At 37.7% G+C, this 144,179-nt stretch overlaps 1 protein-coding gene across 9 annotated transcripts; it reads right to left on the minus strand.

Moving 5' to 3' along the window:
- Positions 1-26,080: 26,080 nt before the first annotated feature.
- Positions 26,081-111,800, minus strand: LOC131034107 (small ribosomal subunit protein uS10m). Of its 9 annotated transcripts, none has more exons than XM_059213245.1 (3): positions 111,485-111,799; positions 111,073-111,418; positions 26,081-26,239 (listed from the first exon to the last, which is right to left on the minus strand). In XM_059213245.1, the coding sequence occupies exons 1-3, from the start codon at positions 111,653-111,655 to the stop codon at positions 26,202-26,204; spliced, it is 555 nt and encodes a 184-aa protein (XP_059069228.1). In that variant the 5' UTR covers positions 111,656-111,799; the 3' UTR covers positions 26,081-26,201. The 9 variants fall into 9 exon arrangements, with proteins under 9 accessions (XP_059069228.1, XP_057821473.2, XP_057821469.2 ...); XM_057965490.2 differs by lacking the exon at positions 26,081-26,239 and adding an exon at positions 35,173-35,447 and having other exon boundaries at positions 111,485-111,798; XM_057965486.2 differs by lacking the exon at positions 26,081-26,239 and adding an exon at positions 35,173-35,729 and having other exon boundaries at positions 111,485-111,796.
- Positions 111,801-144,179: the final 32,379 nt, after the last annotated feature.

A 144,179-nucleotide genomic window follows, 5' to 3' on the forward strand; every position in this document is an offset into this window, starting at 1 on the left:
AAATAATTAATAAAAATGAAGGTGAATTGAAATGCATTTGACCAAAAATTGATAAAGTTGGGGCGATTCGGCCACCCCGTTCGGTCCAACTTATTCTACAATTTTGAAATGACCAATACAAAATATTCACTAATTGGCATATATTCACCACTAATGTTTTCGCTACTTCTTTCTTAAATTCTTATGATTTCTCCCTTGCTCTTCTTCCTACATCCTACTATACTTATACTAGCGATCCCACTATGCCATGAGGTTTACATCGTCTATAGGAAATGCAAGATAAAACTAGATTCTCTCCCCTTTTTTTCTCATTGAGAGGTAAATGTTTATTTTCACCATAATCATTTTTCTCTCAATATTCTATATCATCCCTTTTTCTCATTCATTTGTAGCTCATCACTTTAATATGTAAGATGAAGAGTAGTATCCTAAAATACATGTTCACCCATTTAATCCTACCACTTTATATCTTGTTTATGATGATTGGTTTCTTGCTAAACTCTTCTCCACACAAAAATTGATCACTGTTTGATAAACGGGTTCTATTGATTGAGCTTGAACACACATCCATCCAACATTTTTTCATCAATATTAGCTTGAAGGTTAATTTTACAAATTTTATTCAATCCATGCAAGGCCCTAGTGAACACATTAATGATTATGTTATGCATTTCTAGTCTATACTAGCAAAGATGCATTGTTTCTTACCAAAAAATGAAATCTAACGAATCTTTATCAATAATATTCTTACCCCTATCAAAGACAAGGTCTGATTTCACTATTTTATTAATTTTTTGAACCTCTATGGTAGTCATTGAAATAATGAGACCAAGATCATCAATGCAAATATTTTCTACCATTCCAACTTTTCTAAAATTGAGCCTAGGACAATGTCAACCATATTGACAATTTATTTTCTTTTGTGCTATCTCCTTTAATTGTCAATCTAACCATAATTTTAGTCACTTCGCCAATTCTCTCCATTCTATTATGAACCAACCTATTTTCAAATTTCCTTAGTTCCTATACGCTTTCTCATAATTACTTTATTCATATGTTGCCCTCTCTACTTTCTAGTAATTCTCCCATTACACTTTCCTTTGCTTTCTCTACTATACATGTTTTGATCTATACTTCCTCATAAATATTTTCTTCACACGTCTTACTTTCTCACATTCATCATAAGCATATTATATGATTATTTTACCCCATCATATTTCTTCCACTAGTCCGATCTCAACATTCTCTTATCATTTTTTTTATTTCACTACTCTCTTCTACATGATATTCATCTTGCTCCTTAATTGTGCATACCTTTGACCACACTCTTACCCAATAGTATCTTATTTCTTTCACTAATGCACTTCTATGTCTTCTATGTTCTTTTCTACTACTCAGGTTAATGCTCATTTTATTTGTTTCATATAAGCATTCATCTCTTCCTGTTGATCTATATAGTTGCTTATTTCTTCCTTATGTTCATAATAAATGTTCACATTATATTTCCACCCAACATTTCCTATCTCATTTCTATGCTTTGTCCATGGTAACAACTCTAATTTCCCTCGATAGGGCATCACCTCAATCCATGCTTCCCCTTCTTATATTATTCCATACTATACCTTATTATATTTATTATTATTACTTATGCAAGTTCCCTACTTTTATCTTGGTTGCTATCTCTTTGCGATTTCCTTGGGAGAAAACATTCTTTTCCACTACTCAAGGGTGACTCTTCCTTGCATGTTCTCCATTCTCTCTACTTTCCTACATTATTCCATCATTATTCCTACTCACGTATAGGAAATTTTTCCTTACTCTATTTCCCTTTTTCCTTAATTTGATTGCATCTTCTCATAGCCAAACAATTGAAGGGAAGGCATGCCTTCAACTACTTTATCACTTTTATAAAAGTAAGCATGTTTCTAATTTATTTGGGTCTAGCCTAGCCCCTTTGTTTGGCAGCTCCATCACAACCAATGTTCATTATTTAGTTTATTGGATCCTAGCCTAGCCCCTTTGTTTTCTTTTTAGTGGCTCTATCACAACCATTACTTAGTTCTCTGGTCTATGTAAGGCCTAACCAAGCCCTTTGTTTTGTTCAAGTGGCTCCTTCACAACCAAACCCATGCCAAGGAGACTCATACAACGCCATTTTCATGTTTCATTATTGCCTACCTAATAACCTCATGTCCCTATTACTTTATGTGATCCTTCATAGATCCACATGCTTGTACTTTTCAACATTCTTTTAGTAAATAAATATATAGGTAGATTGGAATTTGTGATATCATTTCTACTTCTTATTAGCATAATTCCTCTTAATGAACAGTAATCGCACACCTTCCACAAGTGCATTACAAAGTCAAAGTATGTGCTAGAATGAAAGAGGAAAATGAAGAGAAAACAAAAAGAGTGTGGCTTTTTTGTATCGCTTTTGCAATACCTTGTATATTTGAATATAGTCATCTAATGTATATTTATTATAGCACACTTTGTCATATAGTTCTACAAGCTTGCTAATGTAGGGGGCAAAATGTAAAGCCAAAACTTGCAAACTCTGCACTTTTCATCTTACATTTTTGCACTCATTTAGATGTCCACTCCCACAAGCATGTTTTAGGTCTCATTTAGCTTGTTTCTTAGCCTAGACATGTCACATAATCCACATGTTATCAAATGTACATTTATGTTCTCAAACTATCCCAAAAGTTTGGAGTCCCATGGGTAAAGGACACTAACACCCCCAAACACTGGTTTCCAAGTGGAAATTATAATCGTTAGTCTCGTTAACTATTGAAACATTAAACTTAATGCTTAGCATGTTTTCTCACAAATACCTAATCAATAACTTTATATAAACTCATTATTATCACTCTCATTTTGAAGGGTTCTGCACTCTTGTTCTAAAAAATAAATAATTTTCCTAATCTCATTATCAATTTTTTTTCAAAGTGTGTTTCAAAGATCTCCCTTAACCTCACACACCCTATATATCTGAAATATTTTTCGTGACCCCATTTTATTAGTCATTTAGCATCATTTAGCATCTTCTTTACATATCAAGCGACTATTTAATCTCTATATCTCTCTTCCATTGCACTTATACTTCACCATAGACTAAACATCCTCCTAGGGATTTTTGCATAGCTGCAAAGCCTTGCTCACACCACTATTACCATCACCATCACTTAGGAATCACACACTTAGATACTTCCTATATGTGGAGGTTGAATATGCCATATAGGAAATTGACTAAAGCATACTCCTAAATCCTCGGTTTTCTCCTTTCAAACTTTAGCCAATAATATGACAATATTAGAGATTAACATAAAAAAAATTGTACGTCATGGGTCTTAGGAAATTAAGGAGAACCAAATCAAGTTGCAAGCAATTAGAGACAAAGACACCAATGTCTGGCAAGGTCACCAACATTTAGGTATTAGACACCAACATGTGGAAAGATCACCAACATTTAAAGACCAAACAACATTTGAGATTTTTCAAAATTCAAGGTGACAACCCATAAAGCTTTAGAAACCACCTTCTAGTCAATTTCAGTCTCATGTAACCTCAATTAATGAATTAGGAACACAATCCAAAAAAAAAAAAATTTCTAGTCATGTTTCCAATACCCAGTTCTAATATTTAAATGTATTTATAACACATTGTAAAGTTATTCATCTATTTTATGGAATGAAATCAAATTAGTTAAATATCTTAAACACATTGAGAGAATTAAAGTCTTACACTTGTATAATAACTGGGGGATAAAGTTATTTTTGCATTTCATTCACATTTATAACTCAAGACACTAAAGGACGCTCCTTTTTAGATGATAACAATAACAATAAAAAGAAAAAATTATCATTCAAACTCTCAAGAGTTAGAAAGAAAAAAAATAGGAGGAAGGTAATGGCAATTGAACCTAAGTAGTAATAATTAGAAAATATTGAGCCAAAAATTGTGGAGGGTAACTAAAGGTCACAAACCAGAGGCTGAGTTAAAAGTAGAGGGTTGATAGGTGAAAGCAAATGAAGCTATTATTGAAACCAAGTGAATCAAGAAACACTTCACGTTTACGTTTTGAAGAACCAAATGAGTACATAAGCAATTATGCTTAGATTTCAAAGTATGCTCATGGGAAGCACACACACGTGGTATGTTATTATCACAATAAAATATTGTACTAGTAAGAAAACTGATATTATGTGGGGAAACCCCACTGGATTCTCCTCGTGTCTAACGTCAGTTTTATTTTTTCATCATGCCATGATTTGACGAATCACAGGTGTTGGTGGCTAACATAGAGTTTCAATGAAAGTTGAATGTTAATGGCGTCTCAAGGAAGGTTGAGAATAGTCATCGCCTCACAGACTGACATGAGCAGCCTTGTGTGTGCCATTTTAATCTTGTAGCTTCATTTTTTCCCCTTAAAATAAAAGAGAGTCAAATCCCCTTCCATCAAACCACATTCAAGTACAAAAATGTATAATTACATTTTCCTAGGTATCCAAAGTTCTTAGTCTAACCCTGTCTTTCCCTAAAAAGTAAAGACAAAAACAGGGGCATTGCCTATGATTCCACATTTTGCATGCATGTCTATCAAAGCATTTCCAACTATAATATCTGACACAAATCTCCTTTCTATTGTACTTTGATGTATATCCATATCCTATTCCAAACCTCCCATTTTGGGACAAGTAGGTAGGACACAAAATTTGGCTTTATACAATGCCATTTGTATTTGTTTGAAATTTTCTAAAATCTTTTTAACACATCCATTTTTTGTAAATCTTGTGATCATTGCATTTTGCGAGACATCTCTTTGAGGCATTTTGTCAAACAATTCATGTGTCTTGTTTGTGCTTCTCCATTTTGCCTACATAAGAAAATGGCAATTTTCTTTCAAATCATCAAATAGAATAGCCTTTTCGTAAACAATTTTGTTATTAATTGTAGAATTTAGCTTTTGCAAGGGGTTTTCTCATTTAGGGTTTTATAGCCCATGTTTGTCATTTGTGTAGACGGTTTTATGTAACCCTATGTCTATTGTCTGTGATGATTAGTTGATTTTCAAGAGACGTTTGCAAAGATTATAGAGGTATCAAATAAGGGTTTTACGATTTCCTAAATTAAAATATGTTTTGTTGGCAATCTAAATTTTTAGATGAAATTTTGTATCCAACTGCTTTGGACTCAAAATAATTATATATATTTTTAATTAGGCTAGATTTTTTAAGTTTAGTTTAAAATTGTTACTATTTGGTAAATATTTAATTTTGAATGATTCATTTCAGCAGTTCTGCAGGTGAGTTTGGTCAAACAAAGTCATTACAGTCGCCATATCTTTATAAAATATTTCTCAATGTTTATGTTTTTGATAAATACAGCAGCTTTAACTAGGGCACTGACCCTTCACAAAGCCAACAGGCTATCGAATTTAAACAGACCAAGCAGGGGTGCAAACCCCAAACAAACAAAGTTAGACAAGCCAAACAAACCAACCTGTCAAACCATCAACAACCCAACCCAACTTAATAGTGAGGAGAATCGACAACTTGACGAAGGGGGGTTGGGGAAGGAGGGTAGATTTTCCCTTCCGCCTGCGACAAACAACCGTCCAAGCAACACTATCATTAGGAATATTCAAAGAAAAATCAGGTGGGGGAGACCCTGCAGATCTCAATGTTTATGTTATTGTTAATTATAGAAAATATTTATTGAATATTTATTTGAATTTATAGATATAAATTTTTGAGATCATTAGATTTTCATACTATAATAATGTTATTGTAATACCCTAAAAATGGTCACATAAACCATGGGCCCCTAATCTCGACTACATCACCAAGGTCCTAACCAAAGGCAACTAAATCAATCTTGAGCACCTAATTAATTAAATCCTCAATCATCAATGTCACATGGCAAATAAATCATCTTAAAATAATTCAATGTTTATTTAATTAATTAATCATTCCAAGTAAATCATTTTAATCAATTATCCTATTTATTTAATTAAATATCCTAGCAGATTTAATTAATAAATCAATTTGCCATTAAATCGTTAAAAAGAAATTAAATTTAGAAAAAGGAATCAAATTGAGATATCTTGAAAATCTAATAAATTGAAAAATCTCAGAAAAGCAATTAAATCAATTAAATATCAAAACTGAATAAAAATATGGAATAAATCAGTTTTTCTAATTTTATCTTAATTTTAGCTCAATTTCCTTTAAAACTGAGAAAAGCAGCCAATTACATCAATTCACCTGGATTGTGCTTCCTCTTGGAGAATCTCGACCGCTCATCATTAATCGCTCTTGACTGTTGGTCTCTCTCTGGATTTTCTATAAATTCGGGCCCTCATCTCTCATTCAAAAAAAAACCTGGAGATTTATTGTTATTATGATGTTTTTGCTCTAGGTTCATTGAGAATATTGTGCTTTGAGATTATTGCATCTTATCTTTTTTGTATATTTAGTTTAATCATTCATAACTTAATCTTGCATATCTAGCTTAACCTCACATCACATCTAGCTTAATCTTGCATCCATTTAGCTTAATTTTGTGCTCATATAGATTAAATCCTTCATCTTGGTGTAGTCTAGTCACTGATATTGCTTAGACAAATCTGACAGCAAGTCTATAGTCGCACCTTTTAGAAGGCAATAGATCGATTTTTTATGGTTTTTATATTCATGATTGTATCTATCTAACCATGCATGCAATGATTTATTGAAGTGTTTGTACCTTACAACTTACAGATTACCACTTTTCACACACACATTTTTGGTGCCCAGCGTGGGGCCCAAGACTACAATTTTTGGCCTTACAAATCAGTTCTTTTCATTTTTCGAATTCTTCTCGTACGATTCCTGCAAAATATCGTATGAATTTCTGCAAGGTATGGGATAAGAATTAATTCTTTGTCGTACGGTATGTTGTTAATACTCATACAGCTATGTGAGAAACCTTGTACGACTCTTTGGTTTCTCGAATGGCTCTGTAAGGAATATCGTATGGTCTGTGGATAATACTCGTACGGCTATGTGATAATACTCGTACAATACTCTATTTTCTTGTATCAAAAACATATTGCATTTTAAGGGTTTTGTGATTGAAATTTCATGATACTAATGTTAACCCTAATATGTTTTTTCTCTGCCTGAGAGATATTTCACAGCCTAACTGGTTTTTTTGCAGAACGCTTGCCAAAGAATCTATCAATCAAACTTACACCTATCAAAGAATCCATTACTCAAAAACAATATGACTACTAACCCGTTGTTTTTGCAAGTTGCCTAAGGAGAATCAATTGAACATTGTGTATTCTTTAATTCATTTCTAGGCACTTAAATTGTGATATGGTTAATGAACAAGTCTATTTTTCGTGTTTGAGAAGAGTCTAAAAGGTAGGAGAGTATGCTCTTGTCTGCACAGATAATCAAAAATCCAGACCCTTGAAACTTTTCTAGTTTTGATATTTGTGTTCCTTTAGCGGGCCTGTCACAGTGGGAAAAAGTAATCACCCTATGAGAATGACCCAAGTGAGTATAGCTAGACCCAAGCATTCTGACTCACTATAATAAATAGGCCTTTCGGGATTAAAGTCTTGGAGGACAGGATTATTTGAGTTTTCTTTTTGAGATCTCTCATATCGGGCATTTTGTAGGGCCTCGCAATCTCAATCACACTTGCGTGACTACATCTTGTTTTGGTACCTTGTCGGGCTATAGGCTTGAATCGCGCTTGCGCGACTTCAAGGGGTAATTTCGAACGGAAATCCTTACTAAGAACTTTAAAATAGCAACTAACTGGCTCACCTCCGAAAGGGTGATAATCTTTGTTCAAGAGAGATAGTAACTCTCCCAAGATACTTACCATATCGTGTCCCCATTAACGTTTGGAGTCGGCTAATACGACGTTGAGAATCCATTGTGTGAGACTCAGCAGCCGTATTCTGATTAGCTATTGGGTGTGTACCTGAGTCTGCAAGCAAAGGTTTTCTCTCTCAACCAACTTCCTTAGAATTAGCATGTTGTGCTTGAAGTCACTTTACATCTTGCGTGTTTGTTGTGTCTTTGTCATGGAAATTGAAACTGAAACCCTCAAACTGGAAAACAATCAAAACATCAAAAACTCAGTGGTCAAAACTCTATCCTTGTCAGAAACTCATCCCTGTCTGGTCCTGTGTCATACAAGTCTTCTACTTTGTTGTCCTGCTTTGTGGTAATTATCATCTGGTTAATGGAAAATTGTCGTACGAGTCATAACCTTAGGGAGTCATCATTGCCAGTTTGTCGTATCACCTACTAGGAATCGTCGTCTGATAACTAGTATATTGTCGTACAAGTCTTTTGTTTCGTCATACTAGCCAATAAGAATTGTCGTCTAATAATTGCTAAATTGTCGTATGACTTATCATCATCTTTGACATTTTTTGTCTGATAAGCCATTTATTATCGTTCGAGTACAGACAACAACTCATACGAATATCTGGTTGTGTCGTCTGAGACTCTAGGAATTATCGTCTGGGTTATCATATTCTATCGTATGGGCCTCTGATTTTGTCAGTCCAAAAGCCTTTCTTTTTGCGTGCTTTTTCAAATCTGTCATACTTGCCTAATCAGTCTACAGTAAGTGTATATCTGGTCTTTTTCATCTTGAGCATAAATAATCTTGATAGTGTACCCCTGTTGCTATGTTACACAATTTTTTCAATTATATATCGGCTAGTTCAATCAATCTAATCAACCTAATCTACTTAGATCATGTCTTATATAGGATAGATCATTCCTGAAACCATACTTGGTCTCAATCACTCTACTCAATCATTACCTCAAACAAATAACTAGCTCCTATTTGATCTTGACTTCTGTATCACTTCTAGCTCTCAGTCACATCAATTGCAAATGCTTGTTCGAACCAAGAGCTCTTCTAAAAAATTTGATGAAAGTAAGAAGCCCATGGCTAGTTTGACCCAACAAATTCAAGATCTCAAGAGAGAAATATATGACATTCAAGCCCAACAAAAAGATTCAATGGCCCCTCTTGGATAAATTTCATGATATCAAGAACACTAGACTTCAAGAAATGCTAAAACAATTATATAAGGTGGAACAGAAATTAATTGAAAATCAAAATCAAAATCTCATACAAGATCACAAGGCACCTTCACCAAGACAAAAAGACATTTCCTCCAAGTATCCCCTAGATAGACAGTTTACACCTTTGGGGCAATCTATTGAGTCAGCTCTGGAAGAGCTTCTTGAGCACAATCTTATCATATTGCCTAACAAGACCACATGGGGATGTGAATTTTTGAGTAATTATTGTGCATATCATAGGCATAACAAACATAAGACTTCAATGTGCATGAAATTAAAACATAAAATTCAAGACCTCCTTGATGACGGTGTTATTGAAATTGAAGATCCTAATAATTCACCTAAGGAGAAACCAGATGTCATTACCAAGCATGATCAAAATTATGAACCTATGTCTAGCAATGACCCACATGTAGCCTCCACCTCTTCCATCATGCCTCCATCTCCTAAAGCTTCTCAACAACAATCCATACCATATCCCTTAAATAATGAATCTAATGATGAAACTTATCATGTTGACCCTCGAGGGCTATCTCAAGGGCCATCCCATCCAATGGTTGAAAAAGATCCTATCTCCCTAGAGTCCCATGATGATCCCATTATACATTTCCATTTCTTCCAAGATGATCCCCTTCCGTCTCAAGAGCAAAACATCCTTCCAAATCCCATTCCTAATCCACTTCCTAAGCAAGATCATGATGCCTCTTCCACCTTTTCAAATGATCCTATTCAAAATGAAGAGTCAAACACCCTTCCTACTCTATCTGATGATCCTCTTCCATGTCAAGATCAAAGTATCTGTTCATCTCCTTGTCATAATCCTCCATGTTCACCTCAAGGATCCATCATGCCTACAAAGCCCTCTCATGATCCTATCATCCCCTACATTCCACCTCCACCTCATAATGGACTTGTGTCGTCCTTCCAAAGCAAAGTGTATCCTATAAGTCAAAATATTTATAAAGGCAAAGGGGTAGACCTTCACAAGAAAGAACCCCTCCATGTTAAATAAAATATTGAGGGTCATGGCCTCTGTGACATTCCTCAAGATGTTGGTATCCCTACTAAACCAAAATCCAAATACACGCCTTCCCCTTCATCTCTTCCATCCATTTTAGGACCCTATATCCCTCCATCCCTTATGCAAGATCAACAAAGGCATACATCTTTGAGCATCTTCCATTCATCCAAAATACCTTCATATCATTCCTATCAATCTACACATGCTTTTCTTTCTCCAAGCAATTTGGATGCCAAGCATAAAATTCATAAGTCAAGTAATCCAAATGTATTCAAGGATCAACATGTCCCATCTAATCGACTTGTCAAAACAAAGAAAAATATGATCCAAAGAGAAGAAGAAAAATCTAAAAGGACACAAAAGCCCACTGAGCAAAAGAAAGCAAAATCAATAGTTATATGGGTTCCTAAGGCACTTGTAAAAGCAATGCGTTCCAAGGAACTACAAAAGCATGAAAAATCAAAAACCATGTGGATTCCTAAGCGGCTCCTTGAAGCACAACAGTCTAAAGAAAAATCCAAATCAGCATCCAAAATTGTTGTTCCTCCATCCAAACTTTCCAAATCTATTCCTCCATCACCTCCTTCATCCATTTTGGATCCTTGTGTCCCAAAATCCCTATTTGCTCCTCCATCCAAATCTCAAAATATGAGATCCACTTTTTCTCCATCACTTCACTCCTCAAGATGTGTGCCAATATTGATCCCGCCAACATTTCCATTCACTCATGCACCAACCTTTCAATATCTGATCCATTATCTAACACCTCTTTTTCACTCTTCCATCCCACTTAGTTGAGTCCTTATATCCTATTGGACAAGACATTTTTTTCCACCTCTTCAAACAAAGACCAATGAACTACCTACACAAAACTCCCTGACCCTATGAATAGCATGCACCTTAAACGATACTATATCTAAGGGTTGGGTTAGTTTAGGTTCTACTTTTTGCATTGCATATCATTTTATTCAAAGCACTGCATCACATGTAGTTTCTTTTTTAAATGCATCACATTCACAATAGCAACATTAATAAAACGAGGCAACTATCCAAGTTTATCATTTGTTTGCATTCAAGACAAACAAAGGTCGTCTCCTTTCTTAGATATTTGGACATGAAGTCTTTGAGATCCTAAGGTCATTTATTTTCAACATCGCCCCATGACGACGCTTTACTTATGGTTGGGTAGTGATTTCACTATTTGAGACTTGTTAACCCAAAATCTATCAATTGCTATATCTCAAACACATTAACAAAATATCGAATTTATTTTAGACACCTAGTTGATCATATGACTAGTGAAAAATCTAAAATTCTACTTCAGCATCGTTGTAATTGTCACACCCAAGTAGGTTTCATTACTTACAAGTCAAAGCAAGAAATATTAAAAAAAAAAAAGTGCTATGCCAAATATTCATCTCAAGGCAAAAGAGCAATGATATATAACTGAAATATCACGCATACAAGTGCGACAAAAAGCTTGACTATGGGAACATGTGAGTAACTTTTTCAGGGCTATGAACGTCTGTTGGCAATGGAGCAATATTTGCTTAATTACAATCTATAACCTCGTCGGAGCTCTAAAAGCTTGCTGGCAATGAGGCCCTATTCACGATGCTTTTGAAGTTAGGATAATCCACGTAGCTAGTCATATAGGATGCTAAGGATCTTTAGTGAACACAAGAGTAGGAATTAACTCATTTGCATGCACATGGGAAAAAGAAGATCAAAGTTTCAAGAATCAATGGGAAAGTTTTATGCATCTCCATTTGTAAATCCTAGTCACTAAGTGTGTTAATTTGGATGTTCCAAGGGACCTTAAGAATTGATTGACCGCTTATCTATGAAATGTTTTGTACCTCCAATTCAATTGATGTATTACAAAATGCTAAACAAACACAGCCATCCTTGTTCGAATAGGAAATGCATATTCATCATGCATATTGCGTTAAAATAGGTCATATCAAAAATTCATTTTCTCCACATACATTCTGCAAATCATCCTGTCATATAGGTCTGCATACTGGGGGCATAGCTGAAAACATCCAATAATCTAAAAAATCATAAAAAATCATAAAATGTCCTGAAATTTTTTTTTTAAATGAAAAATCAAAGAAAAAAAGCATAGACCATCCATCAAACCAAAACAACAACAGACAAACTCTCAAAGTCTACAATCAAACTTATCGCATGTCTTGTTAATCAATCTTTGAAACTCTATCAAACATCAACATGTCTTATACAAGGAAGGGTACACTCGAAACCAGACAAAACGGTCTTATACGTGGTACTCACTCTTTGAAACTGGACATTCCTATTAATGATCACACAAATCAGAACAATGACATAGATCAGTATGGTTGTAGGATTTTGTTTAGGTTAGTCTTATTTCCTGTACTGAAGTGCTGCATTTTTGCTTTAGCTTGTGCATATTCTTTAGTCGCTTTCGTGACACCTTGGTTCTTCTTGGAACCCTAATGGCTTGAAACCGATCAACGTCCTAGTCTTAGGGTAATCGACTAATCAATCTCAATGTCCTAAGCGGTTTAACCAAGTCATCTTTATGTCTATAATATCGGGTCGTCTAATCCAAGCAATTACATGTCTCCAAACTACTGCAGAGTTTTGCCACTGAGTAAACAAGCAAAACAAGAACAATGAAAACAATCACTAAAATTGTTTAAGATTTTATTGAAATTTTCTTTGTGTGTTGTCTTTTAAATTGGTTTTCAATTATTATTTCCTCTGAGTAACTCGAGGAAGTCTATCTTGACTAAGAGCAGCAAGGACTGGAGGCATAATACTTTTCTTTGTTTTCTATTTGTAGGAATAATTTTGATGATCTGAAAACATCTCATAAGCTAGGTGTCTGTGATAAGTGCCTTCACATCAAGGTGAAATTGCCACACATACCTCGACTCTGTTTATTTGTATGCTACAAGGAGGTTGGAATCATTTCCTTGTCTTTTTGAGTAAATTTCTTTATTATGCAATCCGGATGCATGCTTAATCTGTGTTAGGATATGAACGATTAAAGGGTCATTGCGGACAAGATAATTAATGTTGCATATGAAAAGGAACTCTGCTTTGTCCAGTGTGTTTGCACGCAAGTAACATCCAGGTCATCCTGGCTCTTCATGCCTTGGTGCTTATGTTCGCTTGCTAGATCAAAAGGACGTGACATTCAGGACATCCTGGCTCTTCATGCCTTGGTGTTTATGTCTATTTATGACATTGTAAAATGCTCAGTGATGATAAATAAGCATACCAAATCCAGTGACTAAGTTTTAGGTTGCATTCATACTATGTTTTGCATTTACAATTATTTCCGCATGATAACATTATTCTCTTTATCCTTTGAATAAGAGCCTGAATTTGAAACAGTCATCATTTCTTTGCTAATTTTGGGATCAAAATCAAAATCTAACATCAATTTTCTAGTCAAATTCTTACAATGTTGACCACTTAACACTTTCATCTTCACGTTAATCTTTACATCATTCTGCGCTCAAATCTTTTTCGAATCAACTTTGATCTCAAATTAATCTTCGTGCTCAAATTATCATTGATAAATCAAATTATTAAACAAAATTGCCTAAAATCACTGCAATCTCGCTATCTTTCGATTTCGCTCCCGAGGGGGCATACTTATTACATCATCATCATTATCAGTGATTACATCATCGAAAAGTCAAGAATTTTTTTTTAATCAAACTTCAATCAATCTCTAGGGGCATATCAATTTTATCCTCATCTGAATCAAACTTCAAATAGGTGTTCAGTTTCATCGCATCAAATCAAGCTAGACATTTTGTTTCGCTAATCGATTCTTGTTCAATCAAGTTCGGAATCAGTTTTATCTCTTCGCTCAATCGATTTTAGTTCAATCAAGTTCTAGATCAGTGCTCGTTCTTGATCCATCGAGTTCAAGAATGGTATCTCGCTCTTCATCGGTCCTAATTCAATCAAGTTCAAGATCTGTATCGCTTTAATCAATCTATTCAGTTTCATCGCTACAAATCAAGCTGAACATCTCGCTCTTCATCGGTTTGTGATCCATCAAATTCAAAACTGATATCTCTTCGACATCAACTATTCTTTGAATCAATGCGCTTCTCGCACATCAATTCAAAGAGGGGCAAATGTAGTACCCTAAAAATGGTCACCTAAACCATGGGCTCCTAATCTCGACTACATCACCAAAGTCCTAACCAAAGGTAACTAAATCAATCTTGAGCACCTAATTAATTAAATCCTCAATCATCAATGTCACGTGGCAAATAAATCATCTTAAAATAATTAGATGTTTATTTAATTAATTAATCATTCCAAGTAAATCATTTTAATCAATTATCTTATTTATTTAATTAAATATCCTAGCATATTTAATTAATAAATCAATTTGCCATTAAATCATTAAAAAGATTCATTTGAATAAAGGAATTAAATTTGGAAAAAGGAATCAAATTGAAATATCTTGAAAATCTAATAAATTGAAAAATCACATAAAAAAAAATTAAATCAATTAAATATCAAAATTGAATAAAAATGTGGAATAAATCAGTTTTTCTGATTTTATCTTAATTTTAGCTCAATTTCCTTTAAAATTGAGAAAAGCAGCCAATTACATCAATTCACCTGGATTGTGCTTCCTCTTGGAGAATCTCGACCACTCATCATTAATTGATCTTGACCATTGGTCTCTCTCTGGATTTTCTATAAATTCAGGCCCCCATCTCTCATTCTAAAAAAACCCTAAAAATTTATTGTTATTATATTATTTTTGCACTAGGTTCATTGAGAATATTGTGCTTTGAGATTATTGCATCTTAGCTTTTTTGCATATTTGGTTTAATCATTCATAGCTTAATCTTGCATATCTAGCTTAATCTTGCATCATATCTAGCTTAATCTTGCATCCATTTAGTCTAGTCATTGGTATTGCTTAGACAAATCTGAGAGCAAGTCTACACTCGCATCTTTTAGAAGGCAATAGATCGATTTGTTATGGTTTTTATATTCATGATTTATTGAAGTGTTTGTGCCTTACAGCTTATAGATTGCCACTTTTCACACACAGTTATTGTGTCTGAATTATTCGAAGCAAATTGTGCAAATAGTTAAATTCTAAAATCCACCTTTATTATGCTTTGATGGATGCCCATACCCTATTCCAAAGCTCCCATTTTGGCATAGGCAGGAAGGATGCTGACAAAGGTTGTAGAATTTGACTTTACACCTGCCAACTACATTTGCTTGAGATATTCTAAATCCTTTTCAACAGATCTATTATGTGTGTATCCTTGATCATGGCATTCTATGTGACCATATTTCTTTGAGGCATTCTTTGAAACAATCACTTGCCTTGTCAATGCTTCCACATTTTGCACACGCGTCTACCAGTCCAGTTACAACACTTGACAATATTTCTTTCCTCTATTTTTATGTATGTCCATACCCTACTCTCAAGCTCCCATTTTGGGACAAGCAGGGGATGTTGGCAAAGGTTGTGGAATTTGGTTTTACATATGCCAATGGCATTTGCTTGAAAGTTTCTAGAGCTTTTTCACCAAATCCATTTTTGCATACATGTATATCAGGGCAGCTGCAACTACAACAGCTGATAAATTTCTTCCATCCTTTATGCTTTGATGGATGTCCATGCCCTATCCCAAAGCTCCCATTTAGGTAGAGGCAAGGAGAACGTTGGCAAAGGTAGTGTAAGTTGGCTTTATACCTACCCATTGCATTTGCTTGAAAATCTCTAAAGCTTTTTGAGAATAAATTGTGTGCATATCCTACGATCGTTGCAGTACATGAGAACACATCTCTTTGAGGCATCCTATCAAATAGTTGACAGGCCTTGTCTAGCTTCCCAATTTTGCATACATGTCAACCAAAGAAGTTCCAATTACAATATTTGACAAAAATTCCCCTTCAATCATGCTTTGTTGGATGTACATACCTTGTTCCACATTTCATTTTGGACAGAATCTTGTTTGTTGCATTTGGTCAAACAACAAAACTGCCTCATGATAAAACCCATGTCTTCTGCTCGCTGCAATAACTAGTCAATGGTATAGTAGTAGACTTGGATAAGACAGGTCCAATGTTTTCCAAAACACTTCTTTATTTCAAATGTGATGGTAAAGGGAACAAGAAGTGAAAATGTGCATGTATATTTCATTTTGTCAGTGTGAATAATAATTTTGAAAATCAGCCATACCTGTCACACCCCTCCTTTATCACTTTTGATTTGATACAATTTATATTATATCTTCTTTGGTTGAGCTATTGAAAATGGTTGAATAAATATTATAAAAGGATAAATAATGGACCCACATACACACTTGGAGAATATAATTCAAAAGGCATTATTTATTTTTTTATTTTTTTTCCATTCCCAATTATGGCACATGTTGTAGGAGGAATTAGAAGCTTCTAGGGGAATCTTCATTCTTTAATTCTCTTGCATGTAACTCCCCCACTAGGATATTAATCAATTTTGCATGGGTCCAATATTGGAAAAAGAATCTCATTCTTAATTAATTTCTCTAGATAGTGGAATTAAGGGATTTTTCCTATATATTGTATGCAAGTTTTCAAAAGAGGGAGTTGGTTATTCTTTGAAGAAAGTTTTCTCAGATAGTTTGTTTTTAGTAGTCATATTTTTCATTTGGAGGATAGTTAAGTTTGTTTTTTTGAAGAAATTTTGCCAAGCTTGCAAGGAAGGATCAAGGAAGGCTAGGCTTGAAGATTGGAGAGGATTCAACATCAAAGGTTTCTCCAGGTTCCCTCCCTTTTTGCATTTGTTAATTCCTTATGTAAATTTTTATATTTTCAAAGGAAATATCTCCTCTTAGATTCTTTAGTTGAATATAACTTTCTGAAGGAAATCATTTTTTAATTATTAGATAGATTAATTAGAAAGGAAAATCTATTTTTCATTGAAGAAATACATTGATAAAAGTTTCTTTTCTTTTTAAAATGCAAATACAAATTTATCTTTTATTTGTTAATCTATTTATTAATCTATTTAAAAGGAAGAAATCAGATTCTACTTTTTCTGTTTTTTTTTTTGAAATCTATAGAGAAAATCTAAATCTGAAAAAAAAAAAAAAAAAAAAAATCATGCTTTTCAACATCTCTATATCTTTTTTTTGAAAAACTCAAATTCTTTTATCTCTATAAATAATTTCTTTCTCTATACACATAATCATTTGTATTTAATAATCTTGCTATGTGAAATAGTATATCAAATATGATTCTTCTCAGATTTATTGTATAAAATCTCTGTGGAAAATATTATTTTCTTTCAGAAAACCCTCTCTCTGTGAATATAAATTTCCTGAGAATCTCAAAGAAAGTTTGTTTATCTCAACATAAGGGCAAAATTGTTGGATATGATCACTGTAAAATCAAAATTTAAACATTTACCTATCTCTGTGATAATTTAGTTATCTGTTATATTGTTGAAACAAATTTCTCTATTTCATTTCATTCATGTGATTAAATTCTTATTCTTATTTTTATAATAACATTATATATATATATATATATATATATATATATATATATATATATATATATATATATATATACAAAAAAAAATATGTAAAATAGTACGAAGAAGTCCGAAAAATAAATTTCGTCTCTTTTTTTGTGTTGCATGGGTCAACGCAGGGGGGGCGGAGTTATTACACCACCGGGGAGTGGTACCCTCCACTACCCCATGCAATCACTGTTACAGCAGTGGCCGCAGAGGGAGTGGAGGGGACCACGGCTGTCCCCTCATCACTGCAGGCCTGTACCCGCAGGTCCGCAGTGGTGATGGGACCCGTGGCCCCCACTCCCACTTGGTTTTAAAAAGCCACTACAAAAAAAAATTAAATTCATGGCAAATTTGGATTTTTGTTAAATGTTTTTTATCTAAATTTTAGTTTAATAAAAATTGAACTTAGATAAATTTATAATTAAATCATCTTTAGTAAATTTATAATTAATTTACCTTTAGTAAAATTTTAATTGTGAATTAAATTATATCCAATTTTTTTATTAGAATCTTTCAATCTATTTAAGATTTATTGGGTCACTTAGTTGGCATTTTAGATTCATTAAAAACAATTAAATTCATATCATTATGATTAGTCCAAAATTTGTCTAAAGTCTAAACTGATTGCTATTTTTGAACTAGTGACTCTATAAGTGATTATTCTCATGGTAGAAATAAAACATTGCTTAACCTTGCATGTAACTTACACTATCCTTGCTTCATGGGAATTACTTATACAATTAATTGCATTTATTGATGAGTGAGTTACATTTTCATCATCTTCATGAGAGTTACACGTTTTAATTATCAATATGTGAGTTCATAATTGTCATTGTCATGAAAGTTATATTTCAATATTAAATAGTTTAGTTGTAGAAAGATGGTATTTTTTTTATCAAGTGGTACATGAATGCCATCGAAGTAGTTATTTCAATTAATTAAACTTTGCAATGTCTAATTATGTACATTCATTTCATAATTGTTTCAAGCATGATGTTTTTCATAGCTTCTTAGTTAGAAAACTAAATAAGGGAAGTCGGAAAACCAAAACCTAGCAGCGTTCGGTATTTACGGTGCCTCTAGGTCACGCTTACGGGTAATGTCGTCGTGTTGAACTACTGCACTTAACGCCTAATAAAGCTGCATCAACGACGTTTGTGGCATCGTCCCTATAAATCGTCAGGGAGTAATAAGGGACACTTGGAAGTTAAAATCCAAGGGGCAGGTAATCCCCCTTGGATCGATAATCTAATAAGATAATCCTTAAATGATTTTACATCCGCTGAGTTAAACCATAGTAAACCCCTTTTAGGGTTGATTGAGTGAAATGCTTTTATGAAATTGATTTAATTTCGAAGAGTTGTTGACGATTGGCAATTGGGTCAAGGGTGACACTTATGATAGGTATTAAGATCTAGTTGTTTTAGGCCACAAGCAATAGGTCATCTTGAGCCTTTGCTTAAGTGCTACCACTATGGGTAGCAACCACAGAGAAACTGTCTGGGACATTGACCCTAGAAAGGGTTGCGTACCCACCAACCAGTTTACATCAAACCATAGATTAGAAAATAGAACTACATACTTTACGCCTTGATCCCGTGTCGAAACGGGTATGTAGGCAGTCTAGAGATGGAGAAGTCCCTAGGACTCAGGCGTTCGTGGATGGGTCTAGGTTTTGGTAAGAAGAAGGATTGCGAAGAATCCTAATTCGAAAGATAAGTGTAATAAAATAAAAAGTAATTCAATGCATACTTGGAAGGAATCTTGTATGGATTCGCTTGACTTCCCGAGGCTTTAAGCCAAATTCCGAGGCGGAATTCAAGCTTGCATTATGTTATTTTGATTTCTCCTAAGGACGGCGACCTCGGTGCACTCCTATTAGAGAAGTGTAGTACTTAGTGAGTGACTCAGGACCCGAATGGTCCTGATGAGTTTAAGTCTCTGGCCAGAGCACCTCCTATCCCAATTTGGATAGATGCCTACCCTGTATGGGTAGATGCCTATCCCGTATTGGATAGATGAAACCTTTTGTTCCATATGGATAGATGCCTAACCCGTACGGTTAGATGCTCATCTCGGATGGATGAATGCCTAATCCAAATGGATGGATGCCCAAAGTATGCGATTGAATCAAATACAATGATTAAATTAAACAAAAAAGAAGTGGTCAAATTTTGTTGGCTTAAGTAAAGTGGGTTATTACAATACCAGGTCAAGAAAAACTTATTATTTCTGTCAAACAATTGGTCATCAAATGTGTCCAAACTTTTGCCTAAGAGAAATAAATATGACCATGCAAAGAAGACTGTGTGGGAAGGAACTTGCAATTGAACTTATTCGTGTATTTTAAAGAATATATTCTAACGTGAGTAAGCTCAACTAGAAAGTTAAAAGCCACCAAAAGCTTGGGTTTCAGCTAACCTGATCCAATTTATGCTAGGCTTGTTAGTTACAATAAACCATGCACCTTAGATATGTTTGAGTACAAATCTCTCTCTTTTAGCATGCCAGACAAATATGAGCTAATGCAGACAAAGGAGATCTAAATTAAATTAAACAAAATGAAAATGTTTGCTAAAGACTTGAGAAAGAGAGGCTTCTATATGTCTGCATTTGAGATATTTATTCCATGAACCCTATTGGATTTATGAGGGAGTTTTAATGCGTTCATGAATCATCTGAAAGAAGCAAAGTATCATTGTTTAAAAACCATGAATAGGTGTCAAATACCCTGTTCCTTTACACCAATGACAACCTCTTCTTGGTCGAGAATTAATGGAGTAAATACAGTCATGCAACTGCAATATCCTTTAAAATACAGAGTCAAACTGACTGTGAAGCACAAGCAAGTTGACCATACTAGCACATTTTAAACAACCCAATAGACCATGCTTGTGTGCCAAATACAATGTTCCTTTATACCAATGACAACTCTTCTTGCTAGAGCATTAATAAAGTAAACATAGTCATGCAACTACAGTCATCCTTAAAATGCAGTCAAACAGATTGTGTAGATTGAGCAAGATAACCATATTGGCAGATTTTCAACATCATAGCCATATTCACATCCAAACAGTTTAATTGGTATAAAAGTGCAACAACAAATTTTGAAGTAAACAAGACATCCATGAAGCATTTAACTTAATCACTTTATAATGAAAAACTTTCTGCTACAAATAGACACAAAAGAAATGTAATGGACAAGCCATTTAGGCTTCTTGGCATGCACATTAAAATGGGTGGGCCTGTCAAAGTGGGGCAGAGGTCTACTTTAAAGAAAGAACTTGGAAATAAACAGAGATTTATCGATCCGTCATTGGATGCTCTTTGCAAATGGACAAGTAAACAACATTCAAACTTCCCTTGCTACATTTTTGTATACATATGCCATGGAAATGCCTCCAACAACATTCAAACTTCCCTTGCTACATTTGTGTATACATATGCCATGGAAATGCCTCCAATTTGCCAAGTATGTATGAAGACTTGTTTATGGAAGGAAGGATTTGATGAAATAATCATATAAAAAAAGAATTTGAGAAGTTCAACTCTAGAAGTTATTTACTTGAATGCCAAGAAAAAGAGAATAGTTAAAGCTTCAGAAACACTGAAAATGTTTCGTAAGCCTCGATGAATGATGGGATAGAAATAAACTTCAAATAAACAAAAAAAACTATTGAAGTTTGAACAACAAATGTATTTAAGTACTACATTCAGATGGTAAAAATTAAGCAAACTAGATGCAAATTGTGTTGATATTGAACTAGAGATTAATTAAAGTACATGTGAAATTTTAGCAAATTCCTTTAAATCCACATGCAGTATGTGGTGAAAGGGTTGCTTGCACTAGTCCATAGACAAGAAAAATGGCATGAACAAATGACACATACCTTTGACTTGTACATAAATATATTTAATAATGTGAAGAGGATATGCTATTAGTACATATTTTAGAGAAGTAAAGCTTTTGGCTTTTGTATAGAAACTACATTCACATGCATATTTGATATCCAATGGTTGACATGGCGCAAACATGCATACAATTTGAGATTCCGGTTTTCTCATTTATTTTATCAAAAGTAAAGGTTAGTATTCTCGCATAATTATTGACTCCACAACATTGAGAAATTGATTAGACAAAAATGATATTAACTAGTATAGATATCTTAAATACATCTATCTTAATAAATGTCAAAAGATATCAACTGGGAACTTTTTTATTTACTTAAAACTTATTTTATCTTACTTTGAAACTATTCTATGGATACATAAATTTAATTATATCTACATATAAAGTTTATTAAATTATCTACTACTTACTTTATAAATATATGTATATTACTCAATATTAATATTTTATATATAAATGTAAGGTAAAGATAAGAGCTTTTGTTGACACATTCATGACATTACACTCTACCCCTTGTTGACATTGTGGAATGCCTCTTAGCATTTAAGTACAGATTGCATCCCAAATAATTGTCTATAAAGGTATGTGGCATTAAAGTGTGCCTTACAATAGCATTAAGAGAATGTGTGCATATTAAACATCCCACAAGTTGGAACCATAATTAGGGCTATAGAAGCATAATGTGACAACAGCCCATTGCTAATATGGTCATGGGATTATACCAGATTTGTGTACCAAATATTTTTTACAGCACGTAGTTTTTCACAAAAGATTATTGACATCTTCGTGTAGATTTCCACTGTATCAAACTCAATGCAACAAAAGCATATATTTAGGTTAACACGAATAATGAAAAAGGTAGAGAACTCTAATGGAAACAACATATCATGCTTGTGAAATTTAAGGCAAGTAATAAATGTTTCGTCTAAATCATTTTTTTCTTGAACATAAGATTCCTCCGGCTTGATCATCTTAAGCTCGTTTTACCTCTGTTCTAACTAGCATTTATGTTTTGACCCTTTAGTATCAAGTTGTCTATAGTGTAATAACCCACTTTTATTTAAATCCAAAAAATAGTAAACTGATTTCTTTTTTATATATAAATATTGATTTCTTATTCTTACTTATTCTCAACTGTGTTTGATTCAATCACATACTCAGGTACATCTATCCAATCAGGATACGCATCCATCCAACCGGGATGGGCATCTAACCATACGGGTTAGGCATCTATCCATATGGAACTAGGCATCCAACCATACGGGTTAGGTATATGTCCATACGGAACAGGAGGTTTCATCTATCCAATCCGGGATAAGCATCTACCCAAATGGGGTAGGCATCTATTCATAAGAATAGGCTATGCTCTGGCCAGAGACTTTAGACTCATCGGGACCATCTGGATCCTAAGTCACTCTCTAAAAACTACACTTCCCTACTAGGAATGCATCGAGGGCGTCGTCTTTAGGAGTATATAAAAATAATTATATAAGCAAGCTTCAATTCCACTTCGGAATTCGGCCTTAAGCCTTGGGAGGTCAAGCGAATCCATACGGGATTCTTCTGAGTATGCATTGATTTAATTTTAACCTTCCAATTAGCATTATCTATACCCTTTGACTGAGGGACTTAAGGAACTTCGAAAAACCATGAACTCACCCATAGCAAAAACCTAATCCCCATCCCCAAACGCCTGAGTACAAGGGACAACTACGTCCTTAGACTGCCTACATACCCGTTTCGGCACGGGATCAAGGCGTAAAGTATGTAGTTCTGGTTTCTAACTATGGTTTAATGTAAATTGTTTGGTGGGCACGCAACCCTTTCTAGGGTCAATGTCCCGGACAGTTTCTCTGTGGTTGCTACACACGATGGTAACTTTATAGCAAAAGGGCTCAAGGTGGCCCTCTGCTTGTGGCCTATAACATCTAAGTCCTATTTCCTATCAAATGTGTCACCCTTGTGATAGTTCTAATACTTAATGTAAGTACAGATCCAATAGCCAACAAGATGAGAAGGGGGGGTGAATCATACAAACTTAATCTTCCATAAAAACATCAGATTCAACCTTGGTAACATATACTTCAGTGATATAACCAAAACTACTAAACATGCAAACTCAAAAGCATATAAACATCATATCACTCATAACACCAGATTTAACGTGGAAACCCAAATAGGGAAAAACCACTGTGGGATTTCGGACCCACTAAGAAATATACTCTTCTAGAGTATGCTCGGTTAAAAGCAAATCCTATTAAAGATTACAAACACATTGCTAGATGTGACCCGGTTAAGGGATTTCCCTCAGATCTGTTAGGATCTTCACCTTGTTAGAAGTGACCTTGTTAAAGAATTTCAAACACTCAATCAAAATGTCACCTTGCTAGAGGGTTTTACAAATAAGACTGTTAAGTCCACTCGGTTAAGAGATTTTCTGTCACTTTCACAAAATAACAGTAATAAAAATCTATCTACAACTTCACATCTAAAATGCTAAAGCAGATTCTTATTTGCTCAATACAATCTAGACATAGAACTAATCTTGTCCATCTACTGGGCTTCTATACTCTGTTATTCAAACAGGTCTTCAAGCTTATGTGCTCGGTAATCACTATGTAGCATCCCTGTGCATACATTTGCCCGCATGCATTGTTTATCAACAGTTCCCTATTTATAAACAATTCGCCAACCGCTTAATCTCCTTGATCACACTTCCCATGATCAATCATAGCCATCAGATCTTCAATCTTGTCCAGGTTCAAAGTATCCTTCGATCTGAAAAACATTTTACCCCGCCTAGGAACTTGCATACATTTCTTGGAACTTGTGCTAAGGTAATGCGGTTCAATCTGCGTTGTAGATCTTCATGTCGATTTTCCTTTGCCATAGATTCTTTAACAAACTTCATGCACGGCATACCAATCATTTAATCAGTTCCAGCGCATCAGCTTCCTTCATTAAATAACGCATGTAACCATTTAATGTATTCTTTTACAGCTCGGTTACAACTCGGTAACAACTCGGTGAATACTAAACTTTACTCGGTAGACATTCTGCCTTCATTAACTGATAGCGATAACCTTAGGGTTTATCGACTAGGTTCCTTAGGGTTTACCGACTAGGTTCTTTGCTCGGTAACATAGTATAGTATTAACCTTACAATTTACAACATATGTATGATGTTAAAACAATCTAAACATCATGATCTCATCATTGTCTGACTTGGTAATAGTTGCCCATTGAATACCTTATTCATCCCCTTATTCATCATATTCTTTATGTGTCTTTTACCGACATCTTTATACTCATCAAATCATACTTCTCAAGATATGGCAACATCATACTGAATTAGAAAATCAATTTCTTGACATCAATGACAAAATAATAATATTAAGACAGTAAATCATCCTTAATCAGTTATATCCATAATCATCAACAACCTTCTCAATATCCTTATTGAAATGCCAACAATCTCCCATTGTCTGTTATAATGCCAAATGCCAACACCTTGACCCATTATCATTCGCTTAAAAATATCAAGATAAATAAATTCCAAACATCACACGCAACCAAACCCTAATGGGGTTTTCTAAGGTTTAACTGAGCGAATGTAAATTCATTTTAAAAAAATAATCTTTTTAGATCATCAATCCAAGGGGATTACCCACCCCTTGTATTTTAACTTCCAAGTGACCCTTATTTCTCCCCGGCGATTTAGAGAGACGATGCCACAAACGTCGTTGTTGCAGCTTTATTCGGAATTTAGGCTAGAATTCATGAATATTAAGTAAGGCAATACTAATACAACTATGAAAATAAACTATTATATACAAGGAATCATCACTTGAAATTAAGAACTAAGGTATAAATTTCACGTAATCGAAAGAAACAAAATCAACTACTTTGGAATAGTAAACTATGATAATAATTAAAACTCTGAAACTTGAACTAAATAAATGAAAGTACTAATTGCTTAGAAACCATGATACTCGTAAAAGATAGCTTATTAAAATGATTGAATTACTTATAGGATTCTAAATGCTTGGAATAAAACTATTACACCCTTCAATATGAATCATATTACTTGGAGGGCATTCTAATTGCTTGAAAGAAGAATTGAATTATGTAATGACCAAATATATCACGAAGAAAACCCAACAAATTCTTTTTCTTAATTTTTTTTTTATTTTTTTTTTAATAATCAAAACCATGAGAGAGGACTAAGTTGTTGGTATGTACTCAACTAAGGAAGTAAATAGTGTTCAAAATTCAACTACCTTATAGTATTTTGTACCTCACTTATAACCCATTACAAATACTAGTAGACTAAATGATTAAACCCTTCACCCAAATACACTCATGAAGTGTTCCTATTCACCAACTTTAAATTATAATAGAATTAATTTCCCTCTCTAAATATTTGCAAGTAAAATCTATATAAACTAGACATAAATTCTAATTTAATATTATTATTGGATTATAACTCTTATGGCAACTAAACACGAGGGTTGTGCTCGTTGCAGGACTTAACCCAACACCTTGCGGCACGAACTAACGACAGCCATGCACCACCTGTGTTCGCGTTCCCGAAGACACTCCTTTTTTTCAAAAGGATTCGCGGCATGTCAATCCCTGGTAAGGTTCTGCAAAGATAAATATGATATTTATATATATGATTTTAAATTCACATTTCTAATACCATATTACTATTCAAATGTTTTACTAATTTCTATTATTTAAACAAGCATAAATCCTTGATAATAGGAAAGCATCTTATCTTGGAAATAAGCATATCCTCAATAATAGCCTCAATAATAGAAATGCATCTTATCCTAGACATAAACATTCCTTATTAAGGGGAAACATGATCTCCCAAAAGCCTTAATCCTAGCCCTATTTTATGATCCCTTCCTTTTTTCCCCTTTTTTTTGACCCACCAATCCAAGGTAAGGAAGCATTCCTTAGTACAAAGAATGAGAGAGAGAGAGAGAGACATATATATATATATATATATATATATATATATATATATATATATATATATATATATATATATATATATATATATATACTTATTTTATTTTTGCTTCCTACGTGAGTCTACTCAGCAAAAAAAACCAGGTTTCCCTTTTCTTTATCTTCTTGTTGGAACCTATCCTTCTTTATAGAAAGAAATCTCTTATCTTTAGTTAACAAATTTGTGAGATTTTGCCAAGATCAAGAGCTCAATGAAAAGTACAAAATAGAGAGACAAAATATAGGACAACAATAAACTGTTTTCTCATCAATAGATGAATGATCAATAGTTACATACAATGAATATGAGACTGCTTATATAAGCAAGGTTATAATGGATATGTGAGCACACAAACATGACATGTGGCTCAATAAGAAACAAGGGTATGTAGAGATAAGTAGGGGTAGGTAGGAGAAATAATATAATATTCTACATGAGGTGGATCACCCACTGAATGTAGAATGTAACAACAAGATAAGACCACAAAAGGTGGAAATTCTCCTACACACACTATCCCAATGTGGCACAAACAACCAAGTGTCTCATACCCAAACTACTATGAAATGCATTATCCTAAGTAAACTTAAGTAAGGTGTAATAATATCCAAGATGAATAAGTAATTACACCAACACCCCCCCTTAAGTGCAACTTAGGGGAATGCACTTAAGTCTACAATGCAACTAAGCAATGCAAGATGGGTCCCGGCTACGAGGCCATATTAGGTACCCATGAACAAATGTAAATGCATGCAAACCAATGCAATGAAATCTCTCAGAAAGCGGGGAAAGAGAGAAAAGCCCAATGGGAAAAAAACCCTGCCCCAAAAGAAAGATGAAAACTATACAAGAGAACTCTCATAGAAGTGTGTGAAGGACAAAACCCCATGTGAGGAAAATGTCCCCCATATGAGAGAAAAAGAGAAGCTAGGTAGCCCCCCTCAATGTAGAATCTGCACCAATGGTAGAAGCTCAAAACTAAATGAAGAAACTGCTCCATGAACTTCGAACAACATTCCTCCCCTTAGGAAGAAACAAAACCAGAGGTGTATCCATGAAGTCTCCCCAATCATGAAGGGAAGATGTAGGGAAAAAAAAGTCGTGATGAATGAAGTCTCTAAAAACTGCTCAAGTGTCCCCATGTCGATGATGAAAAATACCCCCTCCAAAGATGGTGAACGACTCCACACTACTGAAAAAGGCACTCCAAGATCTAGTGGAGATTAATGTAGAACAACTCCCAAAGACTCACATGTCTCCTCTAAGGATAAAGAGACCTCCTCCAACTATTGTACATAAGAATCCACAATCATGTCAACCTCAAAAGAATGATCAGTTAGAGAATGAACAAGAGGGTCAGAGTGTTCCCTCGCAACAATCAAAGAAGGGTCATCTTCAGCAAAGAGAAGATGAATATCATCAATGATGTCTCCCAAATCTGCAATGTAGGACTCCACAAACAAACGTGCCATGTTTGTCAAGTAACCATCCCATGAAACTGAAGTTGGAAGACAAGATATATCCTGCTGCACTGAATCACAAGAAGGCAAAACGGTCGCACTATCTGCATCATCAGGTGCAATAGGTGATGTGATATCAATAAGAGGAGATGAAATGCAAGGCTCAAGAACGGGGTCACATGTGAGAATCCCCAAGTTCAAGTACCCAAAGTTCTCCTCAAAATCTAAATCATCACAAGAAGTGTGATCATCATATGTAGAATAATCATGTGTAAAATCATCCTCATCAATAAAATTTGAAAAAGAGTATAACCAAGATGCATGATCCACCACCCCAACCGCAATGATAGCTCTAGTCTCCTAGTCTCTAATGAAAATTGCCTCAGGTGACAACTCCACAATTCTCTTGGCTGCCCCATGTGTGATTTGATAGATGGAAAAGAGATTGTTTATCAAATGGGGTACACACAACACATCATTGAAGAAGTTATCCCCAATGGCAATAGTTCCTTTCCCAACACATCCATTTTATGTATGATTGCCCATCAAAATATGCGGCATGGTGCAAGGCTCAAATGTAGAAAACATAGACTGCAAAGATGCCATATGATGAGAAGCCCCTGAATCTAGAAGTCGTCTCCCTGAATCATGACTTGTAGTAGCACAAAGAGTTTTTCTTTTTCTTGTCCCAAAAGAGTGAGTCTTCCCACTTGTTGAGGCCATGAATGCTTGCCATTTTCCCTTTGAGTGTGAGGAAGTGGAAGGTGATGAATCCTCCTTTTTGTAGGAAGTAGGCAAATCAATGTTGTTCTTTTTGAGGATGTGTGTGAGCTCATCAATCTTCTTAGAATGGCAACGATACTCCTCATGACCAAACTTTTTACAATAGGCACAAGTAAGTCTCTCCTTCTTTGGTGAATTGTCTTTCTTGGAAGAGGAATTAATCTCCTTGGTGTGGAGAAGGTGGTGCTTTGTCCTTAGGCTTTGATTGCCATTTCTTCTTGTTTGAGTTGTCCTTTCCTTGATTTCCTTTGTTCCCGTGAGTTGCCACCAATGCTTGAGACTTAGAAGTCTTAAGAATGCCCATGTTTATCAACTTAGTTTGTTCCATCATCAACATGTTGGTGAAAGCATCAAGTGTAGGCATTGTGTAGCTTGAACCCATTGTCATCCTATGGGTTTGGAAACTAGAAACAAATGTTGCATATTCTTGTGGAAGTTTGCCCATCAAATTGAAGATCAATTGAGTATCTTTTTTATCAATGTCACAATCTTTGAGTTGTGCCCTCAACTTTTTTGCCTTAGTGACATAATCTTGTATAGTATCAAAGTTCTTGGGATCTAACATGGTGAGATCACTATCAAGTTGATATCCCCTAATCTCATCAACTTGACCATACTAGTCTTGAAACTTTTGCCAAGCATCCTTAATTAAGGTACATTTTTCAATATGAAAGATGAGATCCTTTGATACATACTTTCTTAAGGTACCAATTGCCATGATATTTTTAGTGAGCAACGGGATCAGCGGGAGAAACAATAGTTCCATCAATGTAATGAGTTAGTCCATTTTCCATAAGTTTACTCCATGCATCAATTTTCGAACTAGCATAATTATGAGGAGTTAAAAAGAGGAAACTTGGGAGAACCCATAGTAGCAAAATGGAAAGAACACAAGAGACACCCCCCCCCCCCCCCCAAAAAAAAAAAAAAGTTGATTTTGGCACTTAATATGTAGTGCGTGTACAATAGGCCACTTGCAAACAATGGCGAGGTGGACTTCTGATTTTTTTTTACAACTACCCCAATAGGCTAAGAACTACAATGCAAAAGACCAGAAAGATAGATCTATGCAATAAAAGTGTCAAATTGGCCAAAAAAGACCATATGTTGAGAGTACAATTTCTACTCAAAATCACTACAAACTGATAGCAGATTATGAAAGTAGATGAAAAATTATGCACTTTCAAAAAAATGGCACCTGAAAAGGAGTTCGTATGAGCCCAAATGGAGTCCCGAAAGTTGCAAAAACAGGGATTTGACAAGTACAATCACCAAAAATTGAGATTTCTGAAATATTTGTCCATCAAAATCAGAAAATAATACCACCACGAGAAAGTACACGAAAAATTAGCCCATTTCAAAAAACATTGCACCAAAAAATGAGGAAAAATGAGCAAGATATGGCCATTTGAAGTTGAACTACAAAATCAAAACGCTCAACGGGAGGGGCCTGCCAAATTTTCAAAAATGATGACGCCAGCAACCTGCGAGGTTAAATTTGACGGTCGTATGGCCATCACCAAAACTTCGCCTCCCTGCCTATGCGACATCCATACAGTACAGACTGATGATGTGGCCTAATCACTCAATGACAAGTGTCGTACGATCTATTGATGTGTCAGATGTCTGGTCGTACGGACTACTCAATGGACCCGTTGATTGTGCGCAAGGACCATGATGTGGTACCATACGGACGAACAGAAAATCACCACATGTCAAAGCTAACTGGACAATCCGCGTGGCAAAAAATGGCAGTGTACGGCTAACGAAGGCTGATGTGGCAGAATGAAACAGTGCCACGTGTCAGATGTCGTGGTCACGTGGCGAAGGGGTCGCAGTTCGGAGAGGAGGACGTCGACGATGGGAGCTGTCGATAGTTGGGTGCAGTCGACGACGAAAGAGGAGGCAACGATGGGTCGGAAAGAGTCAACGGCGGCGAGGGCGGTGCTCCGAACGAGTGAAGGATGTCGGAGTGAGCGACGGGTGGTCGCTCGGATGGGAGTCGGGAAGTGCCAACGGGGAGGTAAGCAGGGCCGAAGCAAACAGGTCGGGAGATCACCGGTGCAGGGAGGTAAGCAGTTGGAGGACGGGGGTCGTCGGCAGGAGTTTGCACCAGCAGATGGGGAGGATGGGGGTCGCCGACGGGAGGTTGCATTGACCGTGCGGAGGAGGCTCGATCAAGAAGCTGGTACGATCAGTCGGGAGGAACTAAGTTGTCGGCCCTGCAGATATTAAAGGCTGCAGTACGTTGTCTCGAGGGTGGGGGGTCACGGGTCCCCCCCAATAATAATATTTTTTATTTTCAAAAAAAATTTACAATATAAATTTTTTAAAAACTAGGAATAAATAATAATGATTTTTAAAAACTTTTCTCAAAAAAATCAAAAAAAAATATTTTCTTTTATTTTTTAGTTTTGAAAAATCCGTACTACATATTAGCCAAATTGGCTAAATTTTTTCTCCAAGCCCCGAAGTCGACTTTCACCAAATATAGGCGAATTTATAGTCAAAATTAATGGAAACGGACACTCGGACTCAACCGTAATGTCCAAATCATTGTATGATGCCCCCCAAAATAGCAGCACCCCAAATCCGAAAAATGCAAGCTTTCAACAATGTCTCTCAAAGACAAATCAATGACACTCTAATGGCTCTGATACCATGTGAGATTTTGTCAAGATCGAGAGCTCAATGAAAAGTACAAAATAGAGAGACAAAATATAGGACAAGAATAAATTGTATTCTCATCAATAGATGCATGATCAATAGTTACATACAATGAATATGAGTCTGCTTATATAGGCAAGGTTATAATGGATATGTGAGCACACAAACATGACAAGTGGCTCAATAAAAAACAAGAGTAGGTAGGAATAAGTAGTGGTAAGTAGGAGAAACAATATAATATTTCATATGAGGTGGATCACCCACCGAATGTGGAACGTAACAACAAGATAAGACCACAAAAGGTGGAAATTCTCCTACACAATATCTCAGTGTGGCACAAACACCCAAGTGTCTCATACCCGAACTACCATGAAATGCATTATCCTAAATAAACTTAAGTAAGATGTAATAATATCCAAGATAAATAATTAATTACACCAACAAAATTTATAAGTATACATTCACATTAGTAAATAAATCATATATATTGACTTTTAAACAGTAAAAATGTATTTATGCAACACATGGGAATGCATGTATTATTTATAACATTTTATTTATATTATTTATTTATTTAACTCTGTATTCTAATTATAAACAAGAAATGGTCAAGAGAATGAATTCTAATTATATTAATAGTATTAACATTAACATCAATATTACTATTCAATCCATGTTAATAGCAGATATTAATATTGAACCCCCTTATTACTAAAAATGTTATGATTTTAACAAATTTATGATGATATATATACATATATAATGCTGCAAATTTATTAACATTAGTAAAGCTCTTTTTTTCCAAAAATATCAGTTTGAGGCATAGGCATGTTACCAATGTTGACAGATCAAGATTATTTCAAGCTCCCTTTTTTTTGACACCCTTCCACACCCATATGAATAGTGTGTTTTCTCCAGACACTTAGCTATAGTTTGCAGCCATTAAGGGTTCATCTAATAATATTTCTTTAACCTATTCCATGCACTAGAGTTTATAGGTTTTTTGATGTTCATCTTTACAAGAAGTTTTTGTTGGAACTCTTCTTCTCTTATTTATTTAACTATTTATATAATTTTTTTCCATTTGCAACCTTTCCTTATTTCTTCTTACTATTGTCATCTCAGTGGTCAGTAAAGTACAACGGTCAACTCTATAATATGTTTTCCCAATTATCTTGTTGGATATGGACAACCAACCCACGAGCTTTGCAAAGCATTCAATAGAGTTACCTCAGGGATGTGAATAATGCCATTGTCTGCAATGGTGGGGAAGACAAGATATGGAAGTTACGTCCAAGTTTACAGAGGTTTGAAGGAGTCATGGTCTCGGGTTAGCCAAGAGATGATAGTGCTAGTTGAGGTTCCCACCTCCCCATAATTTCGCAACCTTATACATTCATAATATTTTTTAATAAACATGGTTGTCTATGAGCAAAGCATTCAATCTATTTATTCAATGCGTATTTGTTGCACAAGTTTCACAAATATTTCTGTCATCTCATAATTATATTTATAGGCGTTTTTATATACAGGTTATTATGGAACATCTCGATTACAAGTTTATGAGTGAGTTTGCCTGATTATCCAAGCTACTAAGTTCTCTAGCGTCGGGACTGATGACATTTATTTCTTTATTTACTTATTCTACTACATATCTATCTATCTATATACTCCTCTACCTTAATATTATTATTGTCTCCTTGCTAAGTTTGTTTGCTACTCATACAATTGTATCTCAACGTGAGGAAACAAACATTAAAGTGAGAATGCAAGCGAACCATTGTTTTATATTAACCTTAATGTCAAAGGTTACGCATTGGTAACGGAAGAGAAATTAGGAGGTCAAGTGTCACGCCATAGCGGGTTTGCAATATGGTAATACTAGATCATTTCATATTTTTGCCAAGTGAGGTGCTTTCTCTAATTTTTTCCTTCTCCTCAGTGGAACGGCTTTTGATTTGGGATAACCTGCACAGCTAAACCATATTGGAAGAGGATGCGCCTAAGAAATTTCTATCAGCAATCAACCATTGTTTTATATTAACCTTAATGTCAAAGGTTACGCATTGGTAACGGAAGAGAAATTAGGAGGTCAAGTGTCACACCGTAGCGGGTTTGCAATATGGTAATACTAGATCATTTCATATTTTTGCCAAGTAAGGTGCTTTCTCTAATTTTTTTCTTCTCCTCAGTGGAACGGCTTTTGATTTGGGATAACCTGCACAGCTAAACGATATTGGAAGAGGATGCGCCTAAGAAATTTCTATCAGCAATCAAAGGGACACCGTCTAATTTCTCCCTACCTTGTTGATGTAATATCTAACATATTAAAGCTACTGGACCTCTGTTATGATTCTGCAGCAATAGTTGTACTATAGTATATTTGTGGACAAAGTAATTGGATGAGAATAAGGTAGGAGACTTTGATAAATGCAGAGACATGCATAGTGCAAAAGAAAGAAAAGAATGAGCATCGACTCGTCTACTATACACACATTATTCATGCAAACAGAAATTAAGAGCATATACTTATCTCTTAAATAATGATGGATCGATGCAGAGCTTAATTTTTTCTTTTTCTTTTATCTCCATTAACTCTTTGGTACCTATGTGCATTCTCTTAGCGCCTCACTCCATCCTTTTCTTACCCCGAAAAATAATAGTTTCACAGTTGTCCTCTTATTCACAAGGCTCATGCCCTTCCCCACCCCCATTTTGAAACCCCCAATCCATTAAATAGAATGAAGCATGAGAGTTCACAAAACACAGATCTAAATTACCGACTCATATTAGTTCTAAGAGTTGCAGTTTTAAACAGGTAATATCCAACATCAAAGACCTCCGAAAGAACGAGATCCATGGTGCCCATATAAGTACATCGTCAAGGATAGCAATACCTTCCTGATTCGAACTGGATCCTTCCTCTTTATCTCCTGCTGGTTCTCTTCTATCCTCCCTCCCTCCTTACATTCCCCATTTTCTTATTCATTACCACCACTCCTTTCTTGGCATCCACTCTCCTGACATATTAACGTGCACTCTTAAATAACGGTTTTTTTGACAGATTTTATTCCCCCTTTCACCAGTGTCGTTGTACTCTGCCAACTCACTTTATGCCTTACTCACCTCATGCATTACTCGCCTTGTGTTTTCCATTTATTGTTTCTTTACTGCTATCACCTCTACTTTATTGGTAGATAGGCATAGTCGATTTATTTCCTTCTGCAGTGGCTATATTTAGCTTCAAGATGGTAAATGGATTGTCATTTTAATGATAGACATTAATAATAATAATAATAATAACAATAAATAACAAGTTTTTTCAAAGTCTAAATGAGGGTTATGACATATAGAATGGTAAGGAGATATACAATCAGGTTTAATCTATCTACACAAGATGGTAATCAAATACAAACCTTGATACAATTTTTGTATGTGGATTCTGGAAGCTTCACAGACCACAACAAATTAATAAATTTGTGAGATCAACACAATGATAGATTTATTCCCACTGCACGACATCAGAAATTCCATGATTCAATTGCAATGGAGACATAAACTTCAGATTGATGTAAACATCTTTTGTATGAACAATAAATTGCACTTGACAACTAAAACCAATTTTTACCCAAGACATGCTTTTTCACTATAATGGATGTGAAGAAATATGATTGATAACAAATCTGATCATCAGTTCCCTTTTCAGGGTTTTCAAAAGTAAACACTTCCTCAAGAACCATTACAAGTTCAACAGCACCTAAGCTGTCTAATCTCAGGCTATTTTAAAAGAAATCTTAAGGCCTTAATTTTATCAGTTCCCTTTTCAGGGTTTTCGAAAGTAAGCACTTCCTCAAGAATCATTACAAGTTCAACAGTACCTAAGCTGTCTGATCTCAGGCTCTTTTAAAAGTTAGCAGATCAAATAACCTGCCATAGTTACAATTGCAACGTCTTTAATAAGACACATAAGATCATCCCAATATTTCAGACACATCTGCTCCAAGGTATTTTAGCTACAAAGCATTTCAAAAAATTTAATGAAATGGTTTATGAAAAACTCATCACATGCTGAAACAAAGAAATTTTCATTTGTGCCCAAAATAAACTCCATTTCGAAAAAAACAATGGTACTTATCAAAAGGTTCTTATCATGACATCAATCCTTTTTAGCACTCGTATCCCCTTGAAGGACATTGCTTGAAGCATGCACTGCAATCAAACGTTTTTTAAAACAAGATAAGTGACCAAAGTACACCAAATATCAGGAAAGATTAAATAAGAATGGCATTAGATGCAAAACATTAAATTCTTTGGCTGGAAATAATATGATCATGAAGGCATAGTAAAATTGTAAATTTCAACTAGAAAAATATTGCTTGGCCAACAACTTGATAATGGGCTTGGTGAGAATAAACTGAAAATTTCCTAAAGAAAATCCATGCCTAGCAGGTGACACAGGCATCTTTAAAGATAATGATGGAAAACCTTTTGATATTTTGAATTTTCAGCCCAACAGAGATGAACACAAATAATTTATGTTATTGGGTTCCTTGCATTTGGGTGCCATTGCAAGACCCAACAGGAGGATATTCCAGAACAGAGTCAGGCACGCAGATAGGACAGCCAGGGCACCGCCCTGGCCTTTTCCTGTGATTTTCATGACTGGTGTGTCTTAAAAACGGTTCACACTCCCGATCATGACTGTAAATCAGTGTTTCTTCCATTCACAGGCCTTTTCCTGTGATTTTCATGACTGGTGTGTCTTAAAAACGGTTCACACTCCCGATCATGACTGTAAATCAGTGTTTCTTCCATTCACAACACTGGAAAAATGTGCCCGCAACAGTAACATGTCATGGAGTTATTTGCTGCTGGAAAATGTAAATGCAATGAATTTAATCCTTCCAGCATTCATAAAAGCCTCCAAAAATGGGATGAATTATGTATGTTTTATGGAGCCTTCCAAGGGAAAGAAAATGTGATTCTTCTTTTTCACATGACCCTTTAACATTGTTTTGGTCATTGGATGCTCTATTATTTTATCGAATTTATATATTTATTATTTATAATTCTTATAAATTATATATATAGCCATTATGCCATACCAAACATAGGGAAAAATAATTGCCATATTGGCATTACCCAAAACCCAAAATGATCTGTTAGAAGGAATAGGAGTGGTTAAGGGCAATGGATGGCAAAAGCTTCATGTGTAAGGGGAATCAATGTTTATTATTGAAACAATCAAAAAGAGGAAGTGACCTGATCTGCAAATACACAAATATCATTGAAAAAATCAAGATAAAAAATGCAAATTTTGAAGCTTCATACCAACTGTTGTGACCATTTCACACATCGCCCCATTGAAATGGGGACCCCCTCTTTTTTTGCTTGGTTTGCCTGTTCTTCTCTCTGCTTTTAGGGTTTTGGGTAAGTGAGTGAGTCGTCTGGACTAGGGCTAAGCCTTAGGAGTTTCCTGTTGATATTTTCAAGCCGAAGTCCAATCAAATTTTGAAGATTATTGAGCTTCCTCCCATAGGTTGCAATTTTGAAATAGGATGAGTCTGTCAGGATGTCAGGTGTGTCTGTCTAGGTCCAGTCGGAATTTTGAAAGCAAGTTCAAATTTTACCTAAGTGTTGATGATGGAATTGTGCAATTTTGTCCGGGTGAATTTTGACCAAATTTTGGAAAGTTTGATAAGTGACCCCTGGCCTTGGAGATGACCTAATTATGCCTTGTGAAGTGACTGAAAGCCTAAATTCTTGATATTTTGGCCTATAGAGGCAAAATCGCTCCTGTCCTTCAGTCAAGGACCAAGGCGAAATTGGTATTTTATGCATCTTGGTTATTGACTTGTTTCATTTGTCTTGTGCAGGGTCGCCAGGAGATGCAATCGAGCATGAATTGAAGGTTTTGAAGATTTTTTGAGACTCAAAATGGCAAATTTTTAAAGTTTAAGGCCAAATCGCTCCTGTCCCTCTCCCAGGGACCAGGGCGAAATAGTTTACTTGGGGCATTTTTTGGCCTTACTTGATCAAATTGAAGCGTCAAGGACGCAATAAGGGGTGAAATCAACATGATGGAGTATCTAGACTTAGTCGTTTGCAATGAAAGGTTGAGTTTTGACCTTAAGGACAAAAATCGCTCCTGTCCCTCACTGGAGGACCGGAGCTTGTTTCTCAAAGTTGCACTGTCCTTGCAGGGCCAAGACAATTTTTTGATTCGAGGAGATCAAGGAGGACATGTTTCATCCATTGAAGATAATTTGAAGTAATTTGCAAACAAGGAAATATGCTAAAATGACAAAATCGCTCCTGTCCCTCACTGAAGGACCGGAGCTTGAACACCAAGTTTGCCTTATTCTTGCAAGATTAAATGATCTCGCGACTTGGAAGAGATCAAGTAAAGTACGTTTTTTCCATTGAATATAACTTGGATGGACCACGAAGGAGAAAATTGACCCAAGACACAAGTTCGCTCCTGTCCCTCTCCCAGGGACCAGGGCGAATTTTCAAGATAGCTCCTGTCCCTCTCCAAGGGACCAGAGCGATTTTTCTTAAAAGACAAGTTTTTAGCAAGAGCGAAACAAGTTTCAAGTTTGACATGAAGGAAGGAAGGCGTGATCACCCTGTTGAAGATGATTTTGAAAGTTGGCGAAACACAAATAAGCTTATAAATGCAAAATCACTCCTGTCCCTCTCCAAGGGACCAGGGCGAAATCTTGGTTATCTAGCCTATCCCTCCGAATTTGAATGGGTCCAAGTCAAGACACGAAGTCAAAATGATGTTTGGAATGCTTTAAAGGAGAACGAAGTTGCAAAGGACCACAGAACTTGATGGAATTGCCTAAATCGCTCCTATCCCTCTCCCAGGGACCAGAGCGAACTCTTCAAGTGTGCCTAATTTTAGAGTATTACTATCGTTTGCAAGACTCAAGAAGGAATAAGAAACAACGTTTTTCGCTTTGAAGGCAATTGGAAGTCGATATGATCAAGGGTTCGCACAAAGAACAAAGTGGCGCTCCTGTCCTTCAGTCAAGGACCAAAGCGATTTCAATAAAGTCAACCGTTCCCTTCAAAAACTACATCAAGGCAAGGTCACGCAGGATCCCAAATGTCTTTAACAAGATGATGAACAAGGAGTTAACGTCAAAAATCAACAATTTTGTGCCATAAATACAAAATCGCTCCTGTCCTTCAGTCAAGGACCAAGGCGATTTCTATGAAATCAAACATCTCCCTCCAGAATCACGCCAAGGCAAGAATTGTGCAAAGTGAGGAATGCCTTTCGATGATGATAAACAAGGAATTGACCCCAAGGCTCGGCAAATTTTGGCTAAAATGTAAAGTTCGCTCCTGTCCCTCAGTCAAGGACCAGGGCGAAAATCTCCAGAATATCAAGTTTGCTTTGCAAAGGACAAGATTGGCATGCGTGGAACAAACAAAGATGATCATTGCCTACCTCGCAAGTTGATTTGGCGATTCAAAAGACAAGGACCAAGGAGTAAAAGCAAAAATCGCTCCTGTCCCTCACCAAGGGACCAGGGCGAAAATGGTTTAAGAGGCATTCATTTCAAAAATTGAATAGATCAAACTCCAAGTTACGAATGAAGGTCCCAGTTTGGACGTAAAGGAAGTGACTTTGAACGTGAAAATCAATCCAAGTTGGCTAAGGCGCTCCTGTCCCTCTCCCAGGGACCAGAGCGATGTGGTTAGTATCCATATATCTCTCATGTTTTGGCGCCAATAAATTTTGAAGTACATTAAATGCTAAAATTTGATAAAAACTTTGAATTATTTAATTAAATTGGCATTTAAAATAGCGCATAAGGCATTTAATAATTAATTTGGCCTTTTTAAAAAATCGAAATTATTAATTACAAAGGCATTTAATTAATTATTAAATTAAATAAAAAGGGAGAGCGCTTGGGGTTATATTTCCATATTTTTTATAAAAGTCGGCCTCCATTTTTATTTAAATTTTATTTATTATTTGCCTTATTTCTAAAAGTCGGCCTATGGGTAATTAAGGAGATGAGCGCCTATATAAGAAGGGTACTTTGAAGCATTTTAAAACATCATTCAATCGTTGTTACATGCGAATTTGGAAGAGCAATAGAGGAAGCGAATTTTGATCCAAGGAGAGGAGCGAAATTTCCATCCAAGGAAGGGTGCGAACTTTATTGGAGGATAGAGTTGGAGCGAATTTTCCCTTAAGGCGTTGAAGACCCCAAGGGTGGTGAAGTTGATAAAGGAGGCGCATTTGCTAGGAGAAGCTCACGTTGAAGACTCCAATTTTCATTTTGCCTAGGCGAATTTCCTAATTTTGCATCTTTTTAGAGTTAGTTCTCAAGAAAGGTATGGCAAGATCTCCCTTGTCCAAATTTTGAATTTTGAATCGTCCTAGCCTCAATCTTGAATTTTGAAATTTGAATCTTGAATTCCAAAATTGCATCGTTATATTTAGGAAATGATAATTCAAGGATTTATCATGAAGTTTCCTAAAATTCAATCTTTAATCTAATCTATATTTCTATATTGCAAAATCTGTTACTCATAATGAAATGTTGTGTAGGTATCACGATGGCGACCCCGAAGGCAGGAGCATCTACCAGTCGTCCAACCCTCATTAAGGAAGATCAAAAGAACGAAGAATTGGAGACCAAGATCGTGTCTAAGTGGAGCAACATTGGAGATACCAACTTGGGAAACTTCAGTACGAAGAAGTTCCGAGAGGTCCCTTACATTGGCAAGCCATCACCTGTCGCAAGGAGAATAATTGAAAGTGGCATTATCAAGGCGGCCAGCTTCCCTCCAGCAATCCAGTGCCATGAGTTGATGATCGAGTGTGCTCGCCATTATGATCCACAGTCCAGATCGATAGTGTCCAAGGAAGGAAACACTTTGGCTTATTTTTCAAAGGAGGCTATCAGTGAAGCTTTTCACCTGCCAGAACATAAAGATATGATCCATAAAAGCTTAGAAGGAGCCAGGTCCATGTACGAAGATGATCCAGACACTTGCTTGAGCATCATCAACAAGAATTGGTTACTCAAGAGTCGTCCTCGCCTGAGCAAGATTCCGAACACACCACATAGGATCGACTTCCAGGAGGAGTACAAAGATTTGATAACATTACTCAACCGAGTTACGGGGGCTCCTCAAGCCTTCTATTTTGAGAAGTGGATGTTCTACTTCATCCAAGTGATAGTGCAAGGAAAAGGAACAATTCATTGGGCTAGAATGATTAGCCATTGCTTGGACGTGCAGTTAAGAAGACTGAAGGCTACCAAGTCTTTCCACATGAGTTCATACATCATATATGCCTTGATAAGGAGTTTTGAATATGCAGGACTACCTCACAGAGGAGTGATCGGAAGAGGGCACGGGGAAGTCAGAGTTTGTGATTCCTATGTTCATTTGCATCATCCTCCAGGAAGTGACTACAAGTTGGTCAATGATACCTTCACGATGAACATCACCAGGACATTGCAAGGCGGGATTCACAATCGGCCATCTCAAGATGCACAAGAGCTTGTAGAGAGGTACGGTGCTTGGTTCATCCAATTTCAGAAGTTTACATATATTAGAGTTCATGGATGTCCTTCACCTCCCTACATGTTGCCGAGATATCCGACAGACAGAATAGTGTTACTTGAGGTAACTAGACAGTTGGCAGCGTATGCAAAGGCATTCAGACACAGACATGGAAATGGAGTTCCTGTTCCTATCATACTAGGAAATTCAGTTGAGGTATGTCCTAATGCTCTAGCCATGGATGATGCAGAAAAGGAGTTAGCTTTATATTCATTTTCATTCTTTGCCATGAGAGAGAGTTTTGATCCTTATGGGTATATAGAAGAGACAGTCGGAAGGAAATACAGACATGAACCTCAGATAGAGGACTTTGTGATGAATCTCTCAGATGATCTTGAAGTGAAAAGAAAGATGCATTCCAAATTGCCTTTAGACTTTATCAGGAAATGCAAAATTTACAGAGTGGCCGACCAAGCTCAGGACAGTGGTAGACATCTCCAATCATCTTATGACCGAGAAAGCAAAGCAGTGAAGCTAGATTGGAATGAACCTGAAATTTTGGATCTAGATGCCTTGATGGCTCCAGTTTTGTCTTGTACTCGCAGATGGGTTGATGTGCAACATCAAAAGTTGAGAGAGCAGGGCATATCTATGACTTTTACTTTGGAGGAAAGGCCAGGAGAAGGAGGAGCAAGTGTAAGTGAAGGTAATCCTAATCCCAGAAGCACAAGCGAAGGCAACCTTCGAAGCGTAAGTGAGGGTAATCCTCATCCTAGAGGCTCAAAGAGAAAAGAGAGACCTGAGAAAAGGGAATCCTCCAAGAAGAAGCAAGAGGCCAACCGAGATCGTTCATCCGGCACATCTTCTCAACAAGAGAAGAAGACACTTGAAATGGAGGAATCTATGGAATCAATAGTACAGAACGATAAACATGAAGAAGGACAGGCACCTCAACGTTCATCAAACCGATCTCTCCGAGTCAATGAGCTACATGAAGACAAGAACGATGACGAAGTGACATCTCCTCTCCGAGAAGAAGAAACATTGCCTAAGGAGATACAGGTTAGAGAAACAAGATCTGCCATTCCAGATTGGTTAAAAGAGAGACTAATAAGGGTGATTGTGATCGAGGACGAAGATAATGTGATTGATTTAGAGAGCCTTGTTGGAAATTCTCAGGAAGTGACAGAAAGGAGGAAGGCTACTAAGATGTCCAAGATGATCAGAGATGAGACAGGATCCAGGAAATTACAGATAGCTACACCAGCAGTGGACAAATATGAAGGTGAGATCCTCGCAGAGGAATATGATGTAGAGACATTTGAGCTTGGTCCACTCACAGCCGAGCAAAGGTTGGATGAGGCAACCGATTCGTTTGAAGCACTTAAGGACAAGCTTAGAGAAGAAATGGAAAAGAATAGAAAGCTTGAGCGAGAGGTCGGTGCTTGGAGAGGCTACTTTAGCCATCTCAATCAGCCTTTGAGGCGTCAGGATCCAGCAGTATCTCCTATGCAGGCACTTCCCCTTGAGTCAGTTGGTGAGGCAGAGAGAGTCAGGAGTTTGGTTCAGCTTATGAGCTCTTGGATTGACAAATCCCATACAGTTGCTATTGAATTTGCAACAAGAATGATGCAGACCATTCATCGGGTTATTCAGGTTCTTGAGATCATCCACAACCTAATGATAACGGTAGCTGCTTTTGCTCATACTAAGGATGTTATCATTCCTGTCCTGCAAGTAATCAGACAAACATCAAGGAAGGTCCTAGCACAAGAAAAGATAATGGATGGAGGACCTCATAGTTTACTCCAATGGTCAACTTTACTCCAGATGAAGGAAGTTCTTTTTGAGGACATCAGTAACCAATGCAATCAAGTTGAAGAGATTATCCATCCGATCCAAGACAAAGTTGAAGTATTATGTACTATTCTTGGCAGGAGGATTGCAGTTGAGATAGATGTGGATTTGCAAGAATTAGAAGAAAGAGTCAAGGTCATCTTTTGCAAAGATGAGAATGTTATTACAGATGAGCAACCGGATCAGATGTTTGCCACCATGCTCCTGATTGAGAGGATCAAAGAACTTGAACCTGAATGGGACACTGCTCTTCTCAAGGCTTTCGATCAGGTCATCCACTTGGAGGAACGAATGAGGAATCTTCCCGAGATTCCAATTGCTGAGATCGAAGGAATCGTGTCTAGATTCATTGCATATGCTAAGGAGCATTGGAAAGGGAATAAGATTCTAGAAGAAAGGTTGTTATAGATGATGTGGCACCTTAATTGTCATTGGTCTATGTCTCCTAGGTTTTTGTGCCAAATTTAATATTTGGCTATGCATTTAATATTGTTCAATAAAAGGGGGCTATTTGTAATAAACCCTAATTAGGGTTTAGGTGTCATAATCTTGGCCATTGATCCTCTTTTGATCTGGACCGTTCATTGTAATTGAGGATGCTATATATACCCTCACTCCTTTTCATATAGATATAGAAATAGAATTAAGAGAGAGCAATAAGAAATAGTTAGAGTTTAGAGTTTTTGGAGAAGCAAGTTATTTTGTAGCAAGATTGAGCTTTGAAGAAGGAATTTCAAACAATTGTTGTTTATGATGGCTTTGAGATCAATAAAATATTGAAGTTATGGTGTTTTATTGCAATTCTTGTGGTTATCTTCATGGTTGTTTACTTTCTTGAATCATTCTCAGTCAAAGTAGTATTTAAATTTGAAGGACTAAGTGTTGGGCTTGATCTTTGGTGAGATTCATACTCCAAACCACTAGCTTCTTACTGATTGTAAGGACGCCTTGTGTGGTCGACTGGAAATATTTGGATTGCATAAACCTTCATTCATTATTGAGTCATTGATATGTACCTTCATGGTAGTGCCTATGATTCTTGATGATTTGAAAATCATTATTCACCTTAGAAGATCGCATCAGTTTCAATAAAGTTGTAATTCCTTGGCAATACTGAAGTTGGTAGAATCTTGCCAAGTCTAGCCTACATTGAGTTGATCTTAGGATTAGATTAGAGTTTATCTCTTGCAAGCCTTCCCCTTTTGATCTTTTTGGAATTCATTAGTATTAGGAAATCTTGTTCCTGCAATTCGGATACGTAAGGCCCCTTGATGAAACAGCAATCACAACGACCACTGGTGCTTATCCACACGTAGAGACCCTACATAAAAGAACATTGGAGTCACCCTGATTGATCCTTTTTTGCGACATCTTCAGCAATCAGAGACTTTATTCAAGAGAGGATAAGGTACCCTTGGGTATTTTATTCTGTGTATGATTGTGTACAAAATACACGTCAACACCAACATATCAGGAAAAACTACAGTGGCAGATCTAGCAGACCATTGTGAAGTGGAAAAGATGGGTAAGATGATTTGTACCAGTCATTTCCCTCCATAACATTTAAGTTAATATCAGAAGACTCCACCAAAACAGAAGTTGTTTTTCATTATAATATTTTAAATTTTAAACTCAGAATAGAAGAGGAAAAACTTTTGATAATAAAAAATCCTCTTTATATACACTCAGTAGTGCCCTTTATGTTTAATTCAAACAAAGGAGAATGATGAAAGCATATGCTGGATAAATCACAAAATCATTAGCTTTTATTTTTGTTAACTTTCTCAAAATTTGATATGCTTGGAGTGGAAAAAGAGAGATTTCTCCATACACAGAAAAGTATCCTTAAATTTGATTTTTGATAACCATACCATATTTTTGTTTTCCAAGCTTAGTTAGTCAACACCAATTGGGAGTTAGAATCTCAGCTAACAAATTTTCTGAGGTACAGGGCCCTTAACCTAGGTAACTGTTGTGACGTATTCACACATCGCCCCATTGCAAATGGGGACCCCTACTTTTTCTTTCTAGGGTTAGTTTTCTTGGCTTAGTCTTTTAGGTTCTTGGCTATTAATCTTTGCATTGGAGAGTTTCTAGAGAGCTCATTAGGGCAGGATGGTCTGCTTGAGTTGAAATGGGTCAGTAGGTGGTCCAGGTCAGGGTCTCTGTCAAAGTTTCCCCTTGGTTGGGCCTGGGTCTTGCTTCTAAGGTCGAGTCTTGATTGAGTTTAAGGAAGTCTTTGTGTCATGTTAAGAGTCTTGCCTTTTGAGACCTATGTCATTGAGTTAAGGAAGTGAATGGAGGTCTGTGAGTACAGGATTCTTCCCTTTGAGGGTTTGAGAATGGTCCAGTTAATGAATGATTAAGTTCTTTTACCTCTAGGCATTGATTGGTATAAAATTTACCTATTTTGCCCTTAGAGAACGCCTAATGATCAAGTCTAGACCTAAAAGTTTGAGCAAAAGGTGAAGAATTTGAGTGAGATTGTTAAATTCGCTCCTGACCCTTCCAAAGGGACAGGAGCGAAATCCTCCTTAGCTCCCTTTTGACTCCTATTCTAGACAAAATCTTCACTTTAAGGCATGGATTGGGAGGAAATTAGCTTGAATTCACCCTTGGAGATGCCTTGGACAAACTTAGACTTGGAAATTTGGAGAAAAGGTCAAGAATTTGAGCATTATTGCAAAATTCGCTCCTGACCCTTCCAAAGGGTCCAGAGCGAATTTCCTTAGACTCTTCTCTTGCTCTCAGTTTAGGCCACAAACCTTGCTTTCTAGTCATGATTGAGGAGAGAATAACCTATCTAGGCCTTGAGAATGAATTGAAACATAGCCAAATGCACTTGGATAATGGGAAAATTTGGAATTTGAGCTTAAAGAAGAATTTCGCTCCTGACCCTTCCAAAGGGTCCAAAGCAAATTTCTCTAAAAACCTCTTCTGCTTCTAACATGGGTTAAAATCCTTGATTCTAAGCCTTGAGTGAATGAAAAATGATCTATCCATGCCTTTGAAAGTGAGTTGCAACCAAGTGAGATGAGGAAAATTGGAGAATTTGAGCTAAGAAGCAAATTTCGCTCCTGACCCTTCCAAAGGGTCCAAAGCGAAATTCCTCTTTAGTTCCTGTCCTTCCAAAGGTACCTAAGCGAAATTGTTAAGATGCACTTTTGATTCAACATTTTGAACTAGGCAATTCCTTAAGGTGATTTGTTAGCATGTCCTAAGGTGAGAACAATGTGAATGAGGGTGAAGTTTGAGTGTTTGGATGATATCTAAGGCTAATTCCTCAAATTCGCTCCCGACCCTTCCAAAGCATCCAGAGCGAAATTCCTTATATCTCCCTTCCTGGTCCTAATTTGCATCACAAACCTTGCTCCCATGGCGTCTTTGAAGAAGATAATACACTTGGAACATGATGAAATGGAGAATTTGGGCAAAAACACCAAATTCACTCCTGACCCTTCCAAAGGGACAGGAGCAAATTTTCTTAAAACACCTATTTGCTCCTTGTTTGGGTTGAACTCTTTGTTCATATGGTGTGATTAAGGGAAGATTAATGACTTAAAGTGATTTGGGACCTAGAAGAATGCCCTTGGACCTTGAAAGAGTTAGGAATTTGGCCAAGAATACAAATTTCGCTCCTGACCCTTCCAAAGGGTCCAGAGCGAATTTCATTATAGGGCCTGTCCTTGGTGAGGGTCCAGAGCGAATCTCATTATAGGGCCTATCCTTCCAGAGGGTCCAGAGCAAATTGATCCTAATGCCTTCTTGTTGATGATTTAAGGTAAGAAATGCTATGTTAGAATGAATATATTATGTATTCTTAATCATCTTTTGTTTGTTTTGCAGATCAATAAAATCAAGTTCGAGGGAGATCAGGCCAGGACAAGGGCGACCTCTTCAAGTTTCATCATCATCAAGGACACTTCAAATGCGTGAGAGAGGACTCAAAGTACTTCCAAGTTGAAGGACTTCAAGTGTTCAAGGAATTGCAAGCAATGGAGCTGACCATCCTCAAGGACCTCATTCTATCACATGAAGAAATCACAAGATGGCAAAGAAGAAGAAAAGACTTGACCGTGAAGAAGCCTCATCAAGCACAAGAGAGTCAAGGAGAGGTATGCTATTCATCAGGTACATCAAGGATGAAGGAGGATCAACCAAAGTCAGTGCAAGGATACGTTGAAGAGGCAGATAGTTTCAAAAGAGTTAATCAAAGTTAAGCTTCTCATCGAATATCAAGAGATACAAAGTTCCCTGATCAAGCACAAACGCAAGACAAGGTGGCATCCCAGACACCGTTCCTCCAATCAGAAGGCTCCACATCAGCATGTCCAGATTCGATGAACCACGCTTGCACATGAAGGCACAAACTCCGATGTACCTACCCCTGTTTCCTATTGGTTCTCATACATGAAATGTAATTTTCTCATTGGCTAAGAGAAGTTTGTTGTAACAAACCCTAAAATTAGGGTTTTCATCCTGAAATCTTAGCCATTCATTCTAAATCAATCTGAGCCATTGAAATGTAAAGAGCTCTCTATATAAAGCTCTGGCTCTTCATTTGTAAAGGTTAATGGTTAGTGGATAGTTAATAGTCAGTAGCAAAAGAATAGTGAATAAAGTAGCAATTAGAATAGAGGAGAAGGCAAGAAATTGTTGCCTTGATTGTAAATGAACTCCATTTTCATTGAAGATATGGTGAAATATGTCATTTCTTTGCAATATGCATGGTCTCTTGTTGAATCTTCATTTTAGATGATAAATGATTAGATTGAATGACGGAAGTTACTGAATGCACTCACGTGGAATTTGCCTAGTCCAAACCACTAGCCTCTTACTGATTGTAAGGGCGCCCTGCGTGGTCAACTGGCATTGAATGAGCTTAATCTCGAATTGTTATGCGTCTATTGGTCATGCATTAACTCGAATGGTGATCAATGTCTGATGGTGTAACGATTTGAACATATTCAAAGCATCCCTTAGAAGATTGCACTGAGTTGGTGTCGGATTGTTCAAACTGATGGTGAGACCCAACCCAGTAGGACTCCACCTAGTCGTTCATCAACCTTCTTACATTCTCGGTCTTAGAATAGACTCTCTAAACGCTGCACCTTTTGGTTATTTCTTTATTATCCCGATGAGTAGACAGAACTTAAGTTCCAGCAAATCAGACGCTCAGGCATTCGAATGTAAGTCCCCTTGTGATTCCAGCATAATCACATCAGACCAAATTGAGCTTATCCACATGTAGAGACCCTACATATAAGAACATTGGAGTTATTTCGATTGATCCTTGGGCAAATCTTCAGCATTCGAATAACTTTGTTCAAGAGAGGATAAGATACCTTGGTATTTTATTCTGTGTTCGCATGTGCATAAAAAACACATCAACGGTAACTTAGCAAAACAAAATTGCTTTTCTGAAAAGAAAGTTGAAATATCTATACATCATAATAAACATGCCCGTAAAAGAAAGAGAACAGTGTTTTCAATGGTTCTCCAAGTTTCCAGGATGAGGGAGATAGAGACGGCACCAATTTCAAATTAAGGCAAAAACATTCTTGAAGCCTAAGGACTGCAGGGGTACAGCTATATATATATATAAGAGAGAGAGAGAGAGAGAGAGAGAGAGAGAGAGAGAGAGAGAGAGAGAGAGAATCACAAAAAAAAAACATTATAAACAAACTAGAAAATGCTGAAATTAAATAACATAATAAATCCATGACAGCACAAAAAGCATCTCAAGCAGACTTGGAGCCCTTTTTTCCTGTCAAGGGGAATCTATCTTTCAAATCAAACTATGATCCATCATTAAGATGAGAATGTGACACACTAGGATTGTGGATGGCAGCTCATTATATAGTGCTTTAAAAATGCCTCCAAGAAGGGAAAAATGACAATTAAATGACCTAGACATTTGAAAATTAATTAAGCAGTTAATTAAAAAATTATATGTTTTGCCTTTTAATTATGGATCATTTTTATTAAGTTGTTTCAATGCTACAACTAACTTGATCCAAATCCTTCATCTCTATTTAGATTGCAATAGTGCTTACTAATTTCAACAGCCTTCCCTTGAGTGCCTCTAAAAAAGAGTTCCTTCTACGGCAAGGACCTTAGTCCCTTCAATGTAAATATCCTGCTTTGAATTAAACGGATGTTTTGCCTATGTTGACTTGTTAATACACTCATATTTTATATCTGCACCATGTTCATTGATCATGGTAAAAATAGAGTGACATGTTTCTCCAATTAATGGCAATATTCCACACCAACACAACTAGATCATTTAATTATGTCCTTTATCTCCTTCCCCTAGGAATTGCCCCCACCTTTTTGTGGCATCACAATTACTATATAGTGAGCTCTCATCCATAATCCTCACATGCCACTATCTCATCCTAATGATGAATCACATAGTACAATTGAAAATGTTTATGGATAATGGATCACCTTCATGGGCTGAAAATCTTTTGTTCATAAACGAGAACCTATTTTGTTATTTTTCCTAACAACACAAAGTTATTCATGTTAGACACAATGCACCACTGAGAGGGGGGTGAATCAGTGGTTCTCAAACTTTTCCCTTTAACAACCTATGTGTGTATACCGGTTATGGGATCTAACACAAAGCAACCTTTACCGGTTAGTGAGGAGACTAAACACAAATGCATTCACACAAAGGTACATCACATAACACTAGCATATACGAGGAAAACCCAAGATGGGAAAAACCTCGATGAGCAATGCTGTTGGAGTCTACTGCTCCAATCCAGCCTCACAATCAAACCTTTGTTACAATGTTTATAGCACCAACCCAAGGAGCTACAACCCCTAATTTAGGGCACCAACCCAAGGAGCACCAACCCCTAACTGATTTATGGGCTACAACCCCTGCACCGAGCTACAACTCAATGATCTTGATGAAAACATCAAATACAAAATTAGCAATCTTGTTACAAGTGAATCTTGTAACCTTCTCATATACCTTACTCTGTCAGTAAGATATCTTCTCTGCTACACCGACTCACTCTCCTGCTGCTATACTGCCAGTAAACTCTACCGGTACTCTTCTCCTCTGTTTCTTCTCTACTGGATCTCTTCCTCACTAATCTACACTTTACCGGTGCTATACTCAAACGGTTCTCTGTTTGCCTTCTCTACAACTTACTTCTCTTTAGCTCTACCGGTATGAACACTACCGGTTCTACTCTGCTATTGGTTGAACACTTCAACCCGGTTCACCCTCACACTCAGTCTCTTCTCAGATATGCTTTATGCACTTGACTGATTTCCTCTTTCATGCAGAAGAAAACACTTCGCAGCAGCACCCTCTTCTTCTATTCAACAGCTAACGTGTCTTTGGCCTTCATATTTATGGCCAGGTTTTCCCACCAAAGCCCACTTTAAAATCTAGGCGGTTAGGGTATCCTCACCATCCTTGAGGCAAACCAAATCCAATCACATCTTGCTCGATCTGATCTCCCTGGCAGCCAACTGTTCATCTCCGCCATTGTCGCGCCTTCCAATACACGTTTTCCAAATATAGGAAACACGATCCTTTTCCTCGACCTGCATCCATCAAACCATCATTAATACCTTTGTTGTTTCCTTCTCGAGGTCTTCTAACAATCTCATCTTCTTGCTTTGATCTAGGCACCAACAACTCCCTGATTCTTCTCTGTTGCTCATTCTTCCTTGAGCCACACGCTTTTGACCCGATCCACAAATCACGGGATCCATATTCAATGCACACCTGTAGAGATACCTAACTCTACACAGCACTTCACCAACCTCTGCGAGCTTGCCACCTTGACTCCATGTGGCATCCACATCAACCAACTGTTAACTTGGCTCTTCGAGTTGGTCCAGATAGGATCACTGACCAACCACTCTACCGGTTCCTCTTTCCTGTTGGTCTACTAACCCTGCCGGTATCTCACATTCTACCGGTTACCTCCTCATGTCTACCCTTTGCTATACTGTCGATGGAACACCTAAACAGGTCTTCAGACATGACTTACCTAAGCATGCACATTCCCATCAAGTGGGAAGACTTCTGCATCCGCACCTTGTCCAAATTCCCAGTAAGCACTCTTGATGACACAAGTCATCAACCTTCACTAGACTCCTTCTTTAGTCAGGCCATTCTTCCTCTTTCTGCATCTGCTCAGTTATGCCTTTTCCTTGATCAGCTCTAGTCATATCTCCGCTGGTTTGTCAAAGTGACAAACACATCACACTTCATCTGTACCGGCAATTCAACATGCCTTTGCCTCTTCTCTCTTATCTCAAAGAATCATGATTCACACCATGCATACCTGGAGATAAGTTCCTCTTACCAGTAGAGAGACACCATCTGCTTTCTGCAATGGACTCATGTGACTTCCCTGTTTGTGCAGCATATCTTCAAACAGGCACATGTTATTCGGTGTGGGCACATTCACTGTTAGTCATCTCTTCATATGGTGACGCAACTTCATCCGGTGGGAGTCTTGTTGTTCTGCAACCTTACAGCATACTGGTGACCTGTTTATTCTTCTCCTCCAGTGTTGATGTGATTCAGATGACATTCTGCCTCTTCATCACAAACAACCGCTCAAACACCTTTCTATCTCATCGCACAAGTCAGGCACTAACTCATGTACTGGTGACTCCTGAGGTCATCTTCCTTACCTTACCGGTGTTCTGCAACACAAGGTGATATCCAAGATATCACATCTTGTACTCCTCCATAGCAATGTTGTACATACATCTCTTCTACCGGTTGACATCAATGACAACACAATGCCAACAATTCAGGAGTCCTCCAGAATCTCCATTTAATTAGATGAAACCCAATTGTCAAATGCCACCTATGTCAAAAAAAATTATTAAACAGATGTTTTTCATAAAAACACTTGCTTTCCATCCACACCTCCACCCTTAGAAATGTATTTCCCTGCTTTTAAAGTCTTCATCTTTGTCTAGCTAACTTCGTTATTAAGTTAATTAATTGTCAACTAAGTTAGTGTGCTTCAAATGATAGCTACAAACAGTAATCTCAACAGTTGTCTTAACGAACAATCATTCGTAATTTCGTCCTACTAGCATTTCCTATGTCAGAGTAAGAGATTTGATTTTGTGATAGGCTCTTCTTATTCTAGCAAAGCATTTACTGAGCACTACTATGCAATAAAAGAATTATTCTCCAGATTCTCAGAATGTTGTTCATTGTCTATGATATCTTATTCCAATTAAACTTTTGTAGTGAAACTCATAGTTTGGTTGTAACAATTTACAACAAAAATTTCAGGCATAGTTGCCAATGAATTGAATGCAGCTCTTTGACTGGTTATGTAGAAATCGATGTTCCCCACCAATGGGGATGCTTGCCATCTCACCACATGCCTCTCAACATACTGAAGACATGAACACAACTAACATAGAATTTATTTCTATTGCATAAAAAAGTTAAATTAAATTATCTTTGGCATTCATCAAGTAAAAAGAACAAGGTAAGAAAAGCATTAATGACAACCTGGAAAAATAAAATGAATATGAAAAATTAATATAATAAAGTCAAATACATTAAATAGAAATTATTTAACAGAGCATATGGAGACATGTCTCCTTAATAGATGTTTTAAGTGTTTGGAAGTATGAGAAGATAAATTAAACCAATCAGCTCAGGTTTTTGCGATTAACAACCTACACTCTATACAGTCAGAATTTGAAGTTCATAGCCCGTCCTTTCTTCAACATCTAACTGATCATAGTAATATATAACAGCATTAACTGACAAGCACAGTTTTTTGTACCATACAACCAACTGCCTTACAAACCTTGCTCAAACTTCCAGCAAAAGTACATTGATATCACCCTACGTCTATATTGCTTTGTGCCATACAATCTCTATTTCCTATTTCCATAATGCCTTCGCTTCTTACTGTGATATGGCCTCTGCACCTTGCTATCATACTATCATTTTTGCTTGTTTTCATACAGTCATTAACCATTGTTGTTGTACAATCATTAATAATTGTCGTCATGCAATTATTCATATATGTTCTCATGTGGTCACTCTTCCTTGCAGTTGTACAACCTACCCTCTTTATAGTCAGCATTTGAAGTTTATACCATTCTTCAACATCCGACAGACCATAGTACCATATGATGGCATTTTATGACAAGCAAAAAATTTTGTAGCATACGACTTACTGCCTTACATACCTTGTTCAAACCTCCAGCAACAGTACATCGACATCTATATCGCTTTGTGCTTCCATACAATCTCTATTTCCTGATTCCATAATACTTTTGCTTCTTACAGTGTTATGGCCTCTGCAGCTTGCTATCATACAATATATTTTGCTTTCTTTCTTACAATCATTACTCATTGTTGTCATACAATCGTTACTAATTGTTGTCATGCAATAATTCATATATGTTCTCATGTAGTCACTCTTTCTTGCAGTTGTGCAACCTTTCCTTCGAGTTGTAATTGGTTCTTCCCTTGTTCATAGGTGATCTTCCCTACTTGCAGTCATACGGTCTTCCCTTCCTATCTTACTACTGTTGTGAAGTCTTCCCTTCCTATCTTACTACTGTTGTGAAGTCTCCCCTTCAAAATGCCATATGGGTACTCTTATCTGTTGTCATACAACCACATATCATTCGGTTAGCACTTGTAGCGTTCACATTAACTACTACAGTACAACCATCAACAGTTCATTTCATGCTCTTAGTCTTGTCAACCCTCCATTTTGTCTAGTGACTTACAGTTTGACATATTGTAAGAAGCTAAATCTAGTCCTTTGGGGGCAATTACCTACACTGAAAAATCCAGGTTGGATGCCCTCGTCTGTTGGGAGAAATTAATTATCTTTTTGACTGTTCAAAGAATTTAATTCTCTCGTTTCCTAAGGAGAGCGTGGGAGGAAATGTAATAGATGCCAATCTAGCACAGGAAAAAATTCAATGCAATACACAAACACTTTTTCCAGGTTTTTGGACAAAGTTCAAATATTCAGGAGCCAAAGCCATGTTGTTCAAGCATTCAAAGTTTTGGATGGTATTTTGGTGTTGTGTACTTTGATAGTGATGGCTAGAAAAAAAATCTACGAGTTACGGGTTCTGCATCCTCAACTGTATGGCTAAAAAAATGGAAGACAGCTATAAATAAAAGCATTTTCAAAGCATGGCACTGCTCAAGAGGGTCAGATAATCCCAGTGCAAACCACAGCTACATCTCTAATGTTGATTCAAACATCTTTGAAGTCAAGCAGAGCTAGTTAATTCAAGTGGATTAGATAATTCTAGAGCAAACCACAGTTACATCTCTAATGATGATTCAACATTTTTGCAGACAAGCAGAGCTAGTTCAAAAATGCCTGCACAAATGAGCATTAAAAATAAATGATTGACAACAAATAAACTTCTAAAATCAAAGCCATGCCCACACCTGAATTTCTCAATCGGTAGAATCTGACTACCACAGAATCCAGGGTGCGATGAGCCAACAACCTTGAGGCCCATGAATTGAAGGCATCCCTAGAGAGCATTAGTGTTAGATAAAATTCTCCAAATGCTTTACTTCAACAACTACGATTTTGAGCCTTACTTTGTTTGCATGGCATCCAACTACAAAAAAGACAGCCAAGCATCTTTAGTGTACTAGATTAGGTGGTGCACATCATGTACACACCAGCTGACTGTACTAAAGTCTTCCTATCCTCTTCTGGACCCTCAATTTAGAAGACACCAAAAAATAACCTTCTCTATGCCCTCCATTTTGGACCACTGTATTTGTTTGGGATGATATTGCCCTAGAAACATAATTTTAATTGATCACTCTATGGTAGGTTGTGTATGGAATAAGTATTAAAACAGATTTGGAATAGCTTAATCTAAAGAAATGCAATTGAAAATGATAAGGAATTAGAGTTCTACAAAATTACTAACATGGTGTTCTATGAAAAATTTATTAATATGTATGGGCTCCTATCACCCCTTTCGGGAAGCTAGAAAATCTGGAGTTTAAATAAATTGAAGATGATCTCTTTTCTGTCCAACAATTTCAAGGCAGTTAGCTTTTGACTTCATAAATCTCCAAGTCAAATTTTGGGAATTGTCAAGTTGATTTGATATGGCAACCAACCAGCTTAAATTTGACACGTGATTGTTAGTTTTAAAAGTGGCATTTGAGTGTCATTTGGGTGCCATCAAATTAAACAAACGATCATGGCATTATTTGGGGGGTCTGCATACTTTTAAAATAGGGGATATTTTACATTCAAAATTATATATTTATATATGTATTTCAAGGTATATGCAGTTCATTTTTAGAGATTGGAGAAACTCTCATAAATAGAGGAAAAGAGACCTTGGAATGGAATTCTATTATTGGATACAAGGATAGGAAGAAGAGCGAAGATCAAAAAGATAATTCTTGGAAAAACACCACAAACAAACACGTACTTTGCCATTTTTTGAAAAAACAATGGTCCACCAACAGAAGAGACCTTACAGTTTTAGAAAACCCATGGTCCCAAGGAAGGTAAGAATAAAGTTAGTTAGAGATATAAGGATATATTTGATTAGAACAATTAATGCTTATGAAATATGAGGAAGTCTTTGAGAAGATATATGAGGGGTCCATTTTTTAGATAATATAAGTCAACTTGTTTATTAAAATAACACTATTCCCAACCATGGTCAGAAGGCACCCAAATTTAGTTGGTTCCAATGTTTATATGGAAACCAGAATGAGACCTAATACCTGAGTCATTGTGATAACGAAAGAGGTCGAGCATACAACTATCATTATAGAGATGAATATTAACTTTGCTAAATGATTTTGTGTTATAAATATAACTGTAGTAGTTGAGATGTATGTCATCTAATATATTTCTTTATTTTGCTTATGAAGATGTATAATGAGTAATGTTCGAAACTATTGATTAAATGTATTTGGGCCTAACATTTGAAGGATGTATAAAACTTGTGAATGATGTTGAAAAACCTGTATATGGGGCTGAAGAATCACATGTCCCATTCTTGAGCCAAATGCTGATTAACCAGTTTATACAAAACAATGTGCTGCAGTCTTATGACCCAAGGAAAAACATAGTAGCTTCATTGTAGAGATGAATATTAACTCTCCTAAATGATTGTGTTATAAATGTTAATATAGTAGTTATGATGTACATCTTATATTATATTTCTTCATTTGCTTATGAATGATGTATAACAAGTGATTTTCTCAGCTATTGACTAAAATGTACTTGAGCCTAACATTTGAAGGATGTATCATGATGCTGAAAAACCTACAATGGGACTGAAGCACAATAGTGTGTCCCACTCTTGGGCCACATATTAATTTACCAATTTATGTAAAAGAGTGTACCCCAATCTTGCAACCGAAAGAAAAACATAGTAACTGAATTGTAGATGACATTCTATACATGTGTATGTGTGTTCCATTCTTGGGCCACATGTTAATTTACCAATTTATGTTAAATAGTGTGCCCCTATCTTGCAACCAAAAGAAAAACATAGTAACTGAATTGTAGATGGCTTTCTATACATGTGTATGTGTGTCTCACTCTTGGGTCACATGTTAATTTACCAATTTATGTAAAATAGTGTGCCCCAATCTTGCAACCAAAAGAAAAACATTGTAACTGACTTGTAGATGGCATTCTATGCATGTGTATGTGTGTCCCTTAAACAATCTATGTTTTACCATTTTCCCTCCAAACCATATTCATCATTTTTAATAGCTGAATGGTGTAGGAGCACCTAGTATCTAGTCATCATGTTAATTAGATGTTTGAGTCTTAGGAGTTCGGGGTCATGTCATTCTGGTTCAATAAGATCTATGGAGACCATTTGTAATGTCATTTCATGTTTTCAGGTCTGTATGTCAGATTTGAAGTCATATTTTGCAAATCTGTTAAAGTTGTCAAATGTTGTCATCGGAATAAATTATACCGTTATTACTGTAATAAGTTGTCAAAGGGGGTCATCGGGATAGTTATCCCGATAAAAGGGTCATCGCGATAGTTATTACTCTAGGGATTGCTAAAACCAGTTTAGCCAACTTTGCAGGGCTATTCCAATAGGCCTTCGACTGTCTCGATCGGTATAGCTATACCGAAATCAATGTCATCGAGATAGTTCCCTCTATCGGGGTTTGGTCAAATATTGTTTAACCGACTGTGGAAGGTTATGCCAATGGTTATCCAATTGCCTCATTCGGTATAGCTATGCCGAAAGAGGGACATCGGGATAAGTTTCTTCTATTGGAGTTGCACAAAAAGGTTATCCCGCCAATGTTAGTTATTCCGATAGGTGAAAAAGACTTCAGTTCGGGATTGTTATCCCGACGTCGGTGTCCAGTGTTGTTTTGTCAGTTTGGAATTGTTATTCCAATGTCAGTATTCAGATTTGATTTTTCAAATGTGGGAGTCGAATAGTCTTGTAGCCCAACGGTCTGTTGTCACTGCGGGAAAGAGCACAAATTTGGTATAAATTGTGTAAGCCAACGGTTGGAAACAGTTTTTGAGATGCAATATGAGTTTTGAAAATTTGAATTCCTGAAGTTTTGTTTTGAAATCACTGGCAACTAATTGGAAACTCGTTTTTTCTGTAATTACTCTATTTCTACACTTGTATGGTATTGTATGGGTTCCATTTGATTGAACAGTCATATGTATGGATAGAATATTGACTCACCTTCCTGTTGCTAGTGATTTGAGTTTCTAATTCGTACAAAGAAAGAAGTTTAGCAATTTTACTCACGGTGACTTGGTTAGCAGGGTAACTAGGGTTTTAAACAATCATTAAATCAATTCCCCCACCCTGTCTTACATCACTGAAATTTACCACTTTGGACCCCACAATTTGGGTCAAATAATATCATAAAACATAAAAATTATATAAGTAAATAGCCCTCAGTTTTAGCTTTTCTCAAAAATATAAATTTGTTATATTTTACTTGATTTTTCTCTCTTTTTAATAAATCAAAATTTGTTACTGAAAATAATGACATGTTTTGAAAAATAAATTGAATGAATGATTCAATAATCGGATAATCTATTCAACAATAAAACAAATGCAGAAGCATATGGATTTCAAAGAATTGATTCAATTACAGAATGAGCAAGACGCTCATAAATAATACAAGAATAGCAAGTTTCTAATAAGAAATTGCTGACAAGATCGAAGACGATCTAACTAAAAAAAGAATATACACTATTGAGCATTAATACTAAAATTAACATTATTTTAATATTCTATTACCCTCCCTTAATGCTCAATCTATTAACTACACCTATAGACCACCTGAATTTTACAAATTTATCAGGACCAAGGGGCTTGGTGAAGATGTCTGCTGGCTGCTCCGAGGTAGGAACATACAGCAACTGGATGGATCTGTCTTCAACCAGCTGTCGAATATAGTGACAATGAGTTTCCACATGCTTGGTTCTTTCATGGAAGACTGGATTCTTGGCGAGTTTGAGCACTCCCTGATTATCACAGAACAAGGGAGTAGGACCTGCCTGGGAGACATGCATATCCGCAAGCATTCGTCGAAGCCAAACCGCCTCACAAGATGCCTTAACTGCTCCCCGATACTCTGCTTCTGTCGAGGAGAGAGCCACTGCCTGCTGCTTCTTACTAGTCCATGTGACAGCACCAGATCCCAAACTAAACACATACCCTGTTGTAGATTTGCGATCATCAACCGAACCTGCCCAGTCAGAATCTGTGTAGCCACTAAGTATAGGATCAGAACTCCGAGTGTACAGAAGTCCATAATCAGGAGTGCCACTCACATAACGCAGCACACGCTTCGCTGCTATCCAATGATCAGCCTTGGGAGCTGTCATGAAGCGTGAAATGTAGCTCACTGCAAAACTGATGTTAGGTCTAGTGGCAATAAGATAGATGAGGCTGCCCACTAGTTGCCTGAACAGAGATTCATCCACAACTGGTGAAGATGACTGAGCTGAAAGTTTGAGCCCGGGTTCCATAGGAGTAGAGGCAGGTTTGCAATCCTGCATTCTGAACCTGTCCACAAGACTTCTGGCATACTTGGACTGAGAGAGAAAGATACTGTTCTCAGTCTGCCAGACTTCAACTCCTAAGCAGTAATGTAGAAGTCCCAAATCTGTCATATCAAAGGTGCGGCACAAATCCTCTTTGATCCCAGTGATCAAATGTGCTGAACTGCCAGTAATGATTAAGTCATCCACATAGACAACCACAAACAGAATATCATTACTAGTATGCTTGATATACAGGTTTGCATCAGATGGACTCCGCTGAAAACCATGATCTGTCAGGTACTTATCAATTTTCATGTACCAAGCCCGAGGAGCTTGTTTCAGACCATAGAGTGCTTTGACTAGTCTACAAACCTTCTGTTCTTGACCAGCAACCTTGAATCTTGGGGGTTGCGTCATGTAGACTTCTTCCTGTAAGTCACCATTCAAAAAGGCACTCTTGACGTCCATCTGATGGACTTTCCAACTGAACTGGGCAGCCAAGGCAAGAACGAGCTGTATGGTACTCATTTTGGCTGTAGGAGCAAAAGTCTCCTCGTAGTCAATGCCTTCTTTCTGTGAGAACCCACGAGCAACAAGACGAGCCTTATACTTGTCTAGGGTTCCATCAGCTTTGTATTTTACTTTGTACACCCATTTGCAGCTAATGGGCTTCTTCCCGGAAGGAAGATCAGAAAGGGCCCAAGTGTGATTCTTCTGAAGACTCTGGAACTCAGCTTCCATAGCCTGTTCCCACTCAGGTATACCTTTAGCCTCTGAATATGTCTGAGGCTCAAAAACACTGTGTATGTTAGCCATGAGAGCAAAATTGACTATATGCTGCTGTTTGCTCTTATTACGGGAGGTTCTACCCTCAATGAGCTCAGTATCCCTGAGATCACCAATGGTCTTAGTCCACCATTTAGGCCGGAGAGTAGAAGTGCTAACATCTGGAGGAGCTGGAAGAGGCTCAGGATCAGGAACAGGAGCAGCAAGAGGAGGATTATTCTCCGGAGGGAACTCAGGTAGTGCATCATCGAAAATAGATTCTGCATCATCCCTCCCATCAGGTGAACCTAATGGAATAAGAACACTGTGAGGCTGATCCTCAGAACTCTGCTCAGAAGAAGGGGACTGAAAGAATCCTCTGTCTTCATCAAATACAACATCACGACTGAAGTTAAGACGTTCAGTGTCTATATCTATCAGTCTGTAGGCCTTATGGTGATCACTGTATCCTGTCATCATGAGTTTCTGACTTTTGGAATCCAACTTGGAGCGCTTAGCATCTGGAATCCAAACATAGGCAACAGAGCCAAAAACCTTCAGGTGGCTGATCTTAGGCTTCTGACCAGACCAAACCTCTTCTGGAGTCTTCCCCTTAACAGCCTGAGTAGGAGAACGGTTAAGTAGGTAGATAGCAATAAACACTGCTTCAGCCCAATACTTATTCGGAACACTCTTGTGTTGTAACATAGAGCGAGCCATCTCAACAACCGTATGATTGCGACGCTCAACAACACTGTTTTGCTGAGGAGTGTAGGGTGTAGTCAATTGGCGTTTGATGCCATGGGTATCACAGAAGTTGGAGAATGCAGAAGAACAAAATTCCCCCCCGTTATCTGTCCTAAGAGTAATGATGCTACATCCAGACTCTTTTTCAACAAAGGACTTAAACTTCTGAAAGATACTAAATACATCTGATTTGTGTCTAAGAAAGTACACCCACATCTTTCTACTAAAATCATCTACAATAAGCAAAAAATATTTGCAACCAATAACAGAAGATGTATTCATAGGACCACAAACATCAGCATGAAGTAATTGAAGTACCTTAGATGCGCGCCAAGACTTTCCATGTGTGAATGAAGTTCGATGCTGTTTGCCAGCTTGACAGGCGCCACATACTCCAAGATGCTGAGTCTAAATATCAAGTAACCCTGAAACAAGTCCCTCCCGAGATAGTTGAGAGAGATACTGAATGTTGAGATGTCCATATCTCTGATGCCACAAAGTGCTGAGAGGAGAAACACGAGCTGCCAAAGCCACTTCAGGAGAATCACCAGTGTCAAGAAGCCTATATAGGCCATGATCCTCTAGACCAACAGCAACAATAAGACGAGTCTCCTGATCAATGATGGAACACTTGTGAGCACTGAATACCACATCTAGCTGAGGAGAATTCCTCATAATCTGGCTGACAGAGAGCAGATTAAGTTCCATTCCAGGAACATAGTACACATTCAGAAAAAGGAGAGTCCTGCCACCAAACTGTATCTGAACAGTGCCTCTGCCAACAACTGTATCTGAACAGTGCCTCTGCCAACAACTGTATACTCCTCACCTCCGCCAAATACAACGGAATCACTGAAAGGTGAGAAGTCTGTAAACCAGTCACGCCGATGAGAAAAGTGACGTGATGCACCAGAGTCGATGTACCAAGCAGAAGACCTGGCATGATCTGAAGACCTCTTAGCCATAAAGGCATAAAGGGAAAACTCTTTCTGCTCGGAATGTTCAGCAACATGCGCCTTCTGGTGTGACCCTCCCTGCTTCTTTTGTTCAGAAGCGAGCCTCTGACGGCAATCTTTCTTTATATGGCCGTACTTGTGACAGTAATTGCACTGCACATTCTTCTTCTTAGCTCCATCCTGTGTCTGAGAAGAGCCTTTCTGCTGAGAAGACTGAGAGGACTGAAATTTGCCTTTATCCTTGTGAAAGGATTGGGCTGGGAAAGCATTTTCCGAGGAGGCTGATGTAGTACCACTACCAAACTGTTGTTTCCAACGATCTTACTCCAGAAGTCTGGTGCACAATTCTGAAAACTTCAGATCAACATTAGTGGAAGTAATATTGAGGGTCTCAATGAAGTGTTCATACGATTTCGGAAGACTTTTCAGAGTGATTACTACCATGTCTTCTTCCTCCATAGTCCGGACTCCGACCAATAGCGTCGAGCTGATCTCGAATGTCCTTAATCCTTGTGAGGTGTTCCTGTAAGGACATACGTTCGTCCATCATAATGGAGAACAACTGATTCTTTAGAAAGAATGCTCGGCTCTTGTCGGATGTCTCATGCAATTCCTTCAGATGCTTCCAGATGTCGGAAGCTGTCTTGCCAGAAGGAATCTGCGGTAACTGATCATCAGTCACTGAGAGTTTGAGAAGCATAACTGCCTCCCGATTGCGTTCATCAAACTTATCTTGATCTGCACCAGGTGTACCAGGACTGAGCTCTTTTCCCAAAACAAGCTGGTCAAGACGCCTATATTCAAAAATGGTCAACATACGCTATTTCCAGATGTTGTAATTGTTGCCATTAAAGCGTTGACTGCCTTCTAACATCAGGTTGGTTAGAGAAGCCATTTGCACGTTTCCCAAAAAAAAATCTCGGCTGACCCAAAAAAATCCAAAGACAACCCAAAAATGCGTGCGAAAACCCAGAAGGAATCTGCTGTCAGAATCTGGATCCGCGGGCTCGAAAATCAAGGCATGAAAATCGAGGCACCCAGAAAAAACGGACAACTACCCAGATTGGGGTTCGAAAAACCCACCAAGAATCTGCAAGAAAAATGTATCTTCGATAAAAACTTGAAGGTAAACACCTTAATCGAAAAACTAGAGGGTCGTGGAAGCCATGATACGCCCAGAAAATCAGCAGACAGAAGAAACTTGGCACAAGGAAGAAAACAAAGTCGCGCCACCAGTAGAGATGGCCTCACGCGGTTTTTTTAACCCACAGAAACGAGCCCAAAACAGTGTTACCGACTGCAGGACGCGCACAGAGCCGCGGACGCCGCCGGAGACAGAGCCGCGGACGCAAAAAAACAGTGCGACGTCTGCAGGTCGCGCACAGAGCCACGGACGCCGCCGAACATAGGTCGCAAAAAAAACGCGACTGTACAAACCCGCGAGGTAGACACAGGAGCTAGAAACTTAAAAAACCTAGATAGATTTTTTTTAAAACCAGAAATAATTTCGAAAATTTCCACTAATTGGAGATTAGAATTAAAAAAATTTCGAAAAAAAATTCTCCTATAGCTCTGATACCATAAAACAAATGCAGAAGCATATGGATTTCAAAGAATTGATTCAATTACAGAATGAGCAAGACGCTCATATATAATACAAGAATATTTACAAGAATAGCAAGTTTCTAATAAGAAACTGCTGACAAGATCGAAGACGATCTAACTAAAAAAAGAATATACACTATCGAGCATTAATACTAAAATTAACATTATTTTAATATTCTATTAAACAATATACAAGCGTATATAAAGAGATTACAAGGACGACGTTCTAAATTAAAAACAAGTCGTTTAAAGTGAACTACTAAAAAGCTAAACACTAAATAAAGCTTAAAAGCTAATTAACTAAAAAGAAAAAACTAAACGCTAAATAAAGCTTAAAAGCTAATTAACTAAAAAGAAAAAGCTAAACGCTAAACGCTAAATAAAGATTAAAAGCTAATTAACTAAACGACTTAAATATAATTAAATATAATTAAAAGCTTAAATGACAATTAAACAAGGAACTAAATATAGGTGACTAAAATATAATTAAATATTCTAATACATTCTAATACCCTCCCTTAATGGTCATTCTATCTACTAACTACCCTACAGAAGACACTGCAAGTCTTTTGATCACAAACGAAAAGAACACTCTGCTGCGGTGGAGACCCTCCCTAGATCTGAAAAGTGTTAATAACCAAGAATACCATAATCCATCCAACCTAACGTTGGGTAACCAAACTGAAACCTGAAACCATGATTTTGAGGAAAAATCGGCAAACCCTCCAAAACTGAAGATACAAATCATCATTTTTGTTAAATTTTCCCTACTTCCATCAGTGTAGTTTCCCCCTATATTTTTTGACGAGGGTTTGGGGGCAGCGCCCCCAAGTTGGGGTCAAGGGGCATCGCCCCTTGCGGGGTCAAAAATACTTCTATTATTTTATAAAGGCGTTGGGTGTTATTTTTCTATTGGCCCACGTCCAATTAGGGTTACCCCTTAACCCCCAAAAAAATCAAAAAGGGGGGGAGTTACGCCAAATGAAGGCAAAAAAACCGAAAAAAAACTCATTTTTAAAGCTTGCCTGATGGTTTTTCTGGGTCGCGCGAGTCCATTTGAAAGACTCGCGAGTTCGTGCAAAAGACTCACGCGAGTCCTTGCAAAAGACTCGCAAGTCTTTCAAATGGACTCGCCTCACGAGTCCTTGGCGAGTCGACTCGTGGCTCCCACGGACTCGTGAGTCTGTGGCGAGTCCGTGGTGAGTCCACGAGTTTTTAAACTATGGTGAAAACCCTTGAAACGATTTTTGTGGAAAAAATCGAACAAAACCCTGAAACTTTGCATGGCAAGACCCAAGACACCACGTGGTAAGACACCAAACATCACGCGGTAAAACATCAGACATCGTGCAGGAAAACACCAGACATCACGTGGTAAAATACCAGACATCACGTGGTAAAACAACACTCCCTGATTTTTGAGGAAAAATCAAGCAAAACCCTCCCATGATTTTTTATGGCGAAAAATCAGAAAACCCAAGCAAGCTTTGCAGATGACAATAATTTTTAAGGAAAAAATTCTAAACCTTGCGAAAAAATTTTGAGGTAAAAAAATGTGAAAACCCTGAGACCTGTAGGACGAGGTCTGGCCTAAATCAATCTGATCAAGGCAACGATATCCAAATATCATGAACATGCACTGTTTCCAGGTGTTGTGGTAGCTATTGAACTTCTGTCTGTGTTCCAACATGATGCTGGTCAAAGATGCCATCACGGAATCCGAGGTTGATCAAGGTCAACTGAGTGAAAGCAAGAGACAGAAGAATCTATTTTTTTTTTAAATCAGAATAGCAGCTGCACAAAAAATCTGAAACCCTGGAGGAAAATTCTGGCGCGAATTTCAAGGTTTGGAAGAAACCTAGAAATTAAAAAAAATTTGCGAACTTAAAACAGCATAAACGATGCCCAAAAAACACCAAAATTCTTGACGTCCACAGAATTAGCAGAAATTGCGGACTATTTTTAAATTCCAAGGCAAATTCGCTAGCACAAAATTTGAGGCGCAGAAAACAAGGACCAACCCAGAAAAGCTCTCGAAAAATCCACCAAGAATCTGAAATTAGAATGTAGATCCGACGGCTCAAAAATTGAGGCACGGAAAACGATGCACCTAGAAAATCTAATGACGACCCAATTGAGGTCTCAAAAAACCCACCAAGAATTTGCAACCAGAATAAAATTTCGACTTGAACTGAAGGGTCAAAACCCTAGTCGAAAATTGCAGAAACCCTAGGAAAATTTTCAATCTGCAAAAAAAAACTCCAGGTTGCAGACCCAAAAATCTCCACAACCCTAAAAAAAACATGAACTGCTGCCCAGCACAAAGAAATTTGCCCACAAACAAGAAACCCTCGAAACCCTCAAAAAGCCTTCAAAAAAACAAAAACGTTTTTTTATAAAATAAAAAAAAATAAAAAAAATCTGGAAAATATTCCAGAAAGAAGGCCATGAATTTTTATTAAAAAATTCGCCAAACTTTAAAGAATCCCATCGACCTGCTCTGATACCATGAAAAATAAATTGAATGAATGATTCAATAATCGGATAATCTATTCAACAATATACAAGCGTACATAAAGAGATTACAAGGACGACGTTCTAAATTAAGAACAAGTCGTTTAAAGTGAACTACTAAAAAGCTAAACGCTAAATAAAGCTTAAAAGCTAATTGACTAAAAAGAAAAAGCTAAACGCTAAATAAACTAAAAAGCTAATTAACTAAAAAGCTAAATGACCATTAAACAAGGAACTAAATATGGGTGACAAATATAATTAAATATTCTAATATGTTCAAGATGACAAGAAAAATAGTAAATGATGTCAAAAAATTCTTGAAAAATAACCTTGCACTCTACATCAATACTTTATTTCAATGAAATATTTAAAAAGATAAAGTATAATCTATATGCAAATATTTATGTGTTATGGTCACTCAAAATCTAGATTAGAATTTTAATTAAAAAATAGTTATAAAAAATATTCACTAAAAAATTACAAAAAAATATGAAACCAGTAAATACCAGCCTTGAGTTTATGTTTACAAAATTATTAAAATACTTATGGTCAATGACTTAATGAAAAACTAAAAATATATAATAGTACTTTATTAACAGCTAAATTACAAATTCAGGCTTGGGAAAAAAGAATTGGGTATGTTGACAAAATAAAAAATTGGGTTGGGTAAGTTTTGGGCACGTCCATGCAAAAAAACACATAAAAATAATAAAAATTTACATAGATTAACCTAAAAATAGGAATTGCATTCATATGAATTAAAACAAAAGTAAAGCTCATCTTGGTTGCAAGCAAAAAGATTTGGTGATGCTGCTCCTAAACATTTGAGCTTCTCCCACTTCACATCCACTATCTTTCATGGCACCTTGTGTCTAAGACTCCACCTCCCACCCTCTTTCCCACAGATTTTTCGCTGCTAAGTGACAATGCATTTGAGTTTATGCAGAAGACCTTAATCCTATGATTTATTTAGAGCTGAAAGTTGCAAAGGTTCTTTTGTTTGCAATAGCATTCTAGATGGCAATCTTCCCACTAGATCTAGGGTTTTTACATAGAACAAACACAAGTCTCTGACACACTATAGCTCAATTAAAGTTTCTTATGTGGAAATTCTAGATGATGCTTCAGTTATCCTTTCTGCCCTTTTGACTATAGCCATCCCTTTTAGCGGCATAAACTATCCAAACCCATTTGTTGGGTTGAGTTCATTGATTTCCCACGCCAATTCCCCTAGGAAAAGAAAAAAATAATTTCTAAAGGCTCCCTCAAGCCTAAAACGGCCCCATGCAGAAGGTAAACATGTTTTATCTAGTAAAAGAAATGAAAATTTCTCTACTATTTTTTATCAGGCAAAGCATGCATTTCACAAGCTAATCCTCCCATGTTTCATCAACACAGGGATCATACTCTTATTTGTCAATTCCACAGTTTCTAGTCTAGCTTGGTTGAAATCAATAAGTATATCTTAGAAAAGTGGCAACCTATTCTCAGTAGTCAAATCTGCATTGGCCCTTGCAACAAAGGTTTCTTCTATGTGGTAAGTGAATACCCAATTTGGGGGAGATTACCCAACTTGTCACTACATTTTTGGGGCTTTTCATGTCTATCTTCAATTGGCAACTCCATTGGGAAATTCCTAGCAAGTGTAATGTACCCTTCCTAATTTTCCCTAGACTTAGCCCTAAAATCAAAATTGTAACAAATTAGGGTTAGGGTTACATCTTACCAAGTAATATCTCTTTAATAAAGCAAACCTGAATTTGAATCCTGCATTCATAGCATAAGCAACATATATATATATATATATATATATATATATATATATATATATATATATATATATATATATATATCTGTGTGTTCGTGTGTTCAATCATTAGGGTTAGACAAACTACTTCATATTCATATACTATCAATAATACTGTACGAGCATATTAGGGTTTGGAGAAGGGACATGATGGGTCCGATCGAAGCGATTTCTACACTAAGCCCAAGAGAGGATGTCTACCACAGCCCTCTTGCTTGCTTAGTGGCTTGTACCTGCTTTCCCCATCAATGTCTCATCTCCCTAGAGACAAGTGCCATTTTGCAGAGTTGGGTGGAGGTCATAAGTGGGTTCCTTGGCTCTTCTATGTAAGTACCCTTAGGTCCTAGGAGCCATTATGGTCAACTCTAGGACGGCCTGCTTACTTAGCCTTCTTAAACCCCTTTTGCTTACACCCAAAGCCCTTCCTACAAGGTAAATTTTAGACAATCAAGCACACCTTATATTCTATCATATGAACATATACTTAAGCATTCTCTATTATGCATAAGCAACACACACACACACATATATACCACGATTGATTGTGAGAAAGAAAGTGCTGAGGAAGGCAGATCTGACATAATATCAGTCTCGTATTATGCCTGATCTTAAGATAAAGTCCTTTGGTGTATATGATGTTCAGCTTCTGAGTCGATCCAGACTTATGCTCTCTTATGCTGAATGCTTCAGTCTTCCTGGGCAGTGGTATTTGTTCACTGCATATGCTCCGATCTGATCGTACTTGAGTTATTCCCTTAATCACTTGATTGTCTATATTCAATTTAGGTTGTATTCATATGGCCATGAGTGAATACCAACGTTAACAGATTCTGATATTAGTCCTATTTGCAGTTATGCAATTGCTGATGCCGATTCCTCTTCTCCCCTTTTTCCCTTTTCCACCATGGCCCTCTCTCTATATATGCTAATCACTTCATGAGGATGATGTCAATATGAACAAGACTGTTTCAAGTATGATAATGTAAATGTTGTTGGCAGTGTTGTATACATGCGCATCTGATCTAATTTATTCATCCTAGTCTTTACATTGGTTCCCATTGGACAACCGTTTGGCAAATCCATAATACCTTTATACTTGGCCTAAATTGTTAAAAACTGATTTCAAAATTCATATCTATTTTGAATTGTAGACACCTTATTTGAATTGTAAACCTTATACATATAGGTGACTGTATTTGGCAATTGGTTGCCATCAGAATTTATGTTGCAGTATACTCGTGTATTTTGTAACATTGGTTCCCGTTGGACAACCTTTTCGCAAATCCATAATACCTTTATGCTTGGCCTAAATTGTGTCCATATTAACATCTGCCCTTAAATTATTGGCATCAGCCCTTAATTCTTTACGCTTGCCCTGATATTCTTTACATGCTAATAACTGATTTCAAAGTTCATATCTATTTTGAATTGTAGACACCTTATTTGAATTGTATACCTTATACATATAGGTGACTGTATTTGGCAAACAGTTCCCATGGGAATTTATGTTGCAGTATACTCATGTATTTTGTAACATAGTAAACCTTATTTCAATTGTAAATCTTATTTGAATTGTACATCCAATTTTAATTGTATATCTTATTTGAATTCTATATCTGATTTGATTTATTGTTAATTATGCACGTATCCGATTTGAATTGTGCAACAAAATGAAAACATAGACAGGTACGCATAGAGATAAGCTTAAATATACAAACAAGATATCTAATTTCAAAGTAGATATCTGATTTGAATTGGAGATACCAATGTTCATATTAGAGGTCTGCAACACAAATTGCAGCGTGTCCTTGTTGCTTACCTTCATACAACACATTTGCCCTTCAATTATTTAAGACATTCAGGCCATACAAAATGATAACATACACGTGCAAGGACCTATCTGTGGTACATTGTATACACGTGCACAGCATTGCCAACAACATTTATTTCAAATACAACATAACAGTGCTCCCTGTTTTGCGGTCGTAGCAACCAGGACATGTGGTTCTTTGATACCCTTATAGTGTTAAATTTTAGAAAGGTTTGCATGACTGAGCAGACATGTTGCATAAGTCTATAAAGTCATTTTTGTGACGCAAGAGCAAAGATCAAAAAGATAATTCTTGGAAAAACTACAAAAACAAACACATACTTTGCCATTTTTTTTAAAAACCAATGGTCCACCAACAGAAGAGACCATACAGTTTTAGAAAACCCATGGTCCCAAGGAAGGTAAGACAAGGACTTTCGGTGCATTCTACAGTCCTAAGTTCCTAACCATAATTACTGAGAATCTACAGTCTGCCTGTGACACGAACAAAAACCCACAATACAAAGAGCTAAAATCTATGGTCTGGTAGTTCATCAGACCACAAATTTTGGAAAAGCCCATGATCTGCTCCAATTTGACCATCAAAGTAACTTTAACTGCCCACTATTCTTTGTGCAAACTTCCAAAACAATGACAGGTGGATTAGCACCAAGTGTGAGATGTAGGTACCAGAACTACATGCAATCTTGACTTCTATGAACACAAACATGTAGGTGTCTGTTAAATGAAAAAGGTCAAACCAAGTCAAATCAGCTTATCCTATTTTTAGTATGCCTAAATTGAGCAAAAAAAGAGATTCTCATGAACTAGTAAACAATGGAGTCTCTCTAACATCAGTATCAGAACGAATTGTGTATGGACCCTAGACTTGTGAAGACTATCTATGCATAGCAATTTCCCAGTTATTGTTTACTAATGCATATGCAAATTTCTTATTGAACTAAATGTTATGTGATGTAGGAATATTAATGTGAATTTGTATAAAGAATAGAATTGCAAGAATTACACCTTATTATTGAGAAGTCAGCTAGCCAAATTTATTGTACGTGAATACATAGGGGTTGTGGCTCAGATGTAGTGCTTAGATTGTGTTCTATAGCATGTGACTGGTCACCATTGGTTGGGTCATGAGCTAGGAGTATGACATGGCCTATGTGTGTACAAGCTTCCTACCCATTATTATTACATTTTGATCTATCAGATTCAAAGTAAAACCCATATTCTAAGACTGTGGTTCCAAAGTGCATGTGCACGGATTCCCAACCTGTTGACGTGTGTTTTGTACACAATCAAACACAGAATAAAATACCCAAGGGTACCTTATCCTCTCTTGAATAAAGCCTCTGATTGTTGAAGATGTCGCAAAAAAGGATCAATCAGGATGACTCCAAGGTTCTTTGATGTAGGGTCTCTACGAGTGGATAAGCACCAGTGGTCGTTGTGAATGCTGTTTCATCAAGGGGCCTTACGTTTCCGTATTATAGGAACAGAATTTCCAAAAACTAACAAGTTCTCAAAAAGGATCAAAAGGTGGGGTTTGCAAGAGATGAATTCTAATCTAATCCTAGGAATGACTCAATGTAGGCTAGACTTGGTAAGATTCTACCAATTTCAGTATTGCCAAGGAATAACAACTCTACTGAAATTGATGCGATCTTACCAAGTCTAGCCTACATTGAGTCATTCCTAGGATTAGATTAGAATTCATCTCTTGCAAACCCCACCTTTTGATCCTTTTTGAGAACTTGTTAGTTTTTGGAAATTTTGTTCCTATAATACGGAAACGTAAGGCCCCTTGATGAAACAGCATTCACAACGACCACTGGTGCTTATCCACTCGTAGAGACCCTACATCAAAGAACCTTGGAGTCATCCTGATTGATCCTTTTTTGTGACATCTTCAGCAATCAGAGGCTTTATTCAAGAGAGGATAAGGTACCCTTGGGTATTTTATTCTGTGTTTGATTGTGTACAAAACACACGTCAACAGAATTGGCGCTAGAAGGAGGGCCTGAGCTTCCATTAAGGAAACAGTACTATCCAGAAAATTTACCAAAAAAAAAAGAGAATACATTTCAAGCATGATCATGAATCACGATGGTGTTGCCACATGAAGGATTGAATCAAGTAGTGCAACCTAATTTGGAGATAGGCAACATTCAAGAAGATATTGTTTCCGGATTGAATCACCTAGCGTGGAACGTAAGGAGAAGTGAAGCTGAGTACAACAGAGTGAGAATCATCTTGGAACAAGAAGAAGATAGGGCTGAAGAACACCGAAGGGTCGTCGCTAGAGGGCTTCGCAATCAAAGGAACCTACAGTAATCTCCGCAAGACAAAACTTCACGCTGGATCGCATTGGTTCTTTCTCGCCCGAGAAACATCAAAGGATATCGAGGTCGACACCAGGCGTCAAAAATCTGGGTGAGCTTCAGTTTACTTCAAGGTCGAAACGAGTCAAAAGAGAAGATACTCCCAAGGAGTTTGAACTAAGATTAGAGGAATCTCCTGAGTCATCACAAGCTCCGTCTCTTCAAGAACAGGTACAAGCAGCAATTCAAGCGAGTATCCAGGCGATTTCTCAACCGACAAGCCAAGCCAGTTCATCAAGTCTCTTGTCAAGCTTTCAAACTCCGAGAAGCATGATGGCACACAATGCTCCTCCTCCTCCTCCTCCTGCTCATGCACTTAATGGCGCTACTTGGCTAATCAACAACCCATCACCATTGGAATTTGCAGTCTATCATGATATGCCAAAGAATCCAGAGCACTTTTGTTCCAAATTCAATGTCAGTGATTTCAATCGTACAACAGAGGATCATATCAAGATGTTCGAGGATCTTCTTCGTAACAGACAAATCGAATATGGAGATGTAGCATGTAGGCTTTTTCCCTACTCATTGGGAGAAGAGGCGTACTTCTGGTTCATTCATTTGCCTATAGGGTCAATCAGGACCTGGGACGCAATGAAGGATGCATTTATTGCTAAGTTTGGTATACCAACCACGCCGGCCGAGCTGTATAGACAATTTGTTGAAATCCGAAGGAGAGAACATAAGCCAATCACCTCTTTCAACAATAGGTTTCACCGCGCATACACGATGTTACGACATCCCTACCTCATTGCTGACCCAAGAGAAATCTATTATGGAGCCCTAGATCATCTTACCGCCATGGTCGTAAGGACACATCCTATACCAAATGATCTAAACGCAGCATATGCAAAAGCTATTGAAGTCAATAAGCACATGGGACAGAATATTACTGGGCCACTACTACATATGGGACCTGTCGCAGCACCAAATCAAATGCAAGCAGTTAGTATGGCACTCGCCAACCAGACTCCAGTTATGAATCCCATTCCACAAGCAACATATCCTAGTGTACAGCCGACAAACCAGTTGGTGCCTCATCCCGGAGTTCCACTTTCACAAGCTCCACCAGCACAACCTGTGTACCTGCAAAACGCAACAAACTCCTCAAGAACACAAGAAGAGAAAGATGAAATGAAAGAGTTGATCGAACAAGTCAAGAAGCTGTCAACCGAAGTAACTAATCTAAGAAACCAGAATAATCAACTCCAAAACATGCAGAGGGTCAGCCACGGTCAACATACAAACAATCAAAATTTCCAAGGAAATAATAATCAAGGTTTCAGGAACAATTATCAGGGAAATAACAACCAGGGCTTTCAGAGGAGAACATGGAATACTGCTCCTAATAATGGAAACATAGTGACGCCGCTGGATAACCCATCAAGTTCCCAGAATCAAGAAAGTCATCCTACCAGTAAAGTGTTTTTAGCAGAAGCAGCCTTGTCTAGTTGGTGTAGACTCCACAATACAAACCAGCATTCCGAGTTACAGTGTTCTGAATTCAAAATTGCAGCTGACATATTCCAGCAAGAGATGCGTAGCAACGATCCGCCCGAAAATCCGCCCACGACTGGATACAAAATGGTCCCAACTACACGGTATGATCAAGCCATGATTGTGGAAAGCTACAGATATTCACAAGAAGAAGATAATCAGACTCAAAATAGGAGATTCCCACCAGAATCTGCTAATGGACCAATGGTACCTCCGGGTTCCCAGTTCCCACCTGCATCCGCAAATGGACCCGTTGAAGACTCAGAGTATTATTTTCCACCCTTGAACAACAGTGTCCTAGTTGAAGGGATAAAGGAGGTATTCCACCAGTCCTCAGGAGGTGTGAATCAAAGGGTATATCATAGAAATCAGAGAAGTCAGGAACCCCTAACTACATCGATTCCTCCAAACAATTTCTCTACTCCTCCAGATCCACAGGCCAGCAATAACCCAGAGTATCCTCAGCATACGCGAGAATATAGGCAAAAGAATATTACACCTCCCATGGGCGACGAAATGAAAAGATTGGCCACATTGGTGTTGGAAGAACTCAAGAGAGTCAAAGTTAGCCTACCACTCTATGAGCTACTCAAGGTCTCAGAAATTAAAGATACAGTGATTAATAGCTTAAGTGAGTCAAGCACACTAAGGTCGAATGTTCAGAACTCGACCAACAAAGCTCAAGCTACCATCAATATGACCCAAGAGGAAGCCGATAACAAAGAGCCGTCTGAACAAGACGAATGCATGGTCCAGACCATAGCCTTCCCAACCAAAAAAGAAGATATGTTGGAAGGCAAGATATTACTCAAAAGGGGCGAGACTAAGAAAACTCAACCTGCCATCAAAGAAAGTCTCACCACTAGTCAGAATCTTCCAGGAAAGGAGGTTGCCGTTAAGAAAGATGTGGTCAAGAAAGGGAAATCTCCAAACAAGACCGATCACTCAAAAGAGGAGGGCCTAGCAAAGAATGACAATCCGAAGGTCAATGAAGTAGAACATCAAGAACACAGTGGGGATTCCTCAGTCCTTTCCCAAGGAAAAGATGAACCGGCCCCGTTCCTGCTATCAGTCAGAATTTTTGGGAAATTACTACATAATTGCCTTTATGATTCAGGAGCTTCCAGCAATGTGATGCCCTTAGCTGTCTGTCAGAGACTAGGAATAACTCCCGCCCCTACCAAAAGAAAAGTCACTCAGCTAGACAAGACAGAAGTTCCAGTCATGGGCGAATTGAACAATATCCACATGCAATTGGCTGCGGACCCAAGGGTTCAAAATTTCATAGACATATCAGTCGTGGATATTCCCGATTCATATGGGATGCTTCTGAGTAGAGATTGGTCACGAAAATTGAATGGGTATGTGTCAACTGACTTTGCACATATGTGGCTACCATGGAGAGGAGTCCCAAATCAAATCAAAATCGACAGTACTCCAAGATTGAGACTTATGATAACTGAGTATGGGGAAGACAATGAAGTCCTGTTCTTAGAATCAGATCTAGGGACATATAAGCCTAAAGTGGGAGAGGTCCTGATGATACAAAACTTGCAAGACAAAGATGGTCAGCAAGAGGTGATGGAATCTACAGAAATTGTTGTGGAAAGTGACCAAGGATCCGACCAAGAAGATGATGGAATGTTTGAAAATTTCAGAAAGTTCGTACATAGAAACGTACAACAAAGTATGCAACTTGGTAACTTGGCATCCGTCCGAGATCTGCTCCTTCCTAACTGGTGTAGGATACATAATGCCATCCATTCAGAACTATCCTGTGCTTTGTGCCAGACTGCATTAGAGCAAGTATACAAAAAAGTCCCACAGACATTGATTGTGGAAGAAATGGAACATTCAGAAGATGAAAGCTCCTCAGAAGACGAGATTCTATCCGACACATCAACCGAAAGCCAGGAGGACCGAGGAACCGAAGGCCAAGAAAATGTAATATGGACACTAAGGTTCGATGGATCTAAGTCCAAACAAGGATCCGGAGCAAGCTACGAATTAATTAGCCCAACAGGGGAGACTTATCTTGCCGCTCATAGATTACAATTCCCTTGCACCAACAATGTAGCTGAATATGAATCCTTGATTCATGGGTTACTGATGGCTATCAGAAAGAAAGCAAAAATACTGCAAGTGTATGGAGATTCAGAAATAGCTATAAGGCAAATCAGGAGACAGTATGTCTGCCATGACAAAAGGTTGACCAGATACCGAAATCGAGTTTGGGACCTCATCGAGAGTTTCAAGGCCTTCAACATCAAATCTATATACAGGCATCAAAACCAAGTGGCTAATTCCCTTGCACAAGCCGCCAGCTCTTTGATACCGTTAGCAATGGAAGGATTAAAGAAGTTCACGGTAGAATTAACATCAGTACCTTCAGTCCCGGATAACATCACCAATTTTCAAGTTTTCGAAGATGACAAGCACATACTGGATTTCTTGACCAACACGGATATCTTCATAGCTCAAATCATTGACGAAGAAGAAGTCGAGGGAACAGAATTGGATGCTGAAGGAGTTCTGAATTTGAAGACAAACACTATTCCAAAAGGCATGGTGGAGTTAGAAAGAATCTTTGATCTCGACAAATTGAAAGAAATGAAAAACCACAGCATGGAAGGAAACATGTGCGACACAATCAACGTAGGTGATGACATACAAGTTAAGAATGTGTTCATTGGAAAGACCTGCACCGCACCAGAAAGAAATGGAATCCTGAAAAATATGAGAGATTTCCCAGATGTCATCGCATGGAGTTATGAGGATCTCAAGACTTATGACACCGCAATTATCACTCACACAATCCCCTTGAAGCCAAGAAGCAAACCATTTAGGCAGAGACAAAGACCGGTTAATCCTTTATTGGAACCCCTGATATATCAAGAAGTTAAGAAGCTGCTCTCAGCCAGAATCATCTTCCCGGTAAGGCATTCGACGTGGGTCGCCAACCTGGTTCCTGTCAGAAAGAAGAGTGGAGAGATCAGATTATGTGTTGATTTCAGAAATCTCAACCGAGCTTCGGAAAAGGACAATTATCCGCTACCATCGCTAGATGAAGTGTTGCAGATTGTCAATGGGTCGTAGATGATGTCTTTTCTAGATGGATATTCAGGATATAATCAAGTTTTGGTCGAGCCTGAAGATCGACTAAAGACCGCTTTTACTACCAAGTGGGGAACATTTGCATACAAAAGAATGCCTTTTGGACTTATCAATGCCGGGGCCACATTCCAGAGAGCCATGGATATCGCCTTTAGAGATTTAATTGGAAAGTGCATTATTATATATATGGATGACATCATAGTTTTCTCCAGAAAAAGAGAAGATCATGTGGATGACTTAAGAAGAGTCTTCCAAAGGTGCAAAAGATATGGTGTATCTCTCAACCCGAAGAAATGCATATTTGGGGTAACAGAAGGAAAACTTTTAGGACATGTCATTTCAGAAAGAGGAATCTCCATCGATCCTGAAAGAGTAAAAGCTATATCTACTATCAATTTGCCAGCCAGTAAGAAAGAACTCAAATCATTCTTCGGCAAGATCAACTTTGTCAGAAAATTTATCACTGGATTTGCTGAGATAGTCAGACCTTTGAACGAAATGCTGAAGAAGAATGCAAAGATCGAATGGTCGCCACAAGCCAAGAGGGCATTCGAGGAGATAAAGACGGCAATCGCAGAAGAGCCAGTATTGATCAGTCCTGATTACCTCAAACCCTTCTACCTGTATTCCTTCGCTTCTGATTACACTTGTGCCGCTATTCTCACCCAGAGAAGTAAAGAAAGGGACGAGAATCCAATTGCATTCATGAGCACCCCACTGAAAGATGCCGAACTCAGATATCCCAACATTGAGAAACAAGCATACGCACTGGTCAAAGCCATTAAAAAATTCAGACATTACCTCTTAAGGGCCAAGATTTATGCAATAGTACCAGATGCAGCAGTCAAGACTCTCCTCATGCAAAATGAACTAGGAGAAAGAAGAGGCAAGTGGGTCGCCATTATCCAAGAATTTGATATCGAAATCTAGCCTATGAAACTTGTTCAAGGACAAGCTTTGGCACAGACACTGGCAATTGACGGACCCGGATTAATCCAACAGGTTTATGAATTAGAGGATGTCACTCCCGATGAATGGTACAAAGAAATTGTAACATACCTGCTCAACAACAAGTGCCCTGCTCGCATGACACCCACACAGAAAAGAGCATTAAGAATAAAATGTCAACATTATATGCTTCAAGGATCCGTTCTATATCGCAGGAATCACGAGGGGATATATCTGAGATGCGTTGGCAAAGAAGAGGCCAAACAAATAATTGAACATTTTCACTCCAAGTTTGGGACCGGACATGGGGCCAACCTCGCTACAGCTCACTAGATCCTGAGAGCAGGATATTACTGGCCTACGCTTTTCAAAGACACATTTAATCATATCAGGACTTGCCACACATGCCAAGTCACAGCTTTCAGAGAAAGAAACCCTGCCATGCCATTGAATCCAGTGATTGAAGCGAGACCATTTGCCAAATGGGGAATGGATTTTATTGGTGTCATCAACCCCGCATCCTCGGCACAACATAGATATATCATCACTGCTACTGATTATTGTACCAGATGGTCAGAGGCACAAGCGCTCAAGGTATGTACTACCGAAGCCATAATAAAATTTCTGGAAGAGAACATTATCACGAGGTTTGGATGTCCTTATGCATTGGTTTGCGACAATGGCTCAGCCTTCACATCATTGAGATTTTCAAATTGGGCTTTTGAGTATGGGATAACCCTCAAATTCTCATCAAATTATTATCCTCAGGGTAATGGGTTAGCTGAGTCAACTAATAAGAACCTACTCAGTGTTATCAAAAAGCTGCTAGAAAGAAGTCCGAGAGAATGGCATACCCAATTGAGATTTGCCCTCTGGGCAGACAGAATAAGGACCAAGAACGCATTAGGAATTTCACCTTACTTTCTGGTTTATGGCCAAGACCCAGTTTTCCCCATGCAACTCAGGATCCCGACCTTGCGATTTATCCAGGAATACATGGAAGACACTGATGCTGTTCAAGCTCGATTAACACAGTTAATGAATCTTGAGGAAAAGAGAGATCAAGCATTGGAAAATTTTGCAAAACATCAAGGAGTGGTGAAAAGATGGTTCGATCGGCAAGCTAAAGTCAAGGCATTCCGGATCTCAGATCTTGTCTTATATTGGGATAAAGCACACGAGAAAAGGGGAGAGCATGACAAATTTGATAAGCTTTGGAAAGGCCCTTATCAAATTTCAGAGATTTTGGGAGAAAATGCATTCAGATTGAAGACTTTAACCGGAGAAGATGTCCCATTGCCTGTCAATGGGAGGTATCTCAAACATTATTTCCAGTCTTAGGATGCAAAAGGCCTTCCCTTGTACATAGCTAGTTTAGTTTGCTTTCGTTTTTTTTTTTCCTTTCTCTGTTTTGTTTTTGTTTGCTTTTCGCTTTGCTTTCTGGGTCTTAGTTTAGGTGTCTTGTCTTAGGTTAGTTGTTTGTCCTGAGGGATGTCCATTTGAAATTGGGCGATTTTGTCATGAAGCGCTCTGACTTCTCGCTAGGTTGTTGGTTGCATTTGAGCAATTATGAGGTCTTTTGGAAATACAAAGGGGTTTCTTTTGATAAAACTTTGAGTCAGGCCGTATTTGCAATGAAGCAAGATTAGCTTATTGAACTTAGATATTATTGTCCTTCAGTTATATATCTTTTCACACTTATAATCTCCGAGTCGTTGTGGTTTCTAGGCGAAGCTGTGATCGGTGAAAAGTCTAAAATCTGACTTCAGCGCCACTGCAATCCTCAAACCCTAGTGAGCTTCACTGCTCACAAGCCAAAAGAATTGATGAAGCAAAAAGCAGTATCCAAGAGAAAAAATGAGAAAATGAAAGAAAAAATCAAAAGAAAAGAAAATGAGCAGAAAAGAAAATATCAAATTGGCTAAAGGGAATATACGAGTAACTCCATCGGGGCTATAGACGCCTGGCTGGCAATGGAGCAATGTTCGTGAGCTTGCGGCGATAACCTCGTCGGGACTATGGACGTCTGACCGGCAGCGAGGCTCTATCCAGGATGCTTTTGGAGTCCAGATAAACTACGTAGCTTATCACAGGGGAACCTGGAGGATCATGATTGTCTTGTTGAGGGGAATTAACTCATTTGCACACACATGGGTAACTGTGGACTTGATACTTTGTCTCAATATGAAGATCTCTTCTTGTAAGTGTTGTTTAACTCCTTGTTTTATTGAGGGAGGTTCTCTGAGTCTTCCTCAAGAAAGATTGATTCCCAAATGTTTACCAACATTTCTCAGTGGTGTCGCCAGATGTTGTGACCATTTCACACATCGCCCCATTAAAATGGGGACCCCCTCTTTTTGCTTTTGTTTTGCCTGTTCTTCTCTCTGCTTTTAGGGTTTTGATTAAGTGAGTTGTCTGGACTAGGGTTAAGCCTTAGGGGTTTCTTTTGGATATTTTCAAGCCGATGTCCAGTCAAATTTTGAAGATTATTAAGCATCCTCCCGAAGATTGCAATTTTGAAATAAGATGAGCCTGTCAGGGAGTCAGGTATGTCTCAGGTTAGGTCTAATCAGGATTTTGAGGCAAATTCAAGCTATGTCTAAGTGTTAGCATTTTGATGATGGAATTGTGTGTTCTTGCCTAGGTAAGTTTTGATTAAAATTTTGTTGAAGGCTTGCTAACTGGTCCCTGGCCTTGAAGATGACCTAATTATGCCTTGTGAAATGATTGAAGACCTAAATTGTGGATATTTTGGCTTATAAAGGTGAAATCGCTCCTGTCCCTCTCCCAGGGACTAAGGCGAAAATGTTATTTGGTGCATATTGGTTACTGACTTGTTTAAATTGTTTTGTGCAGGGTCTCCAAGGGAGATGATTGGACGTGAATTGAAGATTTTCAGGATTTTGAAGATTTGAAAATGATGAAATTTGAAGGATTAAGATAAATTCGCTCCTGTCCTCCACTAAAGGACCAGGGCGAAATGATTTATTTTGGTCATTTTTGGCCTTGGTTGATCAAATTGAAGCATTAAGGACACAATGAAGGATGAAATGAGCATAATGGAGCATCCTGACTCAGTTAAAAGCAATGAAAGGTTGGACCTTTTGCCTAGCAAGATAAATTCGCTCCTGTCCCTCACCAAGGGACCAGGGCGATTTTCTTTACACACACCTTTTGGGACCTTTCCTGGACTTGGGCTCTCGTTCATGGCTTGTAAAAGGATGATATCTTCTCCAGCAAAGGAATTTCGAGATGAAAATTGTAATGATTTGGCCTAGAGGGCAAAAGGCGCTCCTGTCCCTCACTGAAGGACCGGAGCTTGAATCCCAAATTTGCATTATCCTTGCAAGATTTAAGTGATTTTATGATTTGAAGAGGTCAAGGGGAGTGTGTTCTGTCCGTTGAATATAACTTGAGTGGGCCACAATGAAGAAAATCAACTTAAGTAACAAAAGCGCTCCTGTCCCTCAGCAAGGAACCAGAGCGATTTTCAAATTCGCTCCTGTCCCTCAGCAAGGAACTAGAGCGATTTTCTAACAAGGCAAGTATCTTGCAAAGTTAAGGCAAGTTTTGTGTTTGAGATGAATAGAAGAGGGCGTAATGGATCCATTGAAAATTATTTCGAGGGCTAGCAAAGCACAAGTGAGCTCATAATAGCAAAATCGCTCTTGTCCCTCAGCAAGGGACCAGGGCGAAAAACACATTTTCTAGCTTCCCCCTCCAAATTTGGACGAAAATGCTTCAAGGCACGAGATTGCAATGATATTTAAAGTGTTTCAAGGAGGAATGAAGTTGCAAAGACCATAGAATTCAATGAAAATTGGCTAGAGCGCTCCTGTCCCTCACCAAGGGACCAGAGCGAAATCTTCAAATATGCCTAATCGCCTAACATTTTGAAATGCTACTTTTGTTTCCAAGACTCAAGATGGAATGGGGAATCATGTTTTATGCCTTAGGAGTAACTGAAGGTCGATGTGGTCAAGAGATTGTGCAATAAACTAAAAAGCGCTCCTGTCCTCCACTGAAGGACCAAGGCGATTTTCTATAAAATCAACAATTTTCCTCCAAAACCATGCCAAGACAAGGTGATACAAGATGGGGAATGCCTTTCGAAAGATAGTGAACAAGGAATCGCCTCCAAGAATCAACACTAGGCTCAAATACAAAATTCGCTCCTGTCCTTCACTGGAGGACCAGGGCGAAAATCTTTGGAAAGCCCATTTTGTCTTGAGAAGGCGAGTTGAACATGCATAGAACGAACGATGAAGATCATTGCTTACCCCCAAACTTGAATTGGCAATTTAGAAGATAAAGATCAAGGACAAAAGACAAAAATCGCTCTTGTCCCTCACCAAGGGACCAGGGCGAAAATGCTTTAAGGCAAGCTCCTTCCAAAGATCACATGAATTGAACTTAAAGTTCCAGATAAAATGCCATTTTGAACGTCAAGGATGAAGTTTTGAACGTAAAAAAATGAAGGATTGAGGACAAAAATGAAAAGGCGCTCCTGTCCCTCTCCCAGGGACCAGAGCGAGGTTATTGACATCCACCATTTTTCACCATGCCTGGGCACCAATATCCTTCAAATTGCATTAAATGCCAAATTCGCTAAAAACTTCGAAATATTTTGGAAATTTTTTTATTAAATTGGCATTTAATAAGGGTGCGTTGGTATTTAATAATTAACTTAAGCCTTGGAAAATCGATTTTTATTATTAAGGCATTCGAAATTAATTATTATTAAATAAGAATTTAAAAATGGGGCGCTTTGGGGTATTATTTTAATATTTTGTCAAGTCGGCCTATGGGAAAATGAAATGGTGAGCGCCTATATAAGAGAGGTGTGTTGAGCGACTTTAATCCATCATTCACTCATTATTTCAAATGCGATTTGGAAGAGCAAGGAAGAAGTGCGAAATCTAGTTTAGTTGGAGCGAATTTTCCTCAAGCGTTGAAGACTAGAGGTGGTAAGTTGATGCTTGCGAAGACTAGAGGAAGGCGCATTTTGCTAAAGGGAGTCTTCAATCTTCATTTTGCCTAGCGAATTCTCCTTACTTTTGCATCATTTCTTAGAATTAATTCAAAGTGGAGGTATGGCGTGATCACCTTTATCCCAATGTCGAAATTTTGAATTTAGAACTTCAAGCTTTTTTGAAAATGCATAGTTAATTAGGAAATGATAACTCAAGGATTTATCATGAAGTTTCCTAATTAAAAGCTTAAATCTTCCTTTCTAATATATATTCCTACGTTGCAAAATATATTACTCATTATGAAATATTGTGTAGGTGTCACAATGGCGACCCCAAAGGCGGGAGCATCCACTAGTCGTCCAGATCTCATGAAGGAAGATCAAAGGAATGAAGAATTGGAGACCAAGATCGTGTCAAAGTGGAGCAACATTGGAGATACCAACTTGGGAAACTTCAGTGTGAAGAAGTTTCGAGAGGTCCCTTACATTGGAAAACCATCACTTGTCGCAAAGAGAATAATTGAAAGTGGCATCATCAAGGCGGCCGGTTTCCCTCCAGCAGTCCAGTGCCATGAGCTGATGGTCGAGTGTGCCCGCCATTATGACCCACAATCAAGAGCAATCGTGTCCAAGGAAGGGAACACTTTGGCTTACCTTTCAAAAGAGGCTATCAGTGAGGCTCTCCATCTGCCAGAACATAAAGATATGATTTACAAAAGCTTGGAAGGAGCTAGGTCCATGTACGAAGATGATCCAGACACTTGCTTGAGCATCATCAATAAGAATTGGTTACTCAAAAGTCGTCCTCGCCTGAGCAAGATTCCCAACACACCACATAGGATCGACTTCCAGGAGGAGTACAGAGATTTGGTAACTTTGCTCAATCGAGTTACAGGGGCTCCTCAAGCCTTCTATTTTGAGAAGTGGATGTTCTACTTCATCCAAGTGATTGTTCAAGGAAAAGGAACAATTCATTGGGCTAGAATTATTAGCCATTGCTTGGATGTGCAGTTAAGAAGACTGAAGGCTACCAAGTCCTTCCACATGAGCTCGTACATCATATATGCCTTGATCAAGAGTTTTGAATATGCAGGACTACCTCACAGAGGAGTGATCGGAAGAGGGCCCGGGGAAGTCAGAGTTTGTGAATCTTATGTTCATTTGCATCACCCACCAGGAAGTGACTACAAGTTAGTCAATGATACCTTTACGATGAATATCACCAGGATATTGCAAGGCAGGATTCACAATCGGTTATCTCAAGATGCACAAGAGCTTGTAAAGAGGTATGGTGCTTGGTTCATCCAATTCCAAAAGTTTACATATATTAGAGTTCATGGGTGTCCTTCACCTCCCTATATGTTGCCAAGATATCCAACAGACAGGATAGTGCTACTTGAGGTGACTAGGCAGTTGGCGGCTTATGCGAAAGCATTCAGACACAGGCATGGAAATGGAATTCTTGTGCCTATCATACTAGGGAATTCAGTTGAGGTATGTCCTAATGCTCTAGCCTTGGATGATGCGGAAAAGGAGTTAGCCTTGTATTCATTTTCATTCTTTGCTTTGAGGGAGAATTTTGATCCTTATGCGTATATAGAGGAGACAGTTGGTAGAAAGTACAGGCATGAATGTCAGGTAGAGGACTTTTGGATGAATCTCTCAAGTGATCTAGAAGTAAAAAGGAAGATGCATTCCATATTGCCTTTAGATCTCATCAGGAAATGCAAAGTTTACAAAGTGGCTGATCAAGCTCGGGACAGTGGCAGACATCTCCAATCATCTTATGACCGAGAAGACAAAGCAGTGAGGATAGATTGGAACGAGCCTGAGGTTTTGGACTTAAAAGCTTTGATGGCTCCAGTTTTGTCATACACTCGCAAATGGGTAGATATACAACATCAAAAGTTGAGAGATTAGAGTGTACCAATAACTTTTACTTTGGAGGAAAAGCCGGGAGAAGGAGGAGCAAGCGTAAGTGAAGGCAATCCTCATCCTAGAAGTGCAAATGAAGGCAATCCTCATCCCAGAAGCGCAAGTGAAGGCAATCCTCATCCTAGAGGTGCGAAGAGGAAAGAAATACCTGAGAAAAGGGAGCCCTCCAAGAAGAAACAAGAGGCCAATCGAGATCGCTCATCCGGTACATCTTCTCGACATGAAAAAAGGACAAATCAGAATGTAGGACAAGAGAAGAGGGTACCTGAAGTTGAGGAATCTATGGAATCAATAGTACAGAATGATACACACGAAGAAGGGCAGGCATCTCAGCGTTCATCAAGTCAATCTCCTCAAGTTAATGAGCTGCATGAAGACAAGAATAATGATGAAGTGACATCTCCTCTCCGAGAAGAAGAACCATTGCCTAAAGAGATACAAGTTAGAGAGACAAGATCCGCCATTCCAGATTGGTTGAAGGAGAGGCTAACAAGGGTGATTGTGATCGAAGATGAAGATAATGTAATGGACTTAGAGAGCCTTGTAGGAAATTCTCAAGGAGTAACAGAAAGGAAGAAGGCCACTAAGATGTCCAAGATGATCAGAGATGAGACAGGGTCCAGGAAGTTGCAGATAGCTACACCGGCAGTGGACAAATATGAAGGCGAAATCCTTGCAGAGGGGTATGATGTAGAAACATTTGAACTTGGTCCACTCACCGCCGAGCAGACATTGGATGAGGCAACTGAATCATTTGAGGCACTTAAAGACAAGCTTAAAGAAGAAATGGAAAAGAATAGAAAGCTTGAGAGAGAGAGAGGTGCTTGGAGAGGCTACTTTAGCCATCTCAATCAGCCTTTGGGACGTCAGGATCCGGCAGTGTCTCCCGTGCAAGCACTTCCCCTTGAATCAGTTGGAGAGGCAGAAAGAGTTAAGAGCTTGGTTCAGCTTATGAGCTCTTGGATTGACAAATCCCATACCGTTGCCGTTGAGTTCGCAACAAGAATGATGCAGACCACCCATCGAGCTATCCAGGTCCTTGAGATCATTCACAACCTAATGATAACAGTAGCCGCCTTTGCCCACACTAGAGGTGTTATCATTCCTGTTCTACAAGTAATCAGGCAAACACCAAGGAAGATCCTAGCACAAGAAAAGATAATGGATGGGGGAGCTCATAATTTACTCCAGTGGTCAACTCTACTCCAAATGAAGGAAGTTCTTTTCAAAGACATCAGCACCAAATGCAATCAAGTTGAGGAGGTCATCCATCCAATTCAGGACAAGGTGTTTGAGGTGTTATGTTCTATTCTTGCCAGAAGGATTGAAGATGAGACAGATGTGGATCTTCAAGAGTTAGAAGAGAAGGTTAAGGTCATCTTTTGCAAAGATGAGAATATTATCACAGATGAGCAAAGGGATCAAAAATTCGCTACTATGCTCCTGATTGAGAAAATCAAGGAACTCGAACCTGGATGGGATGCAGCTCTTCTCAAGGCCTTCGATCAAGTTATCCACTTGGAGGAACGAATGAGGAATCTTCCCGAGATTCCTATTGCTGAGATTGAAGGAATTGTGTCCAGATTCATTGCATATGCTAAGAAGGAGCATTGGAAAGGGAACAAGGTTCTAGAAGAGAGGTTGTTATAGATGATGTGGCACCTTAATTATCATTGGTCTATGTTTCCTAGATTTTTGTGCCAATTAAATATTTGGCTATGCATTTAATATTGTTCAATAAAAGGGGAACTTTTTGTAATAAACCCTAATTAGGGTTTAGGTGTCAGAATCTCAGTCGTTGATCTTCTTTTGATCTGGGCCGTTCATTGTAATTGAGGATGCTATATATACCCTCACTCATTTTCATTTTTGGGATAGTAAGATTAGAATGAGAGATTAAGAGGAGAAATAGATATTAGAGTCAGATAGTTAGAAGTTATTTTGTAGCAAGATTGAGCATTGAAGAGAGAATTTTAAGCAATTGTTGTCTATTTTGGCTTTGAGATCAATAAAATATTGAAGTTATGGTGTTTTATTGCAATTCTTGTGGCTACTTTCATGGTTGCTTACTTTCTTGAATCATTCTTGGTCGAAGTAGTATTTAAATTTGAAGGACTAAGTGTTGAGCTTGATCTTTGGTGAGATTCACGTTCCAAACCACTAGCTTCTTGCTGATTGTAAGGACACCTTGTGTGGTCAACTGGAGATATTTGGATTGCTTAAACCTTCAACCATTATTGAACTATTGACATGTACCTTCATGGTAGTGTCTATGATTCTTGATGAATTGAAAAATCATTAGTCACCTTAGAAGATCGCATCAATTTCAGTAGAGTTGTTATTCCTTGGCAATACTGAAATTGGTAGAATCTTACCAAGTCTAGCCTACATTGAGTCATTCCTAGGATTAGATTAGAATTCATCTCTTGCAAACCCCACCTTTTGATCCTTTTTGAGAACTTGTTAGTTTTTGGAAATTCTGTTCCTATAATACGGAAATGTAAGGCCCCTTGATGAAACAGCATTCACAACGACCACTGGTGCTTATCCACTCGTAGAGACCCTACATCAAAGAACCTTGGAGTCATCTTGATTGATCCTTTTTTGCGACATCTTCAGCAATCAGAGGCTTTATTCAAGAGAGGATAAGGTACCCTTGGGTATTTTATTCTGTGTTTGATTGTGTACAAAACACACGTCAACACAACCATAGTCAGAACACACCCAGATTTAGTTGGTTGCAATGTTTATATGGGAACCAGAATGAGACCTAATACCTGAAGCATTGTTATAACGAAAGAGGTCAAGCATACAACTATCTTAGTAGAGATGAATATTAACTCTGCTAATTATAAATTTTACTATAGTAGTTGAGATGTACATCTTCTAATATAATTCTTTATTTTGCTTATGAAGATGTATAATGAGTGATGTTCTAAACTATTGATAAAATGCACTTGGCCTAAAATTTGAGAAGTGTATCAAAACTTGTGAATGATTTTGAAAAACCTGTATATGGGGCTGAAGAATAACATGTCCCATTCTTGAGCCGCATGCTGATTAGCCAATTTATGCAAAACAATATGCTGTGGTCTTGTGACCCAAGGAAAAACATAGTAGCTTCATTGTAGAGATGAATACTAACTCTCCTAAATTATTGTGTTATAAATGTTACTTTAGTAGTTATGATGTACATCTTAAATTATAATTCTTCATTTGCTTATGAATGATGCATAACGATTAATGTTCTCAGCTATTGATTAAAATGTACTTGAGCCTAACATTTGAACGATGCATCATGATGCTGAAAAACCTACAATGGGGCTGAAGAATAATAGTGTGTCCCACTCTTGGGCCACATGTTAATTTACCAATTTGTGTAAAATAATGTGCCCCAATCTTGCAACCAAAAGTAAAACACTGTGGGGAGAAAACAAAAAAAGAATGCTTCAAGCATAGCAATGAATGACTAGAGTAGGATGATTTTGCAGTCCCACATTAAGATGGGAAAGAAAGGCCCGCAAGGTTGGTTGGGAGATAGGTTCCCCCCACTATGAGAAAATTGAGCTTAGTGGTTACTCTTTGACACCCCCATTTTTAGGACTAATGCATGAACCTAATTTTATTTTTGCAAGCTTTTAATTAAAGGGCGTAATCCCCAAGAGTCCAGACAATACTTCATCTTCCAAAAAAATATTGTATTAAATGTAAAATATTAAGATTTGAGAACATTTTATTAAAAATTAAAAAAGACAAAACCTAAAACCCTACAACAACTATAGAAATCCCAAAAAATAAAAAAATCGAAAAAAAGCATAGATAAATATTTGATCGATGTATTGCAAGGAATAATATACTACATAAACATAAGTATTGTTGGCGTACATGGCTATAAGTGGGATGCGGAAGACAAGTCCCTCAACAACCTGTTGATGTGTCTTTTGTACACGACCAAACACAGAATAAAATACCTAAAGGTACCTTATCCTCTTTTGAACAAAGTTTCCCAACTGCTGAAGATCTCGCCGAAGGATCAGTCGGAGTAACTCCAAGGTTCTGATATGTACGTTCTCTACGTGTGGATAAGCTCTTTGCGGTACGATTTGATTTTGCTGGAATCAGAAGGGGACTTACATTCGATGACCTAAGCATCTGATTTACTTTGGATATCACTGGAACGTGGGTCTTTACTAATCCTTGATTTTTAAAAAAGGGAAAAGGATAAGGGTTGGAGAAGGATCTAATTCTAACACTAAGAATGTAGGAGCAATGGATGACCTTTGATGAAACTTTAACTAAGTCTTTCTTTGACATGCTAGGATCATCTTCACAAGGTTAGTGTGATCTTCTAAGGAAAGTTTTATGATGTTCAGATCACCGCTACAACCATAGACACCGGCAAGTTGATGCATATCAATGAAGAAGCGATAATTGAAGTTAAGCTTAAGTTGAATGATTCCAGTTGACTATGCAAGGCAAGTTTGCAATCAACAAACCGCTAGTAGTATGGATATACAAATTTCACCGTTGATCATACAAATTTCTTCCATTCATCTAATAACATGAAATTAAATTTGAGAAGTATAGAGACCATGCAAATTGTAGAATCGACACATAGAATTCACCATTTCTTCAATGAAGTTTACATGTCTTTTGCAACAATGTCTTGGCAACAATCTTTGCCTTCTCTTTCTACTCTACTCTAAAATGCTACTAATTATTGACTATCTCTCTCTTGCTAACTCCTGACTATTCTCTATTAGCTAACTATTAACCTTTACAAATGAAGAGCCAGGGCTTTATATAGAGAGCCCTTTACAAATTGACGGCTCTGATTGACTTAGAATCAATGGCTAGAATTACAAGATGAAAACCCTAATTAGGGTTTGTTATAACAAACACCTCAACCAATGAAAAAATTACATTCAAGGAGTGAGGACCAATAGGAAGCAGGGGTAGGTACACCGAAGTTTGTGTCGTCCCCAATGAGTCGCGTACATTGAATCTAGACATGGTGAGGTGGACCAATCCGACTGGAGGAGCAGTGATCGGGATGCCACCTTGTCTGACGTCTATGCCTTGCTTGATCTTCCTTCGTCCTTGATGTGCTTTTGATGAACAGCGTACCTCCTTGACTCCCATATGCTTGATGAGGCTTCCTTACTGTCAAGTGTTCTTTCTCTGATAGCATACCTCGCCTTTAAGTGTTGGTACTCTGTCATCATGTGGTTCCTTTATGTGGTAGAATGAGGTCTTGAGGCTAGCTTTGAATTTCTCGAACATTGGAAAGTCTTCCAATGCTTTAGAAGCACCTTGAGTCCTCCTCCATGCCTTTGAAGTGTCCTTGATAATGATGGGACTAGAATAGGTCGTCCTTGTCCGGATCTTCTTCCATCTGCAAAACAAACCAAAAGGTGATTAAGGACACATAATAAATTCATTCCAACATAGCATTTCCTACCTTAAGTCATCAACAAGAAGGCATTAGAGTGAAATCCATTCAAGATCCTCTCTAAGGATAGGCCCTATAAGGATTTCGCTCTGGACCCTTTGGAAGGGTCAGGAGCGAAATTTGCATTCTTGGCTCAAATCACATTCCTTTAGCCTTGCACTTCACTTTGACCCTTGAATCGTTTTCTCCTGAAGACATCATTGATTTGACCCCCAAAAAGACCAAAAAGAGGATTTTGCTTTGGACCTAGGCCAAGGACAAGACCTATAAGGAATTTCTCTCTAGACCCTTTGGAAGGGTCAAGAGCGAAATTTGCATTCTAGGACAAAATCTTCACATTTTGTGACCACAACTTGTTCAAATGCATGCCTAGAGATGTTTCTAATCTCAATCAACACTAGGTTTGATGCAAAATTGGGGAAAAAATAGAGGTTTTAAGGATTTTGCTCTGGACCCTTTGGAAGGGTCAGGAGCGAAATTCTTGATTAAGCTCAAATTCCATCATTTCACCACTCCAAAATGCCTCCCAAGACAAGCACATGCTAGCCTTCTCTCCACCAAGGCTTAGGAATTCACAACTTGACCTTCATCATGAGCAAATTAGGTGAAATTGAGAATTTCGCTCTGGACCCTTTGGAAGGGTCAGGAGCGAAATTCATTCTTTAGCTCAAAATCGTTATTTTTTGGACTCATAACCTATTCAAATACATGCCTATGGCCATCTTTAAGTCTAATTCACCTTCATCAACGCTTGTCTTAACACAAATTTGGAAGAAAAAGGATATTTTGAGAATTTCACTCTAGACCCTTTGGAAGGGTCATGAGCGAAATTCAAGTTTTAGACTTGATCCTTCATTTCCTTCACTTCAATTCATCTTACAAGGCAAAAATACATCACTCCACCTTCAACCGCGCCATAGGAATCAATGTTTTGGCTTCACACAAGGATAAAATAGGTGGTTTGAGGAATTTCGCTCTGGACCCTTTGGAAGGGTCAGGGGCGAAATTCATTCTTTGCTTGTTTTCTCTTAGCTCCATTCTTCTCACTTTGTTCTACCTTGACTCTCACCTTTGCATCCCTCTCCTATACATGCAACACTTGCTTGACCCTCAAAATGGCTAGAAAGGATAATTTCGCTCAAAATCATGGCCAGGGATAGGACCTATTTAGGATTTCGCCCTGGACCCTTTGGAAGGGTCAGGAGCGAAATCCTTGTCCTAGCTCAAAATCTTGGTCATTGGTGGCCACAATCCATTCCAAGGCATGCCTAGGGGTCCTTCCAAGCTCAATCTACCTTGATCCTCACTTAGCTTGACACAAAAATGAAAGGAAAAGGTGGATTTTAGGAATTTCGCTCTGGACCCTTTGGAAGGGTCAGGAGCGAAATTTACCTTCTTGAGCTTATTTCATCATTTTTCCACTTCAATTCACCTCAAAAGGGCAAGGACATGTCAATCTATTCCTTCCCAGGCCATAAAAACCAAGAACTTGACTTGTTTTGAAAGGGAAATAGGTGTTCTTAAGAATTTCGCTCTGGACCCTTTGGAAGGGTCAGGAGCGAAATTCTCCTTCTAGGCCAAAATCCTTCACATTTGGTGATCACTAGCAACTCAAAGCCATGCTTAAGGACATCTCCAATCCTAATTCACCCTGACCCACACTTGGCTTGGCACAAAATTGAGAAAAAAGGGAGGTTTTGGGGAATTTTGCTCTGGACCCTTTGGAAGGGTCAAGAGCGAAATCCACATTCTAGGCTTAACTCTTCATCTTTTCAGCTCCAATCTTCTTTGCAAGGCAAAAATACATCACTCTTCGCCCAAGGAACAAGGTTTGTAGCCTAAGCAAGGAATTAAATGAGGTTTATGAAGAATTTCACTCTGGAACCTTTGGAAGGGTCAGGAGCGAAATTCATATTCGAGGCAAAATCTTCACCTTTTAATGCTTTCAATCACTTCCCAAGGCAAGAACATATCAATCCACCTTCCAACATGCCTTAGAAACCAAAAACTTGGCCAAAACAAGGAAGAAAATGAGAGCTATGGGGATTTTCGCTCTGGACCCTTTGGAAGGGTCAGGAGCGAAATCCTCATTCTTGGTTGATTTTCCACTTCATTCATCCAATTCTCCCTCAAACTTGATCAATTTCAAGCTCCTTTCACCATAATCAAGGCAATCCACCATCAAACTAGCTCAAGAAAAGGTCAACCTAGGGCTTAAGGCAAAAAAGAAGGTCAAATTGAGGATTTCACTCTAGACCCTTTGGAAGGGTCAGGAGCGAAATTCTCCTTCCAGGTTGATTTCCATCATTTCATTGCCTCAAACCTCCTCTCCAAGGCAAATATGCATCCAAGTCCTCCAAACCATGCCTTACAAGTTCCAAACTTGGTCAAGTTAAAGAGCAAAATAGAGGAAATATGAATTTCGCTCTAGACCCTTTGGAAGGGTCAGGAGCGAAATTCTTGTCTTGGTCAAAAATCTTTCACTCTTTCACATTCTATCACTTCAAAAGGCAACGACACATCATTTACCCCCACCATGTCCAAGGAACAAGACTTTCGGTGCAAACAAAGAGGAAAAAGGTCTCTTCTAAGAATTTCGCTTGGACCCTTTGGAAGGGTCAGGAGCAAAATTCTAGTTTTGCTTGATTTCCTACCTCTTCATCCAATCCATCTTTAAAATTGATCAAACTCACCCTCCTCTCGCCACATTCAAGTCCATTTGCCATCCACTTGGCTCCAAAATCTTTATTTTCAATGCCTTAGGCCCAAATTTGAGGGTCAAATGAGGATTTCGCTCTAGACCCTTTAGAAGGGTCAAGAGCGAAATTTGAGCTTTGCTCAAACTTCTTGACCTTTTCTTCAAATCACCAAGTCTAGTCTTGTCCAAGGCATCTCCAAAGGACAGATAGGTCAACTACTCATCAATCATCACTAACCAATTTGACCTAACTCAGACCTTCAAAGATGATATTCACTCAGCAAGCTGCATTGACCTCCTGACACGATTAGCAACAAGAGCAAAACTAGGCATAAGGGAGACTTTCAAAGAAACCCTAACCTGGAGCACCTACTGACTCACCTTGGCTCAAGCAGAGCCTGCCATCTCAGCGATCCCCCTGACGACACTCAAAATGCAAAGGCTAACAAACAAAACCCTAAAAGACCTAGAAAGCAAACCTCAGAAAGCAAAAACGTAGGGGTCCCCATTTGCAATGGGGCGATGTGTGAATACGTCACAACACAACCATAATCAAGAGTGAGATCAAATGCAAATTTCCATTTGTGGGTAATATGTATCAATCACATTTAGTTGCCCGTGTACTAAGCTCCCTATATGCTTGAGAGGTGGCAAAATAATTAAATAAACACACAAAGCATCTCTAGGTGGTCATCCAAGAAAATGGATAGCAACCATTTTTTTATTGGTCTCCTTATATTTTGTGAATAGGCTCTATAAGGGCCCTACTATCTATCCCACAATCAGCTCCGCCTTTGAAACCTTCTTTGTCTAAAGCATGATGTTCTCTACCAAGAAAAATAGATTTAAAGGAATAAACAGAAAAAGAAACGTAAAAAAAAATTAAAAAGGCCACAGTTCACAAAGAGTTCACTTCGGTATATTCATGAACATAGCCAGCCAAAGTGGTGTGAGATCCTAACCCTGTTGCTACTGAAGGCTTTTGCCCCTTTGCCACTCACTGTAATTTAGTCAAACAGTTTGCTGTATGTTTGGAATAGTCTTTATGCTTAATTTGTTGACTCATATCAGAGAAAGCAGTCATGCAATTTGAATAAGAAGCAAAAACAGATTTCTAAGACAACTTCTGATTTCTCAGTTTCAGCAATAATAAGTCTGAAAATTGATGGTTATCTGAAAACTCAGTACAACAAACATAAAACAGAAATCTGACCTCTTGCAGTCTGGAGTTTATAAATACTTTCATCGCCAAACACCAGTGTCTGGAAATGGAATATGGAGAAACAAGGAAAATTTGCATCAAAGTCAGGTATAATGCTCTGCTAGTCACAGTAGCAAGTGCCTAGTAGCTGGTGTTGCACCATTGTATCTTTGACACAAACGCCTCTGTGACATTGCGTAATAGTTACTGCCCATTGTATTGAACTTCTCATCATCCATGGGGTAGGGAATGAAAGTTATGCTATATTTTATTAGTGTGCTGAATGTACATTTATGTGCAGCTTCAAGCATGGTAAGTGTTGTTGTCTACATGGGTTTTGACATGGTCAGGACACATAAAAGCACATGCATGGAAGATAGAATTGATAGAGTGCATATTTTCCAAACTTGAACTCTATTTGGACTTTGCAAGACTAGTAAATCAAGTTGATCACAATCAGATCAGACCTGACATCAAGATTTAGAAAACTCATGGAAAATTGAAAAATCATTTTAGAATTTATAAACATTTTCAAAACTAGAACTGATCATTTCATTCCACAAGAATTTAACTGCAAGATGTCCAAATATAAGAATAATCATAAGTTATGCACTAAATATTGAAGCATAATTCAACTGAAATATTTTACACAAAAAAGAAGCATATTGATTTGTATTAAAAAATACAAAAACAGAGTTAACAATCCAAAATTCAAGGATTGTGTTTGTAGCATGAAAAGCATGGACACAAAATCAGCATGCAGGAATAGAAATTGGGTCTAATCCTACTCAGCTGGGCCCTTTTGGACCTTAAAAACATCTGATTAGTCGTAGGACACGTTAGGAGCCTCAAAAATATTTGAGAAAACATAAATTTTGAGTCTAAATCCTTGCCCGATACACCTTTGTAAATCTTTCATGACTCAAGTTTTCTATTTCTATGTTCTGTGAATTTCATAATCCTCTTTTAGCCATGTCCAACTAGCCTAATGTTGCCTCATTCCTAGTTACCGCAGTCCTACAGGTGTCATATTTGAGAGTTGCTAAGAGACTGTGGGATAGTGGTAACCAAAAAGGTGTTAACATAGTATACCGCACTCCCGCAAACCTTTGTTACCCATTTCTCTATCCTTTCATGGGTCAGCGGTAATGAGCGGGAGTAGTATAAACATTACCGCGTTCCCACAAAAGTAGTATGTTGTGTGTTCATGAACTTTGCGGTTGAGCAATAGTAAACCAAATTACCGCTAAACCGCAAGATACTAATAGTGGGAAAGGAGTAATGTTGAGGTAGAGCAGTAAGTAGAATATTGATACCGCAGTACCGCAGGAGGTGCAAACAAGACCTAAGGTGACCTTGCGGTAAGGCAATTAATTACCGCATTCCCGCAAAGATTAAAAGAAGCGTTTGAGGTAAGTTTGCGATAAGGCGATAAAAGGAAAAGGCAAAAAATGGCTAATTAAGGATGACGTAAGCACATCATAGCCGTGTTGGTGTTGGAAATAAGCCACACCCGGACCGACAATGGACTGGTCCAAGAGGGGCTAGTAGCTCAGTGGTAGAGCACTCCAGCAGCGTATGGAAGGTCCTAGGTTCGAGTCCTAGCTGGTCCATGTCTCAACATGGTATCAGAGCCAGGTCCAGGCTAGGAGTCCCAAGCACACGAGAGGTGTGGCTTAAGGGGGGGTGTTGGTGTTGGAAATAAGCCACACCCGGACCAACGATGGACTGGTCCAAGAGGGGCCAGTAGCTCAATGGTAGAGCACTCCAGCAGCGTATGGAAGGTCCTAGGTTCGAGTCCTAGCTGGTCCATGTCTCAACAAGCCGTGTGTTTCGAAAAGGGTGGTGAAATTTTAAGATTTATACGGTGATCTGTTGGCACGAATGAAGTAAATGCTGAAATGACAAAAACAAACACCCATTAAATTCAGAATTCTTACTTGTGAAATTCATTTTGCGTCTGAGGAGTTGATAATTGGAGCTCTACGATGATGACGGAAGGTCCTAAACACCCGCGAATTCTCATTAACAAAAACTGCATTTTCTCCAAGCTTTGTAAATTGCTGGTGAATTTGGAAAGTAGCCTAGTTGAATTTGAGTTGAACTAGAATAAGTGGCAATGCCTCAAAAGGCAGAAAGCTCTAAGCAAAAGGGTAAATCCTCAAACCCTAAGGAAAAGAAAAGGCCACTGTAGAAATCCATGGTGGATATATTGCCACAATCAGAGGACACGGGGTTTAGTAAAAAAATTTGAGATAGTCTACAAGGTTGTAGAGATGCCCTAATTCCCATGGCCGGGTGGAATTTATTCTGGTACTTTTATGATAAAAGAAATGGGGAGGTCCCAGTGTCAAACCCATGGGATTTGGACTTGGCAAAATTGATTGTGCCGAACGTGTTTGTGGATGTCAAGTTGAGTCAAGTGTTGGCAGAGCATTATCATCCTGTCACTAGAAATGTGAGAATGCCTAGTGGAAAACCCTTGTTAGTAGTAACTAATTCTACTATTGTTGATTGTTTTATGTTAAATAAGCATGCCATAACCAAACTTGAATTGGTAAAACTTGAATAAGATTATGTCAGGTTAAGGAGAACATACAGGAAGGATGATCTCCCACTATACCGCAAAAGAGATTTCAATAACAGAACTATGGAAATTATAGGGAATGAGCCATTCATCGTGGACGAGTTTCAAGTTTATTTTCAAAGGACATATTTTGCCCTATGCCCGATATTGGGAGAGGATGCAAAAGACAGAATGCCAGTTGCTTTAATGTAAATGGCTATGAGAATACAAAATCAGAATTGAACCTTGAATTTGATTTTGCCCTAGAGGTTGAAAGAAGGATTCATGAGCAGTTTGTTGCACTGAAAGAGAAGAAGGGATCCTGTGACTTCCGACATTACTCATTGTTATGTCATTTGATTTTATATCAAAATAGGCAACCATTGCAAAAGAAATTGAAATTGGGAATTGTGGATAACATGGGAAACCGAATGCCTGTTCAACTATGGTGTTATATGTGGGATAAGAGATGCAAAAACAATGATTACAAAACTTTTCATGATGTGTTTACAGTTTCAGTTATGCGTTCTTTTAATCGCCTTGTTGACAGATTGTCACCTAAAATTATGGAAATGATAAGGCCTTTTGCCAAGAAATCTAAAGTAGGACACACAATTTTGGTGATTGGTTCTACATGGCCGAGTACACCTTGATCAAGGTTTATGGATGTCCACAGGCTCCTCATCAATTACCATTACTTGTATCTAATAGAATTGCATTCCTAGAGCTTATGTGGCAAATGATAAGGATGGAAAAGGATGTGATGGAGAGACAGAAGAAGGGGACCTTTTTACCCCATGTTGCTAGGTATGCTGGATTTTCTATTGGATCAGATGTCCTCGAAGAATTGCAAGGATATTTGAAAACAAATTATTTTTTGAAATTGGGCCAAGATGTAATGTCCCTTAATTGGCTCACTTGGAAAGTTGGGAAAATTTCCTAGATTCTTCTTCTTACTTTATCAAGCACTTATGCATAGATCCAATAATGGAAGATATGCCTAACTGTTATGTCTGATATAAACAATAAAATATGCAACTGATATGTATTACTGGCAGTAGTACGATTGCAAATATGAATCTTACTTTAAATCGGTGTTGTTCAATTAATCAAGGAGACAAAGCTCCTTTAAATAGAGTTACAAAGACGATGTTTCTAAAAGAAACAATCGTTAACTAGAGGCGAGATTAGAAACAACTTAAATGACCATTAATAACACAAAGAGAAAGATATTATTCTAATACCCTCCCTTAATGGTCATCGTTCTAACTACCAAGAGAAATAACAGAGAAGGTTGCCCCCTTCTTCTCAAAAAACGCTGCAACAGAAGACAAGATCCTGCCACTAACTCTGCCACTTGAGATGAGTCTGCCACCAACCCTCCCAGAAACTGCAGAACTTCTGGAGATACCCAAAACAACACCAACCGTTCAACCTAATGTTGGAGAACTATTCCTCCCTGTAACTAGAGACACACCAAGAATAGTTGTCACGATTTTGAGGAAAAAATCAGCAAACCGTCCAAACTATTGCAGATGAGCAAGATGCCCGAAAATAGACTGCAAACAAGAGACAAGTGCAGATGTTCGCACAACTCCTCCAGGTGCGACTAAAAACAGACTGCAGCAAAGTACAATTTTTGAGGAAAAAATCATAAACCTTCCCATGATTTTTTTTTTACAGGGACAAAAAATATATAAAAACCAAACACTTTTTAAGGGAAAAAAATATTAAAACCCATCAGAATTTTTTTTCAAGTAAAAAAAATATTAAAAACCGAAACAAACATCGATGCCCATAAGCCATCTTCACGCTTTTCGAGGCATGAAAAACAAGGTACTGAGAAGATGTTGAGTGCACAAAACCTAAGGTACGAGGTTCCATGCACTGAGACAAGTCCGGGCACAAATTCCAATACAAAAAATAGAGGCAGTACAGATACGGACTTCAAAAAACAGATGAAGTATGACTAGCACAGATTTCGAGAAAATTTTACGGCTGACCCAAAAAAATCCGAAGACAACCCAAAAATTCTTGCGAAAAACCCAGAAAGAATCTGAAATCACAATTGAAACCCGTTGGCACGAAATTTGAGGCATGGAAAACGATGCACCCACAAAGTTCTGAAAACAACCCAATTGAGCTCTCAAAAAACCCACCAAGAATCTGCAATCAGAAAAAAAATTCGACTTGATTTGAAGGGTAAAAACCCTAATCGAAAATACAGATTTCCGTCCAAAAAATGGCAGAAAAAAAATTTGCAGGTGGAAAAAATCGCGTCATGCGCAGAGGATTAATGGCGTCACGGGACGAAGGTCTAGTTAAAAAAAAATCCGCCACAAAAAACATGAACAGTAGAAAAAACCGCCTGAAAGAAAACCCTTTAGAGAAAAAAAAAATTGAATTTCGAATTCTGAAAAAATCACAAGCCCTAGATTTGATTTTTCAGTGATGAAAAATTTCATTTGAAAATTTTTTAGAAAAACAAAATTTTTCTTTCTGCTCTAATACCATAATACAGATGCAAAAGCATATGGATTTCAAAGAATCGATGTTGTTCAATTAATCAAGGAGACAAAGCTCCTTTAAATAGAGTTACAAAGACGATGTTTCTAAAAGAAACAATCGTTAACTAGAGGCGAAATTAGAAACAACTTAAATGATCATTAATAACACAGAGAAAGATATTATTCTAATATAACTGTTATGTCTGATATAAACAATAAAATATGCAACTGATATGTATTACTGGCAGTAGTACGATTGCAAATATGAATCTTACTTTGAGCAATAGGCTACTATCTTGGATCCTTGACCTCTAAGCTTGAAACTACAGTTATGGATACGATGTCTAAAGGTTCCTTGCAATCATGACATGCATCTGTAACGTCTGATTTGCTAATTCTATAAACTGTAACAGTTTGTAAAGATGATGTCTTATCTGCTTGCACTCAACTGAGCTGTCTGAGATCTATGTACAATAATCAGCATCAGCAAATAGGAATGTATTTACACATAAGTCTAATGGCAGCCTGGAGTAAGCTACGAAATGATCTTCTCAATTTTCTGGAACTCTTAGACGATATTGTAATGATCAAATATTTCCACCATATTATTCCTAATCTCTGTTGGTGTTAAATCTGATTTATATTACAGTAAGTATTTTGACCCAATGATCCCCCCCGCCGAAAATCTAAGATGTCCTCCCTTATGTAGCTTGCATGATAGAATGGTCGCATTGCTTGGCTATCAAGGAGCGCGTCTCTTCCTAATCGTGACTCTTCACACAAATCGTATCCCTTCAATGTGCCGATGATTATTCTATTCCCTTAACCATGATCGATATCATCATTTAGATGGAAATCGATGGCATATATTTATCATTATCGTAGTTTATTTTTTAACACTTCATTGTTATAGTGATTCAAGTTGGTCTTTAATCTTTAACAACTGCATTGGTATTAGGTTCTAGCAGATCGTATTTCTTCCTCTTGTCGGAAATAGGAACAAGCACGAACTTTTGTCTTTCTTCCTCCATGTGGTAGACACGAATAGGTATCATGAGATATAGGGACCATTAATTATGCTTCGGAGGCTATGATTGTCTTGTAGAATCTCCTCGTAAGTGTCTGCTCTAATTTTCTATCTTATCGATGCTTCTAAGAATCACTTCTAAACTCCTTGCGATTAATTGTTGTTTCTTATAGAGTCGCTAGCACAATGTCTTACAAGGAATCGCTGTATTTGGAGTGATGAAGTCGCTAAGTTAATGATTTGCTGTCTTAGGATATGTCGTTCATAAATTACTGTTTCTTTTCTTTTCTTTAGTCACTGCTTTCCCTGTATGTGTAATAGATGTGTAACAAATATATTTAATCTCTTTTTATTTCACTGGTTTTCTAATAATCTTTGTCCTTATTACAAATAAGACAATTGTCTTATTGTCTTTAAGATGGCCGTGGCTTGTAATGACTTATCATTTATAATAGAAGGAGCTTTCTTTTAGCTGTTTAGTTTTAGAGATTTAGCATTTGGATGGGGACATCACACAGGAGAGGTTATGTGACCCTAAGGGCCACATTAACTTTGTCAAAAGAAAAATATTTACTAGTTTAGGAGTTTCTCATGAAGTGTTGTTGGATGAGGATGTGATCAGAAATTGTGTAACTTTTGATGAGATTTTTCAAAGAAAAAGAAAATGGAATATTTTAATACAATTGGAGGAAGAGAAAAGAAAGAGATCCAAGTTTCCCTGGATTTTTTACTAAAGAACCTGATATCCTCAAAAGGATTGATAAGTATATAAATAACTTTGAAAGATTGTATGGGAAATCAGTTAGTGGTGATGTAAATGTTGTTCAATTTTCAATTCAATATGCAAGATGTATTCTAATTTGTATTCTCTATATCTATGTATTATCTATCTCTATTATAATTCTGACTATCTTCTTTGTTTGGCAGGTGAGAAGAATATTTATTGATTTCAATATCCTCTTCACAAATATCAAATGATATATATATGCAAGAGGGGAGGATCAAGCAGTGCCTTGACCGGTCATGTCTTATGGACATGACCGATCAAGACACTACTTGATCGCACCCTTTGATATATATTATCAACCGGTGTTTCTTTAATTACCAGCCCGATACTAATCGGGGTCCACGTAACTTAGTGTGTATGCCAATCGGTATTCACGATGTATGCCAAACGATGTTTGCGTGGCATATTAACCGATGTGAATCGGTGTCTAAGTTAACCGACATCGATCACTAACTAAAGGTTATATAGTCAAGCGGTGCATACTTTGCCACCCGAAAGCAACTCGATAATCATTATTTGTTTATCACTGGGAACAAATCCAATGTAAATCGCGATACATGGTTAACCCGATAGCCATCGGTGATCACCGATATGCCATGCTATAATATGATTATCGATATTGATCGACCAAGTATATTTAATATATAAATGAGGAAGGATTATCAAATGAAATAGCTTGAAGTTTTCTTGATGGTTTATCGATAGGATAAATGATTGAATGAGAGACTCCATTTATCTCTCATTCAATCATTTATCTTACCGAAGCTACCATGCATTAACAGGTGATACTTCACCCAAAAAGGCAAAATTACCTATGAAGAAACCCAAAGGGGTTGTGATTTGTGATACTCCTAATGTTGTATCTATTCAAAAATCTTCACCCAGTTCGGTCCCACCAAAAAGATGGAAGAAAGATGGTTTTGTGCCCTTGGTGCCATATGATGATATTGAAGGGGCAAGTGATATAGATGATGCCATTAGTGCTTTGAAGGCTCTGAAAGATGATGAGGGAGTTGATCAACCCCAAGGATCACCCCCAAGATATGAAGAGGAGGCACATGGACTGAGGGAGAGGCATTGCCAAAAGATCATGAGGATGAGAGGATCGCTACATCTCTGAGATTCATAGAAGATGATGAGTTTATTGAGACACCCAAATTCAAGGACTTATGGATTAAGATGAAGATGAAAGAATTTGGGGAAAAGAAGCAGATGAATATGATGGGTGTTGATGAGTCTCAGCATGATGAAATTGCTATGAAAGCTTTCAAGGAATTGAGGTTTAATGACATAGATGTCACCCCGGATGAGGCTAGAGTTATGGTGCTGAAGAGCAATATGTTAATCATTTCAGGGATGACAGTGAAGCACATGTTCTTATTGGATCAGGTCAAGCATCAAACCCTATGCTAGTGGCAGAGTTTGACTCAGAGCAAGGGGTAAGTGGAACAGGGTACAACCCCCGGACAGAGACTTTGGTCGCATGTGTAAGATTCTAAAGCACTGATAAGCCAAAACTAGTTGACATGCTCAAAGAAACCAAAGGGACTGCAATACTAAAGACACTCAAAGATACCTCTCCCTTGGAGGCTGCCACCATGGCAATGCATTCAGCTATGTTCACTAGGGATGCTGTAAAGAATATGCAGCAAAAATTAATTGAGTGTGAAAAAATTCAGGTTTCTATGAATGAGGAGATTAATAAATTGTATATTGAGAATGTTCGATTGAAAGATCAACTGAAAGGTGGAGAGGCTAGTCAAAGTAAGGCACTTGTCCTTCACAAGTATGCAGTGTCGGAGCCAACTTGTGACACTATTGATAACAAAAGGTGGACTGAAGAGAAAAGAAAATATGAAAAGGAGATTGAAGAATTGAGAAAGCTGAATGAAGACACCTAGCAGAAAATGTCACAACAAATTCTCTTTGTATTTGAAAAGGTGTTAACACATAGAGTAAAATACATTATCGACAAGTTAGAAGATGTGCACAAAAGCTATGAATCACTGTTGAAGGCACTGGAAATATTTAAGTAGAATGAACCTATGTTAGAATCATTATTCAAAAGGTGGCATCCAGTGCACCATACTCTGATTACACTGTGTAAAGTGTTGCAAAGAGATCCAGATGCTCCTCTTGCCATCAAGGCAATAGAAAAAATGGTAAAAACTATTGTTGAAGAACTCAAGTATATCTCTGCAGAAGAACCCAAGGTGAAGGCTAAGATTGACTCATTCCACATGTTAAAGCATTGGACCATTCCATCAATTGTTGATCGAGATACACATATTAAGGACTTTAATGACTGGAAGAGTGAGTTTAATCAGATGGTTCCACGGATCCTTTCTCACATGCAAGAGGAAAAGGACATCAGTGTGCAAAGCCTTAATCTCTTCCTAGACAGAATAGTAACACTGGATAATGGATATATGAGATTTATCTCTGAGGTACGTGCAATAACAGATAAGAGATGGAAGGATCACTTGGTCAATGTAATCATGAGCAATAAGGAGATGAAATTTATCCATCCTCCTCATAGAATAAATTTTGTTCATATGATTGAAAGGTTGGATGCAGAGATGTCCATGTAATTGAAAGACTTGATACAGAGACTGAGGATCCACAAGCTTCAGTCATACAAAGAATCAAAGAGCTTCCAAAAGAATGCCAGAGAAATATTTTAGAAAAATATTTCTTCCATAATCCCACTCCTGTATTTCAAAATGATGGATGGGGAGATATCCAGACAATCCCAGAATCAAAGCAAATTCATGTTCTATCTCCATTCTTCACAAAAGGACAACTGGCTGTGTTAAAGCATTTGGTAAGACAGTATAAAAATGCTCACATCATTCTTCGATGTAGAGAATTAAAAGACATTTTCCATATAGTCTGCCAAACCTTTTAAATATTTTGTCCTTCCAAAATACTATTATCTAAGCTAACACCTTTTAAGGCTAACACTAAGAAAAATACTTTGTTAAATATTCTCAATCTGTGTGTGCATTTCACTAGTAGTCAGCTAGAATGGCATATTGAACATTCAGATGCCAAAATAATGGGAGAATGGTACTCACTTGATGGACAACCAGCTATCAAGAAATTAAAGCATAATTATCACTGCAGATATATTATGGAGTTTGACAATCCAGATAGTATCAGTGGTCTCTTGCTTATACCGGATATTGGTAGATGGCGCATTCTGGATTGGGATAATGGTTAGGAGATCAAGGAATTGTAAATAATTAGTTTGTATATAATTAGGCTTGTAATAAAGCAAGGATTGACATTGTCGACCATTTGGTGCAATATTCCTCCTTGCAATCTACTGAAATATATATTAAACTTAAGAATTTTATGTTATAACTAGCACAAGGGTTTGTCTGTGCCGTGAAGTCGGCCAAGTTAAGATCTGACAATAGGATGCAACCCTGCTAAAAAAGCCATGATGTCAGCCATGTGAAGATCTGACAACAAGATGCAAAACCTGTGTAAAAAGCAAGATCCGTATAGCCACTTACGAATGTTAAGTGGACCGTTCTCACTTTTTAGGTATATTAAAGTGATAGTAAATAAATTAGTAAATAGTGAGTCTATAGAAGAGTTTTAGAAATTATTAAATAAATGGTAAGGGGCCTACATGAGCTTGCAAATCTCAAAGTACAAAATTCCATAGTACCACTCCACTTTCACTACCTTCCAAAAGTTCCTCCTACTTTTTCATCTACTTTTCTTATCTACTACTCACATCTACCAGTTCCTCCATCTACCACCTACACCCACCAGTAATTCAAAACCTACCACTCACACCTACCAATCAAATCCATCTACCCCTTGGTCTCCAACTACTATAAATAGAGGCCTTGTGAGCTCATTTGGGGCATCGAGTGTTAGAGTCAGATCTTGTGTTGTATGAAGCAAAGTCTAGTATTAAGAGTCTAGTGTGAAGAGTCTCTTAGGAGCAAGTTGGAAGCATCCTCTACCCTTGCGCTTCCATGCGATCTGGAGATTATGAGAAACTAACTTGCATAGGTTATCAAGTCTATATATTATAATCAAGCTTTGATGTAGTATTGGCTCTAGCTTACATTGTTGTTATTCCACAGTAGATTGGTATCAGAGCATATTGTGTTATAGTTGTTGTTGGTATCAGAGCATATTGTGTCATATTGTTGTTGGTATCAAAGCCATGTAATCATCCATGCTCACTAAGGAGAATATGAGTATTATCTTCTTATGTTATGTTCCTTTTGTAAGACTCCTGAATAGAGTATTTGTGCTATGTGTTGTTTGTTATTTTGTTCAAAGCTTGTTGAGAGAGTGTAAAGTCTGAAACATTGAGGGTAAGTCTTGCAAGTAGTTGTGGACCCCGCAAAAGTAAGACCCGTTGTTGAAGCCAGGGAGGTGTTGTAAAGGGCAGCCATAAGATGGGAAATTGTAGCAATGAATGAGAACCAAAATTTTGAGTAAGATCTAAAGCTTTTCTCAGTAATATTTGCTCAAAATGACAACATACAGAGGTATGAATGCTTCTAGTTCAAGATCCATGTCGGGACATAACATTGCTGATAATGAATTGTTTGTTGATGAGAATGGATGCTCTAAAATCTCAAGGAATATGCTATCATATTTAAGGAATGAAATTAAAGCTTGTATGCAAAAGGATGCTAGACAGCTTGAGTTAAACTTGCAAGTCCAAGGTCTAGATACAAAGATTGCTAGAATAGAAAAGTATGTAGAAGATTTGAAAGGAAATCTTGAAGCAATTGAAGGGGAGATTGATAAAGTGAAGAGTAGAAAACCTTATAGAAATGTAGAAAGTTTACTAGATAGAAGAATTAATAAAGAAAGGTATTTGCAAAAGATAGAAAGCCTCAACAATGAAAGAAATAAAATTGAAAAGGAAATAGAAACATGGGTAATGAAAATAAGGGATTCTAGAGCTAATCTTTTGCAGCAAAAGAAGTTACAAAATGAAGATGAAATCTCTAATGCTAAAAAGATTCTGGATAAGTTAAGGAAAAAAAAATCCATTCAAATGGATCACGAGAAATCCAAAGATAAGGATAGAAAGATACTAGTTGATTCTTCAAAGATAAGAAGATTGTCTGAAAAAAGCTATATAAAGCAAGAAGTTTCTAATCTAGCATCTCTTTGCAGTCAAAGTATATCTTTTGAGCATAATGATGCAACTTCTTCACAAACTAATAATGAATCGAATGAAGAGATTTTTGGCAAAGAAATGTTTTTAGATGAGGCTAAAGAAGTAGACCGTGATGAAGATCATTCTAAAGAATTTGTGATGATGATGAAAGATATTTTCATGCTAAGCAAAGTTTTTACCAAGAAAAAGATGTCTACAAGGAATCTTCTATAGATACGGAAAAAGAAGTTCTTGAAGAAGATGGTCCGAGTAATGAAAGGTTTTTGAAAACAAAGAAAGAATAATGGACCAATGTATTGATGACTTCAAAAATATAGAAAAGAAAGATTTTTCTAGAATTGAATGCAAAGAAATACATATTTCTTCAAAGGTATGTACATCTTTTCAGCAGAATAGAGAGGAAATGATTCAAGGACAATAGGATCATCAAAATGCAGAAACAAGTCATAATATTTGTGAAGAATTAATTCAACCTGAAGAAAACAATGGTCAAACTCTTTTCTCTCAGAATTGCTTTGAAAGGATTACACGTCCTTCTTCAATTTCTATTGATAAGAATCATAATGGAGGAAAATCTACGGGACACAAAGATGGTAAAGATTCTAGTCAAGACAAATTCTTCAAAGAATTTTCAGTACTTGTAGTAAAGAAGGAAAATGGAAAGAAGAGACTTTGCATTTATCATAGACCATTCAAAGAAGCTGCTTACAAGAAAATCTTCTCTAAAAGTAATAGCAAATCAAAACACAAGAAGATCAAAATGAATATCAAGATCTTAGCTAGAAACAAAGAAAATATTCAGTTTAGAGATATTGAAGAGATTCCAGTTAATATTAGCATAACAAAAGGGGAAGAAATAAAATACCAGAATTTCTCATCATACATGCCAGTTAGAATGTTTTGGTAAATCTTGGATAAATAGATTAAGGGGAGAAATTTCATGATTTTGCCGATTGCTGTGAAAAGAAATGAATTCTTCAATAGTATCAGTTTTTGTGCAGAAATAGATTGGTTTCCTAAAAATTTGTTGATAAGTTCAAGAATCTTGGTCTTCAGTTGACATTCAATATTGCTAAATATGAAAAAGTGACAAGACAAAATGAAGAATGGAAACAACAATTGATAGAGCAAGAAGGCAACAATATTGCACTTCCAAAATTCCTAAAATCTGGATCTCTAGTACAAGCTGATCCTAATGAAAGTTCTTGTAGACCATAAGATGAAAATCAGTCTAATTTGTGTTTTGCATCATGCCATCAGTTTACTTCAAGTCATGCATATATTCAATCTGATCCAAATCCTTCTTTGTGTCATGATATCCCAAAGAAGCCAATAATTCATGTCAAAATAGAAGGCTTGAGTCAAAGGTTCTCTGCTCTTATAGATACAGGGTCAAAAATCAGCATTGCTAAGAGTCGTGTCTTGCCTTCTATATATTGGAAACCGCAAAAGATCTTAATTAAGGGGCTTGGAGTCATGAAAACTGTAAAAGAAAAAGCCTGTGACATTCTTGTAAACCTAGGGGATCTTAGTTGTCTTTGCTCCTTTTGGCCAAATGATGATATAAAAACCGATATCCTCTTAGGTTGGGACTTTTTGAGTCAATTTCACTTGGTCAATGTTCCGGATGTGCAAAAGTATAAATGGCCCAATGACTATGATGTGTATCAGTGGGAAAGTCAACACTTGAAGCTCTTAGAAGAATGATGCAATGAAGTGACAACCGGTGAACATGGAGCCCACTCCAACTTTAAATAGAACCTTGATAGACCCATTGGTCACAGGTTGTTATTTGCATTATGAAGACAAGGAGTTGTACTCATGGTCACCGGCTTTTCCCTATGTTTTAATTGTTTCCTGTTCTAAAAACTTTGTTTTAGTTGTAATCATTTGAAAAAATACAATTATGTTTTGTTATCTTTAATGAAAAGGGCATGTCTTTTCATTTTCGGATGGGACAACTGAAAAGTCATTTTGTAATGGTTTGATGATTGTCGCTTCTCCCATTTTGCATATAAGGGAGAAACCAAGACCGCTCAAGGGGTTGAAGGAGGACTCATTGGGAGCATATGCAACAAACTGTAACACTTTTTTGCAGTGACAAATAATATAATTGCAAGAATCTTATTCTGATCTCAATTGTTTGTGTGGTAAAATTTGATAGATGTTGTGTGGTTGTCTCCAAATTTGTTGGTGTTGGAAATAAGCCACACCTGGACCGACGATGGACTGGTCCAAGAGGGGCCAGTAGCTCAGTGGTAGAGCACTCCAGCAGCGTATGGAAGGTCCTAGGTTCGAGTCCTAGCTGGTCCATGTCTCAACATGGTATCAGAGCCAGGTCCAGGCTAGGAGCCTCAAGCACATGAGAGGTGTGGCTTAAGGGGGGGTGTTGGTGTTAAGCCACACCCGGACCGACGATGGACTGTTCCAAGAGGGGCCAGTAGCTCAGTGGTAGAGCACTCCAGCAGCGTGTGGAAGGTCCTAGGTTCGAGTCCTAGCTGGTCCATGTCTCAACATGGTATCAGAGCCAGGTTCAGGCTAGGAGCCTCAAGCACATGAGAGGTGTGGCTTAAGGGGGGGTGTTGGTGTTGGAAATAAGCCACACCTGGACCGACGATGGACTGGTCCAAGAGGGGCCAGTAGCTCAGTGGTAGAGCACTCCAGCAGCGTGTGGAAGGTCCTAGGTTCGAGTCCTAGCTGGTCCATGTCTCAACAAAATTAATTTCTTTTCTATTATTTAAATCAGTATATCAAAGCAGTTCCCTTGTTTTGTGTGATTTATTCATTTGATTTCTGCACAGTAATTTGAAGGAATCATTTGGATTATTAAGAACCTAATAACATTACATTTATGCACGTTTATGCAAGGCATAAACAGATAAAGTGTCAAACAGTTTCAATTATGATCAGGAGGAAGATGCTCGTTACTTAGACTCTGTTGCCCTGCAGGAAAGGCACCAGTCTTAGTTGTTCTCAGGGTTTCTTTCAACTGAATTTCGAATCATTTTCTTTTCATTTTAGTAGTAGAAGTAGAAGGAGTTTTATATTTTAATTATCTATTTCAATATCCTCATGCCTGAATGAAATAGATTGAAGAAATGATTGTATGATTGAAGATATCATTCGTTTTCTCTTAATTTGTATGAGGATCATAATCTACTTAATTATCATCAGAAGAAGTAAGTGGTTGATTGATGATAAAGTTACACCCGCCAAGGTATAGCAGAGCCTAAAGAGCAGAAGACACCAACCCTTGGGCTGGTTCTTGTTCGTTGGCCAAATCACTTGTGAAGCCTAATAATAGAATTTGGTATACTCTTAGGGTTTTACAATCTGTTGATTTGGGAACCAACACGACACAAGACTCTTTCTTCCTGTGCCACAGCCCAACAGTGAAAGGTCTGAGAAAATCCAATCAAACTCAGATCAACAGCTGTAAAAACTTTTCCACAATTTATATTAACTCCATTTCATTAACCAATTCTTTCTTGTGGGGATTTATCAGTGTGACATGGGCATAGGAAATGATTTTTTACCAATATTAAAGCTTTAATGTGTGTCAAATTGATTGAATATTTTGCTCTTACTCAAATCAACCCATTTAAGGTTACTCGAGACTCAAAGTCGGTCTTTTCAAACTCCCAAAGAATATTGCCATTACAACACAAAAGTGTTGTGACAAGTCCAATGCTTGGTTTCATACCTAGCTCATCATGACTTGTTTGATGCGACTTTCACTTGTTTTCTTACCTATTAGCGAATGCGCACAGTTTATTGCATACAGATGGTCATATCTAGAGCGGATCCTTAGGAATGGAGATCATGTACAAATGCTCTATAGTTAGCTCTTTCCCTGCTTTAGTGGTTGATCATTCATGTTAGTTGACAAATCAGTAGCCACGTGCCTTCCTAGGATGACATTGTATACCCTACATAACCTCATGGACCTGACTGTTCTACGATCCTTTGCCATACAAAGAGGATTCCTAGTGATGAATTTTTCAAATTCAAAAGGCAAGATGCTCCCAATTATTTCTCTTTAGGTTTTCAGGGATATCAAAACTATTCATGGAATTATTCACACTAAGGTCCAAAAAAGGGTATGCACTAGATCTAAACCCTGAATAGAAAATTATAGGTTCAAAAACTTCACATGATATTATGTTTGAGTGTAAAATTCTAAAAACTTTAAGATGCTAAATAACTATAAAATCTTTCAGATTATAAATAATTTTAAAATTTTAAATGTTAAAAAGGGTGAGGAAATTTTATTTTTTAATAAAAAATATTTTAGGATGCACAAGAGATGTAGGGAGACCTCAAAAGATGCCTTTGAAGATGCTTGGAGATGTCAAAAGTCATTTTGCAGAATCTCCTGCTTTTCATACCAGAGACATGTCCCTCCCGTGGACATAAATGACCAAGCGAGACAGTTCTTCTGATCTCTATGGGGATGCTTCTCCAAATATGGAAAGTTAGTTTCCTGATACTGGCATCAAATCCAAGTTGAAGGTTTCCCCTTAAAGAACATGACCTAAACTTCTCTAATAAAATTTAAGGAACAAGAACACAGAATATAAATTCTGTGACACATTAAACTCCCTAGAAAAAAGAAAACATTGGTGTTTGGCCTAACTCTAGAAAGCAATTACAGTTATTTTTAGAATAACCAACTATGAGTTGACCCACCCAAAGAATCGCCCTCTAGATTTCTAGTCTCCTAGAAATAGCCTTTACTCTTTCCTCTAGATTTCTCCAGAATCTAGAACTTTGAAAACAAAACAAAATAAGGAAGCCCCAGGATAAAAGTGTTTTAAGTGCAAATGGCATTATTACGTGTATCACAGGTCGCAGTAGTGCTCAAAGCCAGCTATCCTTGGAAGAAATCTAGTATGGTGTTGTCCGCCAGACCTTTAGATTCAAACAACAATAGTGCAGCTAATAGCATCATCAACTTTCTACCATATAGTCTCCAAGACAGAGATAACATGGTAGAACAAATCAGATTGAAAATAGCATATAACTAAGTAATGCTCGGCTTCTTTGTGCCTCTTGAAAGACGGGTGTAATTGAAGAAATGGACTCTATGTAACGTGCCCAAGGAAAGCTACAGGTTCAAGGACTATGTGAGAGAGATATATATACACGGTTTAGCTGCTAAACGAGGAATTTCAGCACTAGCAAGTTTAATGTTCAAGCTTGTATAAGGTGTTGATTTGGTCAGTCTGGTGGCAAGCTTCCTGCCCATCAAGTGTCTTATACATTTCTGTCTACTTGTAGAAGCAGACTATCAACAGGTTAATTCATCTAGAAAAACAAGCCTATAAATTTGAGGAAAACTGAGCAGTCCTGTGGCAATTGTAGAGCTGGGGAATTTTTTTTTTACAAGAGACTTTTGAGCTTTATACTGAGCCACCTAGAAGTATTCGCTTGAAAATCATCCCACGAAAATTTGTTCAGACAAATTTTAGCAATAGCACAAAGTGGTTTTTCCTTAATATATAATGCACTTGACATTCATTTAATTGGTAAGCACCAATGTCTTAACCATTGATGATCACGGGTTCAAGTCCCCAATGAGTTTAGCAGCACTGCTTCTAAGCTTGTTACAAGTTTTTTTTAACAGAAAAAACCATTAGAGAAATGCATAAAGCTTTACCTCTAGTCATATCGAGTCGGGTTTTGTAATTAAAGATGAATTCATATTGAGCTCCAAAAAAATGCATGCGCTTAAACCAGAAGAACATTTTCGCCATTTCATTGACATCTACATCTTTTTCGAGCAGTTGCTTGTGTACCCGCGTTTCAAACTGTTCTCTGGACTTCTTATCGATATGAGGGGATCGAAGCACCGTATAAAGCACTCTTCTTCGAGGCAGTCCGACCTTGCGGTAACTCTGGAAGCACGGATGGTTCAGATATTTTTGGGAAAATGACTTCACCAATATGCGTATCTTGGCGTCTCCAATCGATTCTTTCTTTGCTATCTTCTGCTTCTGCAAAATCTGTGCAATGAGGGCATGACCGAAGCCTTTTAACAAACGCCATAGGATAAAAAAAACACAATTTACCTGAGGTCGAGACTCAGATTGAATGGCGTCCCCTGAGGACATGAAACGATGGCAACATGGAAGAATGTGCACCGGGGGAGGCAGCAAGCTCCTCTGCTTCACCAACGCCATCAAATTCCTTGTCCCCATTTCAGAATTAATGATACCTGCTATTCTACTTCCCCAAGTCATTTCAAACTGTGCGTGCAACTTAGGTTTTCTAGTCGGGAAATCTTTTGCTCTTAGCCCGGGAATTCATCAGTTAGATCACCTATGGAGAAGTAAATGTTATGTGAAGGGGATGATAGGGGATGATAGCTCTGGATCAGAAATTATCAATTAAAAGTTTGTAAAGAAAAGAAATACTTAATTAGAGAGTAATTAAATAAATGCAATCACTTGCTATACAATTATTTAAAGTTAATTAGGATTGGAGATAATAAATGGTAAATTAAATCTAAAAATTGATATAAATAATATGGTATTTTAGTTTGAAATTTAATAATTATGCTGAAGCATATTACACTCACATATGGATGCAAAAAGGTCTCTAAAGCATTTAATTTGACATGTTTAAAATATATATGAAGCATATAATTTGATGTATTCATCACACTTAAATACATGAAAAGTAATTCAATGTTTTATTTCATACACTAAATTAAATAAATTTTACACCGAGAGGCATTCCTATACAGTCTCATCACATCCATGTAAACAAAAAGAACTGCTTGGCATTCCTCGCAGTTACAAACGCATGGAGAAGGAAGTGCAATAGTCTAACGCATGGAAGCAGAAATCTGAGGGGTTATTGATGGTAAAACATTTCAAGCGATATCAAATTATAACTACAAAATTTGAAGAGTTGCTTGATGTTTTTAAATGAACACTAGGTTTCAACATTTCACATTTGCTCCACAAGATGGGCAAGCCCAAAGTGTCTAAGGTTTTCTTCTTTTTTTTATCAGTAAAATATTATTTTATTAATAATTTATCAAAAAGACTACATTCCTTAAGTACATGCTATTTTCGGACTCTGTACAAGAGAAAAATAACAGAGACCCGTATGAGAAATCTAGCCCTAACCACCACGTTTGCAGCCAAAACATTCCATGGTCTGCACCAACCAGGGCAATTTACAACCCCTAACCCCATACCATATATCTTCACCGAGTTGGTAACAAAATTGGGACATTCTCCCATAGGACACCATAGATACATTTACAGACAAACCGACAATGGAGACATAACCAAATTTACTCCATAAACCCTAACCCTCATTAACCATTGTACAAACCCTACCCAGCTACATCATCATCATGAAATACAAAAAAATTTAAACCCCTACACATATACTGCGTAATTTCAACCAGAATCCAGAGGAAACCATTAACTAGACCAATAAACCAAAAAACATTTTTAGCATTCACAGGGAGCTGAAAACCAGAAGCACCACTCGACCATCACCAATGCAACATACCAATTTAGTTGCCCCAAGCCCACCTACCACGACACCTTCCCCTTTGCCTATTTGCATTCCCACCACCCGCATTTACCACTGGAACCACCACGCCACCACCCACAACCATCCTCTATTACAAGAGATTCTTCAATGAGTCTCACACAATCACTGCCTCCACCCTCCGCTCAATTGTTAAACTCGGTTGGCCATCTCATGAAAGGGACAAGTTCATGGAGGTCCGCCATCCTCAGTTCTGCAAAACACTCACTCGCATCAAACCCCGCACCTGGAATATCCCATTCCAGAACAGAGTCTAGAGCCACCAACCATTCATCATCCAAAATTGTCATCGCCACCCACAAGACATTTTTTGTAGAGTCACCCAATTCGAGACCCCAGGCCACCACCGTGGTCATCACATCCATGTTCGACCTAAATCTATGCCTCACGTCCAGAAAAACTTCACCAAACAACAACTCCATAAATATGGATGAACTCATCATCCTTCACCTTAAAAAAGTCGCTTCATTCGCAGTGGCATAATGAACCCAAAAAATGCAGCCTACGGTTTGTCAATGTCCAGAGGGAAATTCGCCTCCATGCCCACCTACCACCTCAGATTGTTGCAAGAAGAACAGAAATTACTTGACATGATATCCATCGGTCACCAATTTATTGTCCCTCGCACATGCGATGTCCCATCACACATTAGCTTCCCCTATCATTTCATCAATGCTTCATCATGAAAACAAACACCAACTTAAAAATCCTCAAAAACTACAGCACGCAAATCTTCAAAACGTACAACTCTGATTTCATCAAAACCCAACCTCCCATTTCAACAGGGTGTTAGCCACATCATTCGTTGACCTCCAAACATGACCCACCTGAAAGCTTTGTACTATTGCCAACTCATCCCTTATCACTAATATAATCTTGCTCAAATGTCATGCGTAACATTCACCTGCAATTATTGCATCTATAATGATTAGTGAATCGCCTTCTACATGGATTTTGGAAAAGCCCAAAAACTTCGCAAAATGAATTGCCATATATGTTGCCATTGCCTCCGCAACATTATTTGCCGCATTGTCAATGCGTTTCGCGCCAAATGCCAATATATTTCCCTACCAATCCCGAGCTACAAACCCAATTTCCGATGGTCTCGGATTACCCCTTGAAGCTCCATCAAAGTTCATTTTTATCCATCCCTCCTCTGGTTTACACCACTCTTCCTTTTTCTATTTATCGATACTCGGATTCACCCGACAAAGCCCATTCATAGGCCGAAAGTGTAAGGTTTTCATTAAAGTATATTTGTTTTAAATCTAGTTTTCCTTTTAAGTTCAAGCACATCATTATCTCGAGTTTTGTGAAGTTTTTTCCTTTGCATTTTCTCTACAAAAAGTTTGTTCTCTCTACTCTACATGTCAGAGACCTGCCAAAATTGGGTATGCCTCCTTCAACTATCAGTCCTCATGTTATCATAATCTTTTGGTTGACTAAAACTTTCAATTTTTTGATTAGTTGTTCGCTTTTTCCTATTTCCATGGATTGTTTCATCTACCCTTTAAGTGTTTCAATTATTTTTTTATTAGTTATTTATCAGTTTGAAATCTGCTCAATATCTAGAAAATTTTCAGTCTGTTGAATTAGAATTTAAAATAATACAAGAAAAATCCCATGTGCTTCTAACAGTACAAATTCAACTTCATTTTATAGGACACAATTTTTCTTTTTACGAATTTGTAAATATACTTTAATGATCTTGTTAGCACTGTGCATAATGAATGCAATTTGAATGCATAGGAAAAGTCTAATGTCTTTTCTTTTCTATCTTTTCCAAATATTTAGTGGAGAGTATTGAGTTGTCATTTTTGTTTTTGTTTTCATCTACCCTTTAAGCATTTCAATCATTTTTATTTTTATTTGCATCTACCCTTTAAGCATTTCAATTCTTCTCAGGGTGCAAATCATGCCGCCAAAAACTTGACAACACCACCAAAAGGTTTGATGGAGAACCAAGAATGGAAGAAAAATCTTAGTTTGCCTATGACATGTGCACTATAACTAAATAATCCATAGCCTCATTTTGGTACAAGCAAATAATGCTAGCAAAGAACTTGATTTAGAAATTTCTTGAAAGCTTCTATAATCTTTTTAGTGATTTCATTTTGTATAAAAAAATTAATTGTTACATGCTATGATATTATAAATTTGACACATTTTATTTTAAATGATTTGCATGCTTTTTTTCGCTTTGCAACATTACCTATTACAATTGTTTGAAGGTTTCTAAAATGCTTCAACAATCCATAATACTATAGCACGTGAAAAATATTCATTTAGATTATGTTGTGATGAGTGTCCATAACTTATCCTAGTGTTCCTAGTCAAAGCATGCTACCAAAGACCATCATGTTGATTATATATCTACCCATTGAAATTGTTTCAAGATTTTCTTAGCCTTTGTAATATATTTGCACAGTTCTTTGAGGTATTTAAAATAACTTGATTTTCTTTATAATAAAAATTTCATGGTAAAAAAAATGAGGACAAGAAGGAGGTTTAGAAGATTGTTAAAAAAGACATTGGAGATCTCAAATATTTTTATGATATTTTCTTGGAGAGAGATTTCTTAATGAATACATCAAATGTACTAAGCCTGTCACATTGGCTGAGTTTCAATTAAACAAAAAATGTAGTAAATAAGCTAAACAAGAGATTTAAACTTAATGAATTGTATATCAAAAAATGGAGCTATTTTGTTTCAATTCTCTTACCTTTAAATCAAGTATTTGTTCCTTTAGGATCGAAGCTATAATGTTCTTTTTCTTTTATTATGATCAATTTTAATCCATATCTAAATTTTATCGTTCAGGAGGATGTTCTAAATGCAAGGCTATGTACAAATGATTAATTCATGTTTTCCAAATTTCTCTGCTCGTAGTTATATTAAAACATATTTATTATTAAAATTAATTTCTAATTTATCATACAGATGTGTTTTTTCTGTTATCTCTTAGTTAAGTTTTAATTCTATTATTATATATCATTAAAGTTTGTGTAATACCCTAAAAATGGTCACCTAAACCATGGGCCCCTAATCTCGACAACATCACCAAGGTCCTAACCAAAGGCAATTAAATCAACCTTGATCACCCAATTAATTAATTCCTCAATCATTAATATTACATGGCAAATAAATCACTCTATATTAAATAAATATTTAATTGATTAATTAATCATTCCAAGTAAATCATTTTAATCAATTATCCTATTTATTTAATTAAATATCCTAGCATATTTAATTAATAAATAAATTTTCCATTTAAATCATAAAAAAAAAGGAATTAATTTAATGAAAAAAAGGAATTAATTTAAAGAAAAAAGAGGAATTAATTTACAAAAAGAGATTAATTACAAAAAGAGGAAATAATCTACAAAAGAAAGAGTTAAATTGAAAACAAAAGAAAAAAAATTAAATTGAGAGAAGAAATCAAACTTAAGATATTTCTTTTTCTAAAATTGAGATAACTTGAAAAATAAGAAAAATAATTAAAATGAATTAATCATTTTATCTAAAATTAAAACTCAAAGCTTTTCTTGAGGAAAGAGGTTCAATTGCATTGAAAAAGCTTTTTCTAAATAAAAATCTTCAGCAAATTAAAGCAAAGTGCATGGAATCACCTATTTTTATCTCAAGTGCATGGAATCAACTAAATTTATCTCAAATGCAAACTCGAACTTATAATCTGAATGCATTCAATCAAACTATAATTGGAATCTATCTCAAGGTTAACTTAATCTGATCTCTTAATTATTTCAATTGTCCTGAATTGTGCTTTTTCTTGAGGAATCTCAGCCACTCATTGTTAATCGATCTTGATCGTTGGTCTCTCTTTTGAGTCTCTATAAATTCAGCCTTCATCTTTCATTCAAAACACCTTAGAGATTTATTGTTATTGTGCAGTTTTTGCTCTAGAGTCGTTGAAAATATTGTTCTTTGAGATTATTGTATCTTAGTTTATCTTTTTGCATACTTAGTTTAATCATGATTGTTTGAATTCATCTAGCTTACTATTCATTCATTTAGCTTAATTTTGCATCCATTTAGTGTAAATCTTATGTTCATATAGATTAAATCATTTGTCTTGGTGTAGTCTAGTCACTTGTATTGTTTAGACAAATCTGAGAGCAAGTCTATACTCGCATCTTTTAGAAGGCAATATGTCGATTTGTTATGATTTTCATATTCATGATTATATCTATCTAACCATGCGTGCAATGACTTAATTGAAGTGTTATGTCTTACAACTTGCACATACTTTATTTCACTTTTCACACACACATTTTTGGCACCCACCGTGGGGCAGAAGACTACATCTTTCGGCCTCCCAGATCAGCTTACTTTTATTTTTCATATTTTTTCCGTACAGTTATTGCAAAAACTCATACGAGTTATCACAGAGGCCCGAACGACAATCTGCAGGTCTCGTACGGTCCGTCGTGAATTATCGTACGGATAGGTAAGAATTATCGTATGATTTTCTAGTTTTTGGTATTAAAACAAATTGCATTTTTAGGGTTTTTCTGATTGAAATTTTGATGGTACTAATGCTAACCCTGACTTGTTTTCTATTTTCCTAAGAGATTTTTATAGCCTGGCCAGTTTTTGCAGAACGTTTGTCGAAGAACACGCTTGTCGCACAAAAATAATATGACTATTGATTCATTGTTTTTGCAGGTTGCCTGAGGAGATTCAAGTGAACTTCGTGTATTCTTTAAATTCGTTTATTAGGCACTTAAATTGCTATCTGGTTAATGAACAAATCTATCTTTTGTGTTTTAAGAAAAACCTAAGAGGTAAGAGAGTATGCTCTTGTTTGCACAGACAATCAGAAATCTAGACCCTCGAAGCTTTTTCTAAGTTTGTGATTTGTGTACCTTTAGCGGGCCTGTCACAATGGGAAAAAGTAATCACCCTATGAGAACGACCCAAGTGAGTACAAATGGATCTGAGCATTCCAACTCACTATAATAAATAGGCCTTTGGTGATTAAAGTCTCAAAGGACGAGATTATTTGAGTTTTCTCTTTGAGATCTCTCATATCGAGCATTTTGTAGGGCCTCGCGGTCTCAATCACGTTTACGTGACTACAGCTTGTTTCGGTACCTTGTTGGGCTATAGGCCTCAATCATGCTTTCGTGACTTCAAGGGGTAATTTCGAATGGAATTCCTGACTAAGAACTATAAGATAGAGGCTACCTGATTCACCTCCAAAAGGGGGATAAGCACCTCCAATTGGTTTAGGGGACTAGATGAAGGTTTTGTTCAAAAAGTTTGTTTTCATTTTCTCGTTTTGGCTCCTTAGTTTCACTTGCTCAAACCAACTCCTTAGGTCTCACAACCCAAAATGCTTCACAAGGGTGTCATGGAGGTTTCTAAAAGTTCATTCACTATCTTGGACTGTCTTCCAAAGATCTCTCCAAACTGAATGAGTTCAAGGTGATCGGGTTCTTGGAAAATGCATTTTAACAGTCAAAAGGGCTTGTAGCCCATGGAGGGCTAATTGCCACTTTTTTGCTCATTATGTTCAACGATGGCCAATTCCTCCCAAAAAATTGTCTTGGACGATAATTTAGAGGTCTAGGCTCAAGGAATTTTCAAGTCTTAGGCTCCATCAATCAGGTTTAGTGACTATCCACAAATTTGGGCTTAAAAGTAGGGTTTAGTGAGGGTTTGGATGCATCTACCATAGATTCTCTCTATCAAACTTGGTTCAAACTCCTACACTGCTAGGAGACCTTTGCCACAAAAAATTAAAACATTCCTTTCCTTTGATAAACAAGCATTATGCCAAACACTTGGTGAACAAGTTGTAGATGAGCAAAATTTCACTGTCCTTCACTATTTTTTCTGTCAATTCACTGTCATTTCTGCAAAATGGAGGATTAAGACTACCAAATGCCTGCACCATAACATGGATAGACCCTAAAACCATCAAATTAACATTGTTTTTGAACAAACAAGGTAATGTCTTCGAGCATGGAAGATCACAAAGACAATTTGCTGCCAAAAACCATTTAATTCTCCAAAACAGGGAACCTACTGCCCCTCACAAACAATGACACATAATGACGCAAAAAGAGTACAATTAGGAGTTCCAGTTCCTTCAAAATTCCTTTAGGATAGGTGTAGACCTCTGTCCATGTTTGGTTTCAACAATTGATGCTGTAGAATCCAAATTACGAGCCTTGAGGAAGAATACTAGCCAAGTTAGACAACTTGCCTAATAAGTGCTCACATTCACCTTTCCAAGCATAACTCTGGCCTAAAATGGACATATATACACTATATACATTCATGAAAACTTGACCAAATCCATTTGGTGGGAGCTCAGGCTTGGATTAGTCAAGTTGCAACATTTTTAAACCCCAAACCCTTGACAGGGCAGTGAGCACATAGAATGAAAGAAATTTGTCTAAAATACTTGCAAATAGAGAAACCAATGCAAATATCACTTGGAGAACATTGGATTAACAATAGGAACACTTCCTAGAAGGTACAGTATGGACCAATATGCTACAGTACAGACTGTTACTCCAAGGAAGAGAAAAATAGTGAAAAAAACCAGAATTTCATGCTTTTCTATTAGGATTCTTTTGCTAATACAATCACCAACCCTTTCCAAGGAAAAGGGAGGCCTTTTATATTTTTTCCAGTTGGTTATCAATCCCCAGTACGGACATGAGGCTTCCACAACTTCATTTTGCTAGAAAAGTCAAAAAATGACAACTTTGACAACTTTTACAAGCCCAAATGACAACATTTCTTGCTCCAAAAGACATTTGTGACAACCCAACCTCATCAACTTATCTAAACACCTTATACATGCTTGAAACACTTAGAAAACATGTTGCAATTCTTTGGAAAGCATTTCTAGACCTTTCAGGCAATTTTTCCACATTTTTGCCCTTTTTGGCCTAGAAACCCAAAATTGTCAACTCACATCCTGAAAGACAAAACTTGACCTCTTGAGCACAAAATGAGATCAAAACCATTTGAAAAGACATAGAACAACCTAAACACAATATAATATACCTAACACAAGACATTACAAACATGAAAGCATGTAAGACTCAAAAAGGAGAGTTTTTACTCAACTAGGTGCTCCTGCACCATACTCCCCCAAAGACAAAGAAGTCATGTGACTCCTTGAGGCAGCAAAAAAGAAGGGATTCCAAAATTTTGAAAGTCAGTTTCAGGTATCCATGTAGCCTTTGAGATAGGCTTATCCTTCTATTTGATGAGATGCTCCATATAGGTGTGATTCCTTGTCTTCTTGAGAATCCTGGAGTCGAGAACCTGTTCTGCGTGGGGAATAGAAAGAGAAGGGAGAGAAAGATCGGAAAGGGATTGTGCAACATCTAAAACTCTTTGAATCTCCTCAGGTGGCTTCCCCTTGAAAGCAATCAAATTTGCAACATTAAAAATGGGAGACAAAGAAACATCAGTAGGCAAATCAACTTTGTAAGCATTAGACCCATACTTAGCCAAGATTTTGCAAGGGCCTATTCTCCTCATCTGAAGTTTGCTTGGAACTCCTTTTTGTAGCCTTGCTTTTTTCAAATGAACCATCACATAATCCCCTATCGAAAAATGAACATCTCTCTTTGTAGCATCCACTCTTGCCTTGACTTTTTGGGAGGTATCTTGAAGAGCCTTTCTCACTTGCTCATGAACCTCCTTCATGGATTGAGCCATGTCATCTGCTATTCCACTCTTAGGCTGCAAGTTAGTGATATCCCTCAACTCCATTATACCCCTTGGATGCATACCATAAACAACTTCAAAATGGCTTTTACCTGTAGACCAGTTGGCACTATCAGTGTAGGCATACTCTGCTTAATGAATGAGCTGATCCCAACTCTGTCCATATTCCTTTGTCAAACACCTAAGCAAGTTTCCAAGAGACCTGTTCACAACCTTAGTTTGTCCATTAGTTTGTGGATGATAAGCTGAACCAAAAGAGAGATTAGTACCCAGTCTCTTCCACAATATTTTCCAGAAATGACCAAGAAATTTCACATCTCTATCTGAAACAATGCTAATAGGAAACCCATGTATCCTAACAACTTCTTTGAAAAACAAGTAAGCAATATGACTTGCATCATGTGTTGTCTTACAAGGAATAAAATGAGCCATTTTGCTAAATTTGTCAACTACTACAAAGATGCTATCAAATCCTGCTTGAGTTCAAGGTAATCCTACCACAAAATCCATACTAATGCAATCCCAAGGCCTATGTGGAATGGGAAGAGGCTGATATAAACTAGCATTGGAGGAATTACCTTTTGCTTTCTGACATACCAACCACTGCTCAACATACCTCCTGATGTCTCTTTGCATCTTAGGCCAATAATAGAATCTCTGAACCAATTATAAGGTCTTGTTGAGACCAAAATGCCCACTTAAGCACCCATTGTGCTTCTCCTGAATGAGGTTCTCTCTCATAGAACCTTTTGGAACAACTAACTATCCACCTCTGAATAACAAACCATCTTGCAAAGTGAAATCAACATATGCGCCATGGAAATTATTCTCAAAATCTTGACAAACTTTATAAGCTTCAGCAAAATTGTCATCAGTAGGATACACATCTTTAAAACTATCAATACCAATGCTCTGTACTTGAATCTCATTAACAGTTAAAAACATCCTACTCAAAGCATCTGCTACTTTATTCGACTTACCCTTCTTATGCTTAAGAGTAAAAGTGTAAGCTTGCAAGTACTCTACCCATTTAGCATGCCTATGATTCAGTTTATCCTGTGAGTTCAAGAAACTTAATGCCTGATTATCTATGTATACAACAAATTCTTTAGGAAGAAGATAATGTCTCCATTTCCTAAGTGCCTGTACTAATGCATAGAGTTCTAAATCATAGGAAGAGTACTTTTTCTTGGCATCATTCAACTTCTCACTAAAGACTGCAATTGGTCTATTGTCCTGACTTAAAACAGCTCCTACTGCAATATTGCTAGCATCACATTCGTTAGTAAAAAGTTTATCAAAGCTAGGTAAAAGGAGCACTGGTTGAGAAGCTACTTTAATTTTCAATAATTCAAACCCTTTATTGGCTGCATCTGTCTATTGAAACTTTACCTTTACACCCCCTTTGATGGTGTCTAACATAGGGGCACAAATATCACTGAATCTCATTACCTGTACTGTGAATATCATTGAAACAAGGGTCATACAACAAATAACTGCATGAAACTCAAACACGAGATACAAGACCTTATCAATGCTGGCAAAATTATTGTTGGAAGTCATGCAACCAATGTTGATCATAAACCTTTTAAAGATCCTTTGCCTGCTTATGAGCAAGGAGAATCCTCTAAATCTAAAGGAGGTGCCAAAGTCAATTACTCTTGCACCAACAATGACAATGTAATCAACATGATTGAATCTTCCCAATCCGTGTATTGCAATGTGATCATAGTCAAAGATAAACAAAATAAAACACAAACTGCAAATGTTGTGACCCGCGCTCAAAAGAAGGTTACTCTCAAAGGAGCTAGTTCCTCAACTCCTGATCAAACAACATCAAACCTACCGACTTCTTCAAACAGACAACCAGATATGATCACGGCTAAATCTAAACAGTTGGCTTCATCATCCTCTCTTGGTTACAACATTTTCAAACAATTGAAATGTACTATCACTTAAATCTCCATTTTTGAACTGCTTAAGATCTCTTATGCTCATAGAGAGATCCTAGACAAAGCTTTGCTCACTACTAATGTCCCTAAAGATTTAGATGTAGATTGGTTTCAATCTATGTTGGTGTAGCGTCGTAAATTGTACGCACTCGCTAGGGTGGTACAATTTCACACCTAGTTTAGCACCCGCCTTAGTGCATTTTACATTTTGCATTGCATTTCTCCTTAAGCACTTAATTAATCAAATTAATTAGGTCTAAGGTCCTATTTCATCATTCTCTACATCATAAAGTTGGGCCCTTTCGCTAAAGCGCGCCTTTCGCATTTTATTCCTCCAATACATCACTTAATCAAAAACCCTAATTAGGCCCTATTCTGAGCTTGGGGGCTTAATTTCGGGGGTCAAAACATCTCGAAATCACCTGTAACTTCGGGATTCTCTCTAAAATCATCATATCTGACGGTCCTAAAAATTTGGTGAAAAGTTGTCGGGACCGTGGCGCCCGGAGTGCACACGGTCCCGGACATTTTTCCCAAAATTTTAGGAGCGCGATCCAATCATAAAATAAAGCTTAACCCCAAGAAATTGGCGGGATATTCAATCTCTAGGTCGGCCAAAAGATGAAATTGCGACCTAGGGTTTCATACATAAGAGCTCTCTTTCTTCATTTGAAGGGATCAGATTTTTGTTTTCAGGAACTTCATATGCAGCGAAAGAGTAGATCTTTGAAGACTTCAACATCTTACAACATCCCTCTATCAAGCATTTATCAATTCCATTCATCCATTTAGGGCTTGGAAGACATTGAAGAACAATAGGAGATTACCGACTGAAGATTGGCTTGTACTCCTCCCTTGAGGGTTGGGTATGATTTCATGTTGTTTTCATGTCTTTACATAAGCTTCAATACATCATTTATTCATGCTTTAGATCACTTTGCATCTTGATTTAGAGCATTTACGTTATCATTTACAAGCAATTAGGGTTTACTTTCTAGGTTGCTCTAGTTTGCTTTCTTGCATTTTAGGACCTTGCACACACACTAGGTCTGCACACACAATACATTTTACAAAACAACTTGGCTATTCGTGGAGGTGGAAATCACTGAAGCGGGGGTTTGACTAAGGCAAAACCCTATATAGCCGCCCATACACCCTTTTTCAGATATCATTGCAGGTTTCGGGATTCAGACGACGCCGTGGGATACAGATCCGGAGAGAGAAGGTCATGACAACACTCTGTATCAAATTGCAGAGCAGAAGACTGGGACAAGGGCGCTGGGCGCCCTGGTCCTGCCAGGACAGGGGCGCTGGGTGCCCTGGTCCCTGGGACAGAGGCGCTGGGCGCCCTGGTCCTCCGGACAGACAGCTTTTAGACAGCTTTCCGACAGTGTTCCAGAGTGCAGAACAGCAGTTTCCGGTGTAGTTTTCAGGACAGTGGCGCTCGCGCCCCCGTCCCGAACATTTTCAGTCCGATTTTGACTCCGGGTACATATCTGCATTCTCATCTCATCCTTGTATTTACAGCTGTTCATTGTTTAATCTCAATTCTGCAATCTTGTTATTAGTTCATACTTGCACTTTGGGATTAGGGTTTGAACTTGCATTACTTGATCTTACAATTTCAACAAGGGAATAGAAATCCTAATAGATATCCCGTGGCTCTCTCTTTCACAAAAAGAAGTAGCCAATTGTGCGATATCTCTAGGCTCTTTCGTATTCCGTAATGTGTGTCAAAAGGTAGGATTAGGGCATGTTAACCTAGTCTCGCTTTTTCCCCCACACATTTTGGTGAACCCGACGTGAATCTATCATTGCTTCCTCTTGCATTGCATTTGTTAGATCTAGATCTAGATTTAGTGTGTTTTCATTTCATTTTCATTAAAAAGAAAAAGAAAAGAAAAAAGTGTGTTTCTTTGCATTGGGTGTTTAAGTTTTGTGTAATCTTTTCAAAATGTCAGATTTTTATTTGCAAAATGTTCATGCTTTCGATGATTATTATGAATATAGCCAAGACGAATTAGATGAAGCTTTAGATGAGTTTTTAAACCCTAAGGATGCCAAACCTTCATTTTACCAAAAACTCATAAACCTTGTTACTATGCCATTTAGGTGTGATGAGAAAGATAAGTCGAATGATTCCTCTCAAGGATACATTCCTATCCACTCTTCCACTAAATCTAGTAACATGGTTGTTTTTAATAATCCCCTCTATGAGGAGATGTCTCCTTTTGAATCAAAAGACAAACCTTTTAACCGATATGATCATGCTTTGTTGGATGATGCTCTTGATGACTTTGTGGCTTTATCGAAATCTTTAAACAAGAACAAAACTTCTAAATTAGTTAACATGATAAACTAGAATGAGCATAAAAAGCCTCTCTTTGAAGTCCAAGGAGCTTATCCTTCTCCCACCTTTCAAGTTTCTAAGTCACCTCTCCTTACTGTCCAAGGAGGGTATGATCATGATTCCTTTCGTACTCCGAATAAACCAATCATCACTGTGCAAGGAAGAAAACCTATAAGTCCTTATAATTATGCCAAGCAAATAACTAGAGAGAGTTATCATGTGGTTGCCCATACTTATCATACCAGAAATAATAGGCAGCCTAGTCCTCCTCCTGTTATCCCTGTTTCCCTTCCGAATCCTCAACCGGTTCTTCCACAAGCTCCACATATTTCACAAGTTCTTGGAAAGGAATATGATCTCATAGAACAACTTAAAGCTACCCCTGCTAAGATATCCCTTTGGGATTTGATTCAAACTTCTTCCGCTCATCATGGAATGTTACAAGATGCCTTGAAAGATTTGAATGTTCCTCCACCGAATACATCTAGTAATATAGCATCTTTGGTTAACTCTGTGATGAATCCTAAAGCTCAAATTGTGTTTACCCAAGATGAGTTGCCTACTAGTGAAATCCAACATCAATATGATCCCTTGATGATTGTGGTTATCATGAAAGACACTGCTATAAGGCGAACACTAGTAGATAATGGCTCTGGTCTTAATGTGTGTAGCATTAATCTTTTGCATAAGATGAATGTGGATACATCCTTAATTGAACCGGACTCTCGTCCTATTCGAGGCTTTGATAATGTGGCTAAAACTTCATTAGGTACTATCACCTTACCCATCACAGTAGGGCTTGTTACTTTGCCTACACCTATCCATGTTATGTCGGGAAATCTAATGTACAACTTGCTACTGGGGAGACCTTGGATTCACAGTATGCAAGTTGTCCCTTCTACATTGCATAGACAAGTTAAATTTATTTATAACAATAAGACATATACCTTGATAGGTGATACTAATTTTCAAGCTTGTTTGCAAACATCCACTTCTAAGGGGGGTTCTTCTAAGCCGTCCTCATCTAGTGATGAATCTTTAAATAAGATACCTATCGGTGAATCCTCGCTCTCCGATGATCAAAATTCTTTGGATGAGTCTGGAGCTCTTGGAGAAGGTTCTTCTCGACTTGAAACTACACATAAGAAGGATTTTGATCCTGGGAAGATCCTCGAAGACGACGATTGGGGATCCCTTGATTTTAATCCTACCTTTGTGGGTGAATATAAGGTTCCTTCTAGAGAAATTAAAGTTGAAAGGAAAGAAGAAACTAAAAATCAATCAACCTTACCTGAATCTATGAGTAATAATTTTGTGGCCGCCTCTCAAACTTCTTCTCCTCACATCTCTAATTATGAAGAGTTTGATTCTTTGTCTTATGAAAAACCACCTTCTCTTCCTGAAATGGCTAATCGTTATGGTCATGGTTTTCGCATTTTTGCTAAGCATGGGTATCATGGAAAAGGTTGTGGTGCTCATGAACAAGGGATAAGAGTTCCTCTAGAGACTAATTTTCACAATTATGCCTTTGGACTTGGCTTTAATCCCTACAAACGCACTAAAGCTTCTAAAAGACCATGCATTAGTGTTAATGCTATATCTACATCTTTATCAATACAACATCCTGAGTATATTGATGGGGATCCTTCGTGTGCCTGTGCTTTGGATGTCTTCCCTACCGACGATGCTTTAGCTGAGTTCTTGGGAGCCTATGACACTCTTCCTCGTTATCATCACAATAGGGGACTCCCTTATTGTTTGAACACTGAAGCCTATTTTGGAAAAGAGATTGATAATGACGAGATTGTGAAGGAATTCCCTCAGTTAAAGGATACTCCTCAACAAAGTAATCTTCTCATAAGTGACACCACTGATGTTAAGATGGATCCTTGCAATAAAGAGAAAGTCATTAAAATTGGGAAATGTTTGGATGAAGAGGAATAGAAACAATATGAAGAACTATTGCATGAATTCCCTGAGATCTTTGCTTGGGCGTATTCTGACATGCCTGGTATAGATCCTAAGATCGTTACTCATAATATTGTCTTAGTTCCTGATGCTAAGCCCGTGAAACAAAATATTCGAAAAATGAATCCTAAGGTGGCTCTGCTTGTTAAGGCTGAGATTGAAAAATTATTCGAGGCTGGATTTATCCGCCCTATTGACTATTCCCCATGGATTTCAAATATTGTCGCTGTGGCTAAACCAGACAACAAAATAAGAATGTGTACCGACTTTCGGGATCTAAATAAGGCTTCTTTAAAAGATGATTTCCCTCTTCCAAACATTGACATGATAGTTGATTCTACGGCAGGACATGCCTTGTTATCCTTCATGGATGGTTTTTCAGGCTACAATCAAATTTTTATTAACCCTCAAGATCAATTCAAAACTGCTTTCACCACTCCTTGGGGTACGTTTTGTTGGATAATGATGCCTTTTGGACTTAAAAACGCCGGTGCAACTTATCAACGAGTGATGACCCTTATCTTTCATGATTATATGCATAAGATTTTAGAGGATTATGTTGATGATATTTTGGCCAAATCCTTTCTTCGCATGGATCATGTTAAAATCCTTCGTCAAATCTTTGAAAGAATTCGTAAATATCACATGCGCTTGAATCCCCGCAAATGTGTTTTTGGTGTGGATAGTGGAAAACTATTAGGGTTCATAGTTTCGCATCATGGGATTGAGGTGGATACTAAGAAAATAGATGCTATTGTCAACATGCCACCTCCTAGAAATGTGTCTCAACTTAAAAGCTTACAAGGAAAGATTCAAGTTATTCGTAGGTTTGTGTCTCAGCTTGCGGATCGTACCTTTCCTTTTACTCAACTTCTTAAAAAGGATATCACTTTTCAATGGAATGAGGATTGTCAGCAAGCATTTGAAGATTTAAAAGTGTATTTGGCTAGTCCTCCTATTCTTCAACCTGTCGAACCTTCTAAACCCTTCCTTCTGTATACAGCTGCTTCTTCTCATGCTCTCGCAGCATTGTTAGCACAACATGATAAAGATGGTAAGGAATGTCCGGTTTATTACATAAGTCGTACCTTACTCGATTATGAGACCCGATATTCTGCAATAGAAAGACAATGCTTGGCCTTGGTATTTGCGACTCAGAAATTGAGACATTATCTTTTAAATTCAGAAGTCCATGTCATGGTAAAGTTTGATCCTTTGAAGCATCTTTTCTCTAAAACTGATTTATCAGGACGTCTAGCTAAGTGGGTTATGATGTTAACTGAATTTGACCTTAAATTTGTTTCACAAAGAGCAATTAAAGGACAAGCGTTGACCGATCACTTAGTTGAGGCCCCTTCACCTTTCTCCTTCCCTAACCTTGAGTCCTTTCCTGACGACTTCATTCTTTCTATAGAGAAAGATGAAACTTGGGAGTTATACTTTGATGGCTCTAAGTGTCGTACGGGATCGGGGGCAGGTGTTGTTCTGATTTCTCCTACAAAGAAACCTATTCCCTTATCATATCGTCTAAATTTCCTGTGTACCAATAACATTGCTGAGTATGAGGCTCTTATAGCGGGAATAAAAGCAGCCTTAGCTCTGAACATAAAACACATACATATCTATGGAGATTCGCAATTGATTATAAGACAAGTAACAGGAATATATCAAGCAAAACAAGACAAATTATCACAATATAAAGATCTTGCCATCTCTTTATTACATAAATTTGATTCTTATACCATGGAACCTGTTCCTCGAAAAGATAATCGACATGCGGACGCAATGGCATGTGTGGCTTCTCTAGTATCTTTAGAGGACCCTATGGTCGATCTTAATTTTGTTATTCACAACCTTATTTCTCCAGCTATTGAAGACGATTCTAGCTTGGTAACATGTTGTGATTTTATAGACTCAGATGAATGGTACTCGCATATCGTAAGATATTTGACCGATGATACCTTTCCCGATTCCGCTAATAGAAACACTAGGGCTAGAATCTGCAAGCTGTCTGCTAGATATATCATCCTTTCTAATGTCCTTTATCGAAGGGGTTATGATGGTCTTCTCCTTCGTTGTCTTAACAAGTCAGAAATCCCTGTTGCTCTTGAAGAGGCACATTCAGGTGCCTGTGGGGGGCATTTTGGGGGCAAATCTTTAGTTCATAGATTGCTTCGTATGGGATACTATTGGCAAACTATGCAGAAGGATTCCTTTTCATTTGTTAAGAATTGTCATCAATGTCAACAACACAATAATCTGATTCATGCTCCTGCCCAAGAACTCCATTCTCAAGTAGCTTCTTGGCCTTTTTCCGCATGGGGTTTGGATCTTATTGGTAAAATCTCTCCTCCTTCATCTCAAGGACACACCTTCATTATAACCGCAACAGATTACTTTACGAAGTGGGTAGAAGCTATTCCCCTTCGCTCTACCACTGCTAAAGTGATTTGTCAATTTCTTCTAGAAAACATCATTTCTCGATTCGGGATACCTTCTACTATTATCTCAGATAATGGGACATCGTTTAAGAACAAGAACGTGAAGAAATTCCTCGAGAAGTATCATATCAAACATCGATTTTCTACACCATACTATCCTCAGTCAAATGGTCAAGCCGAATCATCCAATAAGATAATTGAACAAATTCTTCGCAAAACCGTGAATAAGCATGGTAAGGATTGGAGTAACCAGCTAATCTATGCTCTTTGGGCCTACCGAACGAGTGTACGAATTGCTACGGGAACTACTCCTTATAATCTTGTTTATGGTGCTGACGCTATTATGCCCTTAGAATTAGAGATTCCATCACTTAGGGTTTCTCTCAAAGGTATAGTAGATGATGACTCTTATAGAGAACAACGACTTCAACAGCTAGAGATGCTTGATGAACAGTGTATAAACGCTCTTGAGCATATTCAAGCGTATCACAAAACTCTACAACGAAGTTATAATGATAAGGTTATTCAACGTTCCTTCTCAGTAGGTGACTTAGTCCTTTATGAGAATCAGCGCAATGTGAATGCCTTACTTGCAGAAAAGGGAAAATTTAGTCCTAATTGGCTTGGACCATATATCATTATTGAGGATTATGGATCAGGTGCTTACAAAATAGCGGATGTAGATGGTACGCCTCTTAAAGAACCTATCAATGCTATTCACTTGCGTAGATATTATGCTTAATTCTTCATTCCTTATTTATCTTCTTTTCAATTCTTCAAACATTGGATAATATGTTAGTGTCTCTTAATTAAAGAAAAATAGAATTAAATGTTATGATGTTTAATCTATATTGCTTCGTTCTTGACAAGCGTGTCTTCTTACTTTATAGTTTGTCTTGAATTCATTTATGTAAATTGTAAAAGATTTACATTTCCGTTATGCTAGCATATTATACAGTGTCTTTATGTGTTAAGTAGAATCGTATCATGTTGTGTTTAAGTTCAAAATTAAATCACATTAGTTATATGATTCTTAGACTTAATACATATTTCTTCCTTATCATCAATGTTGTACTTGATTAAATATTTAATTAAGTCACACATGTATCAATTTAATCATGGGGCATTGAGAAATCAATCACATGGAAATTAAATTCTGAACATACATGTATATTTACCAAATGTATTAGATTTAATCAAAACAAAATATACATTGTTTTAAGCATTAAAGATAACACATTTGCGACAAAAGAGAAGCATGTATATATACATATATATGTGTGAACCGTATACAAATATAGGTCACTGTATATCCAAAATGTGACCTCTCTTTTACATCATAAAATCATCTCCTATCCCTAGGGCTAGTGGCTGGAGAGTGTCGACTGGACGCTCCCTCCTGATTTTAGCAGGAAAATACAGTAAGATCTAGCTCCCGAAATTTCGAAAAAAATGTCGGGGACGATGGCGCTCGGAGTGCACACAGTCCTCGCAACTTTTTTCCAAATTTTCAGGGATGAAAGATATTGTGATTTTATTGCGGAATCCAAAGTTACAGCCGATTTGGAGATGTTTTGATCAGTGAAATTGTCGGACAAAGGTTGAATCAAGAGGGTTTCAAAAATTAGGGTTTTGACACTTAACCACTTAATTTTCAAAATCAAAGCACAAATATGAATTGATAATTTGTAATAGAAGGGCAGATCTGAAACAAGCATCAACAATTAAACATTTCACAAGTCTAATTACTTAAAAAGAAAATTTAGGGTTTTTATGCAATTAACCTCTAAAATTTTGCAAAAGATCAAACATGGAAATGTAATCAAGGAATCCAATTTTCAGATCTAACCATGAATAATCAAAAAGGATGTTCACGTCGGGTTCACCAAAATGTAAAGCGGAAAATCGCGATCGAACCCTAGTTGCTCTCCCCTCTTCCAACTCCAAGGAGAGAGAAGGCAGATCACTAGGGTTGATGGTTTTCACTTAGGAGGGACTTTACATTCAAAAGAGGGGTTGAAACCCACAAGATCCAATCCCACACAAGGCAAGATTGGATGCTAAATGAGTTTCAAGGGTTAAGACAGCAAGGCTACCCTCTTTTGTAAAGAATGTTGATAGAAGAATTAAGCTAAGAATGCATGGAAAGTGAGAAAGATTCGCTTATAAACTGAGATAGGGATATAGGATGAAGCTGCGGACCTGGAATTAGCTGTAAAATGTCGATACGGCACTATCCTGCAAATTTGAGCAAAAGTTGACGGGACGATGGCACCCGGCGTGCACACGGTCCTCCGAAAAATCCGCGAAACGAAGGGGGATCTGTTCGTCTCTGCACAAGGATTCCAGATCTTCAATTTCAGCCACGTACCTGCAACCTACACACAGAAAAGCGAAGACGATTAGGGGGTTAGGGATTAGGGGTTTGCCTTTAGGTCAAACCCCGGTTTTGGAATTAACCAAGAAATGAGAAATTGTTGTAAATGTAAATGTATGTAATGTAAAACAAGTACTAATACCTTGTTGTAAGGATGTTTGTATCCTTATGTGCGAAGGTATAGATGTTGTTGTTTGTTGTATGTTGTATGTTGTATGTAGCATGTAGTAAGTGATCTCCTCTTCAATGGTTGAATCCTTGTCTTGAATGCAACACTTAGCCTTGAATGGAGACTTGAAATGATCAATTACTTGAAGGAATGCTTGAATGCTTGAATGCTTGAGTATAGTTTCCACGCTTGTACACATATGTCCCTCTTACCCAAATGGGAGAGGAAAATGCCATTTATATACTTGCCAATTAGGGTTAATAGACTGATTTTCCCGACCTTAGGCCGACCAGGAAAGTTAATTTCCAAATTGCAAACAAAAAGACCCAAGACCCCATAGGAGACCGGGCCCAAAATAGGGCCAGGGACCAGGGCGCTGGGCGCCATGGTCCTGGGGGACCAGGGTGCTGGGCGCCCTGGTCCTGAAGGACCAGGGTGCTGGGCGCCCTGGTCCTGAAGGACCAGGGTGCTGGGCGCTCTGGTCCCACCTCCCGGGACAATGGGGTGCAAGGAGGATCAGGCCAGGGTGCTGGAAAAATGCAGTTTTTGGTGTCATGAGCAAGTTTCGGGGTCCCCATTCAGGTTCAGTGTTGCGTCGCCATCGTGAAGACCCAAATGCGGTCGAAATTGCAAGTGTCGCAATTTTAGGACGCTACATTTAGCCCCCACTTTAGCAGGAGTATAAGCGTACGCTCATACTTCCGGTAAAGTACAAGGAAACAACATTGAAAAGCTTTCACCATGTCAAGGAGGCAAGATACACCAAGCCCCCAGTGGACTAAGGATCTTACGACTTCGATTGACAAAGTAAAAGGGAAGATCATGAGGGAGAACCATGACTATCAGTAGTAAGGTTCCCTCACTATGAGTCATGCAAGAAAGATATCAAAAATTTTCAAGGCAAAGCTAAATTTGTCAAGAAATTTTCAAGTATCTTGAAAAGATATGAACGGGATGTATGCCCCCCTACGTTAAAGCGATCGCACACGCCTCACTGGGGGTGATTGCTTTAAGGTAGTGATACATATAAGAAATGAGAAAGGAGCACGTTATCACAAGGATTTAGCCCCCAAGTGTGAGATAAGCCCAAGGATAATAGACACAAAACACAAAGCACGAGGTGACTTCGCTTTCCTCGGGGTCAGTATGTTGTATGATAATTCATGTATATCATATGTATGTATGCATAATTGTTCTTCATTCCCCAATCAAGGAAGGTCACCTAGAAGAAGGGAACACATGTGTCTTTTGAGTCAACATGAGAGAGATCAAGAGATCTCAATGCTTTGCATCGTCCTCAAGTAGACAACACTAAGGACAACAAATAGAAGAATGAGAATAACACATAGAAGAAGTAACAAAAGAGAGGGGGAGAGAATCTGCTATGCTAATGAAACTAGTCTAGCACGTCATCTACCCCCCGATCTTGCTGATCAATGTTTCGGGAAGGTAGGGAACACGCTAGAGGAGGAACATCCAACACAGCAGATGGAGCTATCGCAAGATCCAAACAAGGGCTATGTTCATATCCCAAGCCACAGTGTTCTTGTCTAGGAGCTAGGATAAGTGCTTTAGAAAATTCGTTAGATAGATGGTTATCAATATCAACAAGTTCATATTCACTATCAGAAGCAAGAGGAGTAACATGTTCATCATGAATAACATTTTCATCTATATCATCATCAAGATTTATAAAGATAGGGTCTTTAACTCGCACAGGATCAAGACCATCATGCATCTTATGTTTAGGAGATTTCGGCTCAATCGTCGGCTGAGGAGAAAATGGAATAATGCTTGTTGAAGGTGTTTTTGGGGATTGCAAAGTTTGAGCTCTAAGATGACGCTTTCGCCAGCGTTCACGTGCAGAACGATTTCGTCTAGTCTTAGTAGGAAGTTGAGAAGATTGAGGAGGAGGAATGTTCTCATCCTTATCACTTGGGTGTTTAGGTTGTGGTCTCTTAGGTTGAATAATAGGAGAAGAGGAAGGTCTCTTCTCTCCATAAGAGGAAGGAGGAGGAACTGCTCCATATAAGGGAGGAATATTTGGTTTAGGAAGGAGACCAAGTCCATCATGACGAGGAGGTATAGGTCTACTTTTAGGAAGTTTATTAGATATAGGCATAGTCACATCCATAGGAATGGGTTGGGAATCTTCTTGAGGAAAGACATTAGTTTTATCTTTCAAAGGAAGAACTTCCTTCTCAAGAATGATAGGAATGTCAAGTTTGGGTGTTCTAGGTTCACTTAGAGATAGGATCATATCTGTTTTCCACTTTTGATAAGATTTGAAAAGATGATCACTTCGCGAAGGAAGAGATTGGAATTGTTTAGGCCAAAAATAATCAATAGGAACGCTAGAAGTTCTTTCAGCTGGTTTAAAGAGACTATGATTGACAGTAACAACTTCACCAAAATGTGTAGGGGAAAAAGCGAGACTAGGCTGACATGTCCTAATCCTACCTTTTGACACACATTGTGGAATACGAAAGAGCCTAGAGGTATCACACAATTGGCTACTTCTTTTTGTGGAAGAGAGAGCCACGGGCTACCTATTAGGATTTCTATTCCTTTGTTGTAATTGAAAGATAAAATGATGCAAGTTCAATCCCTAACCCCAAAGTGCAAGTATGAACTAATACCAAGATTGCAGAATTGAACTTAAACAATGGAAAGCTGTAAACACAAGGACAAGACAAGAATGTAAATGCATACCCGGTGTTAAAATCTGAGTGAAAATGTTTGGGACGGGGGCGCGGGCACCACTGTCCTGATTCTGCCCCTGAAACTGCTCCAGAAATTGTTGTTTTGCACTTTGGAAAAAGCTGTCAAAATGTGTGGGGGAAAAAGTGAGACTAGGTTAACATGCCCTAATCCTACCTTTTGACACACATTACGGAATACGAAAGAGCCTAGAGATATCACACAATTGGCTACTTCTTTTTGTGAAAGAGAGAGCCACGGGATATCTATTAGGATTTCTGTTCCCCTGTCGAAATTGTAAGATCAAGTAATGCAAGTTCAAACCCTAATCCCAAAATGCAAGTATGAACTAATAACAAGATTGCAGAATTGAGATTAAACAATGAACAGCTGTAAATACAAGGATGAGATGAGAATGCAGATATGTACCTTATTAGTTCATGTATGAAGATTTGATTTATTCAGATATCATTGCAGGTTTCGGGATTCAGATGACGCCGCGGGATATAGATCCGGAGAGAGAAGGTCGAGACAGCACTCTGTATCAAATTGCAGAGCAGAAGACTGGGACAGGGGCACTGGGCGCCCTGGTCCCTGGGACAGAGGCGCTGGGCGCCCTGGTCCCTGGGACAGAGGCGCTGGGCGCCCTGGTCCTCCGGACAGACAACTTTCAGACAGCTTTCCGACAGTGTTCCAGAGTGCAGAACAGCAGTTTCCGGTGTAGTTTTCAGGACAGTGGCGCCCGCGCCCCCGTAAAGGATATATCCATAAGTCTGTCGAACGAAGCCCCCAGCGGTATCTGCAGTACACAGTTAGGAACCGCACCCTAAAAAACACACGTTAGATCACAAAATCACCTAATGCTTACTAAGGAAGGTGATGAAAATTCGAGGGTAGCTATATGCCCCCCCTGTTTCGGCTTGCTAATTTTAGTGAGTTGAAACAGGGTATCATGTTTACCACTTCGAATTGTTAAAGAATATTGATGACAAATGCTCACAAGAAGATTTGATATGAGATCAAAAACTAATGGAGAATCATTTGGTAAGAAAGAGGACTAAATCTCAATTCCAACACAACAAAGAGTGTGAGGATTTGAGAGTTCTCTAACACAAGATGAAGGATGTAAATGGAAACAAAATGCAAAGAGAAGAAAAGAAAGGAAAAAAGCATGAATACACACATTGGTGATCCATGAGAAGAATAATGAGAGAGAAAAACATGGACTTCTCGCCCCTAGATCTTGTCTAGGTGATCCATGGGAAAAAGGACATGGAAAACTAGCCCCTAGAGTCTGTCTAGGTGATCCATGTAAGGGAGGAGAGTGAGAAAGTCTAGCCTTATGCCACTAGTTCCACTCAACCTCGTGCATGTGTGTGTAAGTGAGGTTAGAATCATCTCATAGGAGTCTATGCCCGAGTATGCTACAACCTGTATATGTATAGTACAAAAGCGTGACATCTCGCTCTAAGAGTCCGTGCTCTGGTTCCGAGAATAATCACCTTGCATAAAAGAAAAATGGAGACATCTCGCTCTAAGAGTCTGTGCTCTGGTTCCGAGAATGACCCATTGCTCAAAAAGTGTAATGTTTATGTCATAAGAAAAGTAGAACAAGGATACCTACCTTCATCACAAAAGAAGATTACCCAAAAATGCAACAATGTCATAGATCCAAGCAAGAGAGTTTTGCACTCTTTAAACAAGGATAAGATAGTTGAAAAGGGATATCTTGTAGTATGTGTAAAGGAGATCCTTAGAGGAGAAGAGATCTTTGTACAAAAGACACCTATCCCCGAGAGGAATTGTCTTAGACAAATACAACATCTTCTAGAATAAGACAAAGAAGAGAATAAGAATGCAATACTTCCTTCTTTTGCGAGGTGAAAGTGATTCTTAATGAAGGATGACGCTCTTTTTAACCCAATTAGGAGAGTGAATTCGCTATGGATGTATTTTACCAAGTGCAAAAGAGGTCATAGTCAAGGACTTACACCTCTTGTAAGAGAGAATCCTTTGAACAAACAACAACAAATGCGTACAAGGCATAACATCAAGTAATAAAGTCCACACCATCCACAAAATAGGAAAAAGTGGATCCTTAGATAAAAATAAGGAAAGATCATTGCCTCCCAAGGATAAGGACAATGAGAAGGACTTACACAATCTTCTAGGGAGAGATTTGGACATAAGCAAAAGAAGAGATGTATGAAATCACTCTTGTCCCCATAGGAACAAGAAAATTAGGCTATTATGTTGCTTCAAAAAATATGATTGCACTTGAAATTGTACCATCATGAATGACAATGAGCCCCCAGTAAATGAGCTACCAATGTCACATAATGATGAGCAACATAATAGCCATTAATGTTATTTAAAGACATGATAGACTAAATGAGGTATTTGAATATGACATGTTAAATGCTCAACTATAAGTGAGATCAAAAACATGTATAAAATGATAAAAATTGAAGAAGAAAAGTCACATGAAATCTTAGAAGAGGAATGAGTGTAATTTATTAGAGCCTTATCCCTAGAGGAAAGGACTTTATGATGAATAGGAGATAAAGATTCATAAGTGGATTTAGAAATTTGAGGGGATTCATAAAGAGATTTGTTCATTGCCAAGATTTCCTTATGAGGGGAATGAGAGTTGATAGAAGTAAAAGATGATTTAGTTGAAGTGAGATCATCATCACTACTAAATATAGCATTCACATTGAGAGATGGTCTTTTAGCTGCTTTGGTACATTTGCAGGGATTATAGCCGAGTCCAAAGGCATAATTGTGAAAATCAGTCTCTAGAGGAACTTTTATCCCTTGTTCATGAGCGCCACAACCATTTCCATGATACCCATGCTTAGCAAAAATGCGAAAACCACGACCATAACGATCAACCATTTCAGGAAGAGAAGGTTGTTTTTCATAAGACAAAGAATCAAACTCTTCATAATTAGAGGTGTGAGGAGAAGAAGTTTGAGAAGCGGCCACGAAATTATTGCTCATAGGTTCAGGTAAGATTGATTGATTTTTAGTGTCTTCCTTCTCTTTAACTTTAAGCTCTCTAGGAGGAACCCTATACTCACCTACAAAGGTGGGATTGAAATCAAGAGATCCCCAATCGTCTTCTGCGAGAACCTTCTCAGCATCAAAAGCCTTTTCATGTGTAGATTCAAGTCGAGAAGGATCTTCTTCAGGAGCTTTAGACTCATCCAAAGAATTTTGATTATCAGAGGGTAATGATTCATCCATAGGTATCTTGTTTAACGAGTCATCACTAGAAGAGGAAGGCTTAGAAGAACTCCCTTTGGAAGTAGATGTTTGCAAACAAGCTTGAAAATTAGTATCACCTATCAAGGTATATGTCTTATTGTTATAAATGAATTTAACTTGTCTATGCAATGTAGAGGGGACAGCTTGCATACCGTGAATCCAAGGTCTCCCTAATAACAAGTTGTATGTTAGATTTCCCGACATAACATGGATAGGAGTAGGCAAAGTAACAGGTCCCACTATGATGGGTAAGGTGATAATACCTAATGAAGACTTAGCCACATTATCAAAGCCTCGAATGGGACGAGAGTCAGGCTCAATAAGGGATGTATCCACATTCATCTTATGCAATAGATTAATGCTACACACATTAAGGCCAGAGCCATTATCTACCAGTGTTCGTCTTATAGCAGTGTCATTTATGATAACCACAATCATCAAGGGATCATATTGATGTTGAATTTCACTAGTAGGCAACTCATCTTGGGTAAACACAATTTGAGCTTTAGGATTCATCATAGAGTTAACCAAAGACACTATATTACTAGATGTATTAGGTGGAGGAACATTCAAATCTTTCAAGGCATCTTGTAACATTCCATGATGAGCGGAAGAAGTTTGGATCAGATCCCAAAGGGATATCTTAGCAGGGGTAGCTTTAAGTTGTTCTATGAGATCATATTCCTTACCAAGAACTTGTGAAATATGTGGAGCTTGAGGAAGAATAGGTTGGGAAGGAGGAAGTGAAGTTGGGATAACTGGAGGAGGATTAGGTTGCCTATTGTTTCTAGTATTATAAGTATGGGCAACCGCATGATAACTCTCTCTAGTCAATTGCTTAGCATACTCATAAGGGCTCTTAGAGGAATAACCTCCTTGCACAGTAATAACAGGTTTCTTAGGAGTGCAAAAAGAATCATTAGCATAACCACCTTGAACCACTAAGATAGGCTTATTTAAAGGTTGATAATTTTGAGAAGGACAAGCACCTTGGACAGTGAAGAGAGGTTTGTTAGGTGTCTCATTCACATGTATCAAATTGATTGAGGATGGATTAGAGGAATGAACAAAAGTGTTGGAAGAATTATTGATAGTCTTCTCTTGCACTAAAATCTCATCACGGATTAAATCAATTTTAGGAGAGAGACAAGGGGTAGGCATTGATGTTCTAGTAGGCAGAGTAATACTAGGAAAGGTCATATCATCCTCTATCATCAAATGATCTACATGGGGAATAAACTCTCTAGGAGAAGAGTCAACATTACTCTCTAAAGTCTCACTTTTGAGAGGGAGATATTTGAAAGAGATGTTAACCATCTTGCTTTGAACTAGGGTTTCCTTATGAGTAGAACCAAGTTGAGGAGAGGGAGATGCTTTATTTTTAGAGGGAGAATAATTGAGATTCAAGGAAGGAGAGAAACTATCAAGGGAGTTTCCAATCTTGATTTCATCCCCTTTGGCTAGGGGTAGAGAATAATCTATACCTTCTTCTAATGGTTCATCCCAAATAGTGAGGTTGTTGAAAGGAATGTTTGAAGTGTTGTCAATTTCGGGAGAGGAGATAACATTGTTTATTAATTCTGCATCCTTAGGAGGGAGAGCATCAATAGATGTGTTAAACTCATCCTCTTTCCTCAAAATATGTTCAATAGGGGAGAGAGAATTAAGGAAATTGCTTATTATTTCATCTTCTTTCTCTAAGGGATGCTTATGGGTAAGACCAACTTTAGGAGAAGGGTAAGCATTTACCATTAATTCATCATCTCTAGTGGGAATTTTGTTGGAAAAGGAAAGGCCATCACTAGGAAATGTAGGGATAATGTCATCTTCTTGCACAAAAGGATCCTCATGAAGGAAGTGTTTTTTAGGAGACACAAAGGCATCAAGGGCATCATTCAACAAAGCATGATCATATCTATTGAAAGGTTTATCTTTTGATTCAAAAGGAGATATCTCTTCATAGAGGGGATCATTGAAAACAACCATGTTACTAGATTTAGTGGAAGAGCTGATAGGAATGTACCCTTGAGAGGAATCATTCGACTTATCTTTCTCATCACAACGAAATGGCATAGTAACAATGTTTATGAGTTTTTGGAAAAATGAAGGTTTGGTATATTTAGGTTTCAAAAATTCATCTAAAGCTTCATCTAACTCATAATCATCACAAATATGAACATGTTGCAAATAAAAATTTGACATTTTGAAATTGCATAAAATTTTAAACACACAATGCAAAGAAACACACTTTTTTTTTTCTTTTTTCTTTTTAATGAAAATGAAATGAAAACACACTAAATCTAGATCTAGATCTAACAAATGCAATGCAAGAGGAAGCAATGATAGATTCACGTCGGGTTCACCAAAATGTGTGGGAGAAAAAGTGACACTAAGCAAACATGCCCTAATCTCACTTTCAACCACACACTTGTGGAATACGAAAGAGCCTAGAGGTATCACACAATTGGCTACTTCTTCTTGTGAGAATTGAACTTAAACAATGGAAAGCTGTAAACAAAAGGACAAGACAAGAATGCCAATGCATACCCGGAGTTAAAATTTGACTGAAAATGTTCGGGACGGGGGCGCGGGCACCACTGTCCTGATTCTGCCCCGGAAACTGCTCCGGAAACTGCTGTTTTGCACTCTGGAAAAGCTGTCAAAAATGCTGAAAATGCTGTCTGTCAGGAGGACCCTCCGGACAGACAGCTTTCAGACAGCTTTCCGACAGTGTTCCAGAGTGCAGAACAGCAGTTTCCGGTGTAGTTTTCAGGACAGTGGCGCCCGCGCCCCCGTCCCGAACATTTTCAATCCGATTTTGACTCCGGGTACATATCTGCATTCTCATCTCATCCTTGTATTTACAACTATTCATTGTTTAATCTCAATTCTGCAATCTTGTTATTAGTTCATACTTGCACTTTGGGATTAGGGTTTGAACTTGCATTACTTGATCTTACAATTTCAACAAGGGAATAGAAATCCTAATAGATATCCCGTGGCTCTCTCTTTCACAAAAAGAAGTAGCCAATTGTGCGATATCTCTAGGCTCTTTCGTATTCCGTAATGTGTGTCAAAAGGTAGGATTAGGGCATGTTAACCTAGTCTCGCTTTTTCCCCCACACAGTTGGGTCACCTGACTTTGCCTCATTACCTCACCTTCTTTGAAGAAGATGACAATTCACTGAATCACCCACATAACCAGCCATTACACATCGAAGCTATGATCCATAAACATCGAGTCAAACGTGTTTTGATAGATGGAGGCACTGGGTTGAATATTTGTACCTCTAATTTACTGATACAGTTGGGATTTTTTGAAAATGTCACTGATCCAGCAAAGAAAATAATAATCAAAGCTTCTGATGAAGAAGAGAGAACCTCTAAAGGTCTAGTACTATTACCAATTAGGGTAGGACTTGTAGAAAGAGATGTTATTTTTCAGGTGCTTGGCCTTCCACTTTCCTACAACATCTTGCTGGGCAGGCCATGGATTCACGAAATAAAAGTTGTGCCATCTACATATCATCAGTGCTTGAAATTTCCTTATAATAGAGTTGAGATCAGTATTCCTGCTGATACAAGTTATACTTTTAATTCATTGAAACAGTGTACTGATACCTTTGTTCCTCATAACAGAGCAACCTCTACAGCTGAAAGTTCAGAAACTTTGATGAAAGACTTAGAAAAGAAATTGAAAATCACAGGCACTGACATGGATGGATACAAGATATAACCTGTAATTTCATTAATATGTCTTCCCCCATTGCCAAGATAGTCTGGAAAACCATCTGAGGCTATGAAGCCACAAACTTCAACTCCAAATGTCATTTATGATGGTATTTTTGTACAGTCTTCTACTTTCCTTGTAGATGAAACAAAAGAGGAGGTTGTTCTCAAATGTCTTTTCAAAGAAGTAAGTGAAATAAAGAAGTGCAACACTGTTAGATTTCCCCTGAACAATATGGTCCAGGCTATAGGATGATTCAATTCATGGGATATTTAGGTATCGATCCTCTGGGAAAGCGTCAAGAAGGAATTGTTGAACCTATTAAGCTACAAGATAAGTCTACAAATGATAAAGCTGAACTTGGATACCATCTAGGGGAGTCATCAAATCAAAAACACACTTCTCATCATTAGTCTAAGTGGAAGAAAAAGATACTGCCTTCAACATCACAGGAAGTAAATACTCGACAAACTCAAGAAGAGTATGAAAAAGAACAAGAAGAATTGGCAATCAAGAGAGAAGAAGCAGCTTGTAATCAAGTTCCAACTGTCTCAGCAACAACACTACAAGGAGTAGAAATCCCAGAAGATATGAGAGAAGAGATGGAAGGCATTAAAGAATTGTTTGAACCACTAAATATTTCGGTCACATAAACAGGAAGAATGCAAGTAGAGGATTCAGAAACTGACTCAAATGAGTATGAATGGGGTCCAGAGCCTCTGTCAAATGCATCTACTAAGGAAAATCTTGAAGAACCTAGTGATATCATAGATGAAGCACAAGAGATAATACGCTTGAAACTGCAAAAGGAAATAGAGGAAATCAGACTCAAAAGACAAGAAGCTTATGAACAACAGCTGAAAGAAGGAAGAGCACAAGAAAATTCTTCACCTACTATATCTCCCTCTAATGAGATAGAGCACATCAAGTATGGGACTACAAATGAAGAATTGGAGGCTACAGAAGCAGGGCCGATCATTAGTCTAGAGGAAGCTGAATGGAAAAGATGACAGAGACTAACAGAGTCATCAAGGTTATGTCAAATACAAGGGATCATTGAATCAAATCACAAAGGAACTTGTAGCATCAAAGATGTAGATATTGATACTATACATGCTTTCACTAAGCCACTTGAAGAGGAATTGAAGGATTCATCTTCTAACTCTAATCACTCTGAAATGAGATCTATTTATGGCATTACCTATTCGACACCAAACTATGACTACTTTGTCATGAATGTGAAACTGCGTTTGTTTAACCTGTTACTGTCAAACCACAATATGTAGTCTAGTATGAAGTAGAGGACGGTGCTATTGGTAGGTATGTTGGGTTAGGTTCCCTAAATACTATTGTAAATTTTAATAATCGTGTTCTAACTCTTCCTGCTCTCGAGACGCTTACGCAAGGCAGTCTTCTGAAACTCAACTTGTCGGTCTGAGACAATACTGTGAATTCCCTTGAACCTAATAAATCTTTATCCCTGGTACATCCTGAGCTTATTGGCTATACTCTCCAAGATCAACCTTTGAATATACCTACCTTTGCCAACGACTATACATTAGCTTGTTATGTTAATGCAATTGAACAAATGGTCTCTTCCACCAGTGAACAAAGTGAGAACATGGCAGCAGCAGGTGTTAAGTATCTTAGTCGCAAAAATCAAAAGAAAAATAAATATTCTGATGGCGAAAACCACACTGTGGCGGTGTCAGAATAAAAAATAGTAAAAATAAAGGACGTACCTAACGGTGAAAACCTCTACGAGGCACCTGAAGGTGAGATACTTGACATTTTGCCTGATCACTTTCAAGTGAGATCATCAGTGCTGATAGAACCTACATAGCCAGTAAACATCGGAACAGAAGAAGCTCAATACATCATACATGTAGCCCAATCCTTGTCACCTGAAGAACTAAAATAATTTGTTGATTTCTTCACGAAAAAGAAGATCAATTTTGCATGGACATATGTTGATATGTCGGGTCTGGATCCTGACCTCATAATGCATCATCTCTCTATCACTCCCGAAGTTAAACCTGTTAAGAAAAAACTCTGAAAAATGCATCCTCATGTTGCATTACTTGTTAAAGATGAGCTAGAAAAATTACTAAAAGCTGGATTCATCAGAGCAATTGATTATGCCGAGTGGATATCTAATATTGTACCTATTTCGAAACCTGACAAATCAATACATGTTTGTACAAATTTCAGAGATTTAAACAAAGTTTGTCCAAAAGATGATTTTCCATTGCCCAACATAGACATGATAGTGGACATGACTATTGGCTATGAAATGTACTCTCTGATGGATGGTTTTTTGGGATACAATCAGATCAAAATTGCACCTGAGGATCAAGAGAAAACAACATTCACCTGTGCATGGGGAACTTTCTCCTGGAATGTAATGCCCTTCGGCTTAAAGAATGCAGGCACTACTTATTAAAGAGTCGTAACAACAATTTTTCATGATATGATGCACAAAAACATGGAGGACTATGTTGATGATACTCTAGTAAAATC

Source organism: Cryptomeria japonica, chromosome 10 (assembly GCF_030272615.1).
Source record: "Cryptomeria japonica chromosome 10, Sugi_1.0, whole genome shotgun sequence".
In the NCBI taxonomy this organism is placed as follows: domain Eukaryota; kingdom Viridiplantae; phylum Streptophyta; class Pinopsida; order Cupressales; family Cupressaceae; genus Cryptomeria; species Cryptomeria japonica.

Bases quoted from the DNA above. Each gene is read 5' to 3' on its own strand.
- LOC131034107 (XM_057965484.2), bottom strand. From the start codon at position 111,655: ATGACTTGGGGAAGTAGAATAGCAGGTATCATTAATTCTGAAATGGGG. The intron at 111,419-111,484 runs GTAAATTGTGTT...CTCATTGCACAG, and splicing joins AATCTGAGTCTCGACCTCAG to ATTTTGCAGAAGCAGAAGAT. The intron at 54,447-111,072 runs GTAAAGCTTTAT...AATGCTCTCTAG, and splicing joins CCGACTCGATATGACTAGAG to GGATGCCTTCAATTCATGGG.